General features: G+C 36.9%; 3 protein-coding genes and 2 pseudogenes across 4 annotated transcripts; all 5 read right to left on the reverse strand.

Moving 5' to 3' along the window:
- Positions 1-31,971: 31,971 nt before the first annotated feature.
- On the reverse strand, positions 31,972-34,260 carry LOC149174737 (uncharacterized). Its single transcript, XM_089420949.1, has one exon. It carries the CDS (start codon positions 34,258-34,260, stop codon positions 31,972-31,974), a length of 2,289 nt encoding a protein of 762 aa, XP_089277075.1.
- A 7,470-nt stretch (positions 34,261-41,730) lies between these two features.
- On the reverse strand, positions 41,731-43,318 carry LOC149174738 (uncharacterized). 2 transcript variants are annotated; one of them, XM_089419399.1, is made up of 2 exons: positions 42,004-43,318; positions 41,731-41,889 (listed from the first exon to the last, which is right to left on the reverse strand). In XM_089419399.1, the coding sequence occupies exons 1-2, from the start codon at positions 42,562-42,564 to the stop codon at positions 41,884-41,886; spliced, it is 567 nt and encodes a 188-aa protein (XP_089275525.1). In that variant the 5' UTR covers positions 42,565-43,318; the 3' UTR covers positions 41,731-41,883. The 2 variants fall into 2 exon arrangements, with proteins under 2 accessions (XP_089275525.1, XP_089275524.1); XM_089419398.1 differs by having other exon boundaries at positions 41,731-41,892; positions 42,004-43,317.
- A 10,459-nt stretch (positions 43,319-53,777) lies between these two features.
- On the reverse strand, positions 53,778-88,770 carry LOC149174739 (pleiotropic drug resistance protein 1-like; annotated as a pseudogene).
- An 8,079-nt stretch (positions 88,771-96,849) lies between these two features.
- On the reverse strand, positions 96,850-97,820 carry LOC149174740 (uncharacterized; annotated as a pseudogene).
- Positions 97,821-107,743: 9,923 nt separating this feature from the next.
- On the reverse strand, positions 107,744-108,403 carry LOC149174741 (magnesium transporter MRS2-1-like). Its single transcript, XM_089420950.1, has 2 exons — positions 108,212-108,403; positions 107,744-108,016 (listed from the first exon to the last, which is right to left on the reverse strand). The coding sequence occupies exons 1-2, from the start codon at positions 108,401-108,403 to the stop codon at positions 107,744-107,746; spliced, it is 465 nt and encodes a 154-aa protein (XP_089277076.1).
- Positions 108,404-144,179: the final 35,776 nt, after the last annotated feature.

The raw sequence follows: 144,179 nt of genomic DNA on the forward strand, positions 1-144,179 counted from the left end.
CACAATGCAAGTATTTCTTTTCTCTTTCTTAATGTTGATGAAATGCAAAAAGAAAGCTGTTGTATACTTTGAATTCAATTACAAGCGGAAGCAAACAAGTTTGTCCAAAATCGAAAGACACCTTACGATTCACTTGTTTCGACACTTAGAAATATATAAATTCAAACCATATAGCGAAAGCGACAAACTCAATCAGCTATGAACAGCAAATAAACTAACTCTTAAGATCAAAACGACACTTAATCACAGGTCTAGATCTAAGAGGTCAATGCAAGACTGGTTCACTTTCATTATGGGAAACTGTAAATGACACAAGAAATACAAAAGAACAAATACAGTTTCTTTATACAATTGAGGCGGAATAATGACAAAGGAAGATGGTTTCAGATAGGCCCACTGACTGGCAACAAACAGCAAAAACAATAGTGAAAACAAGGCAAGACACAGCAGGAAACCCCAGTAGCTCAAGCCAAGACTGGTCCAGCGCAGGTGTAACACTGCCTGTTTGACCTTCAGCGCAGGTAGCCCCTTCGGGAACTGCGCTGAAATGCAGACTGCCTTTGTACAACCTGCAATGAAGAACGAGACTTTCGTCCTTTTTGGTTTCCGGGTCACAGATTGCTAAAAAATTCACAGTTTTTGCTCAAATCAGAAGCTATCAGTCAAGGACACACTAAGGGATGTAAAAGAGGATGAAAAGCTATCACTAAGAGCTTATTAGAGTCCTTGTGGATCAGCTCTTCAAATCATAAACTTGCTCAGAAACTGAACTAGAGTAGCTGCCCTCTACTTTGTGTTTGATGGATTCAAACACAGTTCGATTCGGTACTCCCTTTGTTTATGAAATGAATAGCAAAAAACCACAAACAACCAACAAGATACGCTCCCCAGCGGAGTCGCCAATTTGTTGGGGGGAAAAGTATCTAATGCAGAATGCCTCTATCCCACTCTGAAGGTGATAGTACTTCAGCAACAACTGAATGCAAAGCTATTCAAAGTTTCTTATTTATGAGATGAGAGAGGGAAGAAAAGGATGATCTACTAACCGTTATCTTGCGCTAATAGTCGATCCAGTCTTCACTCCTTGCTGCTTGCTCCTAGCTCCTTGCCCTTTCACCGGCCCAGCTGCACACAGATCCTGTAAAAGCACAAGAAGAGGAAACTACAAGAAGCATACATCCATAATCGATTATAGGATTAGCATAAATCAAATATACAAGCATCTATTCATCATAAAGACACATGCATATAGAAGAACTTCAAATACTTTATTGATAATAGAAGTAAAGTTCTGAGAGAGTTACAACCACAATGGGCCCAATCCAGCAACACCTCCCAGCTGAAAGAAATCTCCTCTTCACCTCCTTCAAGCAAAACACCCAATAGCTCTATACACAAACCAACAACACTTCCTTACTTGCACAAAATTCCAGCCCCCCTAGACCTCATGAGAGAGCTCTATATATAGGAGATTTGGAGAAAGGATGAGTCAGCTTGAGGCTGGCATAAAGCTGACTAGTGTCCTCTCCCACTTTAGTTAATCTTCAGTTCTTGAGTCCACTTGGAGAATCTTGCTTCCACTTGGAGATCAAGACCCTCTTACTCATCATAGGGTGAATTCCTTGAACCAAGTGTCAGTTTGGAAGCTTCCTGGGCAGTTGACACCTTGCAGAATGACTGTGCCACTTGGACAATCTCGCCCAGCGCAAGTAGCCTTCATTGATTTTGACCTTCAGCGCAGGTACAAGGAGGAGCAGTTGACATTCAGCGCAGATGCTCAGTGGAGCAGCTGACATGATCCAGAAATAGCCTGTTTTTTAGTGTTTTCAGGTGGAGAACTGATTTTCAGTGCTGTGGTTTGCAGACCTTGTTCCTCTAAGGGTAAGAACAACATGTTTAGGGACTTTGGATCCCTCAGATTATCGACATTTCATGCTCCATGCTGTTAGGCACAAAAATGTCTATAACAACAACTATGACAACTTAGACCACAACAGCCTCAACCACGGAAGCTACAACAGCTTCAACCACATCAACTATGACAGCTTCGACCATGGTAACTACGACAGCTTCAACCATGCAATTATGACAGCTTCAACCATGGCAACTATAGCAGCTTCGACCATGGAAACTACGACATCTTCGACCACGGAAACTACGACAGTTTCGACCATGACAACTATGACAACATCAACCACGAAAAATATGGTAGTTTTTTCCATGGCAACTACAGAAGCTTTGACCAAGGAAAATATGATAGCTTCAACCAAGATTTTATGCCCAAATAGAAGTATCCTTTTTTTTCGTCCTAAACAATAGTCTCCTTTTTCTCCTCGACCTTTGGTCTTCTCTTGTACTTCATATCTCTGAATTCTTGCCTGAATTGTTGATCAAAATGAAGTGTTTATACATCTATTTATAGAGATTTTGTTTATAACCTAAGGAATGTGTCTATTTGAAGTGAGACCGACTTGTATGACTGAATGTAGGTCGGCTCACTGCTAGGAATAATTTCCTTAACTTAAAAATTCAATATCTCACAAACTATTGGGAGTTTCGGGGAAAATAAAGGCTCGTTAGAAAGAGGAAAAAATCCTCTTTAAGATGGTCTTGGATTTATTTTGAAAAGATGCCTCCAAGGTGTCAAAAATAATTTTTCTTTGTGATTGTCCTTATATTTTATGCATAAAAAGTTTGGGACAACATGAGGAATGTTTGGGACAGCATGGCTTCTTCATTCTTAAACTTCTTCATTGTTATCAATGTCATCATAGGATAATAGATTCATTTTGTAGGAGTGTGAAATCCATGTAGCATGACGCATGAACAATGTCATCATATACTAGTGTATTCATAGTGCAACATCATTAGGAGAACTCCAAAATAATCTTTCAACCAACAAATGATCTCCAACCATGCTATCAAGACCTCATCAAGTGCCATCATCAGTTGTGGTCATTCATAAAGAATAAGACATCATCAAATGTATTCCTCCATATGTCATCAAGGGCTTCTAAATACTTGGCACTTGGCACTTATTAATATTTCTTCATTAGTGACTTGACATATTAATTGATGACATTCTTATCAAACAAGAGTTACGACATCATCATATGGAACCAGACATCTATTTTCTTCAACCTTATCATCTCATTTTAGGGTTTCATGATATCCATTAGGCATATCAAGAATATTTTCCATCTCGTCCAATGCCATATTGACATCAATGACAACATTGATTAACAATCTCCCACTTTGTCATTGATGGAAATATTTTTGCCCTTCCAACATTCTCTCCCCCTTTGAAATCAATGGCAAACGGGGTGGCCAAGTACTTCCCTTGTCAAGTTGCTTCTTTTCATCATATTTTCTTTATCAATAGTAGTTCTTCATAGGTATGTTACTCCCCCTATCATGGTGCTTTTTTTTCTATCAATGTGGTCCATGATATATGTGCCTAAATTCCTTCATGTGATGAACCAACTCCCCCTCATGAAAGATTACCTTCTAGTGATCAAGTGGAATAGATCTTCAATATTATTTCATGGATGAATAAGGGATCATGTTCTTCAAAAGAAATGCTCCCGAGAGATGATCTATCAAAGAATGATTGTCCATGTGGCTCATTAAGGATTTCATATGGCCCATTCACGGATAGCTTATGCAAGAATTCTTAATCATCAAAAGCTCCCCCTAACTATATGCACGGTCTTCCTTTTGGCAGAGTCTCCTCATAAAATACTTGAAATATCAAGGATGACTTCATCAAGTCAACAACATGTGTTTTTGGCTAGAGTGTTGAAGGCACTTCCGAATTCAATTTGCTTCCTTCTCCATACTTGTGTAAATTTCTTCTTTGGCATGGTTCTAGCTTATGTAGGGGCCCAAGTCAAGCTAGAATTACAAGCCATATGTCCAATGTTATGACACTTGAAGCACTCTATGTTTTTCATGACTAAGAATTCATGACTTCTTGCAAAATTGCTTCTCGGAGATTGACGAGGACCATTATATTTATCTTTGTGATATGCCCTACAAAATTTTGCCATGTGTCCAAAGTTTGTACAAGAATAACAACAACCAAGAAATATACTTTGGTACGTGGGAGATGGAGATGTTCTTGCTATATTTCTTAAACCTTTCTTCCTTTGGATTCCTTGACAATATTTATCGCTACTTTCATCCTCGACACCATCTACATTTCTTCTTGGAGGATGGTTTCTTCCATAGTTGTCTTGACTCTTCTCCTTGCCTTTGTTGGAACTAGGAGCATCAACATTTCTTCTAGGCTTCCTCACATCCTTGTTGTTTGAAGCACTAGGGCTTGCATCATTATTTCTTGAGGATTCACCTACATAGCCAAGACCTAATTTATCGAGGAGAGACCTTTGATGAATTAGGATGTCATTGAGGGTTTGAGAACTTTTCAAGTTCTTATTCAGCAAGTCAACTTCCTCTTTAAGAAAGACAATTTCTTCCTTCATTTTCTTGCATTCTTCATCCTTCTTTGAGAGTATGATCTCCATTTCTTCCTTCATCTTGGTTGCTTCACATGATTGGGCCTTAAGTGAGATGATTTTTGCTCTTAACTTGATGATGTCATCATCCTTCTCTTCTAGTTGGCATGTCATGGTGTTTCTCTCCTTTTCTATTTTATCAACTTGTCCTTCTATGAATGTCAATGCTTCCATTGCCTTCTCAGCTCCTTATGCTTGTTTCCTTGCTTCTTCTAGTTGTGATCTAAGGGAGGAGACCTCTTCCTTGTATTGACCAATCTCTGCTTCAAGTTTGTTCAAGCTCTTGTGCCTTTGTTCAAGGTGGCTTGACAAGGTATCTTCCTGTTTCTTTGCCTTATCCAGTTGATTTTTCATGGATATGACTCATGATGTTTTCTTTTGTTTTATGAAATTCTTCCTTAATCTTGGTGAGCTCCTCATCTCTTTCTTGTGCTTGAAGCTTAACAAGGTCAACTTCATTCCTTGTCTTGTCCAGGTCATGAGCTTGCACTTCCTTCTTAAGTTCCTCATTTTCCTTTTTCAAATTGTTAATCTCTTCCATGCTAGCCAGAAGTTTAGTGAGGAGATCTTCTTCAAAATATTTTTCATTCTCTTCATCTTCTAGGTCTTCTTTAGCCTTTATGGTATCGCTCTTATCTTCACCTTCCTTGATGGGCTCTGGATTTCATTCTTGTTTTCCATCATTTTCTTGACTAGAGATCATTTTCAACGCTCCTTTTGAGTGAAGATCATGAAGTCTATCCCATATGCCTTTAGCTGGCAAACATTTTTCAAATCCGGCCTTCATTGAATCAGGTAGCCCATTCAAGATTGCTTTCATTGCTCTTTTATTATGTTCCTTGGATTCTCCATCCATTATGCTATCAACAATCACCGATTTCTAGACTTCAATGCCTTAAGTCTTTAATAAATTCCTCATTCTTGCTTCCCATATATCAAAGTTTCCATTGAACAATGGAGCCTTCACAAATTGATTGACTTCAATTTCAGTGATTGAGGGAGACACATCTTTAGGAGGATTGGAGACTTTCTTCCTTGGATTTTCCATTTTTGTTCTAATGATCAACCTTCAAGATTCTAGGCTTTGAGTGAAGGTACTGGATCTGATACCAATTGTTGGAAATACTGAGAGGGGGTGAATCAGTATTTCTTTTCAATTGTTACTTTTACTAGTTATATCACTTATATTTAGAACACAAAATGAACAATAAGAATAAATGCTTTTATTAATTTCTTCAATAAATCAAGTACAATATATGTAGGGCTCCAACCCTAGGTGAAGACACTGATCTGCAATCTCCCAGGCTCCAACCTGTATTTTCCAAGCACCAACTAGGACTTCCAAGGCTCCAACCTTGTCAATTTTGACGCACTAACCTCAAGGGCTCCAACCCTATATCTGGTTCAGGCTCTGACCTGGTTTCATGAGGACTCCTATCCTCTAGGGCTCCAACCCTATCTTATCCAAGGAACCAACCTTGAGTTTAGGAGCACCAACTCCAAGGACACCAATCCTATATTTTCCAAGCACCAACTTGGACTTTCTAAGGCACCAACCTTGCCAATTTTGAGGCACCAACCCCAAGGGCTCCAACCCTATAGCTTCACTTTGTCAAGGTATGCTTGGTTATACTTCACGACTCCAAATTTTTCTTCAACAAGTCCTATCAATATTCAGCTATGCCTTCACTTAGTCTCCACATCACATCATCAATGACAACCTTGTTCTTCACATGAAGGTGTCACCACTACTCTTCATGTTACCTAAACAAAACTTCTTCAAGGTCACCTAATAATGGCTTCAATGCATCATGGTCTTCAATGATATCCACAAATCTTCAATATGCTTCTTCACAAAGTTCTCCAACTCTGCCCTATTCTGTTCTCAAGGGAAGACTTCAACAACCTCTATTTTTCCAATTCCAAAAAATCAACACTTCGACCACAACAACTATGACAACTTCGACCATGGTAGCTACGACAACTTCAACCATGGCAACTATGATAGCTTCGACTACGACGACTACGACAGCTTCGACCATGCAACTACGACAACTTCAACCACAGAAACTACGACAACTTCGACCACGGCAACTACGGCAGCTTTGACCACGGCAACTACGACAATTTTTACCACGACAACTACGGCAGCTTCGACCATGGAAAATACGGCACCTTTGACCAAGATTTTATGCCCAAACAGAATTGTCCTTTTTTTTCGTCCTAAAAAATAGTCTCATTGTTCTCCTGAGCCTTTTGTCTTATCTTGTACTTCGTATCTCTGAACTCTTGCCTAAATTACTGATCAAAATGAAGTGTTTAGACGTCTATTTATAGAGATTTCGTTTATAATTGAAGGGACATGTCTATTTGAAGTGAGGCTAACTTGTATGACTTAATGTAGGTTGGCTCACTGTTAGGAATAATTTCCTTAACTTAAAAATTTAGTATCTCACAAACTATTAGGAGTTTCAAGACAAATAAAGGCTCGTTAGAAAGCGGAAAAAGTCCTATTTAAGATGGTCTAGGATCCATTTTGAAATGATGCCTCCAAGGTGTCCAAAATAATTTTTCTTCATGACTGTCCCTAAATTTCATGCATAAAAAGTCTAGGACAGCATGAGGAATGTTTGGGACAGCGTGACTTCTTCATTGTTATCAATGTCATCATAGGATCATAGAGTCATTTTGTAGGAGTGCAACATCCATGTAGCATGACACATGAACAATGTCAACATATACTAGTGTAGTCACAGTGCAACATCAGTAGGAGAACTCCAAAATAATCTTCCAACCAACAAATGATCTCCAACAATGTTATCAAGACCTCATCAAGTGCCATCATCAAATTGTGGTCATTCATCAAGAATATGACATCATCAAATGTAGTCTTCCATATGTCATCAAGGGCTTCTAAATACTTGGCACTTGGCACTTATTAAGACTTATTCATTAGTGACTTGACATATTAATTGATGACATTCTTATCAAACAAGAGTTACAACATCATCATATGGAACCAGACATCTATTGTCTTCAACCTTATCATCTCATTCCAAGGTTTCATGATATTCATTAGGCATATCAAGAATATTTTCCGTCTCGGCCAATGCCATATTGACATCAATGACAACATTGATTAACAAAAACAACATAACAACATGTACATGCTTGATGCCGAGCTTGGTGAAACCAGAGCCGGCCTTGAAATCAAATCGACATCTCCATAGGAGTAAACCGTCCCATTAGATCCCTGTACAATGCATGGCAACTCTGCAAATTTTCCCAATCTCTCGAAACAATAAACGTATAGAGAAGGATGGCTGGAGATTTCAATATTGGGAATCATATGACCAAGTGCACTCTTTAAATTGGAGTCTAATTCTCTTTCGATGCTCTCTCACAGGCTTGATCAGCAATTACTAAAGTGCATTTTCTACCTTTTAATCCGCCATAGAAGTACAACACTTACATATGTTGATGCTCATGGAAAAGCATTATGCTTACAGTAGAGGGGCATTGGGGAATGTGATGTTCTTTATTCTTATGCCATCACCAAAGCAAATAATAGTTAATATAATTTTTCTACTTTTTATTGACAGTCAAGTAACAAAGCTTCTATTTTCCAGTAAATCCTGCTTCTCTTTTCCGTAAATGATAAATTAGCAGTGTGGCCTTTTTGGTATTGATGGAACAAAGTATCTTTGTTCTAAATATCTACCTCTGACTTTGACTATTGTGTTGGTTTTGTTTGCTTCTATTATTTTTGTTGACTATCGGACAAACTTGACAAGGGGTTGCATACTAAAATGATTTGATCCTTAACATATAACTGAAGTCAACAATGTAGGATCGAAATGGAAGTTATTTGGGGTCCAATTCATAACTTCATTGACTTCTTGGATGTGCTTTGAAGATTGGTACTACAACAAAGATCTACAAGCACAAAAGAAATCTGCATGCATTTGTACTACATTAATTTTATACTATAAATTTGCACCTATGCTATCTGCACCACAATTTTTAATGCAATTGGATGAAACTGTGGGTTTTATAAACCATAATAGCTCCATCTCTTTCTCCAATCTTGTGAACATGTCAAAATTCTATGTTTGATTTTTAACTACCAGAGTTGTTTTTTATAACATAAGAAAGGACGTCTTATAGAATAGTAACCTTGGACATCTATAATAAGTAGTTATGGGAAGGATGCACACTTTTACTAATTTTCTTCATGCTTGTGGTCTATTTTAAATTCTTAGGTTCCTCAATAATTACGTTCTTCATGTTAGTGGTGTATTTTAAATACTTGTGGGGACGTCAGAAGTATACATACACAGTTACTCTAGGTGAAAATTCAAGTGGTCCATATGTACCTATATTCTATTCCAACATTATATTTAAGCATGTGTTTATGCTTTTAATTTTTTTTGGCAGAGAACATTATATAAATACAATATGCAGTTCACAAGAGAAAAACTTTGGTTTGGGATTTGTGGTTGCACTAAAAGAAATATAAATGTTATATTATTTCAAATTTTGTTGAATGTTTATTGAAAACCATCCAATGAAACAAATGTTTCGTATTTCTATCTCATTGCTCAAGTAGCCTAGTTTTTGTGGATGTGTTTGCTTTTATCTTCTCTGATGTATATAGGTTTCTAAGAACTAGTGAGGTAAGGGTGATTGTAGGTTAAGCTTAAGTAGCTTTTGTTGGAAGGTCTAATTGAGAAACTCAGGTTATGTGACATATCCATTGTAAATACAAGAATGGAATAGGAAGCACAGGTTAGTCGTCTCTTTCCTTGAAATCAAGTGTCTTTCTCGCTTTTGATATTCATAATGGGATTTTATAATGCAACAATCAACTGAATTAGGGTTTTAAGGGATACTTTGCAAGAATTGTCAAAGATGTTGACAACAATCTGGGAGTAGGGCTACATAGAGATAGGTAGGCTAATGTGCTAGAAATAGTGAGCCAAAGTGGAAAAAAAAAAAAACAATTACATTAATACTTGTAAAGAACCAAATGACACAATTATTTATCCACTAACCAAAAAATAATGCACAACATACATTGGTATGTATAATCTAGATGTAGACATTGGTATGGATAATCTAAATGTGGAGATAGCTCAAAAAAAAACTATTTTGAAAGCTTAAAAAAAAGGGCTTAATATACACATTTGAAATAAAAAAAATTGATTAAATTTTCTATAACATAATAGTTTAATTGTAATACAAAATTAATTCAAAATTAGTTGCTTAAAAAATTAAATCAAAATTGATTACTTTAACCAATTATTTTTTTAACGAAAACAAATTAGTTATTTTTATTTTTTTCCCTGGCATGGACACGGACTGCTTAGCAACTCTCCTGGTTTAAAATTAAAACTTTAAAACAAAATTAACCATTTTAATAATGATACAAATGAAACAACTAGAAAAGCATTAGTGAGAATAAAATTAGGAATGTTATCGAAGGCAATTTGGTTAAAGAGGAAAAACATACCTCTCAAATGTTACAAGTAAATAAGGATGACATGGCCAATAGTTTTGCATATACTTTTTTTTCATTTACTTACACTAAAAAAATTATCCATAGAAACTGTATTTTAGATCCACGTGTTTTAGAGAGTGGTAATTTAATAAAACGTAAATAATAATAAAGTGGTGATTTAGTAAGACATTTAATTAATTTACATTATATTATTTGCATTTGTTTTATAATCAATTTAGTTTAGATTCATTTTAACTAAGTTTTAGGAGGAATTATAATAAATTTAGTTTAGATTCATTTTAATTTAAGTGCAAAAGGGATTAAGTGTGTGTCCGCTTATAATTTCAGTTTTATAGTTTAAAATAAATATTTCTATTAATATATTTAATATCAAATAGAATTTATTTTAAATTTGCATTTTAAAAAAAATAATTTTTAGAATATATTTAATGTCAAATAAATCGAATCAATGTGAGATAAAATCTTTTTTGTCTACTCTATTAATTTATATAGGGAAAGTTTATTTAATGTTAAATTTGATAAATGTAATGTTGAAAGAAATTTAAACTAATTTATTAATATTATTTTATATTAATGTGAAAAAATAATAATCCCAAATTTTTCACATACTTATAATTATGTCATAAAGCGTTTCCTCTGAGAAGGTTTTTTTTCTCCGTCACCTATCTGTTGGACACAGATTGTCATTGATGGCAATATCCAAGAGGAGACAGAGCATATCGGAGCCGAGAGGATCAAAAGGAGCCAGAGGAACCAAATCGGAGGAGCCATATCGGAGGAGTGCCAGCGCAAGAGGAGCCATATATGCCTTTATTAATACTATCGGGCGTTGTTCGGGCAATGAAAACCCACATATGCATGTATTAACAATTATCGGGAGTGGAGGCAAATCGCAGTGATATCGTATCGGAACCCTTAGGGATGAGAGCGGACGCGAATTCTTATTCAGATTGGTCCAGACCCCGGAACCCTTAGGGATGAGAGCGGACGCGAATTCTTATTCAGATTGGTCCAGACCCATATCGGGTCCGAACCCAAATATCGCATCGGAGGAGTGGCTTGGAACTATCATGTGAAAGCTCCGATATATATCGGAGCCGAAATATTATTCAGCGCTCCCTATAAAGCGTCGGGTCCATCGTGTTCGGAGGAGGGAGTGTTATTGTCTGTGGCGACCGCCGATAAGCGGACCCGCCGAAATATATATAGCGTGGCATCTAAACCTTTTCGGGTCCGAAAGGAACCTCAACGCGGTTAAGTGATGAGCTCCGAAATTCGGAGCCGAAGTATTATATTGAGGATGGTTTAATGGGTCGTCGGGTCCGCAAGGTCCATTAGACTTTGAAACTGCCAGAAGGGAAGTCACCGAAATCCATCAGGACCGAAATCATAATAAAAGGCAGCCTAAAGGTGTGTCGGGTCCGCACCTCGTCGGAGGTTAGGCCTTAACAGTTTTGTAGTGATCGCCGAAATCCAGATCCACCGATAATTATAAAGGCAGACGGATAAGAATTGAGATCCGCGTCTGTTGAATGAGAATAGGAATTACGTTATTTTCCTGTGTGTTAAAATATATGTGGCTGCGGGGTTTTTATAGTGTTGGCCATATATTGCATATGATATATGGCTTCCGATGGTTGATTAAAACGCTCGGGCGGTGGCTTCTGATGGGTGATTAAAAGCACCGATAAAGCCTGTAAGACAAAAAAAAAAAAAAGGAAGCCGAAGTGTCAAGCGGCTCCAATGTATGCCTGCGATCATGAGAAAAACAGGAGTGTTGTTATAATTTTGATGTATGTATCCTGTGATTATTGGAACGGTTGGAAAAACAGAGGTAACTAACAGGGCAAGCAAGCGCTGAGGAAACCGAAGAGCCTACGGAGTAAGGAAGCTGAAGAGCCTGTGAAGAAAGGAAGTCAAAGAGCCAATGAGAAAGAAGAAATGAAGGGACAGAGGCATGGAGTATATGAAAAAAAAAGCAGCAGAAAATAGTGAGAGTAGTTGTTGTTGTTCGGGGACGGGATAACCTGAGCATGAGATAGTGGAAGCAGCAGAAGAAAAAGGGGGCAGCAGAAGCAGTGGAAGCTGAAAAGAGCACAGCAGCACACCAGTGTATACCAAAGAGGTTGGAGCCTCAGAATTGAACAGGATTGAAGTCCTTGGGAGTTGGTGCTCCTAAGTCCAAGATTGGTGTCTTGGCAAAATAGAGTTGGTGCTCAGGAGGTTGGAACCTCACCAAAGTCCAAGTTGGAGCTTGGCAACCAATTGTGACAATCTATTTGTTGTATTTATTTTTACTGCACAGTTATATTAATAAAAGCATTTATTCCTGTTGTTCATTTTGTGTTTCTAAACATATATGTTTTAACTAGTAAAACAATAGTGAGAAAAAGAAATACTGATTCACCCCCCTCTCAGTATTTCCAACAATTGGTATCAGAGCCAGGTTCTTCATTCTAGCCTAACAGCTTGAAGAAGGATCAGCAATCATGATGAGAAATCATGAAGCATCAGGAAAACCTCCTTTGTTCTTCATGAAAACCTCCTTTGTTCGATGGCACTAACTTTGGGTTTTGCAAGAAAAGAATGACTCACTATTTAATGTCCCTTGGACCTGAAGTCTAGCATTTTTGTCAAACTGAATACCGAGCGACTTCCACTCTTCCAACAGACCAAGACGAGAGGAAAGCCTACATTGCAAATGCAAAAGCCATGAACTCTATCACTAGTGGAATCACTGATTCCGAGTTTACAAAAATCATGCATTGTAACTCTGCTAGAGAAATGTGGGAGAAGCTAGTCGGCTTGTACGATGGAGACTCAAAAGTCAAAAAGGCAAAGCTTCAAACTCACAGAAGACAATTTGAAAGTTTGAAGATGGAAGAGGAAGAAGACATTGCAGCATACCTCCTCCGAGTAGCTGAAGTGGTAAATTCCCTGAAAGGATTGGACGAAAAAGTTGAAGAAAGTACTATTGTACAAAAGGTATTAAGGTCTCTTCCAGACAGATTTGACTCCAAAATAAGTGCTATAGAAGAATCAAAGGATCTTGACACCCTCAAAATGGATGAACTCCATGGAATTCTCACTGCCTATGAAATGAGGAAAGGTGGACCTAGCTCCAAAGATGTAGCATTCAAGGCCTCAAAGTCAAAGAAAGGGAAAGAAAGGAATGACTGTAGTGATGAGTCAGATGTGGAATCTGAATTGGCTCAATATGTACGAAAGCTGAAGAGAGGATCTAAGCTTAAAGGCAAGTATCCTCTTATCTGTTTTAAATGTGGTAAAATAGGTCATTATGCAGCAAAATGTCCTCATAAACATGACAGTGATGATGAAAGAAATTCTAAAAGAATGACATACAAAAAGAAAGGGTTCAATAAGAAAAACCTTCTCTCCAAGCAAGGTGAGTTTGATGAGGATGAGTTTATGGTCATCAAAAAGAAATCAGATGAGGAAAGCGATCATGATGAAAGCCAAGAAGAATTATTCATGGCACTCACAGATGATGATGACTCGGGGCCAGGAGGAAATGTGGATGAACGGTTAATAAGTGCCATTAAAGAGAACGAGAAACTACGGAACAAAATTATCTCTCTCAAAGTGGAAAACGAGGAAACAAGAAGGAGAGAAGATCTCTTGGAAACAAAGCTTAAGGAAAAAGAAGAGACTTGTGAAGAACGTGAGGCCGAAGTAGTATCTCTGAGAAAGGAGTTGGAGCAAATTAAAAAGGGTTGTAAAAGCTCTCAAATACTTGATACTATTCTGAAAAATCAAAAACCTCAACATGATAAGTCTGGAATAGGTTTCAAGGGAGAATCCTCAAGCACTAAGAATAGTGTGAAAAGCTATGCCGATGCACTTTCCTGCAACCCAAAAGATGAAGAAGTATCTTATCAAAAGTGCATCCCAGATTCCAAGAATAAAGAAAGAGTTACTCCAAAGAAGAATGTGGAGTCGAATCATGGACACTACAACAAATACAAACCTGTACTCCACCAAGGGCCCATCAAAAATCCAAAGGACGAGGGAGGAGTAATTCTCAGAAAGGAAAGCGAATTAAACCGTGGTTGCTTCAAAACCATATTTCTTGGACACTGTTTTCACTGTAAAAACTTCGGTCACCAAGCTAGACACTGTATGGCTCGCAGAAGTGAAAAGACAACGCAAAAGGACCGAGTAATCAACTCATATGCTCCCAAAAGATAGGGACAAATCAAAACCTTCAATTCATTCGATCCCTTGACTAAATTTGATCTGACTTGCTCTTTTTGCTACAATAATGGACACTATGAACAAAACTGCCCACTCAAAGGAAGAAAGACGAGTAGCAAGATCTCTGCAATGGACAAATGCGGTCTAGCTCTATTTGCGCAAAATAATGGAAACCAGTGGTTTGTGGATAGTGGGTGCTCCAGACACATGACAGGAGACAGAAGGAAATTTATCTCACTGAGCAAAAAGGAAGGGAATGTGTCCTTTGGAAGCGGAACTGGAAAAATTGCAGGAAGAGGAAAAGTTACTCTGATCAATGGAAAAGGAAAAGCTCAAGATGCTCTGCTGGTTGACAGACTCAAACACAACCTTCTGAGTGTCAACCAAATTTGTGATCAAGGACATAAGGTTGTTTTTAGCACCAAAGACTGTGAAATAAGGAACTCTGCCTCAGGGAAACTTGTGGCAAAAGGAGTGAGAACACCAGACAATATTTACGTTCTGAACAAGATTCAGGAAAACAAATTCTACTTGAGTCAGGCAGATGAGAGTTGGTTGTGGCACAAGAGACTTGGACATACCAGCTTCCAAAATCTGGTCAATATCAGCAAGATCAAAGCTATACAAGACATCCCAAGGTTGTCCAAACCAAAGCAAGCAGTGTGTGGTCCATGTCAACATGGAAAACAGACTAGAACCAGCCACAAGACAAAGGAACACTATACATCAAAGCCCTTGGAGATCATACATGCTGATGTGTGTGGGCCAACTAGAAATCAAGCACTCCAAGGAGAAAGGTACTTTGTATTATTTGTTGATGATTATACTAGAATGATGTGGATATATTTCATAAAATATAAATCTGAAACTTTTGAGTGTTTTAAGAATCTAAAAACCCTTGTAGAAAATGAAAAAGATTCAAAAATTAAGTGTCTCAGAACAGACAGAGGAGGAGAATTCACATCAAACGAGTTCAGAGAGTTCTGCAATATTCATGGAATTAAAAGGGAATACTCAGTTGCCATAACACCTTAGCAAAATGGGTTAGTTGAAAGACGAAACCGAACTGTCCAAGAAATGGCAAGAACCATACTGTTAGCAGCAGACCTACAACCTAAATTCTGGAGGGAAGCAGTAGGGACAGCTGTCTATACATTGAATCGAACTCAATTAAGACCAAATTGTGACAAAACTCCTTATGAGCTATGGAAAGGGAGACCTGCTTCGGTGAAGTATTTCAAAATATTTGGAAGCAAGTGCTTCATAAAAATAAATGATGGTTCACCTGGAAAATTTGATTCTCGGGTTGATGAGGGGATATTTCTTGGATACTCTCCACGGAGCAAGGCTTACAAGTGCTACAATTTTTGACTGAAGAAAATAGTGGAAAGCATCGATGTAAAGGTTGATGAAGATCTTCCAGAAAAGGAAATTGAAGAACAGGAAGATGACTTTCTCATTGAAGAAGAAGAACCTAAAGAAGAAGAGATAGATGATGAAGAAGAAGAAGAGGAAAGAGAACCACCTCATACCCCTTCAAAGATGAAGTATGTAGAAAGATACCATCCAGAAGAACAGATCATTGGCGATAGAGATGAAGGTGTGCAGACCAGAAGAAGGACAACAACCTCACCCAAGAGAAAAGCCGTTGCCCTCCTATCTATGATAGAACCAGAAACATTCACAGAAGCAAGTAAGGATCCTCATTGGGTAAAAGAAATGGAAGAAGAAATGTCCCAAATTGAGAAGAACAAGACATGGGAGCTGGTATCTCGTCCAAAGGACAAAAACATAATAGGAACCAAATGGGTGTTCAAAAATAAAATGAATGAGGAAGGACAGGTTATTAGAAACAAGGCAAGACTTGTCTGCAAAGGCTATTCAAAAATTGAAGGAGTTGACTTTGAAGAGACATTTGCACCAGTGGCCCGTATGGAAGCTATCAGGATGTTCTTAGCATTTGCTTGCTTGAAAGGATTCAAAATCTATCAAATGGACGTGAAATCAGCATTTCTAAATGGGGAACTCAAGGAGGAAGTCTACATGGAGCAGCCAGAAGGTTTTGATCTGACAACGGGAAAGGACCTAGTCTATAAGTTGAAAAAGGCTTTGTATGGGTTGAAACAAGCTCCTAGAGCTTGGTATGCAAGACTGGATAACTATCTCCAACAACAAGGCTTCAAAAAGGGAGTGGCTGGAAGCAATCTATACATAAAGACAGATCAAGGTAAGTTACTAGTTGCTCTTGTTTATGTCGATGATATGATTTTTGCTAGTAATAATGATGAAATGAGCCATGAATTTTCTCAAAGCATGGCAAAAGAATTTGAGATGTCAATGATAGGAGAACTATCCCACTTCCTTGGACTTCAAGTATATCAAACCAGAGTAGGATTGTGTATATCTCAAACCAAATATCTAAAAGACATGCTCAAAAAATATGGAATGGAGGACTGTGCACCCATGAGCACTCCCATGACCACAAACTACAAACTGAGCAAAGATGATGACTCCCCTCTAGTAGATGCAACTGATTACAGGTCAATGATTGGAGCCCTTCTATACTTAACAGCTACACGACCAGACATAATGCAAGCAGTAGGAATGGTGGGAAGATTTCAATCGGCTCCCAAACAATCCCATTTATTAGTTGTAAAACGAATCCTCAGATATTTGATGGGAACTTCTGATTTCGGTCTTTGGTACCCAAGGAACTCAACACTGACTATAACTGCATACACCGATGTTGATTGGGCTGGAAATATGTTGGGTTGTGTTATATTCTTTCCACGTAGTTAATGGGGGTTTCAAGGGCACCCGTAACCCCACTTTATGGGGTCCGGGGTAGCGCCCCAGAAAATTTTGGTTTTGGACCATATGTTAGGTTGGGCGGACCCACCTATGGTTTTGTGCATGATTTTCGCACATGTTTTTTGGACGCGATGGTTTTCGGTCCATGGTATTGGATGCTTCGGCATGTATAAATATGTATTGTAACATTGAAATGAACAGAATGAAAAATCAAGCTGGTAGTCCCGGTTTTGGGATCCAGGGAAAAATCTCTGTGCATATGTGTTTTATGAGTTATGCTCTCGCATTATTTATTTTCTTTGTTTAAGAATTCGTATGCAGGTAATTTCTGTACAGGGTTAAAACCTACATTTGGTATCAGAGCTATTTTGGCTTCAAGGGGACGCATTTGTTGTTGAGGGGTTTCGCTCGGGCCTGTGATAGACCCTGTTCAGTGGGAGATCTGCGAGATCGATTCTGGTGGTGAAAGAAGATGGCGAGCAGTGGAAAGATAGAGATTGAGAAGTTCAATGGTCAGAATTTTGAGTTGTGGAAATTCAAGATGGAGGATCTGTTGGTGGATAAATATCAGTGGATCACGGTAGATCCGGGTACTAAACCATCGGGAGTGACCGATGAAGAATGGAAGAAGTTGGATCGGAAGGAAAAGAGCACAATACGATTGTGTGTCTCAGATTCAGTATTGCTGAATGTATCAGGGGAAGCTACGCCAAATTATTTGTGGGTCAAGTTAGGGACTTTGTACCAATCTAAGTCTCTGGTGAATAAACTGTTCCTGCGGAAAAAGCTGTATAACCTGAGGATGAAAGATGGAGACTCGGTGACAGAGCATCTGAATGCGTTTAATACTGTGGTAAGTCAGTGTTGAAGCCCCGAAAATCAGGTCAACAACAAGGGGGATACCCACCCGGTCCGGACCTTGGTTGGTAGCTCCTTATCCGTTTGGTATAGCGGGTCCGACTGGGGATAATGGGACCAGTTTCCCAATTTAAGGGTGTGTGTGTGTGCAGAGTTGGATGATGTTGATCTAAGAGTACTTAAAGCTAATTTAATTCAAACTTTTAAACTAACTCTATGCTATTGTAATCTAATGAGAAACAACACATCTAATCTACGCTAACCCGGGGTGTATTTCTTCTATTATGCGATCTAAAGAGATTTCAAACAATAACTGGTAATAAAGATAATTCAGCTATCATAAGAATAGAAATCAATTAAGATAAACCACTTTGCATAAAAAGTTAGGCAAAACAGTTGTGAATAGCATATCGCATAATAAGTTATTCATATATCAAACATAAATAAATGACTCCACTGTACAAAAGTGCCAAATGGTAACTCACACATTCATGCAGTAACATATAAACAACTAAAAACTGTATATCACTTTAAGAATATAAACAGAAACGATCAAGAGATAAAAAGTACCATTTATGACTGGTTCCACTCATAAGCTTCAAGCAACAATGATTTATCTCTCCTTGCTCTAACATCTACTAAGAGTACAGAAGTGCAACATCAGTAGCAGATATCAAATGCAAACATTAATAAACCTTTATCCATCCATTCATCAAAACCCCCTCCGAGGGTGCAAAAGTGCATGTTCTGAGGACAGGTTTTTTGAAAAATTTCTGGACCCTTCTCCAAATGCCTGAGAAGGGTTTAAATACTGCTAACTAATTAACTTAATTACATAAATTTAGGATACGGTTTTAAATGACCGCCTTTCTGCTAAAGTGATGCAGGAGCATCAAGCACTTAGCCAGCAATGTGACATCTTGGTCACATGTTGTGGCTAGTTAAAAATATATTAGACTTAGAAATAGTTTAAATAATATATTTTATTAAATTTGCTATTTATTTTAGGAGAATTGTAGTTGTTTAATTAAATACGGCATAATAATAGAATTGGTTTCTTTCCCTGCGTGGAATAGAACCAAAATATAGAAAATGTTAAATAATAGGGGGTATTAGTTTGTTGAGAAACTCTAGAAGAAATCTATTCTGAGAAGAATAGTTTCTCATATTTGTATAAATTAGAGAAAGGTTGAAGGGGTGAATGGAGAGTTTTTTTTGTGTGAGGTTTGCAGAGCGAGAGCTTAGATAAATAAAGGAAACGATTTTCGTGCATAACACTGGCCTGTTATGGCAAAGAAATCGATTTCTATTTGTTGATTTGATCTGACTGTGATATATATATATATATATATATATATATATATATATATATATATATATATATATATATATATATATATTTTAGTTTTGAATCTGTGTCGATTTGTGTGTAGCATTCTGTTTGGGTGGGTGAGTGAAGTAACTGATGGTGTGAAGAAAATTGCTGCCATGGGGATTACGCATATAGACTAACTCATTTCCATCTTCTATACCGCATATAGAGCGACTTCGAATAACGACAGTCCTCCGGAGGAAGAACACGTGGTAGTCGCTGTGAAGACTCTGGTAGGGGTTACCACCCTTCTTTTGATACGCTGTACTGGTATCATATGGATCCTCTTGTTAAAATGTCGCAATTCTAGGATCAATCGAGCCCCAATTCAGGGAATGCGTTACGTGGGTTCGCACATGCTCGTGTTATTTGAAGCAGAGACTGCTATGCAACGTGTATTTCAGGTTGCTGATGTTGCGGAGAAATGAATCAATTATATCAGTCATCGAGGTCGCTGAAGAAATGAAATAATTACTACGAATTCCCATTCCAGATTCAATGTTCATTTCATTTGCAGCGCTGTGGAATTGATGAGTTAGAAGATACAATACAGGAATCCATTTGAAACAGAGAAAGTCGAGTTAAAACCGTTGAAGCATCGGACCAAGTGTTAAGGTTCACTTCTGTGAATCAGTAGTTGGCTTGTTGAATCCAATTTCGGATCGGAACACCAGAAATTTGCAATACGGATCCCTGAAATCACGCATTTGAGCTTGATATGGAGTGTCGGTTGTAGTAATTAAAGGTTCAGTGCACTAAAGTACTCCGACAGTTAATACGATGGAGGATATAAATGCCAGATTTTCGTGAGCCATTCTGGTCAAATTGCATGAAATCTGGGAAGAAAACGATATGTTTATATGTTAAATGATAACGTGTAGTTGGCCAACAGTGAAGCTATTGTATCAGATTTGGATCGATCTGATAAGGGTCGATGTTTGCTAATTGCAACAGATGGCAATATAGTTAGGCGCAAAATGAATGATTTGTTGGTTTTCAAACAGAATGTGGTTGTATCTATTATGCGCTAAAGAGAAAGGAATCAGATGGGCTGTGCCCTGTATGAAGAGAGAAAAGAATTCATTTTCTGTATTTTAATTTGAACCACGTTTTTTTTTTTTATTTCAGCATTCCAGTATTTTGAAGGGCGAACAAGACTTCTCTGTCTGTGTTATTTTATGCTATTGATTGTAATCGATCTGGATTGAGCACAGGGATTTTGGTGCATCATAAAGCAAAACTATTTCTAAAAATTGAATCTAATTCCTAACCATTTCTGTATTTGCTCCTTAGTGCTGCAAGCATGCAACATTCACCTGGGAAGAGTCGGTTGGTCGCCTTCTGCTTTCGTTTGAGCTACAAAAATAGAAATAACACATGCTGGCACCACTTTCTGGTAAACTAGAAGATATTTTCGAGAATCTTCCTCTGGCTGGGTGTATTCACTGCATGTATACTTGGTAATAACCCAAATTTCTCTCAAACTGATTCTGCTTTTGCTATTTCGGTTTTCGGCCTTGCGAATGACTGAACAAGTTAGGGACTTTTCTCTCTGAACAATTTTATTAGTCGCTAATCGCGCATCGAAAACTGCCTCCGTTCTTTGTTTCGGGATTTTCTGGTGCGTTTTCCTTCTTTAGCGCCTTTTTTCCTTTACCTGGCATAAGCTTCAGGATCTTTTGTAAACATGTTGCTTTTGTGTGCTTTTGATTCTAAGCATTGGATGGCCTATTGACATCAGCATCTGTTGAGTGATACTCTGGAATTTGTGGTCCTATTGCATGCGACATTCGTTTATGAAGGCATCTATTCTCTGTTCTCCGAGCATTGACGCTTTCCCATTTTCCTTAGATGTTTCCTGCACATTGCTTCATGTTATTTCTTGTCTTACAATTTACGCAAAGGAAAAGAGTAATGATAATAAAGATTGACATGAAAGATTTAAGCTCTTATGAATGTATAAAATCATGACACCCATAGCGAACTGACTCTTCGAAAAACACAAAACTGTCCTTCTTGAATACTTTGGCGTACATTCATTAATTTCTTTTAAGGCGCGCACCCAATTTTGGTTTACGGACAGCTTTCCTTGAATACTGCACCAAGGGAAATTTGCGATGGGTGATTTCTGCGACTCGCATCGCGGATCACGTCGTCAAGATGTGTCATCGCAGAAATTCATGATCGCATTTATCGCAAATCGCATTCATCACAGATCGCAGCATCGCGGCATCGCAAATCACGCTTAGTCATTCAATCATTGTGTGCTGCTTACGCAATGTTGCGATATGCGACGTCGCATATCGGCCGTCGGAGATTTCTTAAGATTTTTCATTTAAGAGCGCTTCATAATGTATTCTATGCGATGAATTTCGCGTCGCTTCTTTGCAGTTTATTATGCTCATAAGAAAATGTTTTATTCTCTTCTCGCGATGCGATACCGTTTTAAGGAGTTGAATACAAAAATTTTCATAAAATGTTTTTTTTTGGATTTTTTATTAAGGGTCCCCATTTGCTTGGTGTTATTGCTAATACCAAACAAAGAGGGGGGTTGTTGGTGGCCACAACAGTCAGTTATTATCTGTTGATATTAAAATTTAAAATGAAGATAATTGCATTAGTCTGTTGTGTTCTCTACCAGATTCGTGGGATAGTCTAGTTATTGCAATAGGTAGCAATGCAACTGCTTTGCAGTTTGATGAAATAGTCTCAGCCTTGCTGACGGAGGAGATGAGATGGAAAAATATGGACAACCAGAATGGTGATGCCTTGTCTGTACGAGGACGGTCCCAGAACAGAAACAAAAATAAGTCATCGAGTGGGAGATCTAAATCTAGAGGGAGATCTAAATCTCCAGGAAAACCTACAAAGGTGGTGTGCTGGAAATGCAGAAAGGAAGGGCACTTCAGAAGGGATTGTAAATATAAAGCTCCTGATAAAGGAAAGGGATCTGATGATGCTCCTTCTGCAGAGGCGAAAACCACCTCAGATGAAGGTGGGGATGTGTACTTGGCTTCTTCAAGTACACATGTAGATCATGAGGCATGGTTGATTGACTCAGGTGCATCCTTTCACTTCACTCCCCATAGAGAGTGGTTCTGCGAGTATGAGAAATACGATGGTGGTGATGTCTTCTTAGGAGATGATAAGAAGGCTAGAATCATTAGTTGGGGAAAAGTAAAGTTGAAGTTGCAAGGTGGAAGGGTTAGAACACTTCCGGGTGTTCTACATATTCCTGCATTGGCCAGAAATCTGATTTCTGTAAGCAAGTTGGATGATGCAGGTGTAAAGACGGTGTTCGATAAAGATACCTGCAAGATGGTTCGAGGAGCACTGATATTGATGCAGGGAGTTCGGATTGGAAATCTGTACAAGCTGCAAGGTAGCACTGTTGTTGATGGGTGCAATAGTTCTATGGTTCCTGAAAATGGAGTAGAACATCTAGTGGTCTCTGGAGAGAAGACCATGTTGTGGCATCAAAGGCTTGGACATATTGGAGAGAAGGGCCTTCGAATACTTCATGGTAAAGGTATGGTGGAAGGTATGAATGATAGCTCTCTGGATTTTGATTTCTGTGAAAATTGTGTGTATGGGAAGCAGAATCGGGTGAGTTTCCCCTCTGGTGGTAAGAGGATGAAACAGATATTAGAGCTTGTGCACAGTGATGTGTTTGGACCTGTGAAGGTTCCATCACTAGGTAAGTCTGTGTACTATGTATCATTCATAGATGACTTCTCAAGGAATACATGGATATATTTCCTTAAGAAGAAATCTGAAGTCTTTGACAGCTTTAAAGAATTTAAGGCTCTGGTGGAAAATTAGACGGAGAAGAAGATAAAGGTGCTGAGAACAGATAATGGTGGAGAATTTTGCAGCAAGGAATTTGAAGAATTTTGTAAGAAGTGTGGTATAGCACGACAGAAGACTACTCCATATACACCTCAGCAAAATGGAGTCGCAGAAAGAATGAACAAGACGTTGATGGAAAGGGCAAGAAGCATGCTCAGTGGTGCCGGATTAGGACATGAATTCTGGGCAGAGGCGGTGGATACTGCATGTTACCTGATCAACAGATCACCTTCCTCAGCGTTGGAGGATAAGACTCCACAAGAAGTATGGACTGGTAAGAAACCCTCTCTTTCACATCGAAGGGTATTTGGATGTGATGCATATGTACATGTTCCAAAGGAGAAACGAACCAAGTTGGATAGTAAATCTGAAAAGTGCATCTTTATTGGGTATAAGGATGGTTTAAAGGGTTATAAGCTTTGGAACCCAGTCACACAGAAGGTTGTGTACAGCCGAGATGTGTTGTTGAGAGAGGTAAAAGATGTTATTCAACATGAAGTCCAACCAAAGGAACCTGAGAAGATAGAGTTTGAGCCAAAGGAGGAAGAATCAGACTCTGCAGCAGAGGAGGAATTAGAAGATGAAGAGCCACAAACTCCGGCTGTGAGAAGATCAATTCGAGAAAGAAGGTAGCCATAAAGGTATAGTCCATCTGCTTTCAGTTCAAATTTTGATTTGTCTGTTACTGATGATGATCCCAGAACTGTGAAGGAAGCAGTGGATTCAGAGGATGGAAAACTCTAAAAAGAGGCCATGGTCGATGAAATGGCATCTTTGCACAAAAATGAGGCTTGGGATCTGGTGGAGTTGCCGGCTGGAAGGAAACCCATTGGCAACAAATGGGTGTTCAAGAAGAAGACAAATGCAGAATGAAAGGTGGAGAAATACAAAGCTTGGTTGGTAGCAAAAGGTTATTCCCAGGTGCCGAGAATTGATTTTGGTGATATTTTTTCTCCTGTTGCCAAGGTAACTTCTATTAGATTACTTTTATCTGTTGTTGCTGCTTTTGATTTTGAGGTAGAACAGATGGATGTGAAGACAACATTTCTTCACGGGGATTTGGAAGAGGAAATCTACATGAAGCAACCTGAAGGCTTTGCGGTGAAGGGTAAGAAAGAACTGATATGCAAGTTAAAGAAATCTCTGTATGGGTTAAAACAGTCACCAAGGATGTGGTATCAGAAATTTGATACATTTATACGGGGACTTGGCTTCACCAGAAGCAAAGCAGATCATTGTGTGTATTTTAAATTAAATTGGTGACCGTGTTATTTATCTGGTCTTGTATGTGGATGATATGTTGCTAGTTGGAAATGACAAAGAAATTATCCAGGATTTGAAGACCCAATTGTCCTCCAAATTCGACATGAAAGATCTTGGTGCTGCAAACTATATTTTGGGCATGGAAATTAAAAGAGATCATTCAAAGAGGAACCTCTGGTTAAACCAGAGGAAGTATGTCGAGACAATACTGCAGAGATTTAATATGCAGGATAGTAAACCGGTGAAGGTTCCTATTCCTGTAGGTGTGAGGTTATCTGCTGAACAGTGTCCCAAGACACAAGAAGAGGAAGAGGACATGTCTCGTGTTCCATATGCAAGTGCAGTGGGTAGCCTGATGTATGCAATGGTATGTACTAGACCAAACATTGCACATGCAGTGGAAGTATTGAGCAGGTTTATATCAAAACCTGGGAAGGAGCACTGGACAACAGTGAAGCGGGTTTTCAGGTATTTGTGTGGCACTAGTGATTATGGTTTGTGCTACCAAGGAAGACCAGGATTGGACAGAGTGTTGGATATTCATGGCTTTGTTGATGCAGAATGGGCTGGAGATCTGGATCAGAGAAGATCTACAAGTGGGTATGTGTTTAACCTATTTGGAGGTGCAGTTGGTTGGATGAGTAAGAAACAATCTGTAGTGGCACTATCAACTACAGAGGCAGAATACATGGTAGCCACTCATGCAAGCAAGGAAGCAGTTTGGTTGCAGAGATTGTGTTAAAGTATGGGGTTAGTATAGGGAGCTATAAGAATAGACTGTGACAGCCAAAGTGAAATTTTCTTGGCAAAGAACCCTGCTTATCATTCAAAGACAAAGCACATTGATGTTCAGTATCACTTTGTGAGGGATATGATAGAAGACAGAAAGGTGTTGCTGGTAAAGGTGGACACTTTGAAGAATACTGTAGATGCATTGACAAAATCTGTGAGCTCTGAGAAGTTATCTTGGTGTAGAGAAGCAATGGGAATCTCAGGGCTGAAAAAATGACTAAGCTCTCCTGTGGCCCCCTATGGAAAGAAAACAACAAGTGGGAGATTGTTGGGTTGTGTTATATTCTTTCCACGTAGTTAATAGGGGGTTTGAAGGGCACCCGTAACCCCACTTTATGGGGTCGAAAATTTTGGTTTTGGACCATATGTTAGGTTGGGCGGACCCACCTATGGTTTTGTGCATGATTTTCGCACATGTTTTTTGGACGCGATGGTTTTCGGTCCATGGTATTGGATGCTTCGGCATGTATAAATATGTATTGTAACATTGAAAGGAACATAATGAAAAATCAAGCTAGTAGTCCCGGTTTTGGGATCCAAGGAAAAATCTCTGTGCATATGTGTTTTATGGGTTATGCTCTCGCATTGTTTATTTTCTTTGTTTAAGAATTCGTATGCAGGTAATTTCTGTACAGGGTTAAAACCTACAAAATATAGATGATTGGAAAAGTACTAGTGGAAATGCATTCTTCCTAGGAGACTGTTTGGTATCCTGGCTCAACAAAAAACAGTCATCCATATCATTATCCACAACCGAAGCCGAGTATATTGCTGCAGCAAACTGTTGTACTCAGATACTATGGATGAAGGAAGCGCTAAAAGATGTCGACATATGTACAGATCAACCAATTACCATTTATTGTGACAACACTAGTGCTATCAGTCTCAGCAAAAATCCAGTGATGCACTCAAGAACCAAACACATACCAATCAAGTATCATTTCCTCCGTGAGCAAGTAGCTGAACAAAACATCGCTCTGGAATATATCAGTACTAAGGAGTAGATAGCTGATATTTTCACAAAACCTCTTCCTCGGGAAGCATTCGAACATCTGCGACAAAAGATGGGGGTTATTTCTTTATCATCACTCAAGTTTATTCATAAAGATGCAGCAGGACAGGGGGAGCAGCTTGACAGGGGGAGTTCGTATGCATGCCTTTGCCATTGATGTCAAAGGGGGAGAAGGCAGAAGAATATTGCCATCAATAACAAAGGGGGAGATTGTTGGACACAGATTGTCATTGATGTCAATATGGCAATATTCAAGAGGAGGAGACAGAGCATATCGGAGCCGAGAGGATCAAAAGGAGCCAGAGGAACCAAATCGGAGGAGCCACATATATCAGAGCAAGAGGAGCCATATCGGAGGAGTGCCAGCGCAAGAGGAGCCATATATGCCTTTATTAATACTATCGGGCGTTGTTCGGGCAATGAAAACCCACATATGCATGTATTAACAATTATCGGGAGTGGAGGCAAATCGCAGCGATATCGTATCGGAACCCTTAGGGATGAGAGCGGACGCGAATTCTTATTCAGATTGGTCCAGACCCCGGAACCCTTAGGGATGAGAGCGGACGCGAATTCTTATTCAGATTGGTCCAGACCCATATCGGGTCCGAACCCAAATATCGCATCGGAGGAGTGGCTTGGAACTATCATGTGAAAGCTCCGATATATATTGGAGCCGAAATATTATTCAACGCTCCCTATAAAGCGTCGGGTCCGTCGTGTTCGGAGGAGGGAGTGTTATTGTCTGTGGCGACCGCCGATAAGCGGACCCGCCGAAATATATATAGCGTGGCATCTAAACCTTTTCGGGTCCGAAAGGAACCTCAGCGCGGTTAAGTGACGAGCTCCGAAATTCGGAGCCGAAGTATTATATTGAGGATGGTTTAATGGGTCGTCGGGTCCGCAAGGTCCGTTAGACTTTGAAACTGCCAGAAGGGAAGTCGCCGAAATCCATCGGGACCGAAATCATAATAAAAGGCAGCCTAAAGGTGTGTCGGGTCCGCACCTCGTCGGAGGTCAGGCCTTAACAGTTTTGTAGTGATCACCGAAATCTGGATCCACCGATAATTATAAAGGCGGACGGATAAGAATTGAGATCCGCGTCTGTTGAATGAGAACAGGAATTACGTTATTTTCCTGTGTGTTAAAATATATGTGGCTGCGGGGTTTTTATAGTGTTGGCCATATATTGCATATGATATATGGCTTCCGATGGTTGATTAAAATGCTCGGGTGGTGGCTTCCGATGGGTGATTAAAAGCACCGATAAAGCCTGTAAGACAAAAAAAAAAAATGGAAGCCGAAGTGTCAAGCGGCTCCAGTGTATGCCTGCGATCATGAGAAAAACAGGAGTGTTGTTATAATTTTGATGTATGTATCTTGTGATTATTGGAACGGTTGGAAAAACAGAGGTAACTAACAGGGCAAGCAAGCGCTAAGGAAATCGAAGAGCCTATGGAGTAAGGAAGCTGAAGAGCCTGTGAAGAAAGGAAGTCAAAGAGCCAATGGGAAAGAAGAAATGAAGGGACAGAGGCATGGAGTATATGAAAAAAAAAGCAGCAGAAAATAGTGAGAGTAGTTGTTGTTGTTCGGGGACGGGATAACCTGAGCATGATATAGTGGAAGCAACAGAAGAAAAAGGGGGCAGCAGAAGCAGTGGAAGCTGAAAAGAGCGCAGCAGCACACCAGTGTATACCAAAGAGGTTGGAGCCTCAGAATTGAACAGGATTGAAGTCCTTGGGAGTTGGTGCTCCTAAGTCCAAGATTGGTGTCTTGGCAAAATAGAGTTGGTGCTCAGGAGGTTGGAACCTCACCAAAGTCCAAGTTGGAGCTTGGCAACCAATTGTGACAATCTATTTGTTGTATTTATTTTTACTGCACAGTTATATTAATAAAAGCATTTATTCCTGCTGTTCATTTTGTGTTTCTGAACATATATGTTTTAACTAGTAAAACAATAGTGAGAAAAAGAAATATTGATTCACCCCCCTCTCAGTATTTCCAACACTGTCATCTTTCTGTCTTGTTAGATTACATGTTAGACAATTGAAAAATGTTTAGTCGTTTGATCAGGCAAAGGTAGTTAGAAAGAAACGTTATTACACCCTAACTGCCTTACATGCAAAAATTTGATCCCTCCCAGATGGTTTTGGCTTCGCGCAATGGATTGCAGGTTGTGGGGATCACCCACTGTCTATGGGGAAACATTATGGAGCTCTTAATCACAAAACTAGGACCGCGATTCAGCTCGGTGAAAAATAGCAGAATAGTTTCGGTCCGAACACAAACTCCCTCAATATAGTCTACCACAACTAATGGACCATCTATAATTCTAAGGGTTACAAACCACTGTGACTTGTGATGATCATGCCATTTTTCGTTCTTTGTAAAATTACAAAGATGGGATTTGCATTATTGGAAATTAGTATCTTGGCATCATGTGCAACGGAGAATTACTGGTTATATGCCATTGCAAACCATATTCGTAGAGGTGAAGTGGACATCATGCTTGCAAGTGGCACAAATGTTGTGATTGTGACGATGGGAGTGGGTGGATTTATGGCTCCTAGGGCTCTTTCACAGAGGAATCATGACCCACCTATGGCATCAAGACCGTGGGACAAATATCATGATGGATTTGTCATGGGTGAAGGTGTTGGCGTGATGGTAAGCCGAAGTTGAACTCAATGATTTCAGTTTCAAGGGACTATATGCATATATAATATTTATCAAATATCGTATTTAAAAGTATAGATTCATTCCAGTTTCTATATCTATATATATATATATATATATATATATATATATATATATATATATATAGCTAAATTTTTGCTTTCTAATATCAATTAGTGATAAACTTGTAGAGTTATGGTGGATGAGGTGTCCATTAGAATTTTTATGAACAACAAGGCCTTGGGCTCCAAAAAGGCAAGCCATGGGAATTTTATTGGGGACAACTGGGCAACTCAGGGAGATCTTGTAAAAATTGATTGGCCTTATGCTCCCTTTGTCGTGGGTTACTGCAATTTTCACACTTCTCAAACAGCAGCTTCATCCATAGAGCCCTTAACCCTTGCTCAAAAAAATTATCTATAGGGAGCCCATGGGATGCCATATAAGATACACTTATTGCATACTATTTCTTGAATATTCTCCTGGGCTTTATTTATGTTCTTATAGTCCCATGGCATGAGACGAACAAACATTTAATGGAACAAGTCTTTTACACTTCAAGATATGATTAGGACCTAGAGTGAGGGGGTGAAAATCTTTGCACAACTCAATAGCTTTAACACTCCCCTTTGTAGAGGAATATTTCCCATTCTTATCTACAATTATTTCATATTCCATATCTATCTCCACACACTTGTTCCCTTTCTATGAGTTAAATTTTTTGTCTTTAGATAAGAGCCCATTATGAAAGCCTTCAAATTCCTGAAACATTTTTACGTCATGCAAGGATGCTAATTGCATACTTTGAAATAGATTTTCATAAGAAAATGAATCAACAATTTGATTTGTTGATGAAAAACTGCAATTTGGTTGCACCAACTATGGCACCCCTAGTCTTCCCGTTGCACCCTTTGCATATTTGTTTATTAATGAGTTAACCTTGGGCTAAAAATCCACTTCCAAACTAGGCCTTTTCTTCCTTTGTGAAATTTCTGAAATACTCACATCAACCTCATTTCAAAAGTTTTCATGAGACTCTAGTCCAACTGACTTTAAATGATTGAGAGGCTTTTGATTAACTAAAATAAACTTAGTTAGAGTACATTGAGTCCGCTCCCTAACTACACCTTCTTTCAGTAAAGGTGTACTCTCCATGTCATTGTTTTCCATCCCACTTAGCTCGTTCTGGAAAGAGAAATCTAAAACAATGTCATCTTCAGGTAAAATCTTGTAGTCACATTTTTCACCATGATTTTGGGGACTTTTCACTTCAAAACTAAATCGAAAAGAGCATGATTTTAATGGAGCAACATGAAGGTGAACTTGTCCTTGTAAATAGGTAGGAGACGTGTTACTGTTGGTAGCTTGAAAATGCATACCATCAACTCTCACTTGAGATGACCCTGTATAAGCAAAGGCACCTTCATTAGTTGTGGAATATGATAGACATGAAGGTGAGCTTCTCCTGACAGTTTCATTTCCAATCTTGCATTTTCCCTTTCCCAAAGTTATTAAGGACTACCTTGGGTAGAGTCATATCCTTGTAGAACAATCCTTCAATATAGGCTTTGCCTTGCTCTAATGTTCATTGTCTCCAAGGGATTCTTCTACACCCTTATTGATTTGAGAAGATAGAAGTCTTGCACTTTGTTGATTTGGAAAAGCCTCTAAATGGTTACTTTGTAAAGAAGAGAAGACTTTCAGTAAATGAATGTTTACCATGTTATCATGCCTTGGCTAAGTGTTTTCCATATCACCATTTCTTTTTGAATCAGAAGAACATGGTTTTTGAGAGATTGAGTTCGGATAATCCACAGTGTTCATCTTTTTTGTCGACGTTTCGAGTCTAGAGCAAGACTCATCATCAGGACTTGATATGCTGAGAAGAGAAAGGAAAGGGGTTTTGAGATAAATACGGTGAATGATGCTGGTTTGGGCTGCTGAGCCGACTGCTTGATTGATAACTGTCTAGCTGATATTTTAATATTTTATTATTTAATTATTTTGTTTTTATTTAATAATGTGAATGCTTTTAACCTAGATTAATGCTGCACCAATGTTATTATTCTTACTGCGCTCAGATATTACGTATGGCTTTAATTAACAAATTGCATTGATGATTTGAATTTAGTTTTATATTGAATCTCTATTTTAGTTATATGATTGTTAATTTGTTTTAGTTATAATTTTCTTAAATAATTTTAGTTTTATATTGCTTATTATCTTAGTGACATATTTTTCTTAGTTAACTAATTTATTTAACTAGATTTTAAGTTGTTTTATCAATTAAGTTCATATTGTATAGTTCTCATAGCTTTGGTTATAATTAGGTTTTGAATTGAATAAAGCTTCAAGGAATGTAATATTAAGATGTTATGAATAGTTTAATAACTAATTTTTATTATTGATTGAACTTGGTTTTATATTGCATAAGGTTTCAAGGAATGTAATGTTAAGATATTACGAATGGCTTTGATTAACAATTTTATTGTTGATTAGAATTTAGTTTATATTGAATCATTATTTTAGTTATATGATTGATGATTTGTTTTAGTTATAATTTTCTTAAATAATTTAGTTATATATTGTTTATTATCTTGGTAACATATTTCTCTTAATTAACCAAGTTAATTGACAAGATTTTAAGTTGTTTTATTGTAAAGTTCTCTTAGCTATGGTTTTAACTAGGTTTTATATTGTATAAAGTTTCAAGGAATGTGATATTAAGATACTATGAATAGCTTTAATTAACTAATTATTATTATTGATTGAACTGGTTTTATATTGTATAAGGTTACAAGGGATGTAATGATGAGAAGTTATGAAAAGCTTTAATTAACTAATTTTTATATTGATTTGAACTTTGGATTTATATTGAATGGTTAATTTAGATCAATAATTAATAATTGGCTTTAGTTGTAAATTGCTTAAATGATTTAGCTTTATAATGCTTAACAACTTAGTAACATATTTCTAATTTACTAAGATGATAATCTTGGTTTCAAGCTGATTTATAAACTAAGATACCTAAAATAAACGAGAGGGGAGATAGTTAAGGCATGGAATTATGAGGGGAAGGGGAATGTTAGGTGGAAGAGGGATAACTTTTTCTAAGAAGGGAGTTCCAATTTTTGCTAATGTCCCAGCCTCCATCCCTATTAAGGTTACTAGGATGCTTAATGATTTCTATTGCTTCACGAATTTTCCGCTTGAAATGGTGCTTTTCATTAGCAATGACTTTGGTGTCTTCCAGGCATATGTGATGGTTTGTTTTTCCTACATGCTCGGCTAAAGCAGAAGAGTGAGTTCTTTCTTTACGGATATCAGCGCTGTGTTCTTTGAGCCTTATCCTCACAGACCTGCCAGTTTCCCCTATATATTGTTTACCACATGAGCAATTAATGACATAAACACCTTTTTGTTGAAGCTGATCTTGGCTGTCCTTAACAGATTTCATATTTTGTTTGATAGTAGACAAAGGTTTGAAAGAGGTTTTGATGTCTTTTTTCGTGAGAATTCTGGCTATTTTGTCGGTGACACCTTGAATGTAGGGAAGGTAGGCATTAGAAGCTGCGGGGTTACTTGTTTTGTTATTGTTGATCCCAGATTTTGCCTTTTTAATAGCTTTGTGGATGTTTTTATTATTGTATCCTAGGTTGGTGAAAGTTCTTTTTAGGTATGTAATTTCTTCATCAGTGTGGTTATCATCTGAAATTCTACAGGCTCTGGTGAAGAGGGTTTGTAGCACCCCCATTTTTTGAGCTGGGTGGTGATGCGAGTCAGCATGGAGGTAATTGTCTGTGTGAGCTTTCTTTCTGAATACTTTATGACCTATGGATCCATCTTTGTTTCTTATAAGGAGAATGTCAAGGAAAGGAATGCAGCTGTTCTCCTCTATTTCCATTGTAAACTTGATGTCTTCAGATATGCTATTGAGATGGTTCAGAAAGTTCTTGAGCTCTTCTTCTCCATGAAAGGAGAAGAAGGTAGAGCGGAGACAAATTTCAGCAAGCTTTGCAGTCTGGGGGTCTGTTACATCTTTGATTACTTGAATGGCTTCATCAAGGGGAATTTTGGTGAAGAGCTGTACTACGTCAAAACTGACCATTTTGTCTTCAGGACCTAATGTTGTGTTTTTGATGAATTTGACAAATTGATTGGAATCTTTTATGTAAGAGCTGGTTTTTCCAACAAGCGGGGCTAGGATGCTGGCGACATATTTTGCTAATTCATAAGTGGGAGATCCTATGGTGTTGACTATAGGTCTTAACGGAACATCTTTTTTATGTATTTTAGGGGCTCCATAAATCCGGGGAGTGATTTCACTGTCAGGGGTAAGGCGCTTTTTAAGTTTATCGTCAAGGTTGGTTTCTTTAATGGTTTTCTTTACTAGTCTAGTAATTCTAGAGATGGGGTTTTCTTCAAGTTTTTTATAGCTACCACTATTATATAAGTGGTCTTTCATCTTGTTTACGTAATCTTCATGATTCATGATGACAGTGGCGCCACCTTTGTCTGCTTTCAGAATGACAATGTCCTTATTGTTTCTTAGATTTCTTATGGCTTCGAGCTGTTGAGGATTTAGGTTTCTTTTAGGAGGTTTAGCTTTTCTTAGGATGACAGCGCATTCCTGTCTAATTAGTTCTTTGTCTTCATTGCTGAGAGTCTTGATTCCGTCCTCTAAACTGCATATAATTTCTTCCTTGGGGATTCTACTGGGGGCTAAGGCAAAATTCAAACCTCTGTTAAGGACCTCGGCTTCCTCCTTTTTTAGCTCATAGGAAGAGATATTGACCACTTTTTTGTTAATGGTTTTCGAATCTGGGTTTTCAACTATTGGGTTAGCTTTCATATTATGGTTCTCAGCATTATTCATTTTGCCGGGTACGGTTTTCTTGGATGAATAATTTCTATTGTTTTTCTTATCTTCTATATTGGTTATACTATCCATATTAATTAAATTGTTCGAATTGCATTCTGTTAAAATATTATTACTATTGGTCATGACCTTGTTAATTAAAATATTGTGCGGTGTTTTAGAGTATACATACCTGCGCCCCATAGCCGGTTCTGTAGTGCTTTCATCTTCTGTTGTTGTCTCGGACCTAACTCCTTCCTCCTGCGGCATAGTTGCTGGCTTTTTGGTATGATCAAGCTGATCGCTGTGCGCTTGCTGTTCATCTTCTATTGACTTAGTATGTGAATCGGTTTCATGGACGTTGCTGCCACGGTGTTCATCTTCTTTAGATTTAGTGCGAGTATCAGCTACATGGATGCCGCTGCCCTTGCAAGATGTCATCTGCGGCCTGCGTTGAGGAGTAATGTCAATTTCTACTGCTGTTTTCGACATAGCTTCTTCTTCTGTCTGCGGCATTTTCTGAATATTGCTGTGCCTATTGGATCCGACTTCGGCCTGTTCACGCTGATTGTTGTGCGCTTGTTGCTCCAGCTTCTCGAGTTTTCTCTTATGTCTTGAATCTGAGGTTTGTCTTATTCTGTTAGCTTTTAGAGCAGCGGATGCATCTATAATTCTCTATTAATAGGGATGGAGGCTGGGACATTAGCAAAAATTGGAACTCCCTTCTTAGAAAAAGTTATCCCTCTTCCACCTAACATTCCCCTTCCCCTCATAATTCCATGCCTTAACTATCTCCCCTCTCGTTTATTTTAGGTATCTTAGTTTATAAATCAGCTTGAAACCAAGATTATCATCTTAGTAAATTAGAAATATGTTACTAAGTTGTTAAGCATTATAAAGCTAAATCATTTAAGCAATTTACAACTAAAGCCAATTATTAATTATTGATCTAAATTAACCATTCAATATAAATCCAAAGTTCAAATCAATATAAAAATTAGTTAATTAAAGCTTTTCATAACTTCTCATCATTACATCCCTTGTAACCTTATACAATATAAAACCAGTTCAATCAATAATAATAATTAGTTAATTAAAGCTATTCATAGTATCTTAATATCACATTCCTTGAAACTTTATACAATATAAAACCTAGTTAAAACCATAGCTAAGAGAACTTTACAATAAAACAACTTAAAATCTTGTCAATTAACTTGGTTAATTAAGAGAAATATGTTACCAAGATAATAAACAATATATAACTAAATTATTTAAGAAAATTATAACTAAAACAAATCATCAATCATATAACTAAAATAATGACTCAATATAAACTAAATTCTAATCAACAATAAAATTGTTAATCAAAGCCATTCGTAATATCTTAACATTACATTCCTTGAAACCTTATGCAATATAAAACCAAGTTCAATCAATAATAAAAATTAGTTATTAAACTATTCATAACATCTTAATATTACATTCCTTGAAGCTTTATTCAATTCAAAACCTAATTATAACCAAAGCTATGAGAACTATACAATATGAACTTAATTGATAAAACAACTTAAAATCTAGTTAAATAAATTAGTTAACTAAGAAAAATATGTCACTAAGATAATAAGCAATATAAAACTAGAATTATTTAAGAAAATTATAACTAAAACAAATTAACAATCATATAACTAAAATAGAGATTCAATATAAAACTAAATTCAAATCATCAATGCAATTTGTTAATTAAAGCCATACGTAATATCTGAGCGTAGTAAGAATAATAACATTGGTGCAGCATTAATCTAGGTTAAAAGCATTCACATTATTAAATAAAAACAAAATAATTAAATAATAAAATATTAAAATATCAGCTAGACAGTTATCAATCAAGCAGTCGGCTCAGCAGCCCAAACCAGCATCATTCACCGTATTTATCTCAAAACCCCTTTCCTTTCTCTTCTCAGCATATCAAGTCCTGATGATGAGTCTTGCTCTAGACTCGAAACGTCGACAAAAAAGATGAACACTGTGGATTATCCGAACTCAATCTCTCAAAAACCGCTCCACAGAAACTTGCAATCCAAAAAAGAACATGGTTTATCCACTCCATCACATCAAAACATATCGCTACCATCATTAGATGTAAATTTAGTTCTACCATTTGACAACCTTATAAATGTCTCATAGTCTAAAACCTTTGAACATGCCTCAGTTTTCCATAACCTTGATCGACCAATAGAGTGAAATTGTTGTTGCACCTGAGAACTTATTTTCTCATATTTAGGCCATGAGTAATGTTGTAGCTTCATACCTCCCTCTTCTTTCACCCCACCCATGTTTCTAGAAAACAACTTGCCACTACTTAGAAGAGTTATATCGATAAAATCAATGTCAACATCTGGAAGTTTCTTGCTAGGGGCATTGTTCAAGGTTTCAAGCTACCCCTTAGTGGCCTCATCTTGACTAGAAATCACCAAAACATAATCATGAGCTCCCATCTTACCTTGGGAATCCCTTGATTTCTGAGAGCAAACAAATGATTCATGTATTTCTATTGTCATAAAATCCATGTCTTTTGGCATCTGCAACACTCTATTCTCCTCACCTCTTGATGGACCAGTGGCACTTATGTCCACTGGAGATGCTGACCTTTCCCTCTTCAAAATTTGGCCTTCATTGCTTTGTGATGGAAGCCTTACATATGACCCAACCAAACTTCAGACCCTGCTACATGATACAACCTTAAACAATCTTGTCCTCCTGCATTCACCACAATATTACTGCAATTATTAGTTTCTTTCCCTAAAATGTTTTTGCAAAAATCCATACTTCTGTTCCTCAATTTATTTGTTAAATCTTGTGTAATATCATCTCCACTTTTGTGTAGGTTGTAACATGATAATCCTTGAGCTGAGTCAAATGACATTGTTCTTCCATGGATAAATCTTGCATTTAAATAATATTTAATCTTATCATATATATCTCTTTATTCATATGTATCAAGTTAATCTTGCAAAGATATTTTTCAATGGGACAAATGAAAAAATTTCCAAGACCTTTTCCAATGACATCAGAGTCCTCTCTTTCATTTCTCAATAGAACACTGCAACAACCATGTTAGTGGCATTAGCTTCCATTGACAACTCATGACCTGATTCTTCTATAGAAGGGATATCTAGAACTTCTTGAACCAACCCATTACCTAGCAAAGGACTATTTAGAACTTCTTGAACCAAACCATTACATAGCAAAGGGCTATCTACAACTTCTTAAACCAACCCATTACCTAGTAAATTAACATTGTCAGAAGTTGGATAGCTTCCCTCATCACAAAATACTAACATTTCCAACACATTAATATTCCTTGAGGGTTGAGAGGCATAAGACAAGCCACTTTTACCATAGTAGTGTGGATTGGAGGGTATCTCTTGAACAGAGTATCCTACTTTTGGGTAGTTTCAATTACATTTAAGGCCTCTAGTTTTTCAACATCACAACTATCAACACTTCTTTGACAATCATCCCTTGGAACTACCTCTTTTTTACATCTTTCTAGTATTTCTGGAGTGTCTACCTATTGATCACTCTTATGATCAATATCTTTGAAACCTCCACAACCTCGTTCCATGGAAACAATTTTGCATCTCATTCCTTCATGGTGGCTCCTTTTGTGCCTCTAAGGCATCGACCTTCGAGGGTGATAGGAATGTACATCCCACGACTTATCTGATGTCATTTTGACATAATTATATCATTTAAGTTACTTTTAATCATTCATTTTCATCGTTGAATATGTATGTTTTTGGATTTCAAAACTAATTGTTGAATGTTGATAAAACTTTATGCAATATTGACAATCTACTGGTATTCTGGTTCTTATTTTGTTTAATTATGAGATTATCATATGGGTTACCTTTATATCACATAACATATCCTATTCTTTCATATGTTATCCACTTATGACATTTCCTTTGCAACAACTGGTGCAATTGCAAAGGAAAAATAAAATCAATGGAAACAAAAGTTGTTTGTATATGGTTCAATATATTCTCTCACAATTTTTTGGGGACTTACGTTTTATTTTAAAAAACAAGAAAATCAACAATGCACTTTGTTGTTTGAATTGTGCACTTGATAAAAAAGAAAGCTCGAACTATAACAAAAATAAATAACCAATTTCTTTATGCAAATAATTATCCAAACCTAAAATTTAATTTTAAATAAATTAATTCATATTTATACTTTAAATATTCAATTAAATTGCATAATATATCACATCTTTTTTCTTCTATATTACTCTTTCCTATGCTACTTACAACGTTTCCTTTGCAACATGTGGTGCAGTTGCTGGTATATTTTACAACTAAACCATGGGTTATCAAGAATTAAGATGAATCAGCTTAGAGAAATTTCGTCATTCACATTATTTAACAATAGTAATCACTATAAAGAAACTAAGATGAATCAATCTAGAGAAATTTAGTCCTTTATGATGATGATGATGATGATGATGATAGTGGTTAACGTCCACTAAGACCAAATTGGTCTATCAGACCTATAATTTTCTTAGTTTTTAATTGTATGGTTCCTTGTCTTTCTTGGCGAGATTGATGCCGTAGATTTATCTTTTTTTCTCTACGATCTTCCAACTTCCTGTATCTTGCATCTCCTTCATCTCTTCTGGTTCTTGGGACATTGGTGTCTTAGCTTCGCGATCTATTGTGTTCGTCCTCTTGAAGATAGATGGAGAAGAAGTTTGGTCTAGGAGATCTGCTTTGCTGTTAAATGAAGATTTAATTTTTGCGGTATCCGAATCCCCATAACTGTTGATGCTTGAGGGGTTGTCGAGTTCACCTTTTTGTTGCTGGGCGGGGCTTTCTCCCTGCTTGTCTTGAGAGTTGTTTCTTTCTTGTGATTCAAAGTTTTCTTTAGCATATTTTGATGACAGTGTAGTGGTCTTTTTGTGCTCCTTCCCACCATGTAGATGTGTGGTGGTTTTTTCTAACAGAATTTTTCTGGGAGGCTTTTGGGCAATTTTGGCTAGATGGCTCGTCTCAAAGCAGGATCGACATCTGAACAGGACACTTTCATAATCGAGTTTCTAGTTCCACACATAGTCTTTACTTGTTAGGTTTATTTCAGCTAGGAATCCGACGCTCAAGTGCATTTCCACACAGATGCGTGCATAGGTGGTTCTGGCATATTCCTCTATTTTTGGGCACCTGCAGTTAAAAATTTCCCAATTGCATTTCCAATGGATTTTAGCAAGGAGAGATTCCAGAGATGCAAGGGTAGGCTTGGCAATCTCACCCAAACTGGTGCTGAAGTTATGACTGTTGTTGAGGGATCGAATGATGGGTTCCATGGCTTCATGAATAGGCCTGAGTTTTGACCAAAACCAAGGGCTGGAATCTAGAATACATTGTCTGCTTTTACGATTTTCAAAATCTACTATAAAGAAACCCCTAGCACAGGGGTAGATATTAATTTCATCAGGAATGACAGGCTTCCATACCTTCGAGATCCAATTGTGGAGAGCTGTCAACCGCGGCCAAAAGCCATTGAATCGGAAGATTAGGGCACTTTCGAAAAACTTCAAAGCCTCGTCGAGTGAGACCTAGACCACCTGGACTATGGGAGCTGGGGCTTCACTGACGATATGGGCAGGAGCTTGCCCTTCAGAAGCGGACAGAACTGAGCCAGCGGCTATTTTCGCGAAGCTGAGAGCCATATTTGCCCGTAGAAAGCCGAGACCCAGCCGCAGAGAAATAAGGCAGAAGATTAGATCTAGATCTAGCCGTAGAAGATTAGATTTAGAACCCAGTGGCAAAGAAGATTAGATCTAGATCTAAATCTAGCTGCAGAAGATTAGATCTAGAACCCAACAGGAAAAAATAAATCATCGACTTGCTTCATGAACCACTAGATCCGAAGATGGCTTGCTCACAGATCTATTTTCGCCGATTATAAAAAATATAAAAAATAACACAGATTTGAGAACCGCAACCACAGACGGAAGAACGCAGCCATAAAGATAATCTTATGTCGATGTTATTATTTAACAAAAGTCACTAAAACTATAAATTATTATTAAGAAATCAAATCCTCTTATTATTAATTAATCAATTTTACTTGAAGTGTTATTAGTATTATTTAAAATACATTAATTATTAAGTATTCTATTATTTTGTAAAATATATTACTCATTCATTACAATATAAATTATTATTAAGAAATCAAATCCTCTTATTATTAATTGATCAATTTTATTTAAATTATTATTATTGTTATTTAAAATACATTAATTATTAAATATTTTATTATTTTGTAAAATATATTACTCATTTATTTAGAATATAAAATATTTCTATGAATAAAATAAACATTTATGATTTTTCTCACATATTTTTTTGTGTAAAGAATACAATCAGGAAATATTTTTTAATAATTTATTAATTCTCAAACATTTAATTTAAAATTATAACTATATTTATAAATTATATATTTTTCAAAAATTAAGTTAAAATTATAATAATATTTATAAATTATATATTTTTCCAATACATAACATAGATTGAAGTAAAATTATAATAATATTTAGAAATGATATATTTTAATAATTATAAATTATGTATATTTCCATAATTATTTTGCATCTTTTGAAATAATATAAAGAGAGTGTAATCATCAAAATAATGAAATACAGAAATAATTTTTATCTCACTCCTAACCTATTTTTCCTCACACATTTTCGTGTAAAGAATACAAGAAGAAAATGATTTCTTAATAATTTATTAATTCTTAAATACATAACATGGATTATTCCTCTTATATATCTTTGTGTAAAGAATAAAAGAAGAAAATAACCGGATAGAATTTAAGTTTTTGTTATCAAGAATCAGATCATGGCAACGTGATGTTAAATATGATTTCATCATAGAAACCAGCTAGCGTGTCTATTCAAAATGATGAATTTTAATGGCAATGATTTTTTCCGTGCAAGGTTGTAATGATCAAGGTTGTAATGATCAAATTTAGCTTTGCGATTCATATCCAATTTATAAGAAATTTTAAGTGATAATTATATCAAAATTATATCTAATTTATAAAAAAATTTAGATGATAATTACATCAAAATTCATTTATCCCAATTTATCCACAAATTAATATTGTTCATCTTTATTAAAAAATTATTTCTTAATTCTCAAAATACATAATATCAATTAAATTAAAATTGTAAATACATTTATTTATTTATTTATTTATTATATATATATATAATCTTCTGAAATAAAAAAAAAAAAAAAATAAGAAATATGAATTAAATTAAAATTGTAATTACATTTATTTTATATATATTCTGAAATAATATAAAAAGGTAAATTGTATTTATCAAATACAAAAATAGATTTTATCTCACTCCAACCCTCAAAATAATTTTTTAACAGCCAAAATATTTATTAATTATGTAAAATCTGTTATTTTCAAAATTTTAGAAGAAAACCTCAAAAAAACTCCAACCCTCAAAATCATTTTTTAACAGCCAAAATATTTTTTAATTATGTAAAATCTGTTATTTTCAAAATTTTAGAAAAAAACCTCAAAAAATTATAAATTATAAATTATAAAATATAAATTATTTGTACATTAATAAAAAAAAAAAAAAAAAAAAAATCGGCCTGGAGTATGCCGTAAAACTGCTTCTGCTTGGCTAAGAGCTCGTCTTCCTCGGACGTAAGGAAACAGGTTAACGGCCCAAGACCCAGAGGCATCTGGCAGGAGTGAAAGCCTGCTCCCTTACGGACCACCAGCGGGTTATTACAGGTGGCGTGGTTTTCCTTGATAACAGTGATGAGTCAAACTGACATTCGCGGATAGCAGCCAGAGATGGCTGTCCTCACTGTTGGTTTGACACCTGAGTTTGATAGGTTTTGCCACCTTCGGAAAAAAAAAAAAAAAAAAAAAAACAAAAAAAAAAATAACAAAAAAAATGGAAACCACACCGACAAAATACTCCCTCCATGGTGAAACCACCGAAACCAAATCCATGGTCACATGGAAGAATACTAAGTCGTCCGCTCACAACAGTTCCCGTCAACCAAATGGGATGGGAATTTCCGCTAAATTGTAGTCCGCCTGCGGTTACCGCTGCTGAAACGGATTCAGCAACAACACCAGAACCAGAATCAGTCCATGAAATCCTTTAAATAAATATACAATCGAAAACCAACAAAGTTCCAAATTTAACTATTTCTATATGACCTGATCCGGAGAAGGACCCAATGTGTTGAGCATGGGGGAGCGCAGAGGGAACTGAGGCACCCGATTGCCCTTATCGTCGTAATTTATGAGACCTGAGAAATCCGGGGGCTGACATCGTTCGCCCATCAGAATTCTCCTCCGCCACACAGAATCTTCTCCATCCTCCGCCTTAATAAATTCACGGTCATATGCCGCCGCCTCGTCCTCGTCCTCGTCCTCGTTCCGCCCCCATTTCCTAGAAGTTCCTCCATGCTCCGCCTTCCTAGGATCACGGTCATATGTCTCTTCGTCGTTCCCTTTACGCCTCCATTTCTTAGAAATCAAGTTCATTTTGCTGTTGTCGATAATCGCCCGGCCTGGGAACTTGTGCGGAGAGTTGAAACCTGTAGAGCCACGATTTTTCCCGTCCCTGCGGTGGAAATGCACAGCGCAAGATGCGGTAACCACAGCCGCCACTGCGAGCACGCATGTGACCGCCAGCAGGAAACCGCCCGCACTGGCCAACCAGCTCGTTGTTGCCGACCCTCCTTCCAGGGCCAAAACTGAGAGCCACCGGACCATAGGATTCGATCCCGAGACCTCAGAAGACAAACCTTTTATTTTTGTCAAAGAACAGATGGCTGAAGCCACCCGACCATAGGATTCGATCCCCAGACCTCACAAGCCAAAACTTTTCTCTGTCAAAGAGCGAATGGTTGAAGCCACCTGACTATAGGATTCGATCCCCAGACCTCACAAACAAATCCCTTCTCTTTATTTCAAAGAACAGATGGTCAAAGTCAGGTAACCATAGGATTCGAACCCCGGACCTCACAAGACAAAGATCCTTCTCTGTCAAAGACCAGATGGTTGAAGCCACCTCACTATAGGATTCGATCCCCAGACCTCACAAGACAAAACGCTTCTCTTTCTTTCAAAGAACAGATGATTAAAGCCACGTAACCATAGGATTCGATCCCCAGACCTCACAAGACAAAACCCTTCTCTGAACAGATGGTTAAAGCCACCTGACCATAGGATTCGATCTCCGGACCTTGTTGGACTAAAAAAACCCTTCTCTGCCAACGGGCAGATGGCTGTTGGCTTATCCTCGCGCCATGGAGAAGTTAGGCGAATAGATATATAGTGTGTTTATCTGCGACACGTGGTCAGGATTAATGAGTGTTGGGTGCCATTCTTGAGTTGGGTGCCTTTCTTCCCGGGGATTTTCAGAGATCTGTCACGAAAACTCTGTGAGTGTATGACAGCCGTCTGCGGATTGTGCTCACTCCCACTTTAGACGATTCGCGTATCGCAACAAACTCCCGTTGGCATCGTCGGGGCGATGGACATTATCCTTTTTCTTTTTCTCATTTTGTTTAAGTCGTTCAATTCGTTCATAACCTCTACGTGTGATTACTTCATTGTAGAGCTTTGCACTACATTCGATTATCATCTCATATAATTATAAATTGTATACACATTACCTAGATTTTGTGGTTTTTACATATAATTCAATTTTGTTGCTAAGGAGTTCCATTATAAATTATAGTTCTATTTTTATATTAGATCTATCGATAGGGATTATGATTGTTTTTAAAATTGAATTTCTGATTTTTTTTTTTTAGCAAAAATGTAATCCGTGATTTTTTATTACCAAAAAATATTTTAACGACCAAAATTCTACCATTTAAGCTAATTCATGACATTTAAGTATAATCTCTATTATTACTTATATAATGAGTTTTAAACAATTTTATGTATCACAAATTATATGATTGTGCTGAGAGGCGCTCTACAACTCAATGTAAAGTAAATGTGTAGGTGTAATGTAAGTATGTAAACAATTTTAAATGTTTGGCTTCATTAAGAAAAAATAAATAAATAAAAGTGATGAGGATGACTGCAAACGTTTAAATGTTGGGTCAATTAATAATAAAAGTTAAAGTAATAAAAATAATAAAATTCAATTTATTATATTTTGATTTTGTTATTAACTTGTGAATAGGCTTTGTTACAATACCATGGGCCAATACCATGACTTATTAATACGGCATGCCAAAAAACCATAACTTATTTCATAACCAAAATATTTTATAACAATATGACAAGATTCTTAACCATGGATATTCACCCCCACTTTACTGTGGATATTATTAACTTGTAAAAATTAGGCTTTGTTACAATACCATGGGTCAATACCATGGTTTATCAAAACCACATGCCCAAAAAACATAACTTATTTCACAATCAAAATATTTTATAACAATACAAAAAAATTCTTAACCATGGATATTATTAACTTCTAAGTAGACTTTGTTCCAACACCATCGGCAAATACTATGGCTTATCAATACCACATGCCCAAAAAACATAACTTATTTCACAATCAAAATATTTATAACAATATAACAAGATTCTTAATCATGGATATTCATCCCCACTTTGCCATTGATATTATGAACTTGTGAATAAGCTTTGCTACAATATCATGGGCTAATACCATGGCTTATCAATACCACATGCCAAAAACTTAAAACTTATTTCACAATCAAAATATTTTACAACAATATGATTATTAACCATGGATATTCAACCTCACTTTGCCATGGATATTATGAACTTGTAAATATGATTTGTTACAATACCATGGGCCAATACCATGGCATATTAATACCACATGCCAAAAAACCATAACTTATTTGACAATAAATATATTTTATTTTAATTTTATGTTATAATGTTTTTTAATTGGAACTAAAAGGAAAAAGGTTATAATTAGTTTTGAGATATATATAATTTGTCTATCCTCACGACTACTAAAAATATTCCCATAGAAATTTAATTAAGGTTTTAATAAAATAAAAATGAGAATACTTTTATATTTAAAGATGTGAAATTTATTTAATACAAATAGTATTGGTAAGAACCAACATAGATCCATTTTAATTATGGATCCAAGCGATGACAACAAACAAACGGAAGGGAAGAGAGGGGGAGGGAGAGAGAGGGATGGAGATACTGACAAAGTTGGACGATGGAGAGAGAGAGAGAGAGAGAAAGAGAGAGAGTGATGGGGGGAGATAGAGAGGGGGAGGTGGGAGAGAGTGGAAGGAAGAGAGAGAGAATGAGAGAGGGAGAGATGGAGTTGGTGGGGGGAGAGAGAGAGGAAACAACAAAGACATAGATATAGAGGTGGGGGGAGAGAGAGAGAGGGAGTGACAAGGGAGAGATGGAGATAGAGGAGAGGAGGGAAGAGAGAGAAGAGGAGGGGAGAGAGATAGGGAGAGAAGGGCAAGAAAGAGAGAGAGGGAGAGATAGAGATGGATGGGAGAGAGAGAAGGGGAGAGAGAGGGAGATATTGATAGAGTTGGAGGGAAGAGAGAGAGAGAGTGATGGGGGGTGGGGGAGAGAAAGGGAGGTGGGAGAGAAAGGGAGAGAGAATATTCAAGATAGAGAAGGAGAGAGAGAGAGAAAGAGAGAGAGGGAGAGATTGATGCGGGGGAGACAAAGGAAGGTGGGAGAGAAAGGGAGAAAGAAGATTCAAGATAGAGAAGGAGAGAGAGAGGGAGTGATAAGGGAGCGATGGAGAGAGAGTGAAGGAGAGAGGAGAGTGGGAGGGAAGAGAGAGAGGAGAGAAGGGGAAGAGAGAGAGAGAGAGAGAGAGAGAAGGGGAAGAGAGAGAGGTGAGAGGGAGAGATGGAGTTGGAGGGGGAGAGAGAGTGGGGGAGAGAGGAGAGGAGGGAAGATAGAGAAGATGAGGGGAGAGAGATAGGGAGAGAGGGGAAGAGAGAGAGAGCCATAGAGATGGATAGGAGAGGGAGAGAGATAGTGATAGAATTGGAGGGAAGAGAGAGAGAGAGAGAGTGATGGGGGGGAAGACAGAGGGAGGTGGGAGAGAAAGGGAGAGAGAAGGAGAGAGAGATGGAGTTAGAGGGGGAGAGAGAGGGAGTGACAAGGGAGCGATGGAGAGAGAGTGGAGAGAGGAGAGCGGGAGGGAAAAGAGAGAGAAGGAGAGAAGGGGAAGAGAGAGAGTGTGTGTGTGTTTGGGGGGTGAGATAGAGAGAGGGAATAAGAAAGAGATACATAGATACAAATATAGATATTATATAGTATTATATAACCAGCCTAAATCCATCTTAACCCAGATCTAACAATCGCCAAGAGAGATCAAATCTCTCAAGGTGCAAACCTTTCCTCAAGATTTGCACTCAAAGAAGAGGTTTGCACCTTGAGAGATTGGATCCCTCTTGGCCCTTGATAGATCCAGGTTAAGATAGTTCTAGGCTGGTTAGTTTTAAATGATTAGCATTCATCACAATATATAATTTATTATTGTTAATAATTATTTATAATTATTAATGCTTTTCAAAATATATTATAATTCTTATTATCAATCATATAATTTTTATAATTAATTTTATTATTAATTTTTTTCAAATATTTCACCTAATATCACCATATATAAATTTATTAATTAATTTAAATTATTAACTATGTTAAACCAGCCTAGGTCCATCTTAACTCTGGATCTATCAAGCGTTGAGAGGATCAAATCTCTAAGGTGCAAACATCTTTCTTTTCCAGAGTGCAACTTGGGTTTGCACCTAGAGAGATTTGATCTCTATGGAAGCTTGATAGGTCGAGAGTTAATATGGATCTAGGCTCGTTTAATTATTAATTTTATTTTTTAGTTTAATTTATATTTTTATATAATTTCACTGAGTCAAAATGTTTTAATTAATAATTTTATTTTTTAGCCCATATGAGGGGATGTGTAAGTTTGTTTGTTCCTTCATGCTCCTTTAAAATTAAAAATTATGTTCTAAATAGAAAAATAATGTGGGCATAATTAAACAAAAATGAATATGTTGTAAAGTAACTAGAAGTAAAAAAAATGTGTGAATCAAATGTTTAAATCTTCTGCAATTCAAAATATTTAAACAAGAGAGTTAAATAAACTATTTGAAGATCTATGTTAACTAATTTATGTCCATATCAACTTCATATATATCTATATATAGAAAAAAAAAATAAGTTTTTATGTTTAAAATTTTTATTTGGTCCTATATATACTCTATTTAGCATTCAAAAATACAATTTAAATAACAAAAAATAACACATTGTATTTTGCACTCTAAAAAAGTTTGTACATACTTAAAATGGATCTATGCTAGTTTATTTTTATGTAATTTGACCGAGTTAAAATTTTTAGGTATTATAATATAAGTGGACATTACAACAACTCTTCCATACTTGGATGCACAGTGTCTCTTAGCCTAAAAATGTAATAGAATTATATGTATATGTATATGTATATGTATATATATGTATATATGTATATATATATATATATATATATATATATATATATATATATATAATATTTTGATTTTCAAATGAAAATGGATTTTGGCCATGTGGTATTGATATGCTGGTTTATTTCTATGTAATTTGACCGGGTCAAAATGTTTAGGTAATATAATATAAGTGGACATTACAACAACTCTTCCATACTTGGACGCAGAGTGTCTTTTGGCCTAAAAATGTAATAGAATTATATATATATATATATATATATATATATATATATATATTCTGATTGTCAAATGAAAATGAATTTTGGCAATGTGGTATTGATGAGTCATGCTATTGGCCCATGGTATGGTATGGTTAATAATATCCATGGTAAAGTGGGGTGGGTATCCATGGTAAAAAACTAGCTGCTGTTACTTAATAATATTTGTATTTAATATATTAATAAATTAATATGATAATTTAAATATTATTGTTCAAATATAGCCATTAATTGAAATTATGTCTTTACATTGCTCTCTATTTAACCACACTTGTTGGTTCGAAATGTGTCGGCCATAAATTTCTCTTATGTGATTTCTACTGTAAGACTTTTCTTAAGTTTTGTTAATTGTAAGTATTATTTTGATTGTAAAATGAGGGATGGTTTTAAAGGATGTTAATTCTACAATCACAATGGCTCAAAATGTTTATCATGAATGCAATAATACCATGATTATGATATACATAATACTATGAACTTAAATCTTTGATATGGGATGTATCGCGCGCGCCCCTGTTGCTGCTTTGCGTGACCTAGCTGGTTCTCGCCCTGCACGCAGCCGCCACTCAGCGGCCTCCTGTTGCTAAGATCTCAGAGCAAATGGACCCTCCAGATGAGGGTGAACTACCTCCAGATAAAATCTAAGGAAATGAAGATGCAACCAATGCGCTTTCCTCTCTTATAGATGTAATAGGACCTCCAAGAATCAGGCCAACATTAAACAAGTTTGTCAAAAAGCTCGATGATATTCTAGAAATCTCTCTTCCCCCTGCTCTCCCACGCTAAGCAGCGCTGTCGCTTGTTGAAAGCGGTCAAGTTGGACAATTCACTGGGCTATGGCCATCACCCAAATCGGTTCAAAAATGGGTCGAAAGAAATTGGAGCTCAACCATCAATGAGAAAATCTCAATAAGGTTTTGCGGAAGAGGATACTATACCTTTCATTTTGAAACAAAAGAAGACAGAGATCTAATATTCAGGAATGGTCCATATTTCATGGATACCAGAGGATTATACTTAAATCGATGGACTCCAGACTTTGATCCTGAAATGGATATACCTAGTGCAGTGCCAATGTGGGTCAGGTTACCTCATCTTTCTCTACACTGCTGGGGAGATGACTCAGTAAAGGCCATAGGAAATGTAGTAGGGAAAGATATAGATAGATGTGAACCAAAGGACAACATGCATGCATGTGCTAGAATATGCATGGAAGTGGACCTAGGAAAAGGGCTCCCGGAAGCAATAAAGATCAAGGTAGATCAATGGATGCACATACAACAGCTAGATTACGAACAAATCACATTCAAATGCAAGGTATGTCACGAATATGGTCATTTTGCAAATAGATATTCTAAAAAAAATAAAATGGAAGTGTTGAGGAACTAGAAAATAAATGGGAACAAGTAAAAAGGAAGAAATATACCAACAAGCAACCACCTCCCCCATCATCACAGCCCCGGGTCTCAAATGAAACTTCTCCTCCACCTCCTTCCGTTGTCTTCCCTCCACCCCTCACAAATTTGAACCCCTTTGGTCCCTTAGAAGACTCTCTTGATCCACCCTCACCCTGATCTCCCTCGCATTCCCACAACCCCCCCATCTTGTCCTCCCTTCCTTCAAACCCTCGCTCTCCCTTTCTCCCTCCCTCAGTGGACCGTATTTTAACTAGAAACTAATCCAAAGAGATTCAACAAATCAATGAACACCAAAAAAAGGCAGGCAGAAAATCTAAAAAGGAAATAAGGGATGAAGCAACAACCAAGGAGATGCCTCTAGGCACTCAGCAACCAATGGACTCCTTCCTTGGGAAAAGCTTAGGAAACAGTGAAAAAAATCAGTAGAGAGGGAAGGGTATCGTACACCATCAAATCAATAAATAATGATAGTGGTCTCTTGGAACTGTCATAGTCTGGGTACAACTTATAAAGTAAATGCAGCGAGAGACATTCTAATGAAAGAAGTGCTAGACATTTTTATGATCCAGGGGACCAAAACAAACAGTCAATAAGTTGGAAAAAAGATACAAAAACTAAAAATTATGAAGGACTAGTTCTAGAGGCAACATGAGCTTCAGGAGGAATTTGTACCTTTTGGGAAAAAGGGAAATGGGAAATGATAAATCAAAAAATGGATAAGCATTGGATCAAAACTGATTTAAAGGAAATCAGCACAAAGGAAAAATATAGCCTCATCAACATATACGCTCCAAACATTATAAGGAAAAAGAACAATGTTGGAATTCAGTAAAAAAAGCTCTAACAGAAATTCAAAATGGGAAAATAATTTTGGGAGGTGATCTAAACTTGGTTAGAAATATAGAAGAAAAATTTGGAGGGACTTATCATGTGGACCCATCAAGAGAAGCTTTGGAAACAATAATGGAGTAGCACAATTTAATTGACATTCCGCCAAGTAATGGGAAATACACTTGGAGTAATAAGAGAGTGGGCAAGACTAATATAAAGGAGAGACTGGACAAAATCTTAGTTTAAGAAAACATAGCAGCTGAATACATTTTTGTCAAGTCCAAAATTATACATACAACAGCATCAGATCATAAACCAGTAACAAACATATTGAGCAAAATGGACAACCAAGGCCCTCTTCCTTTTAGATACAACTCAATTTGGGACAACAATGAAGATTTTAGAACTCAAATCAAAGAGGGATGGGCACAAAATATTACAAGATCACCCCATTATGTATGGGAAACAAAATTAAAAAATCTGAGAATAAAGCTAAAAATATGGGCAAGAGAGAATGAATTTAAAAAAAAAGTAAGAAAAATAGAGCTGCAAAAAAAATGGACAGCATGCAAGAAGAAAAGGAAAACAAAGAGGAGGATAAGCAAGACTACTTCAAAGAAAAGGAATTATTTTGGGAAATATACAGAGAAAATAGAAAAGAATAAGAAGAGCTTAGATTGAAACCCAGATGCCTCTGGTTGAATGCCGGGGACAAAAATATTGCCTTCTTTAACAACAAAATGAAAATGAGAAGAGCTAGAAATTAGATAGACCAAATTAAAGTGGATGGGCAAGAAATAAAGGGAGTGAAGGACTTAAAAAAAGTAGCCCATAACCACTTCAAAGATATATTAACAGCAAATGAACAACCAATAGACCATGAGGACTTTCTACAACACATTCAAAAAAAAAAAGTGACGAACAAAACTCAGAAATAAACAAAGAAATCTCTAAAGAAGAAGTGTTGGCAGCATTATGGAATCTTCATCCAGACAAGGCCCAAGAGCCAGATGGATTCACAATCGCCTTTTATAAGCAGCATTGGAGTGTCATAAAAAAAGATTTTCTAAGAATGATTAAAAATGTCTTAAAAAAAAAAGGGAGGAAATACCAAATCATCTTATCTGGCTCTAATACCAAAGGACTCTAATCCAACAACTTTCAATAGATATAGACCAATATCTCTCTGTAACTCCTCCTACAAAATTATCACAAAAATAATAGCCAATAGAATCAAGAAAGTTTTCCCTGAAATAATCTCTGAAAATCAGGGTGGTTTTGTCCCTAGCAGGAAAATCATTGACAATGTGATTGTTGTTCAGGAAGTTATTCACACAAGCTTACAAAGGAAAGAGAAATGAATTATCATAAAGTTAGACATGGCAAATGCATTTGATAGAGTTAGCCACACATATCTAACAATAGTTCTTATAAAATTTGGGTTCTCTCAAGACATAATAGAGACCATACAGGCCTGCATCTCGACCCCTTGGATAGCGCCTCTAATAAATGGAAGACCTAGCAACTTCTTTTCATAGCTTAAGAGGTTTGAGACAAGGATGTCCGCTCTCACCATTCCTATATATTATAATGGCTGAAATGCTAAGCGCAACATTAGAAAAACAAAGAAGAGAAAAAAATATTACAGGTATCCAAATTGCAAGAGGAGTCAAAAGTATCAATCATTCCCTTTTTGCTGATGACACCCTTTTATTGGGAGGGGCATCAAGTATAATAGCAAGAAGATTTAAAAAAGTTTTGGACGACTTTCTACAGGTATCCAGAGGGCTTTTAAACAACTCGAAATGCAGAATATATGGTTGGAACACACCATCAAGAATAATGCAGAGTATCTCGCAAATCTTAGAGATTCCAACACAAGCAAGATGGACATATTTCATCTATTTAGGACTCCCAATAGCTAAAGAGAACGTGAAGGCTGAAGTATGGAGCAAACAAGTTGAAAAAATGAAAGACAAAATACAAAAATGTGGTATGTTGTAGCTCAATATGACAGGCAGGGTGATTATGATAAAGGAACAACTTTCAACTCTCCCAATATATCAACATGCGATTATTTTGGCTCCAGCAAGCGCACATAAGCAAATGGAATTAATCATAAGAAGCTTTCTTTGGCAGGGAGGGAAGCAAGAGAGAAAAAAGTTTAGCTTGGTCAAGTGGGATCAAGTCACACTACCATACGAACAGGGAGGTTTATCCATTCGTTTACCAGGCTTAATGAACGCTGCACTAGGAATGAAAATAATATGGAGAATGATAACCAGAAAGGAAAGTTGGTGGAAAAAAGCCCTCGCCACAAAATACTTGAATCAAGCCAGAACAAAGTTATTGACTGACAACATCCCTATGAGGCCTTGCACACAAGTTTGGAAACTTGTTAAAAAAATAATCCCCTCAATCAGGAATCATATATCTAAAACTCCGGGAAATGGGAAAACGGTGTCAATCTGGGATGATAGAATCATGGGAAAAGAGCCTCTAAACCTCCAATTGGACCTCCAAGGCATACAAAGATGGATGACAGAAAGAGGGTTGAACACTCTTCACTCAATATCAGCATGGGATCAACAAACTTGGCATGAGTGGCAAATCACAACAATCCCTTTAAATTTGAAAGGACAATGGGAGAAATTAAAGCATCATCTCAAAGAGGCAGCACCCATAAGTATTGAGGAAGAGGACGACTTTGTTTGGGATCCAAGTGGAGGAGGATACACGGTCAAAATAGGGTACAAAGCACTTCAAGATCACCAAAATCATCAGGAATGGAACCTCTGGAAATTGGCATGGAAGACTGAATGCCTTCCTAAAATAAAAGCATTTATATGGACTCTTCTCAAAGGAAAAATTCTAACTACTAAAAACTTAAAAAAAAAGGAATTCAGGGTCCCTCTAGGTGCTCCATGTGCCTGATAGAAGAAGAGTCCATACAACATCTCTTTCTGGAATGTAAGATAGCCAGAGAATGTTGGAAGAAGATATCAAGCCCGCTGGAAATCAATTTAAATTCCACAAACACTTTCTCTAAGTTTTTTAAAGCATGGGAGAAGACTTACCCTTATTCGACAAAGAACAAGGCTAGAATAAACAGGCTTTGGAAATGCCTTCCAGCAGTTCTATGTTGGCAGATTTGGCTAACTAGAAATAAAAGAATATTCAATGATCAAAAGCCATGAAAAGGTAGAATCTTATCAAAAACTTGGGGTTTAGTTTCAGAAATCTTAAACACTAAAGGGATGTCAGCAGTGGAACACAACAATCTTCAGCAAGGGGAGGGAGATTGGATTGGGAAAAATATATTGAAAAACACTGGGAAAGCAGGACCAAAGAAAGCTCATACAACTCGAAACTAGAAACTAAGGATGAGTGAAAAAGAATTTGAAAAATGGAGAAAAAAACAAAATAGATTCAGTCCATTTTTCGATGGGGCATCAAAAAACAACCCAGGGAAAGCAAGAGCACAAGGAGTGCTAAGTGATCCAGATGGCAAAGCGATTATCACTTATGAATGGGGGCTAGGAGAAACCACAAATAACAAAGCAGAAGCCTACAGTTTACTATTAGGCTCAAGGATATTAAAAAAAACAATTCAAGATCCTATAATATTAGGAGATTCAACAATTATTATTGAAGCAATGATCAAAAGTAAGAATCCCAATAATTCAGCTATGAACAGAATCTACAAGAGGATAGGAACGGATCTAAATGGCTCAGGAATCATTAGCTTTAAGCATGTTCTGAGAGAACATAACAAAAAGGCTGATAACCTCGCTAATAAAGCAACAGAAAGAGAAGCAGGAAGCATCAAGGAAAATAAAGAAATATACTTCAGTTCCATCCCATAAATTATTTCATTCTCCATGAGGAAAGAGAAAAACAATGGAAAAGAGTATGAGAAAAATCAAAACAACTGTGAGAGTACATCAGAATATCATAAGGTAGATATGTTAGCAGATGTACTCAATTGGTATCCACAGGTGTATAAACAGAAAATCCAAAACAAATCTGCCTCCATCCCAAGCCCGCAGGCCAAGGAGGATAGAGATATTCTCCGCATGAATAGCGCTGTTATCTGTCATATCATTGTCAAGTCTCAAAGAAAATGTGCGTCCATAAATTGTAAGTGAATGCCCATCCCCAATCACTGCAACAACATTCTTAACTTCGTGATCATCAACAGGCATAGCGCTCTCCACACCATCCTGTGTATTTCTCCCCTGAATCGCAATAGCTCTCTGTTATGTGTTTTCATTTCCCTCTGTAAATCTATTAGTGATTCATCCTCTCATCGAAATCTTCAATAACTCCCGCAAAGTCATCTGTCTTCCCACTGCGATTTCTTCATTACCCACTCAGCCATCCCCAATCACTACAACAACACTCGTAACTTCGTGATCATCAACAGGGATAACGTTCTCCACACCATCCTTTGTATTTCTCCCCTAAATCGTAATAGCTCTCTGTTATGCGTTTGCAATTCCCTATGTCAATCTATTAGTGAGTCATCCTCTCATCGAAATCTTCAACACCTCCAGCAGAGTCATCTATCTTCCTACTGCGATTTCTTCATTACCCATTCAGTCATCACTAAGATTCAGGCAGCCATCTCATCAAATTGGTTACAGAGCATCTCTTCAAATCGGTCTCAGTGCATATCCACTACTCCATATTGGGAGTCGCTGTGCCTCATTCTCTCTTGGGTAGTGATAAGTTGCTTCATGTCAAATATTTCTTTAAAGAAATAACATTCTTCAAAAAACAGCGAAGCAGAGCAAAACAATATCAGTAGAAGGCATACTCAAGACAACAGCAAGAACATTAAGAGCACACACACGAGGAATAGAAGATCTACAAAAAATATAGCAAATCAGTGGATCAAAATGGAATGCAACCCAACTGAAAGAGCTGCAAAAAATAACAGATGCCCCACATGTAGGGCAAATAAATTCATGATAAGCAGGTTCAATGATGCACTCTAGGAACTCAGGTCAGAAATGAGAAGGGAGAACATTTATCAACAAAGAGATATTGATAATTAGAAACCTAGAGGAAGCCATAGCCTATATCAAGTCAATCACTTAGAGTCAGGAAGGGGAAAACTTCGTTCAACAAAGCAAGAAGCATCACTCTCACCAGGAGCAGTCAATGGATCTACTGAAAAATTGAATAATAATGTAATGTACTGCTTGTTTATTTTACTTTTAGGACAGTATGTAAGGCAATATGCCGAGCTAGACAAAAGAATGCATGGAACATTGGATTTCAAGCATAGAAATAGGGATTGTGCTCTCATTTTCATCTTTCTACTTGAATCCAAACCTCATCGATTGTAATAGGGGTATGCTCCTCTTTCTTTTTTGCAATATAATCAATATCCCATCGTGTTAAAAAGAAAAAAAATGAGGGATGGTTTTTGGGCATGTGGTATTGTTGAGCCATGGTATTGGTCCATGATATGTTAGTCACGGTAAAGTGGTGGTGAATATCCAAGGTTAAATTCTTGTTATTGTAAGTATTCCGGTTTTTGTGTGCTTATTAATGAAATTTAAATATGGTTACGAAATTATTATTTTAATTTATATGGTGAAAAGGATCTTAATTTATAGCTATTATTTATATCTTATATATTTTCATGTGATAGAGGTGTAGATATATCTCAAAATTAATTATAATATTTTTTCTTTTAAAATCAATAAAAAAATGTTATAAAATTAAATTTAAATAAAATATTTACAAAATATTTTGAATGTAAAATGAGAGATGGATTTTGGGCATATCGTATTGATGACCCATAGTATTATGACAAAGTGGACGTGAATATCCATAGTTAAACATATTTTTATATGCAAGTTTTTGTGCTTATTAATTAAATTTAAATATGGTTACATAATCATTATTCTATTTTCTAAGGTAAAATGAATCTTAACTTATTTTTGTTACATATTTATTTTAATGTAATATGTATATTGTGATTTTTTTAATTCTAAAAAGTTATTCATAATGTTATTAATAAAAACAAAATTACAATGTAACAAATTTGAATTTTATTATTTTGATTACTTTTAATTTTTTACCGATTTCTCTTCAGCTCTATATTAATTTTAACGGACATGTAAATGTTTACCAATTTATTATAAATGGGACATATTAATATAAATTCAACATATTAAAAATGTTTACAAACTTTCTTACATTACATCTACACATTACCCCTATATTACATTACATCTACACATTATTCCTATATTGGGCTATAGAGGGGCCCCTCGGCAATAATTTCACAACATAACTGATGCTTTGTAATTGAAAATAAAAGGAGATAGTTTAAATTAGATAACTAAAGTAAATAATTATAAGATTACAAATTATTAATAAATAATAATAATTTATTTATTATTATTATTATTTATTGTGGTGAATTGGTAATTTGTAAAAGTAATCTAGATAAATGGGTTTGGAGTATACCTTAAAATTGTTTCTATTTGGCTATCTTATAAATTATTAATAAATAATACTAATTTATTTATTTATTATTATTATTATTGTGGTGAATTGGTAATTTGTAAAAGTAATGCAAATAAATGGATTTGTAGTATTCCTTAAAATTGTTTTTGTTTGGCTAAGAGCTTGTCTTTCTCAAATGTAAGGAAGTAGGTCAATGGCCCAAAACCAAGACTCATCCGATAGGAATTAAAATCTGCCCTTTACAAACCACCAGCGAATAATTCAAGGTGATGTGATTTTCCTTAAATAAAAATGATAAATCAATCTACATTTGTAAATAATAACTAATAATTTAATGACTAAATTAACCAATAATAATATCCCAAATCCTAAGCGAAACTCTATCCAAACCAAACATTAAATTAACATCTAAAATATCATCTTTATTTTTAAGACAAACTCCCTCTCTATACATTAAATAGATAAAAGTGATTTAATGCTTTATTTGTAAAGAAGACACCCTCCCTATACATTAAATGCATCCAAGGCATGAGCGTGAAATTAGTTAATTTCGTTTAAAAAAATTGGGGCTGGGGTAAATAGGAAGGGGCGGTTTGATAATGACCCACATCAAATGAGAGGAGATATATCATATGTATTTATATAAATTTGAAATTGAAAATTTTCAAATAACAAAATAAATATTAATATTATTTTTTCCCTTTATTTTTATATATAATTTTTTTAATTATAATATTTTAAAAATTTGATATTTTCAAGGGTGGTTTGATGGGTAATAATTATGATATAAATTTTTATGTAAAGTATGTGATTGGAAGTCCAAATATGTATTTATATAAATTTGAAATTGAAAATTTTCAAATAACAAATTAAATATTAATATTTTTTTTTCCTTTATTTTTATATATAATTTTTTTTAATTACAATATTTAAAACTTTGATGTTTTCACAGGTGGTTTGATTGCCAATAGCCATGATATGAAACTTTATGTAAAGTATGTGGTTTGAGGTTCAAATCCTCTCACCTCCACATGATTTACCTTGTGGGCTTTGCATGGAGGTGCATATGGGTTTACCTAAAGGCTATAGTGGTAGGAGTTGGAATCAATCTCGTATCACGCGAGAGCCTTGTCCAGTTGTCAATTCCTCTACACACACACACACATTAAGAGACACACATTATTATTATTATTATCCAATTTTAAGGTGAGCCTTGTCTAGTTGTCAATTCCTCTACACACACACACATTAAGAGGGACACATTATTATTATTATTATCCAATTTTAAGGTCACGACCAAGCTAGACACCATATTGTTGTATGAGACCCCTTGTTTGTGGACAAGGGACCTACCTCTGTGTAGTGATTTAGCTGTGCTAAGCCTATGAAGGTATACATACTCTACCCCCTCTAGTTTTTGAACATATGACCTCTTAGGAGGAAACACATGTTCTTAATCGTTAGGTCCATTGAGAGAGAGAGAGAGAGAGAGAGATTTGATTGCAAAATAATTTAACTCATGGAAAATTTATTAAAAAAGAAGAATTCAAATGAATTAAAGTTAATATTCTTATGATAAAGATATTTATGATGATGATGGTTATTAAAATTCATTAAGATTGAATATCTTCGAAATTTTATTTCTATGCTCGAAAAAAAAAAAAAATAAAAAAAAAAAATAAAAAAAAAAAATAAAAAAAAAATTGTTCCAAGATCACCACAATTTTGATTAGTTAAAAGGTCAAGAGGTTGGTCATGTGACAATATTTTGAAATTTAGATTTATTCTTAGTATAAGCTAGACCACCTAAGAGGAAGTGCTTTTCATCTTCAACCCTCTTCGTGTCACAACAGTGAGTCATGAAAGGTTATTTCATCACATGGTGTTTTGGTAATTTTCACCATAAAACTGATGAGAATTTGTTCTTATTCTAGCAATGCTTATTTGCTTCTTTACACTAGTCAACATAGAGAGATACTTTTGATTTTACATATTTGGGTTGATCACCTCCTTATAACATCTTAATTCATTTCCCCCCTCTAACTCTTTATCACCACACAACTATTGGAAATATTGTTGACGTTGATTTCAAAGAGAAGGGGAGACTATAGATGTTCAAGATAAACATTGCAAGATGAAGATTGTTGGAAATACTATTTGGATACCTAGTTTTTTGTTGATGCTCGGTTTTGATACCCTATCTTTGAAGTCATTTTTTACTTTAAATACTTAGATCAAATGGAAGCATAAGATATATGGTTGAATAACTTATTCTGAAACATTTCCAACGATATACAACACCCCCTCTAACTCCATTCGAATGAGGAGATATGAAAGATTATGTCAATATGGTCTAGTAAAAAGGTATAGGTATTCCCAACCAGTTTTACAAGTCAACCCCATAAGTGAACATAGAAACAATACAAATAAGGGATAAATGAGTGAATTTGAATACCATCCAAGCAATAAGATATTTGAGGTGTGCAACAGAAGTTGGCAAATAATCTTGAGGTCTTAAAGGTGGAGCAAAAAATGTAACTTTATGGAGTGAACAAGTCATCTTGGAATTTTTCCTATAAATTTTCTTTTAGGATGTTTCAAACTGTGAAACTTAAAGGAGACGAAGGAAATATCTTTATGCACCTATGTTTCAAAATTTGGTTCATTATAATTTCATAGATATGATCTCATAAAATTAGGGTTTAAGCATGAGGATTTTATAGTGCAACGTATTAGATAACATTTTTGGGAGTAACTGTGTAAAGTAAGTCATTAAGCTACGACCATATCCATTTGTATTAGTCTCAACAAGCCAAATTTCTCATGATTTTGAATAGTCCACATGTCACTCATTGCATTGGGTGATGCTCATAGGGGTGAAGAAGTGAGATTAACACTAGAAAAATAAATCATAATGCATCAAACATCACCTCTAAGGCTTACACTTGGTACTAGCACTACCTAGGAGGTCACCCATCCTAAGATTCTTCTGGATAAAGTGCTCTAGAAATTTTCTACAAATTAGGGTTCTTGAATGCTCCTAAAATATATTTCAAATAAGTCAACTTGTCATTTCTTTCTATAATTTCTCTTCTGGGATGTTTCAGACAATGAAACTTAGAAGATATGGAGGGGAGATCTTCATGAACTTGCCGTAGAAATTTTAGAATTTGTTTCACTTCATTGTGGAAATATTCTCTAAGGAAGTTAGGATTCTTGAATTTTCCTAAAACCTACTTCAAATAGGTTAGCTTGGCATTTTCACTATAGTTTTTCTTATGGGATGTTTGTAACAACCCCTGTTGGAAGTTTGACAACGAATTATGTAAATATGAGTAATAATTGTATTAGTTACTATTAGTTAGTTTTATACCGAAACAATAGTTATGTAACGGAGGAGGCTTGTATAAAACTAGTGAATGCCCGAGAAATGTAATCGTGGAGAATCATTGTTGAATTAATAGAGATTCCAATCCCTTGCCCCGTGGATGTTTCCTTGACACCCTGTTAAGGTTTTACCACGTAAATCTTGTGTTGTTATTTGTGTGTTTGAATTCAGTTTTCCAGTTAGTTATGAGCTTTTCTTGGTCAATGTATAACTGAATGTTTATTTTCTTTCCTCATTTCCCCTATTCGAACTACAATTGGTATCAGAGCGAAGTTAGTTGAGTTGAGGAGTGTGTGATAAAAAAGGGGCAATCTACGTGTGGATCAAAGTGGAAAATCGTGGAGGCTCTGTGTGAAGGCGAGCTCATTGCTACGTGAAGGCAAGCAGAAGAGATTCATTATTGCGTGGAGTGGAGGCTCATTAATTTGCTGCGTGCTGATTAAAAGTTATGAGTGTTGCGTAGACCAGAAATCTACTGCGTGTTAAAGACCTCATCGCTACGTGGAGGCTCATTCTTCTGCGTGTGCGTGAAGCGTGGCTAAGGGTGGCCATTGCTGCATGGGGAGACTCGCTGCCACTATTGAAGAGAAAAGGAGGCTGGTTGAAGAAACAGTTGAAGGAAAGTTGGCTGACTGTTGTGCCCGTTTAGAACCCTCTGTGTCCCAGAACCTGCGTATTTTCTAGATGTTGGCTGACTGTTGTGCCCGTTCAGAACCCTCATCCCACCTGCGTATTTTCCAGACCGCCGCCTGGTGTCTCTGCGTCTGTCAAAGGCTGAGCGTGGAAGCGTGGAATGGTTGGCTGAGCGTGGAAGTGTGGAAAGCGTGGAACAAATTTGCTGTGTGGTTTGGAGCATGAAGCTGTTCTCTGCGTGGCTGAGGAAGCTGTCTAGCAGAACCGGAAGAACCATTATTTGCGTGCTGCGAGTGCTAGTTGCTTGAGGAAACCAGAAATTGAAGAAACCACGGGTATTTCCAGAGGAGTTCAATTAGCAAAATAAGTTCAGGTATGTTTTGTTAAATTTGAAGAGAAATCTTATTTCAGAATTTTTTTTTTCCAGAAATTTGTGGAAAATAAAGGGGTGAATGTGTTTAAATTGAAGAAAAAAACAATTTTTTTTTCATTTAAATTTAAGGAAAGGAAAAAAAGGGGTTTATTTTTCATTAAATTGAAGGAAAGGAAAACAAAGGTTTTTCGTTAACTTGAAGAAAAAGATCTCTTGAAGGGTTGTTTTTTTGAAACAAAGGGGAATATATATATATTTTTTAAACAAAAAGTTTTTTGAAGAAAGGAAACAAGGAAAAATAAACCCTAGTTGAAAGACTGAAGGTTGAAACTCTAGAAAAATGACCAAGATGTCGAATGCAAAATTCAAGGTGGAGAAATTCACCAGAAAGAGCAATTTTTCTCTTTGGAAACTAAAGGTTAGGGATTTGCTTGTGCAACAAGGGTTGCACAAGGCATTAGATGGGGTAACTAAGAAACTTGCAACCATGACTGATTTAGACTGGGAGGACTTGGATGCCTAAGCTGTCAGTACCATTAGGTTATGCCTGGCGAATGAGGTTCTCTTCAACATTGTTGAAGAGAGTATAGCTTTAGGATTGTGGGAAACACTGGAAAAACTCTATATGACAAAGTCATTAACCAATAGAATTTATCTGAAAAGACAGTTGTACAGTCTTCGAATGAAAGAAGGTTCAAAAGTTGCAGAACATTTGAATGTTTTTAATACACTTATATGCCAATTAACAGATATGGAAGTTAAAATTCAGGAAGAAGATAAAGCCATAACCTTGTTGTGTTCTCTACCTGAATCATGGGATCACTTCATAACTTCAATAAGCTTGAGCACTGCTGATTCTTTGAAGTTTGAATCAGTCGTGGGAGCTCTCTTGTCTGAAGAAGTACGAAGGAAATCTAGTACTGAAACAGTTGCATTAGAAGCCATGGTAGCTAGAGGACGCTCAAAGGAAAGAGGAGAAAAACCAAGGGGGTCTTCCAGATCTAAATCGAAGGGAAAGAAGTGTAAGGAAAAATGTTGGCACTGCAATAAAATTGGACACTTGAAGAAAGACTGTTGGAAATGAAAAGAATCCGATAACCCGAAGAAGGAAGCGAATCAGGTCGATTCAGGTATGATAGATGAAGTTTTATCTGCTGAAGAATTATGTATGATAGATGAAACTTCACCTGAATGTAATGTCTCTTAGGGTTTAGAAAGCTGGCTGTTAGACTCTGGTGCTTCTCATCACATGTGTCCACACAGAAATTGGTTTACTTCGTATGAAAATGTAAATGGTAGTTCTATGTTTATGGGTAATAATGTGTCATGTCAGACTGTTGGGATGGGGAATATCAGGATTAAGATGTATGATAACACAGTTAGAACATTAACTAGTGTTAGACATGTACCTGATTTGAAGAAAATTTGATTTCTTTGGGAGTGTTGGATTTAGATGGTTATAATTTTACAGGTCAGGATGGCGTCTTGAAAGTATTTAAAGGAGCCCTAGTGGTTATGAAAGCAGAAAAGGTCGGAAATCTTTATAGGTTAAAAGGAAGTACTCAGGTTATTGAAGCAACGATTGCATCATAAAAGGAAGAAGCAGGTACTCGTCTATGGCATCAACGATTAGGTCATATGAGCAAGAAAGGTCTTCAGATACTGATGAAACGTAAATCTCTTCCCGATCTGAAATCCTTGAAGTTAGATTTCAATAAACATTGTGTGTATGGAAAACAGTGTAAACAAAGATTTAAAGTTGGAAATCATAATAGTAAAAATATTTTAGACTATATTCATTATGATCTGTAGGGACCATCCCCTTTTGTATCATATGGAGGTGCTTTATATTTTTTAACATTTATTGATGATTTCTCTCGTAAAGTTTGGGTATTTATGCTAAAAAAGAAAGTTGATGTATTCAATGTCTTTAAACAATTTAAAGCAATGGTAGAGAAAAGAACATGCAAACCTATTAAATGTTTAAGAACTAACAATGATGGTGAGTTCACTTCAATTGAATTTGAACAATACTGTAAGGATGAGGGAATTATTAGACACAAAACTACTGTTTATACTCTTCAGCAAAATGGTGTTGCTGAGCATATGAATTGGACTCTTATGGAAAGAGCCAAAAGCATGATTAGCAATGCTAACTTGCAAAAGGAGTTGTGGGCAGAAGCAGTATCTACTGCTTGTTATTTAGTTAACAAATCACCTTCAGTAGAAATTAATTGTAAAATTCCTGAATAAGTTTGGACAGGTCAGTCTTGTGATTATTCACATTTGAGGATATTTGGCTGTGATGCTTATTCTCTTATTCCTAAAAATCAGCGTTCAAAATTAGATCCAAAATCGAAATGTTATGTCTTTGTTGGGTATGACTATGCAGTGAAAGGATACAAGTTGTGGGATAATACATTGCAGAAGATAGTCATCAGTAGAGATGTAACATTTGATGAATCTTCTCTTTTAAAATCAAATGTTGAAAGAATTGAACAGGAACAAGTATCGCCAAATCAACGAGTTCAGTTGGAGGCTAGACCTTTCGGTGACAGTCAAAAGGAAGGAGAGACTTTTGGAGAAAAAGGTGTTGAAGACACAAAGGAAGCCGTTGAAGCTTCTGAACCAGTTCAAGTTTCTAAACTAGTTCAACAACTAGTCGCTCTAAGAAGGTCTACAAGGGAAAGAAAAACTCCCAAAAGGTATGAAGATTCTGCTTCATGTTTTTCTTTTATTACTGAAGATGGGGAACCTTCTTGTTATCAGGAAGCAATAGATGATACAAATAGCGAAAAATGGAAAACGGCTATGGAAGAAGAAATGGATTCCTTAGCAAAGAACAATACCTAGGATCTTGTAGAGCTTCCTGAAGGGAGAAGTGTTGTTGGATGTAAGTGGGTCTTCACACTGAAACGAAAAGTTGATGGAAGTATCAAAAGGTATAAGGCGAGACTGGTAGCAAAAGGGTATTCTCAGGTTGAAGGTATAGACTTTCATGAGATTTTTTCTCCAGTTGTAAAACTTGTTTCTATTCGTACTGTGTTGGCACTAACTACATTACTTAATCTTGAGTTAGAACAGTTAGATGTTAAAACAACTTTTCTACATGGTGATTTGAATGAAGAGATATATATGGAACAACTAGAAGGTTTTGTACAAGGTCGCAGTAGAATATTAGTTTGCAAGCTCAGGAAATCATTGTATGGTCTGAGGCAATCTCCCAGACAATGGTACAAGAAGTTTGATTCCTTCATGGTGAGCCAGAACTTTATAAGAAGTGAGTATGATCATTGTGTATACTTCAAAAGTTTCAATGGCATATTCATTATCTTAGCTTTGTATGTTGATGATATGCTTATTGCAAGCAAAAGCATGGAAGAGATCAACAGGTTAAAGGCTCAGCTCTCTAGGACGTTTGATATGAAGGATCTTGGAGCAGCAAAACATATCTTGGGCATGGAGATACACAGAGACAGGAAAAATGGTAAGCTTTGGTTATCACAGCAGAAGTATGTGGAGAAAGTACTTGAAAAGTTCTCTATGAACAATGTGAAACCTGTTAATGTTCCACTAGCTTCCCATTTTAAGCTTTCTTCGGTTTTGAGTCCTAGAACTGATGAAGAAAAGCAGTATATGTCTCATGTACCATATGAAAATGTTGTAGGCAACTTAATGTATGCGATGGTATCTACAAGACCTGACATTTCACATGTAGTTGGAGTTGTCAATAGGTTCATGGAAAATCCAGGTGAAGAACATTGGCGAGTGGTGAAATGGGTGCTTCGATATCTAAGAGGCACAAGTGACCATTGCATCATCTTTAGTGGTGGTGAAGGATCAGTCTGCGGATATGTAGATGCTAATTATGCAGGTGATTTGGACAAAAGAAGATCTACTACAGGTTATGTCTTTACTCTTGCAGGTGGAGCAATTAGTTGGATGTCAAAGCTTCAAGAAACAGTTGCATTGTCCACTACCGAAGTAGAATATATAGCTGCTTCAGATGCCAATAAAGAAGTAATCTCGTTAAAGGGTTTGCTGGATGAGATTGGAAGGATGCAAGAGAAAGTGAATGTACTTTGTGACAGTCAAAGTGCTATTCACTTGGCTACAAATCCTGCTTATCACAGTAGAAACAATCACATTGATGTAAGGTATCATTTTCTGAGACATGTGATCGATGGCGGAAAAGTAGCTCTTCAAAAGGTCTATACGCAAGAGAATTGTGCAAACATATTCACAAAGCCAGTTACAATAGAGAAGCTGCGATGGTGTTTAGCTTCTCTTGGTTTGCAGAAAAGATGATGAATGGGCATGGGCAAGGGATTAGGAAAATTGTTGTCAAGGTGGAGTTTGTTGGAAGTTTGACAACGAATTATGTAAATATGAGTAATAATTGTATTAGTTACTACTAGTTAGTTTTATACCGAAACAATAGTTATGTAACAGAGGAGGCTTGTATAAAACTAGTGAACACCCGAGAAATGTAATCGTGGAGAATCATTGTTGAATTAATAGAGATTCCAATCCCTTGCCCCGTGGATGTTTCCTTGACACCCTGTCAAGGTTTTACCACGTAAATCCTGTGTTGTTATTTGTGTGTTTGAATTCAGTTTTCCAGTTAGTTATGAGCTTTTCTTGGTCAATGTATAACTGAATGTTTATTTTCTTTCCTCATTTCCCCTATTCGAACTACAGCCCCAGGTTAAAAATCCATGTAATAAAGTTAATAAAGGAAAAATAAGACCAAGGTCATGGGACACGTATTCCAACCTGAATCTTGGGAAAAACATCCTAGTGGATGTTCATTTGATTTATTATGGCTAAGGGGAAATTGGCAAAGGCAATGCCAAAAGATTTTAAAAGGCAAGAGCCATTAATTAGCATTTCATTAATGAAAATAAAGGAAATTAGGAGAAAAGGAAGGTGAAAGGTCACAGGTTGCATGTGAGGAGGAAAACCAAGGAAAATTATTGAAATTGAATAAAATAGAGTCCTCATTGATAAAAGGATTTTGAGGATCAGTTCACAACCTTTTTTCAGTTTAATTTTGGAGCTCTCTCTATTCACTCTTCTCTCTCATACTCTTACACACTTAGAGCATTCTTGGAGCATTCTAGCATTGGAGAAAGGAAGGCAAAGGAAGGACAAGAAAACAAAGGAAAGAAAAGATCAAGCAAGGAAGAGTTGGATGAAGTGGCTACAATAGGATTAATTGTAGGTATCGAGTTGCATGTATGATTTCCTTGCTAGTTTTCGCATGCATGGTACATTCATGTGTGTATTTGGTTCTCCTGCTATCATTGGCGTGTGTTTTTTGAGGTGTGACAGTGTTTTTCATCCTTGCCTTGCCATTTCCGGATAGCCATGGTGTGATGGGGTTATTTTACATGGTTGAGCTAGATTGTCATATGGTTTCAAAGCTAAGTGGAATCCCTCGACTGATAATGGCTGGATACACAGTAAAGCCTAAGGGCGGATACAGGAAAATTCCTCACGGTTTAGGTGGAGACATTCAAAGGCATCCATGCTTGTTTAGGGCCTAGTGATCCCTTGACCAGTATATGGCGAGATTGTGGTAAAGCTTGTACTGTATGTTTCTTTGTTTGGGACTAGGAATCCCATGAATGGTAATGATAGGATACATTGTAAATTCTAGGATATAGATAAGGGTTTCAGGCCTAGGAATCCTGTGACCAATAATAGCAGGATACATGGTAAATCCTGAGGAAGCCTTGGTTGGTTTTCTGCGAGTCCCATTGATCAAGAGCTCAAAATTTGTCAAAAATTCAGAGTGTCATAATTTTGATAAGCTTAGTTTCATATCGAAGAGCTCATCATTCTGAATCCAATGGCACAAATGAGACTCAAATCCGAGCTCGTCTACAAAAGTTAGAGAAAGTCAAAGTTTAGGGTTGACTTGATGACATGGCAAGATTGGATGACATGGCATAGCCCTTCAGTGAATGAGGAGGCACCAAGTGGTAGCCCTCCATTGGCCCTCGCATATCGCATATCATAGCGGCAAGTGGTTCGGGTAAAGAATCAGACCCTGACAGAGCTTAGGTGCGATGCTAAAGAATCGGCCCCCGGTGCAGAGGGTTGCGATGTGATATATTGCAATCGCATATCGCACCTGGTACCCGCCAATATGTATATATATGATACATGGATTAACGCCAATTGCAATGAGACCCCAGATATAGGATTTTATATGTCACAGTTTAAGTCCCCATCGGGTCCGCCGATATCGCATCGCACAACATTCCGCCGTTAACATTGCGAAATGTGATAGACTGTCTGGATGCAATATTGTTATACGTTGTATTTTATAACCTTGATGGTTCCGCTGCTATCGTAGTGTATGGACTTTGATATCCACTGAGGGAAAGTGTCGATTGCGATGAGCAATGAGTTCCAATAGAGATAAGACCTTGGATGCTATTTTTTATGCATTGAGGTTTATAATCCCGACGGGTTCGTTAGATCGGCGATCATAGTTTATGAAGGAGTGTTAACAAGACCGTCCCTCCACCAATAGCTGATTGCGATTGTGATATTCGACAAGCTGCAAAACCGTAGCCTTTTTTTCCAGACCACCACTCTGCATGCGACCACTTGGGCCTTAACTGCGAGATAGGCGGGAATGATGGTGGAACCATTGATTTCAACAGAACTGCCAGTTTTAATAGCGAATAATGAATTTAACTGGCAGTAAGCCAAATTTGGAGGAGAAAATTGTGGAAAGACTGGCAGAAGTCATAACTAAGGCAATTTTCGACCAAATGGGATGCAAAAAGAGGCTATATTTCCATTTTTGGACATTCTGAACTCATTGGAATAGGTTTCAGGATCAAAGGAGCACTTCTGGATAGGCTTTTTGTAAAGTGAAGCCTATGGGTGCCCTGGTCAACCAGAGTGTTGATTCAGTTTATGGAGGAGTTCCAAGATGGAGATGACCTTGCAGGGGTCTTCCAGCCTCCATATGTTTTCTGCAGCAGCCATTACAACAGTGTTGTAGCTTTATTTATTCTTTGCTCTATATGTGTATGGAGAAAGAGAATTGTTTAAGTACTTCAAGTGGATTGTAGTACTGTTTATGTTCTTGGAAGTTGGAGTATGGGGTCTTGGTGTAAGATGCTTGTGTTTGCTAAATATTTACATGTTTAATTGTAGGTTAACATGTGTATGGAGTGAGAACTTTTGTAGGAAGTTGTTTCTTTGAAGGAGAAACTAGCCATTCCATTTAAACAGATTATGTACTCTTCTTTTCTTGATATTGAGCATAATGAGAAGGGGTCATGCCTTTAGAGCCGATCCAAGGAGATGTAACATAGGAGGGGTGAACTCCTTTATCAATGGTTGTTGTATTATTGTTTGATACATGCTTCTATTCAATGTTTTGGTTTCAAGTTTTAAGTTTTCTTCATGAAACTAACTTAAGTAAAAACACATCAAATTCATGCTTTTACTTGCTATTTTGGAGTCAAACCTCAAGCAGATTTTTATATTCTAATAAGGGGAATTAGCACAACATTACTAATCTGACCCAATTTAGATCAGGTTGGTATTAGAGCTATGGTTTTGCTTTATGAAAGGAGGAATTGAATGTTGTTTGCAAGTGAATGTGTTTTGAAGCTCATTGAGGAGAAGGTTTTGGAAAGGAGAGAAATATTGTTACAATCTCTACCACCAAGTTCTACCTCAAATTGTAGTAGAAGCTTCAAGAAAATCATGTCCCAAGGAGGAGAGCCTGCAAGAATGTTAGAGGATGTGAAGGCTTTTAGAAAGGCTTTCTTAGACATGGCAGAAATGGTGAAAGTCCTCTATGAAGAGAGGAATACCAAATTGCAAGGTGAAAGCTCTAGACCTCCAAGAGGAGAATGTTCTCCAAGGGAAGAAGGTAACAAGAATGGTGATAAAGCACCATCTTCTCCACAATATTCATATTTTTCTACAACTATTATGCAAGATGCTAGTGTAGAAAGTCCATCTGAGAAGGTAGATGGACAAGTTTGTACCTTTTCGCCACATGATGTGGAAGATGAGGTTCTATCAGCACACAAACCTGAGGAGATGAAAGAAGAGAGCCAAAGAGTCCAGGAGGACACATCTCGAATCAAAAGGGAACTGAAAACATCTTCGTGTGTAAATCGAAAGATGAAGCAAATGGTAAGAATTTACATGCTTCTTCCTTATGTGAAAGTATTGATGTAAATTCATTTGCAGCCTTTGAAAAAAATAGTAAGGGCATTGGATCCAAGCTCTTGGCCATGATGTGTTACAAGGGAGGAGGCCTTGGAGTAAACTAGCAAGGCATTAAAAGTCCAATTGAGGCCAAGGAGAGGCCTAAATACTGAAAACATCTTAGTGTCTCAATCTAAAGATGAAGCAAATGGTAAGAATTTACATGCTTCTTCCTTATGTGAAAGTATTGATGTAAATTCATTTGCAGCCTTTGAAAAACACAGTAAAGGCATTGGATCCAAGCTCTTGACCAAGATGTGTTACAAGGGAGGATGGCTTGGAGTAAACTAGCAAGGCATTAAAAATCGAATTGAGGCCAAGGAGAGGCTTAAAAATGAAGGCTTAGGCCATGTTGCAAAAGAAGAGTGGTATTATAGCGATAGTTCATGGATATCGTGTTCCTTTTGCTGTAAGAAAGGAAACAAGGAGGAAAGATGTTGGGAGTTTCATCCAGAAATGGTTCCTGCTTGGTTCCTCAAGTGTAAGGAGGACTTTCAATGAAATAAGTCTCCAAAGATAGATGTAAAAACTAAAGAAGAAGGAAAGCCGAGTTCTTCTTGCCACGCAAGTTCCTCATGCATGTAGTGTAAGCCAAAGGACAACAAACAAAGGTATAACCATTCTATTAATTCGAATGATGTTCATGATGGAAAACAACGTGCAAATTTGAATAACATGTAGGACAACAAACAAAGGTATAACCATTCTATTAATTCGAATGATGTTCATGATGGAAAACAACATGCAAATTTGAATAACATGTTGAGGAAAATGTTTCCATACACCTTTTTCCTTTCATCTAACCATTGTGTAGATAAGTGCGATAAAAGGAAAGCAATCATCAAGAATATGTTTATGTCTACTGGAATTGAGACCGAAAGGAGAAAATCTCATCCAAGGATAAAGGCAAGTAAGCCAAGAGGAGCTCAAAACAAATTATGTACTCACTGCTATATCAGTGGACATTGGGTCGAGAAGTGTTGGAAATTGTTTCCACAACTTCATCCTAGTAAGGGCAAGCAAATCACACAAGCACCAGAAGAGGAAGTGACAAACGAAAAAGTGGTGCAAGATGTGACCATCCCTGAAGCAGATTCAGAAGAAGAGAAATTTCAAATAGAGGATTCATTTACCTGGTTGGGTAAGAAATGGGCGGACTATTTGTCAAGCTGAAGTTTATAAGTTTTTGTTTTGCACTAGTTGCATATCCCCATAGTTGGGTAACTTGTAAAAGTGATGTTCATAAATAAATCGCTTATATGCAACAACGTTTTCTTTAAGCATTATAATGCCAGTTTGGCTTGTTGATAGTCAATTTGAATGGAAAATTTGGGAGTCAAGTTCATTCCATTTTATAAAATGCATTTCTATTTGTAGTTCAAGAAAGCATTTTAAAACTGCTGTATGAGTAGTTGCAACACATTTATTATGTTCCAAATGTGTGTAGCACTCAAGTTATACAAGTATTCACTATGTGAAGCTTGTTTGGGATCATTTGGCAAAGTCTTTTAGGATCTTATACTTGATAAGTATTTTGTAGATAAGAAATTCCAAGGTTCTCATCTTCTTGGAATTCTTCTTGGGAAGGTGTTGATGCCTCGAAAATCGCTGCAACAACATCGGAGAAAACCACCTAGTCCAGACCTTAAAGGCAGCTCCTTTTCCGTTTGGTGTGGTGGCTCCGACTGGAAATAATGGGACCAGTTTCCCAATTGTTTGTAGATGGGATGGATAAGTGGTTGATTCTCTAATATCTAATGATAATGGATGAACGATTTAATCTAAAAAGTAAAATTATAAACAACTATCCTATCCTGGGAAATTTCTGCTTTAGTGTAACATTTGATGATCTTTATCTACAAACAGGCATATAGATGACTCTATTGGTAAACAAAGATATTTATTCATATGTTAATCATTTTGTTGAAGTAGTTGAACGAAGTAATCATTAAAACATTATTACATTATTTTTCATATATATCATTGACATAAATATGATTGAAAGAATAACACTCCTTAGACATTCAATAGTGATAAGTATAAGGACTGTTGTTAAAACACATACATATATCCAATGATAGCAAGATTAAATAAATGCTAATTCACATGAAAGAATGAAGCAAAAGCATAGATAATAGTACCATATGTTATTTGGATCACTCCCGATATCAATCGCATTCAGATTCCTTCTTCTAACTTAGAAACACTTCCATAACAAAGCAATAGTGCATATCTCATCAAAGCTTTCTTCGTTAAAATTCAGAATATTGGCCCAGTCTTCATAAAAATATATCAGAAGCACAATAGTGTGACTTACTGATTTGAGTTTATACAAAAACTGAGGACCCTTTCTAAAGACAATGAAAGGGTCTATAAATACTATCTAAGCTAACTAATTATGAAATAAAAATGCTATTAGGTGGTATAACTAAATCATGAGAATCTCCTCGAAATAGGCCTGTTTGCAGTCGGCAACATGATTCATTGTTTCGGCTGATCTTCCTTTGGCTTGAGCTGGCAGATAGCAATCATTGGTTGCAATTCTGGAGGGTGACTCAGACGAGAATGCAGTTGGGCTGAATATGTGGCATCATGGATTTCGAGAATCATGCAACCGATTGCATCGGTTAAAAATTTTAGTGCTGCTCTTTGACTGTATGGTTTAGCTAGGAAAAACCAAAAGGTATCCCAAGTTAAACTTTGGATGTCGGCGATTAATCTTTCGTTCTTCTCCAATTCATGATTGTATGTTTGTTCCAATACTTTGGCTGATGGCAATTTACCTGGAGTGCACTATGAAATCAATTTAGACAGATAAAGATTATCATTGATTAAGTCAATTAAATTACTGGTTGCTGATCTGCATCTTGAGGTTTCTCTTTCTGCTTTCATCAATTGTGACTGCCATTCTAGGAAAAGAATCTCTTTGTGTGACTCTAGAATTTTAGGCAGATTTGCGGCTTGCCCTTCACTAGTTTCTTGCCAAGCAAGAAAGTTGGTTAAAGTCTCATCGGCCTATTCCAAATCCTGCCTAGTGTCGACTGATTTGTCAATTATTGATGAAGTGATCTCACAGAAGGGCTCAACAAGGGAAATATTATGACACAACAATTTTAGCTGTTTAACCAATGCTTTATTGATATGGAGAGCTTCGGACCTGAAGTCTGCTGGTTGAGGAAGACTCTTGAACTTTTCTACTTGGTGTGACAGTTGAGCGATTTGCTCATCTTTTGTCTTATTTATTTGTTCATTCATTATCTTCAGCTTGGCCAATGCTTCGGATAATTCTTTTTGTTTTTGTACTGTGCTTTGGTCTATCCTCTGCTTCTCTTTGAGCAATTTCTCATTTAATTGGTTGTTTATCTGTTGCTGTGTTGATAGCTGCTGTTCTAACTGTTCTATTTTTTGCTGTCTTTCGGATACCTGTGACTGTAATGAAACAATTGTTTGGTCTTTTTCCTTAAGTAAATTGCTTACTTCCGATGCTTTATCCATAGTAGCTGCCGAGTAGGCTTCGACATACTGAGAAAGTTTTGTGAGGTCTTCGGAAGGATTGAATTCTTCTTTCCATACCACATTAGCCATCTCTGTTTATACTGGTAAAAGGGAAGATTGATCAAGTATTTTCCTTTTCCTTTGTCTTTTTACTACAACCCTATGTTTGGGACTGTAAAAGACATCTAATGGTGGTATGTCTTCTATCTGCAAAACAATTTGATCGGATGGATCCTTAGGAATTATTTCTACATCTTTTCTGGTGGGTAGGCCGCTGGTTCCTTCAATTGGAATCGTAGTTGTTGTTGTCTCCTGACCAATTATTACTTGAGGTGTGCTGAAACCTTGTGCACTTTCAGGATTGCTTATAATGGAATCAAATTGTTGCCATTCTTTAAGGAGTTTGGGATCAATCTGAGTATCTATATCGATATGTTCACTGTCGTGTTCCTTTTCTTTCTCCTGTTCTTTCTCTTATTCTTTCTCCTATTGTAGCTCTTTTCCTTTCTCGGGAATCTTCTCCATAGCAGAAGGTTTGTCAACAATTTGCTGTTTAGGCTCGCTTGACTGGATTGTTGGGGTGGTAGCTAATAAGTCCAGAGGCAGAGTTTGCAACCTCTGTTCTCTAAGCCTATTGAATTCTACCAGCCCTTCATCTTTATATCTCATTTTGGCCAATGTTTTTACCTAAAATAATGATTCTGCTGAGGAAAACAGGTCATCAAATTCATCTTTTTCATGATCAAACTTTGTGAGTTTGGCTTGTTCAAGAACATTATAGGAAACTTTCCTTGGATCATATTGCCTGTTAGGAATGGTTGCAAGATTGAGCATGTTTATTTTTCCTGCCTCCTTTTCTACATGTTTGTAATCATGTAGAGTGTAAACACCGCATCTCAAAGGAAATGTAGGCCACGCCTGCTTTTTAGAATTCCTAAGAGTTTTGGATGTTCCTATTGTTGTTATCTGGTAGGCCAATTCTCGAGATAACAGCTTATCAGGTACATACAGAGGAAGGACATGGGGTCTTGCAAGACTACCATAAACCCTTATATATGTGAACTTTTCTTCCCCGAACCAATTTCCTATAGCAGTCAAGTCGATCCCTACTTCCTTGGAAATCCTTGGGGAAGGCTTATAAAAAATAGCATAGTAGATAGGCAACATGAAACCATTACATATTTGGTACAAATGGTCTTTATAGTAAGCCTTCCATAACATTTAATGATAAATGTGGATTGGCTTAGGGTCCTAGGGAGTCCATCTCCACCCGAGTACCGGATATTCAGAATTAAAGCAAAGAATATCCATAATATAAGCACTGTAATAAAAAGGGGGAATGGTCCTGGTGGTTTTGCGTGAATTTGATCTAAATTCAAGAATTGCAGTGGCTAATTTGTCGGACAATATGTTTGCCCAATCCATCACATAACTATTGACCACTGCTTCCATTAAAGGAACCATTTCAATAGTGAACTTTGTAGAGTCATGCATTCCCCACATTCTACACATCATTGCCCCAGCATAATAGTAAGAAGAAGACAATGATTCCACAAAGTACTTACCTGATGATTCATGTGTGTTCTTTGCGGGATTCTGTCTCCACTGCTTAATTGGGGCCAATTCAGTCTCGTTCTCGTCTGCGAACTTTTCAAGGAAGGCTTTGTTGTATATCATTTCAGGTTCAGGTAAGTGATACATCTTCCTTAAGTCATCAGGCTGAAATGAGCCAAAAATCCTTCCGTTAATTGTGCAAAATGTTCTATTTGAAACTGGAATTTCTTCTACCACCCATCTCACTACATCAGTGTATGGAAGAATTTTCTCACGCGCTGCTATCTTGTGCAAATATGAATCAGCTAAATATTTGAGGGAAGCTTCCGATTTATTAGTTGAGTTTGCAGTAGCTTCTTCTGATACTTCCTCAGGCTCCTCTGCTTAAATTAAATTGTAGATGCTTTGCCAACTAGTATTTCCAAGGCTGAGGCACGTAGTGTCTGAGATTAACCCTTTTTTTCTTGGTCCTGGATCATTGGCTGGCTGCACTGTTGATGTAGGAGCCGCTGCTGCTACGGATTTCTTTGATTTCTTTCCCATTTGTTTCAAATTCGTTATTTCGGCAGAGTTCTGCACAAGCAATGAAACCAACGTGATACAGAGAATAGCTAGTATGAACCAATATTATGTCGATTAGCGGATAATAATTGATTATATTGAAACTGCCGCAGATACAATCAAAAGGAAAATCTCGCCATAACTTCTTTATTGATTAGTCGTTTAACCTGTCAATCATGGTAAAGGAGGTTTTAAATGCCCATCATGTCGTTTATATGGTGAATGATTCATTCAAGCATGGCTTAGATTCTTTGACAGATAATCAGAAGTAAATCGCAATCGGAGATTGGTAACGTGAACGAAAAGGCTTTAATATTTGTCCAAAATATCTTCCGATCACCGAAAGGTGATACAACGCATGCAAGCCTTTTAAATATGTTTTCGAAACATGCGCCTTGATTTAATGCATCACAATCGGGGATGGGTTCGGGTCATATTACTTATGCCATTGCAACTTCGCCGATCGCCGATTGCGACACGCCTTATCGCATTGGAGGATTTGAATGTGCCATTAATCATGTGTTGGGTTGTTACCGCCGATTGCCGATAGCGATATCGCATTGGAGAAATGAGGGAGGCTCTTTCATTATACTTTGTGATTTTCCTTTCCCGATATCCGATAGTTATTTGCTTTTCAGATCGGAGTAAGTCAATGGGTCTTTATATATGTTTTCCTTATCATTGCGATATGCGATCTTGCGATCGCTTTATCGCAATAACAAAGAACTTTATATTTATTTAAAAGACCGACTTTATTTCTATTCAAAAAGGTTTATTTTAAAATATATCATTTCCATTGAACCTTTTGATGAGGGTTTTTCTAATGATGGGTTAATACCAATTTATTCACATGTCTAAGTTTAGAAGGGACCCATTTCATATTATGATTTTTTAAGTAAAAATTTTATGAAATGGGGGGTTTGTTGTACAACACAACAGAAGGATGTTGTTGTGGATGGCCATAGTGACATGGATAGGTCGAGAAGAACATCAAACTTGAATTCTTTGGTCGCATAACGAAACATGTAATTTGCAAGATATTGTACGACAGGTTTCAGGGGATGCAAGTGTCATCTCATCGCTTATGGCTCTAGAGAACAAAGGTGAAGGAGAAGGAATGATGACCTGTAGGATAATTTTGGTGTAGAAAAAGTACATAGCAGTGGCAGATTATGTAAACTTTTGGAAACCAATTTTTTTTAGTGGGGAAGAGTGATAAGCAGCTCAAAATTTGTCAAAAATTCAAAGTGTCATAATTTTGATAAATTTAGTTTCAGATCGAAGAGCTCGTCATTCTGAATCCAATGACACAAACAAGACTCAAATCCAATCTTGTATGCAGAAGTTAGAGCAAGTCAAAGTTAAAGGTTGACTTGATGACATGGCAGGATTGGATGACATGGAATAGCCCCTTAGTGAATGAGGAGGCACCAAGTGGCAGCCCACCATTGGCCCTCGCATATCGCATATCGTAGCAGAAAGTGGTTCGTGTAAAGAATCGCCCCCCGATAGATCTTAGGTGCGATGCTAAAGAATTGGTCCCCTACGTAGAGGGTTGTGATGCGATATATTGCAATCACATATCACACCTGGTACCCACCGATATGTATATAAATGATACATGGATTAACATTGATTGCGATGAGACCCCAAACGCGGGATTTTATTTGTCACAGTTTAAGTCCCCGTTGGGTCTGCTGATATCGTATATCACAACATTTCGTTGTTAACATTGTGAAATATGATAGACTGCCCATATGTGATATTGTTATACGTTGTATTTTATAACCCCAACGGGTCCACTGCTATCGCAGTGTATGGACTTTGATATCTGCCGAGGGAAAGTGTCGATTGCGATGAGCAATGAGTTTCAATAGCGATAAGACCCCAGATGTGATGTTTTATGCATTGAGGTTTATAATCCCGGCTGGTCCATTAGATCGACGATCACAGTTTCTGAAGGAGTGTTAACAAGACTGTCCCTCTGCCGATAGCTGATTGCAATTGCGATATCTGACAGGCTGCAGAACCATAGCCTTTTCCGCTGGACCACCACTCTGCATGTGACCACTTGGCCCTTAACTGTGAGATAGGTGGGAATGATGGAAAAACTTTTGATTTCAGTGGAACCGCTAGTTTTAACTGCGGATAATGAATTTAACTGGCAGTAAGCCAGATTTGGAGGAGAAAATTGTGGAAAGACTGACAAAATTCATAACTAAGGCAATTTTTGACCAAATGGGATGCAAAAAGAGGCTAGATTTCCATTTTTGGACATTCTGAACTCATTGGAATAGGTTTCAAGATCAAAGGAGCACTTCTGGATAGGATTTTTGTAAAGTGAAGCCTATGGGTGCCCTGGTCAACCAGAGTGTTGATTCAATTTATGGAGGAGTTCCAAGATGGAGATGACCTTGCAGGGGTCTTCCAACCTCCATATGTTTTCTGCAGTAGCCATTACAATAATGTTGTAGCTTTATTTCTTCTTTGCTCTATATGTGTATGGAGAAAAAGAATTATTTAAGTACTTCAAGTGGATTATAGTACTGTTTATGTTCTTGGAAGTTGGAGTATGGGGTCTTGGTGTAAGATGTCCGTGTTTTCTGAATATTTACATGTTTAACTGTAGGTTAACATGTGTATGGAGTGAGAAATTTTGTAGGAAGTTGTTTCTTTGAATGAGAAACTAGCCATTCCATTTTAGCAGCTTATGCACTCTTCTTTTCTTGATATTGAGCATAATGAGAAGGGGTCATGCCTTTAGAGTTGATCCAAGGAGATGTAGCCCAGGAGAGGTGAACTCCTTTATCAATGGTTGGTGTATTGTTTTTTGATACATGCTTCCATTCAGTGTTTTGGTTTTAGGTTTTAAGTTTTCTTCATGAATCTAACTTAAGAAAAAACACATAAAATTCATGATTTTACTTGCTATTTTGGAGTCAAACCTCAAGCACATTTTTATATTCTGATGAGGGGAATTAGCAAAAATCTTCTGCAATTCAGATCACCCACATTCATGCTTGGAATATGGCACGGGGGTGATTGGCTGAAATAAAGATTTGGTTCAGTGCAATCTATGGTTGAGTGGTACGTGTAAGTATCTAACTTGGGTTGATTTTGCATATGTTAAATAAAGATCTTTCCCTATTGTATTTCATGAGCAAATGTGCTTGTTATTATGTGGCTTTGATGGTTGTTCTATCATTGATGTTTCTATACTTATATGTTCATTAGAAGCATGGTTTACAATAAACTTTGGTTATTGTTCTCATCATGTTTTGATTAGTAAATGAAATGTGAATGAATGAATGACATAATAGATGATAATGCAGCTATTGTGAGAGGGCATCAAACCTTCTTGACGAATCTCAAATAAGTATGAGGTCCCTATGTTTAGATGTGTTTATATGGCCTATGCATTACATGTTTATGATGTGTTTGATGAAATGCCTGTCATGGTTAGGATGAGTCTTGCTAGTTCCTGGTTCAAGTTTTTCATTATAGGCCTTCTCTTCTTGTTATTTATCATTTTTGAGAATTGCATCAAGTCCTGAGCAGAGGCCTGAGTCCTAGCATGAAAAAGTGGCTCAGATTTCGGGGTTGCTAGCAGAGAACTACTTGAAAAAGATTGCAGTCACACAGAGGCCTTGCTATGGGAGTGATTGGGGGCTTCCAATCACATGGAGGGATTTTCATGGGAGCGACTAAGGGTCTAGTTCAATCAAAAGGAAAGTTAACTCAGGGGTTGGGCACCTAGAGTGGTTGGTTAGCCTATGGGGTTCATGTAGCTCTTGAGGAAGGTCAGTTTGGTTTTGGTTTTTCGATTCCACTTCTTTAACTGTACTTGTGGAGTTGAATCATATTACAGTAACTCTTTGTCACATTTTTACCCTGGTGGACTGGTTAGATTGGTTAAATGTGGGAGGAGGGTATTACAGAGTGGGATCAGAGCATGGTTCACCCCTTGGACTAGATGGGTGGAATATGGTTGTCATGCATACATGTCAATTGAATATGCATTTTTTATGTATGTTTATTGTCTATGTGGATGTATGCATGCATTGCCATGGTTATAGTTTTCGTGCATGGGGTCATGGCATGCAATTGGTATGTTCATGCATGATAACTGGATGATGATTGAGATGATGTTTATATACTACTATGATTATGTTTATATATGTATTGTGCTAATCTCGTTGGTCTTATAGACGATATATCCACCCCTGAACTATACTGAGGTATGTTGATTATGTTTATATTTTGGTTTAGATGACAAGATATACTTGCATGAATAAGAGCAAAGATTAATAGAAAGATGGTAGACTTGGGTTCACGAGATTCTCCCTATAGGTCAGATGTGAAACATGGTGATGAGTACTCCCCTCACAGAGTAGACACTTTACGAAGTTTGAAGGTAGAAATAAGAAGTTGCAAAGCGGATAATGAAAAGATAATTTAGTCACAGGAGAGACTTTCTAGGGAAAATGAGAAATAAGGAGAGGTTGATGTAATGATTCTTTAGAGCTTGTCAAACTTGCAGAGGAAGGGACCTCTTAGGATCAATCATGGATAAGAGGAAAGGACTAATGGAGCCTATGGTAGCAGATCTCATGATGGACATAGGTCAGACATGGATGATACCGTCAGGGATGGCAGATTCTTGGATACACCTGATAGGAGAGGTAGTGGACATGGGCATTATTCTAGTTCTGGTTCAGACATGTACCATGGTCATCATCACCATCATTTGTATAGGAGGAGTGACAAGGGATATTTGCAGATGAGTTCAAGAAATCCAAGCCACCTACATTTGATGGAGAAATGAAGAAGTCATAGGATGCAGAAGCTTGGTTGCTTGGAATGAATAAGTTCTTCAGATTGCATGATTACTCAGAGAACATGAAGGCCAAAATAAATACGTTCAATCTTAAAGGTAAAGAAAATATTTGGTGGGAAGACGTGAAGAATGTTAGAGGCATTTAGGAAGAGGAGTTGACTTGGAGGGAGTTTGAAAGACTTTTCAGGAAGAAGTATCTATCAGAGAGATACTATGATGACAGGGTGAAGGAGTTCTATGAGTTGAAGATGGGATCTATGACCGATGAGGAGTATACTAGTAGATTCTTGGATTTGTTGAGGTATGTGCCTTATTTGAAGGAGGAGAAGGCGAAGATTCAAATATTCATCAGTGAGTTTTTGACAGCATTCAAAGATAGGATCAAGTTTGATGAGCCTAGATCATTAGAGGAAGCCATCAGAAAGTTGAAATATTGTTATGAGCAATCAGAGCATAAGAAAAAATCTCAGCAAGGTTGGAAAGGGAAAGATAAATCTAAGCGTAAGTGGCCACTAAAGCAAACAAGACCTTAGGATACGGGGGTTCCTTACAATAAGTTTAATGCAGTCAAACATGGACATGGGTTCACAACCCTAAGGGCATTAGAATAAAGGTGAGGGTAAGGGATAGTTGAAATGTTGGATATGTGGCAAGGAGCATCTCAAGAAGGATTTTTCGTTGTATCAGGGTGGTAGGCCTAAGATATATAGTGCATAAGAAGCACAAATAGTTTGGGATGTTGGACAAAGCATTCCTCAAATCTATGCTACATTGGATAATAGGTAGGAGGATCACCGAGCATCTATTATCGAGATGGACAATAAGCTTTATGATCAAGTTGTTTCTATTTTGATTGACCCTAGATATAATTATAGTTATGTTAATCCTAACCTGGTGGATAAGTGTGGTTTGAATAAAGAAGTACACAAAAAATATTGGTTAGTACATTTGGCTACAGGTACAAAGAAAAGAGTTCATCATTGGGTAAAAGCTTGTGCATTTGAGTTGAATGGTATGCCTAGATCAACACATTTGAATGTGCTTCCATTTGGATGATACAATATGTTGTTGGGTATGGATTGGTTGTATCTTCATAGGACCAAGATGGATTTTTATGACAAGGCTATATAGTGCTTGGATGACAATGGAGAACAGAGGATCTTGCAAGGTAAGAAGAAGGAAACATCAGTTATAATGGTTACATCTATGCAGACGAAGTGTAGTCACAGGAAAGAATGTGTATTATTTCCAGTGCATATTTATAGTGATAAGAGTGAGGATGTTGAGGATGCAGAGGTATTTAAATAGGTATATGGTTTTATAGTAGTTTCAGGATGTGTTCCCAGTAGAGATTTCAGAGTTATCACCTCACAGGGAAGTGCACTTTTCTACTGAGTTGGTACCAAGGGCGACACCAACATCAAAAGCACCATACAAGATGAGCACACCATAGTTAGTGGAATTGAAGTTGCATTTGAAGTAAATGCTTGACAAGGGATACATTAGTCCAAGTATATCATAGTGGGGTGCACCAGTGTTGTTTGTGAAGAAGAAGGATGGTACTCTCAGACTGTTCATTGATTATAGGCAGTTGAACAAGGTGACCATTAATAACAGTTATCCATTGCTGAGGATTGATGATTTGTTTGACCATTTGAAGGGAGAAACGGTGTTCTAGAAGATTTATTTGAGATCAAGACATCATCAGGTATGCATTAAATAAGAGGACATACACAAGACTGCTTTCTGGACCAGATTGTTGTCATTATGGCTAATGTGTTGTCCTCGATGGCTAGATAAATATGTCAACATTATGGTAGAAGGATGATTATACTGGTTGGTACGGATGTGTCAGAGAGAATGGACAATGAAATATCAGTTTAGAGATAGAAGAATGATAAAGGTAAAGTTTGAGAAAGTATACGCAGGTCCTGTGAAGCAAGGTCGCGTACATATGCATGTATGATGAAGAAAAGTCGCGTACATAATCTGCACCATGGTATTGACCCATATTAATGGGCGTGACAATGGACATTTGATCCCATCAAAGAATACCAATGGAATTACTAAGGGATTGGCCTAAGGTATTCGCTAAGACTAAATCTATATAGGGATATGGAGATCAAAATGTTAGGTGTGAAAGTGATGTGTTATTGATGAATGATTTGATCTGAAATAGGTGTGCACCAAGGAGCATGGAGGAGGTTCAGATCTGATATATTTAAAAGTATAGTAGAGACTAATGAATATGCTCACTTGATCTTTTAATATTACGATTAACAATGATAGATCTGTGGTGGTAATGATACTCTCACATGAATGTGTGATAGTAAGGTTTCTAGAGTGTTTGATGTGGTTGCAACAAAGGAATGATTCATTAATTACATATCTATATGTTGGTTTGTCACTGAGAAGTCACGTATATACATGGATCTTCTTCTGGGTAGTCGCGTATACTTTCTGTGAAAGTTCAAAATCTATATGCATGTGTCATACATGAAAAGTGCATACATACTAGGGAAAATTTTAAGAACCCCCCAAAATTTATATGTATAATAAATGGGCAAATCCCTATGATACATAGGAAAAATGGAAGGCGATTTTATCAACAATATAATATGCATATATAAAAAATTTGGCGAATCTCTCACCAAATTATATTATCTTGTAAAATCATGGCGAGTATTTCACCAAACTATAAAATCTTGTAAGATCTTAGCGAATCCTTCACTGAATACTAAAAAATTGTAAAGTCTTGGCGATTCTTTTACTAAGTTATAAAAAATTGTGAAGTGTTGGCGAATTTTTGATAAAGTATAAAACCATATTTTTTTTGTTGTTGTGTAAGCTTGGTAGTTCCTTTTTCTATTAATATTTCCTCAAAATAAGTATATCTTTTGCAAGTTTTGCATTATTCTTATTTGTACTAATCGATACCTTACTGAACTATCATGTCTCTTGGAGGGTTGACTTGATCTCAAGGTAGGATGACCTATGCATCAATTTTGGTGTTTATTAAATTTGTTTTTAGGGTATGCCATATGAAAAAAATCAATGTCTAGTGAAGAAAACATCCTCATTGTATAAATAGGTCCATTAACCAATGAAACATATTAATTTTAGTCATAAATGTTTACTAATGAATAACATAACTCTTTGTTGGTAGTGGATATAAGTGACTAGCCCACAAATGTTGCCTCACTTCTTGTGTGAAAAATCAAATCTTCTTGTATTTTAGCTGTTGTTGCTTTCCACTTTCTTTTTCACCAAAAATCCAAACATGTTGGCCTCTCACTTGCAAGGTTTTGATCATGGCTAGCCCTTGCTTTGCCATAAATGACAACACCTCAACAATCTCCCCCCTTTGTCATTGATGGCAACATGCCTGTCATAATGCTCCCCATATCTTTGTGCTTCTCTTCTCTCTTTCTCTCCCTTTAACATCAATGACACAAGGGGTGCTCCCCTGTCATCTACTCCCCCTGAGGTTGAACCTCCAATCCTTATTCATTTAAGTATTAGCATGCATAGTGGAATTTTTTTTGTAAAAAATTATTGCTTCACTTTGGAAAAAGTATTTTGGTTTTATATGAGTTTCTTAATAGTTGTGGAGTATTATCAAGATCACTTTCTCTACAACCCCTGCTAGAATGTCTTTTAAACTTTGCTAAAGAAGAGCACTTGAGAAATTTGTAGATGATGCCTTTTGTTGTTCTTTAATATTGTAGGTTGATCCTTTAGATAGAATGGATGAAACCTCTTTAGTTCTTCAAGGAAAAAACTCTGCAATATTTAAAAGCTCCTCATAACTCAGATTCTCACATTTTATTTTCATAAACGCTTTGCAATAAATAGAACTATTTCTCAACAGTTATATTATCTTCCATGCCATGTTATGGCCTTTCTTCTCTGTGTTTCATCCATCCCTATGGTTGTCATTCATAAGATAAAGTGTCAAAAAAAGAGACCGGCTATAAATTGACCCATGACATTTTGTTTTGCCATTCATTTAGGGTGAAGCTTGAGTGGTGAGAAAATTACAACGTTGCTTTTGTTTTATGAATTTATTTAGTCACTTTTATCCCTCAATAATGTCTCATCCAAAACAAGGCTTGTGAAATTATCATTAAGAATAAGGTTTTCCTGGATTTCCATTTCCTAAGAATCTTTTGTGTCATTTTGATGAACTAATTATTTGTCTAGTCCACAAGAATGTACAAGTTCACATATTTTATCACATTCTGAGGTTGATGAGACTATAAGAATCAAATGCATATAGGTGATTGTTTAATTACATAATGCATTGGTGATTCTAGTAGAAGACTTTGAATCTCATCAATTGCATACTGAACTAATTTAGAGAGATGGTTGTATGCAATGAATTTGTGCCTTATTAAAGTCTAAAACAGACCATAGATTTTCTCTAGAAGCTTTCCTCATTCATTGTCATCTGAAAAATATCAACCCTATATTAAATCATCTTCCAGTGTGCATTGAATATTACTAACTTCATTTTGGATATTACAAGACAGTTCAAAGTGTCTAGCCTCTATTCCAACCTTTACATTAGGAACGTCCAAAAGTTTTGAATCTCCTTCATCCATTCTCCATATGGGATTAGAAGAATTATATGCACGTTCTACAAAGTTTTCCAAGTAACCATCTTGAGCATTTACATTAATGGCACAGTCAGGGACTCTACTAAAAGAAACTTGTTGTCCAAGCATATGTTCTTCCACTTTTCACCGTGCAAAGAACTTAGCAACAATTTGATAGCAGTTGGAGCATAAATAGTACTAATATTTTCAATCATGATCTTATGAGCTTCTTCCATGTTTTTTCTTTCCATACTACCCATCATTGAGCATATTCTAATTTACTGCAATGGGCACAAGACTTCCAGCGAACATGTCATTGTGCAACTTCAGAGCCTTGATCATATTTCCATCCTTGAAATCCATAAATCATTATATTGCACAAAATAACATCTGGGATTAGACCCCTATTCCACATTTCATCAAACTGCTCCTATGATTTCTTCGCCTTGCCCATTTTGCACAACCCATGAATTAACATATTATATGTTGAGATAGTAGGAAAATTACCCTTTTCTGCAATCTCATTCTTGAAGCAAAAAACTTCAATAATGTTTCCTTTCTTGCTATGTCCATTGATCAAAGGATTGTAAGTGAAATCTAAAACACTCAAGCTTGTATTCTTCATTTCTTGCATCAACTGCTTGACTTTATCCAATTTCCCACTTATAAGCACATTGTAAGTCACATCATTATAAGCCAATCCACTTGCAGTCTACTCCAACTAAGTAGTTTTTTCCTACAACCTACCTTTTTGAAGCCACAAATAACTTGATTTCCCTTGTGGTCAGACTTGAGGATCATAGCAACATGATTGAAAACCTAAGGCAGAGATTGTAGAGCCTATAGGATTGTGCACAAAACCATGCCCACCTTCACTTTCCCATCTATTGTCTCCATCTCAGTTTCTACATCACCCAACTGTGAAGCAATCAGACCATAGAGTGTCCAAGAAACAAGAGTTGCCTAGTAGTACCATCTCCACCATACAGGTATTTTCTGTTTTCAAAAATCAACCAGAGAATTTACCTTGTTAGGATCACTCAATAGGGGGATTTCCAACTGCAGTCAACATTGCAATTCAAATCATTGCTGGAAGAAAAAATTGATGAAGGGATCAAGAGTTGAAAATATGGCCTTACAGGTCAAGGAATAATGAAACCACAGAAGAGATTCCATGCAGAATAAAAAGCTGATGAAACGATTGCAGCAATATGGTAACTTGGAGTCAAGGCTACTGTCATCATTCCATAATATGTATAGTATAGAAAAGTGAAGAACATAATGAAGAGGAACCATAAGAACTTGGGAGTTGTCCACTCGAAAGAAATCATAGAATAGACCAAGATGGCATAGACTACGGACTGTATCAAAACATAGGGCACCTCAATTGCCACCGGTACAGATAACAAGGATGGTCATTCAAGAAATTGATCTTCATAACAAAACTATAATTGACTAGAGGTTCACATTTAGATTACCTGTCCAAGGGCATAAGGAAGGGCTGAATACATTCCAATAGTTTTTCTCTGTAAAAGATAGTTCGTTCAACCTCGACAACTGGCTGGACACTCAATGAATTGCTAACACCCAGAAAAAGTACAACACAGTACATCGATCCCATAATATTCATTAGATCTTGTTGTTTTCCTCTGTAAAAGGACACTGAAGAATACTTAGACAACATTGAGCAGTTGAAGCAAAAGATGTTAAGAGAAACACAATTTACTCTGCTTACAGAGAACAACAAAATAGTTTTCAAGGGAACAAATAAAGACTACAAGTTCACTTGGAAGACATATGTCAGACTGATTTCTCAATATGCTAAGTGACTCTGTTGACTCAAATATGTAATAGACAATAAACTAATCAATGATAGAGAAAACAAAATGTCAAATTGAGGTTGGACTAGTTTTGCAAATAAGTCTATTATGCCTGTCAAGAGAGTGTCCAACCTCTTTGTTCCAAGGTCCCAAAAGATGGTTCCAAACAGTAGGGCAACCACTGTAGTGAAGAAAAATTGCACAACATTATAGTGTGGATTCCTCCAATATGACCAATGTTGCTTCCAAAGGCATGCTAGGCACTGAACTTTGAAGGATTGTGCATATTGTGTTGGAAAATTCAAATCCTGCAAGCCGGGAGTAGGGGTGCTTAGCTCTTTAATAAGAGCTTGATTCCTCTGAAAGCAGAACAACACATCAGTCAAAAAAGGTTTAAAAAAGATTGTAGTCTATTCTTCGGGGTGACAAGCGACAAAAAAATAGCAAAATCAGATATGCGCAATGAAAAATCTCTTTCTCAAACAAGTTCCTACAATTACATCTAGGCATACTCATAGAGTGTTGATTTTCTGTAGATTTCAAAAAGGTCCACACCAAGCATTTCCTCAACAACTATGGAACTCACTTCTAGTTCCCATGTCGCTGGATTGTATCCTTCTATAATTTGCGGTACTTCTGGAACAACCTAACCAACCAAACAAGAATCAGACAAGATTACTATTTTCTACCACCGATTGACCATGGTAAACACAATCATTTACTAAATAGCTTATAAAATACAATAAAAAAATCATACTTACCTCAAAATACTCAATGATTTTATGAGAATGACGACCCAAAGGACCTGTGTAGATGATTTGGCCACCCCTTTTCAGGAGTAAGAGCTGCAGTTCAAGAAACCAATAAAATTGAAGATTTAGCAATTATTGGTTCTATGGAACCCTGCTTTATTCTAGCCCTTTGCACCCCTTTCCTTTTGTTAAGCCAAGCAAAGAAACATAAAAAAATGTTGTTTGTTTCACATTGCATAGATTGATCATGAAAGTTTTTGAATTGACCTCATCAAAAGCTTCAAAGATATCAATGTTGGGTTGGTGGATGGTACAAACAACTGTTCGACCTGTATTGACTGTGTTGCGAACAGTACGCATAACTATTGCTGCAACACAGGCATCTAGTCCGGAAGTTGGCTCATCCATGAAGATTATAGAAGGATTGGCAACTAGTTCTACTACTATGGCTTCTCTTCCTTTGCTCTGTAGAAAGACCTGTCACTCTAGGCAGCCCTACAAGAGCATCTCTCAAAGGAGTGAGCTCCACAAGCTCCATGACTTCTGCAACAAAAATCTGCAGTTTATTGTAACAGCAAAAATCTGTGAGCACAAGCTGTTTGCATGATCTCATTAACAAGGGAATATTTCACTCGAGTATTGCATGCAAAGGGGAAATCTAGACCAACCATTCTAGTTTTCTCATCAACCTCACAAGGAAGACGGAGCCATGTAGAATACATGAGTGATTCAAAGACTATGACATTTGGAGAGTGGATGTCATTTTGTTCACAGTATCCTGAAATGCGAGCAAGTGTTTCTTGCTTCTTGGGGAATCCAGAGATGCTTATGGCTTTCAGGTCAACCTTGCAAAATCAAATATTCAGGCTTTCAACATGTCTGAGAAGGAGGCATCTAATACTACTATCACCTATAAAGAAGAGGAGGTAAAAATGGTGACATCCTACACTTACACTAGAGTAGTATCCTCTGGCCCATCCTTCAGTGTAATCCCAACAACAAAATCAAGGTGGAGTAGAGGATACGAAGGATCAAAAACACTATAGAAAAAATGTTTCCAGGTCAACTTCCAAGATAGGTCATGTATCCAAGACCCACCTCTTGATGTTTAGGCTCTCAAACCACCAAAAATCCTCCTCCCTAAAATTTTGTTCCAAGCCCTAGTTTTTTTCTCTAGCCTCAAAAGGACCAAATTTAAGGAGATAAATTTATCTTGGAAGTTGACCTGGAAACATTAGATGGGCAGTTGTCAGTGGATGGGTGGAGAGTTGTGAGTCTGGTCCCATTTCCCTTCCCAGATCACATGTTGTTGAGTAACTTGAGGTCATGGCTCACTTACAAAAATTCAGGATTACATGATTAGGCATGCTTAAAGGAGTGGATTCAAGAATGACAACACATAGTTTCCCTGGATATTAGCCTGAGGTACAAGAGTCTCAAGGTATGTATAGTGCCTGGACATATAAGATTAGCTACGTGCCCTATTTCCTACATTGGTTTAACTATCAGGCATTTTAGTGGCTAGTATGTGCATAATTTTGTAATCTCTGGGAGTCATAACAAGGGATTCACTCTCCTGTTGTGAGCTGCTTAACACTCTGCCATATTAAATAGTATTTGGTAATCTTCTCAATAGTTTGGTTGTATGCCACCCCATTGTATGGATAAGTACTGACAGGAGAGAACCTTTGTAGGCAACCTTAGTATGCAGCCTACTGTCTAAAATGGAACCTATCATCTAACAATACAATACCCTTGCATGGCATATCATCACAGTAAATAAATTGATTGCTTTCAATGTGGGTGGTACATGTGTGGTCATTGGTTCATTGCCATGTTTTACCACAGAAACATAAGGTAGCATTACAATATGTAGTCAAGAACGTCATAGTCTATTATTAGACTCATCGGAAGCTAATTCATGTGATGTTATTGGTGATTCTCACTAGGCATAATTGGTTAGCCCATGAATTGCAAGTACAGGCTGCATGGATAGTGGTACTCTTAGATGTATTAAAATAAGGCTAAGCACTAGTATGCCACTTAACACCAGTGTGTTATATCCATAATTATTGGTAAAAGGCATTTGAGTCCTTAATTCAAGCCTAATGAAACAATAATGTGGCTTACGATTGACCTCACTATATCATGCACAAAGATCACAAGCCTGCTATTTTTTCTGCACTTGTCCCTAATTGTTTCATAATTTGACATGCCTTATCAATGGTTGCATAGCTGGTATGAATATAATAAATCTAGCATGGATACTACTAGTCAAACAACCATATTTGGTGCATGTACTAGATAATTTACCGTGAGGTAAATATAGCCATAAGACCTCTGATATAATAAAGGCTTTTTCTATCAATGTGCTCACAAAATGTTTTCTATGTTGGTAATTTTTTTTTTTAAAGGGATTCGTTATGTATATCTAGAATATAATACAATAGGATCTTCATGTCAATTGAGATCATATCTTTAGATCAAGTAACCATCCAATGTGAGGAAGTCAATCCAATTACTATGATGAAAACCAACTGACAAGATTTGCAAGATAATAAACTAAAATGAATATTATTTGTGTTTTGTTTCTTCAGATTGCATTGAATCAATAGATGGTAGACTTATTGTAATGAAATCAAATCGACCACATTTTCAAAATAAGAAAAATAAATCATTTCCTTCTCTCTTAAATGGTAGATTGTAAACCAATTAGGTAGTATTAATTGTTATTGAATGGATGGTAAATAATTACATCTAGGCCTTATCAATCCATTTAAAATTTCTTCCCTTAATAGTGTACTGTCTGTAATGAAGAAGAATCACAAAGCCATATAACCATATGCATAGCAAATTAACACACAAAAATTAAACTGGCGGAAAAGGCAGAGAGCCATCATGTGGTCTCTCATGCTCATGTAATTCTTATTATTCAAAAAATTTAATAATACATTTAAATACATGAGTAAGTGGTCTTAAGATAGTGCATCTATCTTAGACTCACTTGGTTGAGACAATTTCTCAACTTACACACTAATTTAGGAGAGCTAGTTGGAGAGAATATCTCATCCAAACTAGACTCCTTAGTTTGAGGAATTCTCATGATTTTATTTATTTAATTTAATAATTGGATTTATTATTGATTTTTAAGAGAGTGAGGCTAACATTTCCCCCCTCAATGATAAATCCAAAACGAACAAGGAACCATCTTCCAAGTTCTCAAGTTGATCCTCAAAAACATTTGCTTGAAAAACTGCCAAAGCTGGATGTTGAAGAAACTACAATATGAAGAGACCATGAGTCAGCTGCATGACTGATTCATCTCTGAATGTCGCTTGACAACTCCATCATGTGCCAAGCCACAAAAGGATCCAACTGTCCTTTGCTTGAAAACAACATCCAGTGTCCACTGACACAATTTGATGAACGCCCACTGGCGTATTTGCTGATGATGATCACCCACTGGCTGATGGAGATGCCCACTGGCTGCTTCACTGATGTTGTCGAGACTTTCAGTCTGACAACCACTTGTCAATTTCATTGACATTTTCCCCCCTTTGTCAGCTAAAAGGAGAGGTAGTCTTATCCAAAATATATCTGAACTCCCCCCCTGTAGGTGGAGGAGTATTTCATTGGAGTACTCCCCCATTCAAATGTACGAGAGTACCATCTTCATTTGACTGCTGGTTGCAATATGTGTGACTGAATCCAATTGTAAAACTTGTACAATCTTCTAGTTGTGGATGACCATTCCCATGGATCAATCCATGAATATTTATCTTCAATCTAGCTGACTGTCGTTGGTTGCAACATTTCTTTGATGTATGATTTGACTTGCCGCAATGGCTACAAGGATGGAGATCAAAACACTGATCTTCTAGATGACCGATTCTTTGACAATGAAGGCATTTTTATATGACTACAACTTTAGTTTGTGCAGATGTCTGTTTGTCTACAACTTTCTCATGGCTTGTTGATGTTTTTGGATCAAGAAATCCTGCATTGATGAACTTGATTGACTTAGAATACTCGGGGATATGCAAGTTGTTTTAATCTTTGTCATAGCCTAATCCTCGTCGATTTTTGTTACTTTGGAGTTCTTCCCACGGCTCGATGATTGGTTTGGAAGAAAGTTGAACTGGAACAACTTCAACACTTGAAGCTGGTTGGATGAATGAAGTCAAATGATCAGTTGTCTCTGGGTTGGTCAAAGACTTGGAAGCAACACGTTTCTCTTGCAACTCATTTCTTTGTAGTTGCAAATCCAGTTGAAGGAACTCAATTGTTTCATGTGCTTGTTGTAGATGCATTGAAATATCAACAAGAGTTGCTTTGCTGATTTGTAGCATGTCTTCAGTAGTAGAGAGGATCAAATTGTTAAGAATATTTAACAACTGAATGCTTTTTTCCATGTGAACTTGTTGGAACTCACACTCGCTTGATTTTAATACTTGCTGGATTTGTAGAACTCGCTTGCTTGATGTTTGATTGATTGTTGCACGCTCGCTTGAACTTGTTTTAACAATTGATTATTTTGAACTCACACATGCTTGCTTTCACGTTCGCTTGATGCTTGCTTCAATCAGTTTTAGGCTCGGTTGATGTTGAGAGATTTTCACTTGCTTGAACTTACACTCTTGATTGATCAAAAGAAGGGTGTCGAATACTATCGAAAATGCACCCAAGAGAAAAATGACAAGTTAAATCTAGATGACTCAGTTGAAGACTCACTTGACTTAATGTATTCACCTTAACAATTCAAATTAGGGTGTCAGTTACAACCGAGAATGCACCCATACAATTCAATTAAAAAATGTTTATTTGCAAGTGATACAAAAAGTGTTGATGATGTTGATGTCGTCGTGGCTTGAAATGCTTGATTTTGTAGCATCCTTAAATTGATGGTGTGAATTAGCTGTTGTGAAATGTTGTTGCAGAATATTACTTTTATCAAGTTGATGATGTGACGCTTTGTGCTTATGAACTTAATTGATTATGGGAGCTTTGATTTCAGGAGCTTGAACGATGACTTGTATATGTAAACTTTCTTATGTGCATGTAGTTGTTTTGTTTAAGCATAATAAAGATAGTGTTTTACAAATTTGACTCAAATCATGCAAGCACATTCACGACACAGAGTGTACCTATGATCCCCTTATTCAATTTCGGGCGGATCTAGGACACTGCAACACCACAAAAATGTCTTTATTAAGTATTTGAGTACATAAACCTTTCATATTTACAACATCTTCATTAAAATTTCTCAAGCACAAATTTTGAGAACTTCTTAGAGGCAAATTGTCTTCAAAAAACTTGGATTCTCACCAACTCAACCTCTCTCAAAATATATTTCAATGTAAAACATTTAATGCACCTTATCCCTCCAAAAACTTTTAAAACGTCAACCTTATTACAAAATTAATCCCAATCTTCACCCTTATGACTCCATTACAAAACACCCCTCTATTTTTAAATGCCACTTTAAAAAAAACATACATAATGACTAGCCCACATAGTCATTCATAAAACATACACTCCTTTTAAACTCCCATTAATTTTTTAGTGAAGTGCCTTTTAAAAAGTGAATTAACTTTTATAAAATCACCTTTTTTTTGTGAACGAATCTAAGCGGATATGAGGGAACCGAATTTCTGCGACTAAGGAGGGAATGATGCATCCTAATAATAGAATAAAAAAGAAGGTTAGCAAGTACTTCATTTAGAAAATACCCTTAAATCGCTGATTTTGCACTGTTTTTCTTCGTGAAAATTTTGACATTGTATTTTGAGCCTTCTAATGTTAAATCTCTAGCAGATTGCAGTGTATGGTATGTGAACTCGGGACTGTTGATTCAACTGTCGGTCATACTGAGCATAAAATCCCACAACAAAAACATTGATTTTATTAAAAGCAAAATCAAACTTCAGGGAATAATTGTTTTCTGCAATTTCGTAAGGGAATAATTTTTATCCTCCTGGTATGGCAGCTGCAGCTACATTTGGTGTTTCGGCAACTGTAAAAATAAGTGTCGATGCTGCACTTGCTGGTGCTATAATTGGGAAAGGTGGTGTAAAATCTAAGCAAATTTGTTGTTCAACTGATGCAAAATTGGCTATAAGAGATCATGAGTCCGTTACTAATCTGAAGAATATTGAATTGGAAGGTAGTTTTGATAAGATAAAGGAGGCTAGTGCCTTGGTTCGCCAACTTACGCTTTACCACTAGATCCATTCAACAATACTCTATATATTTGAAACTACCTGATCTTTGTTCAATCTCCGTCGCAAGGCATGTTGAAAAACCTCCCTAGAGGCAATAAGAAATTGAAGAAATTCGTTGAATTCTATAGTCATGAAGGTAGAAATTCCCTACCCACCAGATCCATTGACTTATAGATTGTGGGATCGATTGAATTCCTTAGAAGAGTGCTAGATCACAACACAATTTTTCTTTATGCAAAAAAAAGGGGATTCTTGATTCTTACCATATAAGAGTTCCATGAATACCAGATCCACCATGCTTCCTCTAAGCTTCGTTCAACGATTTATCTGTTGTCAGAAATGGATTCGTTCGCTGAGCTCACTCATTGCAGGTACACGCTCTTTGCTGAGCTTCTGGTGTTGTCATAGAGCTGACATCAAATGTCTTTATGCACTAGATGGTTCCAATACTCATCAACAAATAAAGACACCACGCTTCAACACAGTGACCACGCTACGATCCACCAAGCCATATCTCTTCAATGCACAGGTCTCAATGCTTCTTCAGCTGGCTAACTTCTCTACGCAGGTTTCTAATATAATTTCATGCAGATCTCACATATTTCTTCTTACATAGACCACACTCTAAATCTCTTGTTACAACATTCTATGAACATGAACACTCCAGGGCACAGCGCTTTCATAAAACTTCTTAATATTGCTATGCACAGTTTTATGCAGATTGTACGACTTCACACAACACACAATTCATTCTTTAAAAACCGCACATACACCGAGAATCATTGTAAGCTATGATACCACATGAAGAAGAATCACAAAGCCATATAACCATATGCACATCAAATTAACACACAAAAATTAAACTGGTGGAAAAGGCAGAGAGCAATCATGTGGTCTCTCATGCTCATGTAATTCTTATTATTCAAAAAATTTAATAGTACATTTAAATACATGAGTAAGTGGTCTTAAGATAGTGTGTCTATCTTAGAATCACTTGGTTGAGACAATTTCTCAACTTACATAATAATTTAGGAGAGCTAGTTGGAGAGAATCTCTCATCCAAACTAGACTCCTTAGTTTGAGGAATTTTGATGATTTTATTTATTTAATTTAATAATTGGATTTATTATTGATTTTTAAGAGAGTGAGGCTAACTTGTAATCTCTTATTCTGTTTGATGAGTGGGAACAAGCTCAAGGCCGATATATCACAAAATTATTACCTCGTTACATCAGCCATTTGCTTCTGTGTGCTCAAAATCTTTGCCACCGATGTCTTTTTTTTTACCCATTTAACGTTAGTATATATTTGCTAGAATATACACATCAAGATGGTGTTAAGATAGTGTTGTGTGTTAAATGCATTACTCATCGCAGCATGGTGTCAAGATATATAATTAAGTGATGTGTGTTGAATGTATTATTCATTTCAAAAAGATAAAAAATAAAATTAGAGGTTGTTACAGATTCCATGGAAAGCACATTATAGTGATGAGTTGTTCTAAGATAAGTATGAGGTCTAGAAATACAACCCTATAAAGAGACCAGCAAAATTCTACCAAAGTCAGAAGTTTGATGCTTGGATGTAAGATATATTCTATCAATTTTCTTACAATCTCGTTTGGGATCAATGGTTTTCTTTGGAAACATTCTTATAGACCTCAGCTAGAAGAAATGACTACTTAAATGCTTGGTTGAAAATCCTTGTATCAAAGTTGTGATCCACTCCTTAGTCAGATCACAGGAATGTATCAAAGGATAATTATGATGGCTATTGAAGGAGCCACGTCACCTACAATTTTAGTGATGAAACTCACAATATGATCTTCAATCATACAGAAATATTGATATGCCTTCTGATCTAGGAAATTCATCTTGATATTTCAAATGACAACATCATAATTTGGGTTATGGCTCAAAGAAAGATAAGGTCAATGCTGAAAGTTGAAGTGTGAGATAACAAACCTGTGTTTTTCCTTGAAAATATTGCATTGTGTTTAGAAGAAGGATGTTGAAAAGCTCATGAAAGTATCACGCCATTTGTTGTCATGAATATTACATTGTTAAGTAAAGGACCTGGAAGATGTAGTGCATTTGGTTATTGTTGGTGCCAAGGGCATTTGAAGGATGGAACCTATTTTTGTTCAATCTTGAAAGTTAAGAATTCGAAATAAGGAAAAAGATCACTGTCAAAGCACATTGTGATGGAGCAAGTTCACCGTTTGACATAACAAGCTTATAATGAAGAAAAAGGCCGAGTCCTCTTTCAAGTTTGGAGACAAAAGTACTCTCAAGAAAGATGAGTCATTTGCAAAACTGAATTATTACTAACTGATGTGATAAAGGATGAGCTACTTGGATTGAAAAGGTCAAAATCAATGTTTAGTTGAAAATACAGAGTTGCAGGAATATCCTTACTAGTATTGCTGAAGTAGTAACGAAGTATGCTATGGGTCTATCATATGAAGACATCTCATTGGAATATCCATGATCTTGACTCGTTTGCTTAGTCTCATATCAAGATGAAATATCCTTTGATTGTTTTTTGAGGCATTGGGACTCTATGATTTTTTGGACATTTGGTTATGAAAAGGAAAATTGGCACATTACAAAGTCTGATTGGACTTGCAAGGGGTGTAAAATGTAACTAGGATTTATCCTAGAAGACTAGAAGTCTTGAATGTAAAAATCCTATGGTTGGTAGATAAAAACCTAGATCTAGATTAATGTTTTCATTGAAAGAAGAAACCCTAGCCTATGCAAGGAAGGAATGGAACCATGTTGATGATGAGGACAAGGATGATAAAATTGCAAGATGGATGCAAGAAGGCTAAGATCAAGAGGGAGCTAACATTTCCTATGATCCTCAAAAGATAAGTAACTTATATCTCTCTTCCTTGATTATTGTTGTTAGCTAGCCTCTTGTCTTTGCTTCTCTTTGTTGGGTTATAATCATTCTTTCGTGACCTCCTAGTGAGGATTGCAGGTACATAGCGAAGGTTGCCAAGGCTCTAGCAACAGATGGAAGAATTTGAAGAACAAAGTAAAGCTTATGACAAGAGGACATTCTTATATTTGGTGATGTTTTGAGAGATATTATACTAGATGTGATCTTAAGCTTAGAGGGAGGAGGCAGATCCACAAATATGAAGTATACCTTGATCGTGTCGAAGGGAAGTCAGTGGATATTTCCAAATAGATCTACAAGATCTAGCATGTAGTAGATGGAAATGTTACTACAAAATCTAGTAGGCTTTGGAGAGAGACACCCTACAAGACTAAAAGCTAGACTACGTGCTAACAATGGGGTGGAGGCCTAATGTCACCTCAGTCAAAACCCCTGCTCTTTACAAACTTTCACTAATGGGAGGAGTCTCGGTACGAGGGAGATCACTTAAAATGGATATGCTAGGTATAAGGTACAAGGTGATCAAGCTACGACTCATTCAAGAGAGAGACTCAATAATGTTTCAGAGCTTCAAGGAAGCAAAACACTCTCTAAGAAAAGCCTTAGAAATCAAGGTTCAAGACCTAGGGTTTTGAGGTTTTTCAATGGTGATAGGTGTTCACAAGGTCAAGAACAAAGAGAAAGGATTCATTGCAAAGGTAATAAGTTATTCCAAGGCTCATGAAACCCTTAACAAAGTCCTCAAGTTGAGGGAGAAGAAACTAGGGTTTCCTTCCTAGGGAAAATTTGAGTGGATACCCACCAAAATGATAGGTCATGTATCCAAGACCCACCTCTTGATGTTTAGGCTCTCAAACTACCAAAAAGACTCCTTCCTAAAATTTTGTTCCAAGCCCTAGTTCTTTTCTCTAACCTCAAAAGCACCAAATTTAAGGAGATAAATTTATCTTGGAAGTTGTTCAGGAAAAATTATATGGGCTTAGATATTTGGGCTTAGATGGCATAAACATTAAACTTTGTAACCTCATAAAACACCGGAAGGGAAAATCAGAGTCAGAATATGTAATAGATACTACCCTCTCATATCAATAACAGCCTGGAAGAGAGGAAAATTTTAGAGTTAAATGTGAAGAATATCAATAGATCAAATTGTTTTAGACAAATTTCAAAGCCTAAGTTGATTGAGCAATTGAAGTTCCAGTCTTCATTATCTAAGGAACTTGGGTCTGGGTTTTGTGGTAAAGTCCTCTGAACAGGTGGACTAGAGAAAAAAGGGATAACAGATCGAATTTTAACTATCTGTGCAGTTTAGAGTGGAAAAGGCACCAAATTGGTGTCACTTCTTAGGAAATTATAATAAGGCCTTCGATGGGGAGGGGCTAAGAAAAATAGTATTGATGTCCTTATTGTCACAGGTCCAACCATTGATGAAGTAGACCCACAGTATCCAGGTGCTAAAAAGGATGACCCAGGTTGAGGAATAGTTTGTGGCATCCATTATTGTTGCCTCTGCTGCTACTGTTGCCTATGCAAACCCCAGGATTTCATTGAATTAGACCAGGGTAACAAATTGTTAGAAGAAAATGTTGCAACCCACTCTGATACATTGGAAATTCCTAATGTAGGAATGTTGTTATCCCTTGGGATATCACCTTTAATCCATTCCTCTACACCTCTCTCAAGTTCTTTAAATGGGGTGGGCACTTGCTGAGATGCTATTCTATGTATAGTTCTATCATTTGCACCAGCTCTGTTTGCTACAATAACTTCCCTAGACAGTGCTAATGGCAATGGAAATGGCTCTTGCAGAGAGCTCCCAACACAATCACCAACAAGAAATATATTAGCTGCAATAACGTCCCTTGAGAGAGAGGAGGATGAAGGTGAATCATAAAGAGAGACCAATATATTCCTCTACAGAAAAATAGACATAATTAGGGGAAAAATCCTAGAACCAGATGATGGCAAAGTAGGACAATGCAACTGTTGTTGACAACGATGATTGTGACTAGAACTGAAGCTGGAAAAACCTTGTGTGGGAAAATCATAAGAAATCCATTATGATGCTCCTCCAGCCCAGGGTTCATAATGTTGGTGTTCAACATAATGGATTCTACTCTCTCTCTTGGTGAGCATGTTTCTCTTGGATGTTGAGTGTTGTTGTTTACGCTGTTAGGCCAATTGTATCTCCTTAGACCTATGATGTGCAAATACTCTGGAAATAGTGATTTTCTCTTGCTCATCATTACATTCTCCCTCTACTAGTGTCTGTGAGAAAAACCTATGTTGGTGTGCCACTACCATCCCAAAAAACTAATAAAATTAGCATTTATAGATTAGACATACTAAACTATTTAGTAGCAAGGAAGAAAACCGTTTCTCAAACTTCACAAGATAACACAAGCCCGAAACTATAATACCTATTATAAGAAAAATACACCTTAAACTATATGTAAAATAGTAAAACTTTAAGAAGCACTTACATTGTTTTAAACTTGACCAGACAATCATGGCAGTATTCTTCAACTATTCCTTTTGGTTTTGTTCCTCTGATGCACCTGAATGCCAGCCAGGACTCGGCTAAGAGCACTGAGCAACTTGGCATACAATAATTTGGCTTTATCAATCTCATTTAAGAATTTGAATTTGTGATCAGGTGAAGGAAGTTGGTAACATCACTTTATCGACCACATCTCATCCGCTCCCAAAGTTTTCGATCAAAATACCTACTATGGTATTGCTTGGTACTTAGGTATTGACGCAAAACGGGGTAGTAGGTAGTTTTACATATCGTTTGGCAGATTATTATTTTCATATCATGTTTCTTAGATCTCCCAAATGAGATCTCATGAAGATATTTCTTCTTTACTGCATGTCAGAGATTTCCTTTCCTAATTTTTATATATCTCTTATTTGTCTCCTTTCTTGCTACATAGAGATGAGAGGACTTTTAAGAGTTCCTTCTCATGAGTTTAAAGGAGACATGTTCACTGACTTCCCTTCTCTATAAGGATTATGTCAATCCCTTTTATTCCATGCAAGATAACCCATCTATCATATATCTCCTTGCATTCATGAAGTCATTTCAAAGAAAAAATGATTACAAATATTCAACTCACATTTTCTTTAAGTGACATAGAACTCGCATTCTATGTCATTCAAATGTATACAAATCTTCAACTGAATGTAACAACCCTCCAAGACCAAGAATGATCCTCCAAATGCAAGAACACTTCTCCAAATGCAAGAACACTGAAGTCTGCAAGTAGAATAATGAAGATCTTCATGTCGGCTCGAAAATGAATTAAATTAAATAAATGGAAGTAACGTCGGCTCAATAAAATAGTCACGACGGTTCATGAGTTTATGTCGGCTTGCATATATGGACATAACCACTATAAATACCCATCTAGGGTCAGTGAAAATACACGAAGAAAAAATATCGCATGCCTCTGAAATTTCGCATATAGGAGTAGAGCCGCAGTAGGGTTTGACTGCACCTTGTTTGGGTTTTAGGTGCAGTCATGATCTTGGGTATATGGAGCAGGAAGGAGGAATCTCGGACAAGTCTGTAGCTCCGGGTGAGGACAGGATCTTGGCATATCTTTGAGACCCTTCGCATGACTGTAAGGTGTAGTTCTTGGATCACTGTAATCTTGGATGGGACAACAATGACTTCGGGTGACACAGTAAGTTGTTATAGTGACTGTAAAGCCCTCGTGTAGGTTTTAACCCTGTACAGAAATTACCTGCATACAAATTCTAAAACACATAAAATAAACAATGCGAGAGCATAACACATAAAACACATTTACACAAAGATTTTCCCATGGATCCCAAAACTGAGACTACCAGCTTGATTTTTCATTATATTCCTTTCAATGTTACAATACATATTTATACATGCCGAAGCATCCAATACCATGGACTAAAAACCATCGCGTCCAAAACCATGTTCGAAAATCATGCACAAAACCATAGATAGGTCTGCCAAACCTAATATAGGGTCCAAAAACAAAATTTCTGGGGTGCTACCCCGGAGCCCATAGAGTGGGGTTACCTACACCCCTCAAACCCCCTGTGACCCCCTCCCCTCCCCCTCGATACATAATCGGTGCAACGAAGTGGGGGCTCCTCCCCCCTTCTAACCCCCCTGTTAACTACGTGGGCTAGTCGTGGAAAGAATATAACACAACCCAACATTCTCCCACTTGTTGTTTTCTTTCCACAAGGGGCCACAAGAGAGCTTAGTCATTTATCTAGCCTTGCAATGCCCATTTTTTCTCTACACCAAGAGAACTTCTCAGAGCTCACATATTTTGTCAATGCATCTACAGTATTCTTCAAAGTGTCCACCTTTACGAGCAACACCTTTTTGTCTTCTATCATATCCCTCACAAAGTGATACTGAACATCAATGTGCTTTGTTTTTGAATGATATGCAGGGTTCTTTGCCAGGAAAATTGCACTTTGGCTGTCACAGTCTATCCTTATAGCTCCATGTACGGACCCCATACTTGAACAAAATATTTGCAACCAAACTGCTTCCTTGCTTGCATGAGTCGCTGCCATGTATTCTGCCTCTTTAGTTGATAGTGCCACTATAGATTGTTTCTTACTCATCCAACTGACTGCACCTCCAAATAGGTTAAACACATACCCACTTGTAGATCTTCTCTGATCTAGATCTCGAGCCCAGTCTGCATCAACAAAGCCACGAATATCCAACACTCTGTCCAATCTTGGTCTTCCTTGGTAGCACAAACCATAACCACTAGTGCCATGCAAACATCTGAAAATCTGCTTTACTGCTATCCAGTGCTCCTTCCCTGGTTTTGACATAAACCTGCTCAATACTCCCATTGCATGTGTAATGTCTGGTCTAATACAGACCATTACATACATCAGCCTAGCAACTACACTTGCATATGGAACACGGGACATGTCCTCTTCCTCTTCTTGTGTCTTGGGACACTGTTCAGCAGAGAACTTCACACCTACAAGAATAGGAACCTTCACCGGTTTATTATCCTGCATATTAAACCTCTGCAGTATTGTCTCGACATACTTCCTCTAGTTTAACCAGAGCTTCCTCTTTTCTCAATCTCTTTTAATTTCCATGCCCAAAATATATTTTACAACACCAAGATATTTCATGTCGAATTTGGAGGACAATTGGGTCTTCAAATCCTGGATAATTTCTTTGTCATTTCCAACTAGCAACATATCATCCACATACAAGACCAAATAGATAACACGGTCACCAATTAATTTAAAATACACATAGTGATCTGCTTTGCTTCTGGTGAAGACAAGTCCCCGTATAAATGTATCGAATTTCTGATACCACATCCTTGGTGTCTGTTTTAACCCATACAAAGATTTCTTTAACTTGCATACCAGTTTTTTCTTACCCTTCACTGCAAAGCCTTCAGGTTGTTTCATGTAGATCTCCTCTTCCAGATCCCCGTGAAGAGATGTTGTCTTCATATCCATCTGTTCTACCTCAAAATCAGAAGCAACAACTATATATAGAAGTAATCTAATAGAAGCTACCTTGGCAACAGGAGAAAAAATATCACCAAAATCAATTCCTGGCACTTGGGAATAACATTTTGCTACCAACCGAGCTTTGTATTTCTCCACCTTTCCTTTTGCATTTGTCTTTTTCTTAAACACCCATTTGCTTCCAATGGGTTTCCTTCCAGCCAGCAACTCCACCAGATCCCAAGCCTCATTTTTGTGCAAAGATGCCATTTCATCAACCATGACCTCTTTCTAGAGTTTTCCATCCTCTGAATCTACTGTTTCCTTCACAGTTCTGGGATCATCATCAGTAATAGATAAAGCAAAATTTGAATAGAAAGCAGATGGACTATACCTTTCTAGCTACCTTCTTTCTCGAACTGATCTTCTCACACCCGACGTTTGTGGCTCTTCATCTTTTGATTCCTCTTCTGCTGTAGAGTCTGATTCTTCCTCCTTAAGCTCAAAATCTATCTTCTCGGATTCCTTTGGTTGGAATTCATGTTTAATAACATTTTTCACCTCTCTGAACACCACATCTCGGTTGTACACAACATTCCTTGTTACTGTATTCCAAAGCTTATAACCCTTTAAGCCATCCTTATACCCAATAAAGATGCACTTTTCAGATTTACTATCCAACTTGATTCTTTTCTCCTTTAGAACATGTACATATGCATCACATCCAAATACCCTCAAACGTGAAAGAGAAGGTTTCTTACCAGTCCATAGCTCTTGTGGAGTCTTATCTTCCAATGTTGATGAAGGTGATTTGTTGACTAGGTAACATGCAGTTTCCATCACCTCTACCTAGAATTCTTGTCCTAACCCAGCACCACTGAGCATGCTTCTTGCCCTTTCCATCAAAGTCTTGTTCATTATTTCTGCAACTCCATTTTGCTGAGGTGTATATGGAGTAGTCTTTTGTCGTGCTATACCACACTTCTTACAGAATTCTTCAAATTGCTTACTGCAAACCTCTCCACCATTATCTGTCCTCGGCACCTTTATCTTCTTCTCTGTCTGGTTTTCCACTAGAGCCTTAATTCTTTAAACTTGTCAAAGACTTCTGATTTCTTCTTAAGGAAATATATCCATGTATTCCTTGAGAAGTCATCTATAAATTATACATAATACAGACTTACCCAGTGATGGAACCTTCATAGGTCCAAACACATCACTGTGCACAAGCTCTAATATATGTTTCGCCCTCTTACCACTAGAGGGGAAACTCATCCGATTCTGCTTCCCATATACACAATTTTCACAGAAATCAAAATCTAGAGAGCTATAACTCATACCTTCTACCATACCTTTACCATGAAGTATTCGAAGGCCCTTCTCTCCAATATGTCCAAGCATTTGATGCCACAACATGGTCTTCTCTCTAGAGACCACTAGATTTTCTGCTCCACTTTCAGGAACCACAGAATTGTTGCACACATCAAAAATAGTGCTACCTTGCAGCTTGTACAGAGTTCAAATTCAAACTCCCCGCATCAATACCAATGCCCCCCAAACCATCTTGCAGGTATCCTTCTCGAACACTGTTTTTACACCTGCATCATCCAGCTTGCTTACTGAAATTAGATTTCTGGCTAATGCAGGAATATGCAGAACACTCGGAAGTGTTCTAACCCTTCCACCTTGCAAGTTCAACTTTACTTTTCTGCGACCAACGATCCTAGCCTTCCTGCCATCCCCCAATAAGACATCACCACCATAATATTTCTCATACTCGCAGAACCACTCTCTATGGGGAGTGAAGTGAAAGGATGCACCTGAGTCAATCAACCATGCCTCATGATCTACAGGTGTACTTGAAGAAGCCAAGTACACATCCCCACCTTCATCTGAGGTGGTTTTCGCCTCTGTAGAAGGAGCATCATCAGATCCCTTTCCTTTGTCACGAAATTTAGACTTACAGTCCCTTTTGTAGTGCCCTTCCTTTCCACATTTCCAGCATACCACCTTTATAGGTTTTCCTTGAGATTTAAATCTCCCACTTGATGACTTATTTTTGTTTCTATTCTAGGACCGTCCTTGTACAGACATGGCATCACCATTCTGGCTCTCCATATTTTTCCATCTCATCTCCTCCATCAACAAGGATGAGACTATTTCATCAAACTGCAAGGCAGTTGCATTGCTACCTATTGTGATAACTAGACTATCCCACGAATCTGGTAGAGAACACAACAAACTGATGCACTTATCTTCATCTCAAATTTTTATATCAATAGATGATAACTAACTTACCAAAATATTAAATGCATTCAGATGCTCTATCACCGAGTTTCCACCTTTCATCCTTAGGTTATATAGCTTTTTTTGTAGAAACAATTTATTCACCAGAGACTTAGATTGGTACAAAGTCGCTAACTTGTCCCACAAAGCCTTAGTTGTAGCTTCCCCTGATACATTCAATAATATTGAATCTAACACACACAATAGTATTGTGCTCTTTGCCTTCCGATCCAACTTCTTCCATTCTTCATTGGACACTCTCCTTGGTTTAGTACCCAGATCTACTGCAATCCACTGATCTTTATCCACCAACAGATCCTCCATATTGAGTTTCTAAAACTCAAAACTCTGACCATTAAATTTCTCGATCTCTATCTTTCTACTGCTCGCCATCTTCTTTCACCACCAGAATCGATCTCGTAGATCTCCCACTGAACAGGGTCTACCAAAGGCCCGAGCGAAACCCCTCAGCAACAAAGGCGTCCCCTTGAAGCCAAAACAACTCTGATACCATCTCTAGGTTTTAACCCTGTACAAAAATTACCTGCATACGAATTCTAAAACATAGAAAATAAACAATGTGAGAGCATAACACATAAAACACATATACACAAAGATTTGCCCCTGGATCTTGAAACTGGGACTACCAGCTTGATTTTTCATTATATTCCTTTCAATGTTACAATACAAATTTATACATGCGGAAGCATCCAATACCATGGATTGAAAACCATCACGTTTAAAACCATGCACTGAAAACCATCGCGTCCAAAACCATGTGCGAAAATCATGCACAAAACCATAGAAAGGTCTGCCCAACCTAATCTAGGTTCCAAAAACAAAATTTTCTGGGGTGCTGCCCCGGACCCCATAAAGTGGGGTTACCTACACCCCTCAAACCCCCTATGACACATCCCCCCGTGCTACACAATCATTGCAAAAAAGGGGGGGTTCCTCCCCCCTTCTACCCCCCCTGTTAACTACATGGGCTAGTCGTGGAAAGAATATAACACAACCCAACACCTCGCATATATCTCTGTAGTTTTGATATAGGCATATATATGTGTATCTCGGTGATCTCACACTATTACAATCTTGGCATGCTAAGGAGCAGCAATAATCATTACAGTCTCAACTGAAATGGAAAGTAAGATCTCACTGCAGGAAAGAAAGTAATCACAATTTCGGTGAACCTAATTCATGGCAGTGAATGCATATATGTGATGGAAAGAATCTCAAAATCCTTAGTGTCTTCATATAGCCTCAGTCTCATTGTCTTGGCTTAAGAAGCATCACATTTATCCTATTGTTTCCCTCATTGTCTTGGCAATTTTGTCATAAAGTACATTCTCTACTGCTCATAGTTAGCATGTTGATGTTTCCAACTAGGGTATAGTGATGATCCAAACATGGTGTAGTAGCAATGAAGCCCTCGGTGCATTGATTAATGATGAAAATAAAGGTCATAATAATGATCTCAATGAAAAAGCCGAGATCACCTGTGTGGCAATCTCAAGAGACAATCATGGCGCAGCAATGATGTCAACAGTAATGAAGATCTTAGTGAGGCAGAGGTGTAGCAAGGATGATGACCCCAAAACTGATGAAGAAGAGGATTGATGTCTTGGTCTTGGAGTTGCAAATTGTGTCAAGGGTCATGGTTTTGGTATTCTTCAATGGAATCTCTATAAGAATAATTTTGTGTGAGTTTTCCTCTCCAAGAAGGAGAGGTTTTGGCCCTGGCAAAAAGCCAAATATTTGTGTTCTTGTCTCTTTTGTTTTTGGTAGCAGTTTGATGAAGTAAACACACCCACTAATAATGGATGGAACATTAAGTTAAGATAAATTGTATAAATGCTTCACAAATTATTATCATAGTAAAGAAGAATCACCTTATTATGTTTTCCCTAGATTCTTCAATATGGTATCAACTTCCTTCATAGAGAATATGATATTCTAAATTGATAATTACTTTCCAATGATTTCTTTAACCAAGTTCACTTATGTCACATACATCATTAATTAATTATACATAGAAAATCTCAACAATAATGAAATAATGATATTAGGATCATAAAGAGACATCCAAGTGCAAATGAGACACAATTTTACACTATGAAAACCCAAACTTGGGAAAAAGCCAACAATCTTTTCTTAGGAGAAATTGTTCAATTCAACAAAAGTACAATCTGATTTTCCAGTCAAATTGACTACAGAATCTGCACAGGCAAAGTTTGGCCTTACTGTTGTTGCTAAGAATTTTAGTTAACCTTACTCAACAGGGCTGAAACTTGGCCCACTGCAGCTACCCAGAAACTCAGTCAACTTCTTAGGAAAATTGGTCAAACTGCCCCAACAGAACTCAGTCAACTGCTTTAGAAATTTGGGCAAATAGTGCCTCAAAAATTTTGGTCAAAGAGTGGTCAACACTGGTCAAACTTCTTGTTTGTTCTCTCTTGCCTTTGAATGTGTGAACTAAAAACAAATGATTTTTGTGTGATCTGAATTGATGCCAAAAAATGGAGGCTGAGTTTGTATTTATAGTGGTCATGACGTGCCCAAGGGGCACATCTCCTTGTGCTGGACTGACTTTAAATTTTTTGGAGGAAAATTTGAATTAAATTTCATCTTAATTTTTATTTTAGGGTCAAAACTTGAGTAGCTGGGAATACTTACTGCAACAACCCAAAAAAATCAACATAGGTTGTAATAAAATCTAGGAGAAAAGGCATAAAAAATAGAGAGTTGAGAGAGTGTGGGTCCATTGCATGTAAGCTAAGATTGACTGACTGAAAGAGAGGAAGGTGCAAACAAAATGGTGGGAAGATCATATCTGTAGCCCAGTTAAGCCAAATAAGAGATAGTGTGAGAAGGTAATATCCAAGGCCACCAATTCAAGAATGCTATGGTTGTTTGGGAGGTCGTGAAATCACCGAAAATTCAAAAGCCTAAGGGCAATTATTATAAGCATTGGTTTGCAGATTAATAACATGCCAGGGTTTTATTCATGTGAGGGTTTCTCCAGCTTAAAAAATTTCTATGCATTGTGCGATGTTGTAAGTGTTGTTGCACATTTATCTATCCATCTTTGCTTGGGTTGCATAGAATAGAGAGATCCATATAAGCATGCATGCATGGTTTTTTTCTTCCCATAGTAGTTCAATGAAATCCATAGTGAGATACATTCTGACTCGTCCACTGGAATACAGATCATAAATTCATCCTTTGGTGAACATAGTTAACCTTAATAAAAACACAATTTGATGTTAATATAATAGTTTGGACTAAGAAGAGAATACAATGTTGGCAGTGGTAAACTCATTGTTAGTTTGATACAGTACCTATTTATGAAAATAAATCCATTTAAATGAATTCATTGAGACTTTAGAAAATTTAATGTTGGAAAACTAAGCTCTGCAAGGGAAAATTTTAAGAGTTCAACTCAAACTTGGCAAAAACTCTGTCACAAAATAATTAAAAATGATGTCATTTCCTTCAAGTTTTGGCATTTATTTTATACCCTAGCAATTTTTTCCATCCACTCATGAGTTGCACTCATTAGGGAGAAAATAACCCATGAGTACTCATAAAATCAACTCACTTATGGCAAGTTTGACTCATGGACAGAGAGTCAGACTCAGGATGAAGTTAATTTGGCTTGACAACAAGCCCAAGTATGGTTTGGCTTGGGAGTAGACTCAGTGATTTTTTTCACCTATTAAGAAAATCCGAAAAAAGAACTTTTTATGTCAATATAAGAAGTAATCTCAAAATTATATACAATTGTTCACCAACTATGCATGAGTGTGTATCAAAAGTTGAGGCTTATATTTCATATACAAATTGACTAAACATGTCAAACAAAATAACTTCAAGAAGTATGAACATAAAATAGCCCCTAGATGGGAAGAGTACATCATCCTTTACTATTGGCCTTCACACATTTGACTGTGCAGGCATTGGTTGCAAATTCAATTGACACTTTTAACGTTTCCAGCTACGTTTCTACACTTCCTTTCCACTACATTTTTTGATAGCTTTTGCCAACATTTCACTGTAGTTGATCCTTCAGCTTTTGGCCAAATCCCATGCGCTCTTTGCACATAGTAGAACAAGTGAAAATACATGCATGGTATGAACATATGGTATCAGAGTGTGTGTGAGAGAGAGAGAGATCCAGAAAAAAAATCAAGCAAGACAGGAGTTAAAGTATTACTAAATAGATTTCAAAATCAATAGAGGTACAACAATCAGCATATGAGAATATAAACAAGTTAGTTACATGCCTAGGTGTCTAGAAATGTGCAAGCTGCCTCCAAAGAAACTTCTAGTGCCCTGAATTCAAAGGGAAAATCATCTGCAGATGAACCACTGTAAAGTTCAGCATCACTAATTGATCTTTGTTGGCTAGACTGTGCGCTGCCAGACATGGCATCATCCCTCAGTTCTTGTCTACTTGACACTAGTGGAAATCTTGAGCTTCCTTGTTCTCTAGAATGCCACATATTGTTAACCATGTCATTTATAACACTCAGACGTCTCTGTAGTTCATCCAAAGACTGTAGAACATAGTTATCTAATGAATTCAGTAGCAGAACTTCATCAGTTGTGATTATGCACCTTATATGTTCTAGATTCACAACAATTGCTCTCTCTCATCCCAGAATAGTGGAAGGATATACAAATAATGGATCCAAAAGATGGAGATCCCTAGCCAGCAAGTCACAACGCTTCATTATTGTTAATTTATCTACCTCCAAAACTTGAGAACTCCCATTTTTATCTATTCTTATCCATGACTGAATCCCCTGCCCTCTCTTTTTAACTCCCAAAAGGTCTAGTCCTTGAAACAGAGGCCTGCCAGGCATGGTTGATCGACAAGGAGCTTCACGCACCACAAAAACAAAAGGTCGAGGAGGAAGAAGGGGCTCTTTCAAATCTGCCATATAATACTGCTTTTCAGGTTCTAAGAATTTGTTTTCATAGGATCAAAGTCTCCAAACCTGTGTCTATAGTTATTGATAAGTGATATGTGCCTCTGAACAATATATTTCCTTCTGAGGTTTTATATTTATTTTGAAATAAAGGCTTCACAAGCCCCAATTCCAAAAGCATATAAAGATCATTGCCTTACATTGCTATAGGTGAACCTTGCACTGAGCGCTCCAACTCTACTAGCTCATAACTGCAAGCCTCCTTGAACAAAGATAAAGACAATTGACCAATGCCATTTTACTAGATCAAAAGATCACAACCATTTCCAAAATGTGTCCTCATTTCATGAAAGTATATGTAGATTAACTCTAGGAAACAAATAAAAATCTCCGGCTCTTGAACTCTAAACAAGTAAATGTCCAAAGCGAACCTCCAATTGGTTCCCAGATGTTGTCCCTTGATATTCAAAACAAAATTCAAAGTCATCTCAAAGCAAAATTTCACAGAAGTTTATCCTAAATTCCTAGTTTCAACTTTCAACCTCCCCATAGGGCAATCCCAACTTGCTCGAAAGTTGATCTTCAGAATAAATAAAAGAACCTACAAAGATTCATTTGTGGAAGAATCAACGAGTAGGAAGAGAAACTAGGGCTCCAAGATTTGAGTAGCGAATGGGATGGATGTATGAAAGTCGATAAACTATTTTTGTGGTTCGTTCCCAATGGAGAAGTGGAAATAGACACCCAAATTACTTGAATTCATTAATGGTGTTGGAATCAAGTAACTCGGCATATATGTATATGTTAATGGTCCCAATATCTCCCAATTTGTCTGACTTGCCCACATCGACATCTAGTTCATCTTTCTCGGCTCCTCTCACGTCCGCAAGCACTTATTGTAACCCATCATCCACAATGGCAGGCGCTAACTGCTAACCCAATCTCTTGTCTACCATTACAACCAAATACGACTTACAAACACGGAAATTGGGGCCATCGGGGCCATGGAAACCAAATATGACTTGCAAACTAGGAAATTGGGGCCATCAGGACCATTGCAACCAAATACGACTTGCAAACTAGAAAATCGAGGCCATCGGGGCCATTACAAGTAGATCCAACCTCCGAACTAGAAATCGTGGTGAGTGCAATAAAATCCAACTTCTCCAAACTGGAAATCGGGGCGATTGCAATCAAATCCAACTTCAAAATGAGGTGAATAGGTTTTTTGGACGGTTTATCCTCCTTATTTTTTAGGGCTAAAATATAATAATTATTTATTTTTAAAATAAATTTTGGGCTAACTATAGAAAATGGGTGTAATATAAAAAATTCATCCTTCCAAAATATCAAACCCCTTAAATTTCACCTTTGGGCTAAAAATTGCCCCTAAAGTTTTCTATGATGCATAAGCGGATGTGTTTTATAAGATTCGTTTATACATGTTGGGGATTTGTAGTATGAGCTATTGATGATGTTTGATAAATTTTGTTATGTTTTTTGTTGTCTGTCGATGAAGTCTCTCTTATAATCATCTATGATTGACAGTACAAGTTAGGTTGAATTGATTATGGAATGGAATGTTGCCTAGTGATAAAGCTATTGTGTGGTGATCTATTTTTGGTTCAGTGATCTGTGATGGTTTCATTATGTGATTCAGTGATTGATTCAGTGTGGTAGTGAGTTAGAATCAATTTTTCAGTGTTTTGAGATCTATACACAGGTCCTCTTAAGGAGAAGCGCGTACATATGTGGTTATGCTTCAGAATAGTAGCATATACCTTCTGACATATGATTGATCAAGGTTTGCAGTGATAGGATCTGATTTATGTGATGAACAGAGTATGGTTTGGTATACTGGTGAATGGATGTGCACTAATATGATCTATTATAAATTGGTTTGATCTAGTTGCATTTGTTGATTAAGATTCAGTGATTATTTTGATGATTCAGTTGGTTCAGTGATTGAATGATTTGATACAATGATTTGTTTTAGAATTGTTACTTGATATTGGGATTAAATGATGGAAGTGGGTCCAATATGAAAATATGATGAAATGTGGTCTACAAGTTTGATGTTTTGAGTCAAGTGGATCCAGTATGAAACATTACAAAACATGGTCCACAAGAGGTGCTAAGGGTTGGAGCCTTTAGTGAGAGATTCAAAGCTTCCTTCCAGTAGTAGCTGGAGAATTTATACAGGGGGTAGGAGCTCCCTTATGGTAGGAGCCGGTAAACGAGATCAAGGGGTAAGAGCTCCCTTCCAGTAGGAGTTGGTAAACGAGATCAGGGGGTTGGAGCTCCCTTCTAGTGGGTGCTAGAGAACGAGAGAAGGTTGTAACACTTTGCAGGTGGGTTCTCGCATACTGGTATGAGTTTGCGCTAGTACAAGATTGTAATATCTTTTCCTTCATAATAAAAGAAAAAGACAGAGATGATGACAACGATGGTTTTCTCCCACATTTGGTTTCCACCTAAAAATCTCAGTGTCCTCATGTGTCTGCATTTCTTATGTGTGATGGTTTATTTTGTTCTTACTGCTCATGGTTACTATTTAATTAAGGTCTAATGAAGTAATGATGCACTAGTTCAAGAAGAAAAAATTATGAAATAAAATGAAAAGTTGGTTAACTAGATATACACTATTTGCCTTCATCACAGTCGTGTACATATGCTGGTTTACTTAATGACAGTAGCGTACATAAATCTAAATAAGAAAAGGAAAGTTGAACTGATTTTAAAATACAGATTCACCTGCCCCCTCTCAGTATTTTTCCCAACAATTTCTATCAGAGTCGATTCCTCAGTAGAAGCTTGATCACTTAAGGGAGATCCATCAAGATTAGTAGTCAAGGAGGAGTATTTTATATAAGACCACCTTTATTTAATGGAACTAACTTTGTCTTTTGGAAAGTTAGAATGAGGGCATATTTGCAGGCACTGGGAACAAATGTATGGGAAATTGTTGAAGGTGGATATTAATATCCAACCTTTATTCCCATAGATACTACAGGGAAGAAACAATATGAAACCAATGCAAAGGCTTTAAATGACATCTTGGGAAGTTTGGCTGAGTCTGAATTCATGAAAGTAATGTAGCTGAACACCACAAAAGAAATATGGCATAAGATTTTCCAAAGTAATGAAGGTTGTTGGCATTATGGCACAGGTTAGGAGCTATGGCACAGGTGTTGTCCTTGATGGCAACTCACTCTGGTGACAGATCTCAGTTCAGGCTCTCAAAATGAAGGAAAAGATATATACGCAGGTTCATCTAGATGAAGATGCATATATACACGGGTTAGACGTTTCAAAGGCGCGTATGTGTATACACGCACTTTCACGCAAGGAAAAGCGCATACATGTTGGAGAACTTACTTTTGGTCTGTGGTATTTAGTCCTTGGTAATTGAACCTATGGTTTTGGGCCATGGTATCTCGTCAGAAGTGTTGATCCCAAGTATTGGGTCCATGGTATTATTTTGTTATGGTTTTGGACCATGGTATTATGAAAGGCCTAAGACTATAAAAGAGGAAGGAGATCATTTGGCAAAGCATGATTTGAATTATTGAATATCTGATAAAGTGCTAGATCTGAAATATTGGTGATTGGGTTATGGTGCAGATCTGGATCTGAATGAAGGAGGAACCTAAGCGCAAAGAGAAGGATAAGTTCTATTGATGGGTCATAATCTTAAAGCCTGAATAATAGTATCTTTGTATGATTTCGATCCGTTATATGTGGCGCATGCTTGATCTATAAATATGGTAATCTGGGTTAATTAATGTCTGAATATTTGAAAGAGTGAATTATCCTTTATAGATCTGTACGCAGGTTCAGTGAGGCAAAGGCGCGTATACACGTAGGTTCTGTGAGTAAAAATAGTGTATACACAGGTTGGTTCAAACACAGAAGCGTATGCACGCAGGTTTTTGGTTATTGAAGTAGCGTACATCTCTTGAGTTGTGTTCTAGCTGCTTCTGTTTATTGCTGCAGTGTTCTGGTTTTAGAATTTGGTGTGCGGTTACTGTTACTGTGTTTTGGGTACAACTGTCAGAGAAGTGTCTACTTGATTCAGTTCTAATTGGTGAAAAGGAGATTGTTTGATGCAGAAATTCTTGATGATTGATTAATGTTCATGGATCCTGTCAGAAAATTTATGAAATGTGGTCCCTGGAAGAAAGAGAAGGTTGTAGCCTTCTGTAGGCCAACACCTATGTACCAGTATCTTGGGTAGTGTAAGAGCTAAGGGGGTTGTAGCTCCCTTCCAGGAGAAGCTGGAGAACGAGAGAGGGTTGTAGCTCTCTGCAAGTTGTAGCCTACGTACTGGTAAAGGACTGCACCAGTACAAAATCATTATAAAAAGAAGTTTCTAATTAAAAGAAGATAGAGACGAATTGCAGCAGGTGGTTTTCACCCACATTGGGTTTCCACCTTATACCTTGTGTTCTTGTGTGTGATTGTCTTCTGCTCTGTTTCACTGTTTCTGGTTACTATTTATTTGATTTTGATACACAGATTAATGATCAACATATGTAAAATAAAGTAGATTATAAGTTTGCATGGTATACGCAGGTTTCCTTATACGTAGTTGCATATATACACGGTTTTCACTAACTGAAGTAGCGTATATGATCTGGATTTGAAAAAGGAAATATTTGACTTGATAATACTGATTCACCCCCCCCCCCTCTCAGTATTATTTCCAACAATTGGAATCAGAGCAGGTCCTTCCGAAGAAGCTTGATCGCTTGAAGGAAGATCCATCATCATGAGCAACTACGAGAGAGAAGCATCGATCAGGCCACCAATTTTTGATGGGACCAACTTCATCTATTGGAAGGTAAGAGTCACAGCCTATCTTCAATCTCTTGGTACAGAAGTCTAGGATATCATAGATACAGAGTACACTTTTCCATCCACAACTCCTACAGATTCAGCTGGTAAGAAGCAATATGAAACAAATGCAAAAGCTGTCAATACTCTATTGGGATGTCTATCTCAATCAGAATTCATCAAGGTTATGTAGTATAAATCCGCAAAAGAAATATGGGATAAGATTGTTCTAATCTATGAAGGAGATGAACAGGTAAAACGAGAAAAACTTCAAACCCTCAGAATTCAGTATGAAAATCTCAGAATGCACAATGATGAGAGTGTGGCTAACTATTTCCTACGTATAGATAAAATTGTTAATTGTATGAAAAACTTGGGTGAAGAAATAAAAGAGGCTGTTGTGGTTGAAAAGGTTCTAAGATCTTTGTCCCCTAAGTTTGAATCAAAAATTTCTGCAATAGAAGAAAAGGAGAATCTACGGAACCTTACCATGTCACAGATGCACGGAATTCTAACTGCTTACGAAATGAGGAAAGGATGACCATCAGATAGGAGAGAAGTTGCATTCAAGGCTTCAGGCAAAGGAGACTAGTATGAGTCAGGACATATGTCAGAAGAAGAGGAAGAATCAAATTTTTCCAAGAATCTTCAACGGGGTGCTAGAAGATTCAGAGGTAAGTTACCTTTCAAATGCTTTGCTTGTGGAAGAGTCGGTCACTATGTTGCCAAGTGTTCTCATAAAGATAAGCTTGACAAAGGTAAAGAACCTGTTAGATGGAACAAGAAACAGAATGTAAATAAGAAAAGTTATTACACTCATGAAGATAGTGATGGACTTTCAAATAGTGATGAAGATAGGTTATAATTATAAACTTTTAATGGCTTTTGAAGATGATGATTTTGTGGATGCTATAGATGAAGAAGGTCTTTATGAAGAGATTTCTAGACTCAAAATTTGTTTAGAAGAGAAGAATGTGATCATAGATACTCTTCAATTCCAACTTGCTGAAAAGGAAAAACATCATGAAAAGTTAGAATATGAAATTGTGGGACTTAGAAAAGAGATTGAGAAAACAAAAGCTCTTAATCTTAGATTTGTTAAAGGATCTGACACTTTAGATGAGATTATCAAAGTGTAGTGTTCTCCACTAATCAAGATAGGTCTAGGATACAATGAAGAAACAACTCAAGCGCAGAAACCATCTACCTCCAAAAGTTATCTTGATGCAGCAAGGAGAAGTGAACAAAGACCCAATGGAAATCACCAGGTAAATCAGGGACAATTTACCTCAAGAATGAACAAAGACTACTAGGTAAATCGGGGGCAATCTACTTTAAGGACAAACAGAAGCTACAACCAGCCACAAGTAAAACCTTCTCAATTTGCCTCAAGAATGGATGTCAATAGAAACTACAATCATTTGGCTAGTAGATTTGATAATCACAGGAGTTTCTTCAATGGCCAATGTTTCTCTTGTCATAACTTTGGTCACAAAGCAGCTCAATGTGTTGCCTATAAGACAATCATGACTAGAGAAGCTCAAAAACAGAGGAGTATGACTGGGATCATGAAAAGAACCTACAATAACTTTTCTGCTCTTGAAAATGAGATAGAATGTTCTATTTGTAACAACTTCGGTCATGAAGATTCTGAATGCAGGAGCAGGTTTCGGCAAACAACTGAGAAGGAGCAAGCCTCAAGTGTCAAAACATGGAGAATGAAGGAACCTCAACCAGAGAGATGTGGTATAGCTTTATATGCGGAAGGGCAGGAAAATCAATGGTACATCGACAGTGGATGTTCAAAACATATGACGGGTGATAAAGAAAAACTTCAGCCATATTGTGCCTTAGAGAAGGAGAAGAAGGTATCATTTGGAAATGACACCCCTGCGTTCATAAAAGGTAAAGGTTCTGTTCAGTTGAAAGAAAGGGTCAAAGCTAGAAATCTTATGTATGTTGATGGCTTAAAGCATAATCTTCTGAGTGTCAGCCAAATGTGTGATCAAGGAACTGAGGTAATATTTCGATCAAATGGATGTAGTGTTCGTGATATTGATACAGGAAAAACAGTGATCAAAGGCATAAGAACTCCAAATAATTTATACATATTCAAAGAAGGACAACATCAATGTTATCTAAGCAAGAATGATGAACACTGGCTATGGCACAGAAGATTGGGGCATCTTAGCTTCTCACAGATAAGGAAAGCATGCAAATACCAGGCAGTTCGTGGTCTTCCAGACATCAAAATTCCAGACAATACAATATGCAAATCATGTTAGTTTGGTAAGCAAACCAGAACTAACTTCCATGAGAATGAAGGATTAGCTAGCAGGCTACTTGAACTTGTCCATACTGATGTATGTGGTCCATCTAGGAAAAGGTCACCTCGAGGAGAAGAATACTTTATATTATTCATTGATGACTATTCCAGGATGTGTTGGATAGGACTTATGAAGCACAAAGACGAAGCCTTTGAAAAGTTCAAATCATTCAAAGCCTTAGTGGAGAACGAATCAGATCACAGAATCAAATGCCTCAGGTCTGATCGAGGAGGAGAATTTACCTCGAATGAATTTTTCGATTTTTGTGAAGAACATGGAATAAGAAGGGAATTCTCTACAGCTAGGACTCCTCAGCAAAATGGAGTAGTGGAAAGGATGAACAGAACGGTTCAACAAATGGCTCGTGCTATGCTTGATGAGTCTAGAACTCCCGCAACCTTCTGGGGTGAAGCCGCATTTGCTGCAGTTGTTATTCTCAACAAGACAAATGTCCGAGTGAACAGCACTCAAACTCCTCATGAGCTCTGGTATGGTGAGACTCCTTCGGTAAAATATTTCAAAATTTTTGGAAGCAATTGCTATATCAAAAATACTGATGAAAAGCTTGGCAAGTTTCAACCTAGAGAAGATGAAGGCATTCTTATTGGTTACTGTCCCGACAGCAAAGCTTACAAGTGTTACAATAAAAGGCTTGGAAAAATTGTTGAAAGTATTGATGTAGTAGTTGATGAAGAAGAAAACACTCCTAGGCAGGTAAGATCTGAAGATTTCAAAGATGATGAGGACTATCCATCAACATCAAATCAGATTCATGATGAACAAGAAACCCATGGGACACCAGAAGAACAAATAAGGATAGAAGAAAAGACTCCATCCAGGTACGTTCAAAAGAATCATCCAGAATCTCAAATTTTGGGGCAGAAAGAGGCAGATATACAAACAAGAAGAACAATTTCAGAAGCCTCAAGCTATTTGGCATTGCTCTCCTCCACTGAACCACAAAATGTAAAAGAGGCATGCAAAGATGAATGCTGGGTCAAGGCAATGGTTGAAGAACTTGAGTAGATTGAAAAGAATAACACTTGGGAGTTGGTTCCTAGACCAAAAGATAAGAATGTCATAGGAACAAAATGGATATTCAAAAACAAGTTGAATGAAAATGAGGAATTTATTAGAAACAACGCCACACTTGTTTATAAAGGGTATGCTCAACAAGAAGGAATAGACTTTGAAGAAACATTTGCTCCCATTGCTAGACTTGAGGCCATCCGAATGTTCCTTGCTCTCTCAAGCTTTCAGAAATTCAAAGTATTTCAAATGGATGTGAAATCAACTTTTCTGAATGGAGACTTAGAAGAAGAAGTGTATATTGAACAACCAAATAGATTCATCCTTGGAAATGATCCAAAAATTGTATGCAGACTTAAGAAGGCTCTCTATGGTCTTAAACAAGCTCCAAGGGCTTGGTACTATCGTATGGACAAATATATTCATCAACAAGGTTTCTCAAAAGGATCAACAGATAGTAATATTTATATAAAAATTGAAAATAACAAATTGCTAATACTTGTTGTGTATGTTGATGATATCATATTTGGCAGCAATGAAGAAGCTATGAGTCAAAACTTTGCCTTAGTGATGCAGAAAGAATTCGAAATGTCCTTGCTTGGAGAACTGACATATTTTCTTGGATTACAAATCCAACAAAATGAAGGCGGTATCTTTCTATCTCAAACCAAGTACCTCAAGCAAATTTTGAAGAAGTATGGCATGGAAGATTCAAAACCAGTATGTACCCCTATGGTTACAAGATGAAGCCTCAGTGCAAATGATGAATCAACAGCAGTGCATCAACCAACTTATAGATCCATGATCGGAAGTCTACTCTATTTAACAGGTACCCAACCAGACATCATGCATGCAGTGGGAATGGTTGGAAGATTTCAGGCAAATCCTAAGGAAACTCATCTTCAAGTAGTAAAGAGATTTTTCAAGTATCTTCAAGGAACTCAAAACTATGGCCTATGGTATCCTAGAGATACAAATCTCACTCTTCATGCTTATACAGATGTAGATTGGGCTGGAAGCGTGGATGACAGGAAAAGCACTAGTGGTGGTGCATTCTTTATGGGTTCCAGATTAGTATCTTGGTTCAGTAAGAAACAAAGTTCAATTGCTTTATCCACGCTGAAGCAGAATATGTGGCTGCCGCATCTTGTTGCACTCAACTCCTTTGGATGATGCAAACTTTGCAGGATTTTCAAATCACTTGTAATCCACCTATCTCCATCTTATGTGATAATACAAGTGCTATCAGTATCTCAAAGAATCTTGTCATGCATTCAAAGACTAAGCACATACCGATCAAGTATCATTTTCTCCGAGAACAAGTGTTAGAACAAAAGGTCAAATTGGAATATGTTCCCTCTAAGGAACAAGTTGCTGATATTCTCAGCAAACCACTGCCCAGGGAAACTTTTGAATACCTCAGACAGAAGCTGGGAGTAGTTGATGCGTCATCTTGCTGTTGAAACTTGTCTATTTAAGAGAAAAGTGGGTGTACATGAGTTTCCTAAGGAGGATCCGCGTACATACGCCGGTTTATGCAGAGACAGTTGCGTATATGGTAGTTTGAAAGAAATCAGTAGGGACAAACTCTGATTGAAGAGAGTCTGATATGGGTCTGACAGAGACCATCTGGCATAGGTTCAGGGGAGCAGATAATCTTCTAATAATGCATTGTTGGCATTATCTTAGAAGCTTTTGGTTCTAGTACATAGCTGTCGATCTTAGGTGGAACAAATGCAGAGGGAGAACAGAAGGAAAACATGGTTGCTGATCTGAATAGTGATTGACAGATGCTGCTGATATAAGTTATTGGTGACTTTCATAAGTCTTGCTCTAAATATTTCTTCTCTATGTCATGTATCTCTTTTATGGTGTCAACGTCATGTAACGGCCTATTTTGGTTTCCCCACTATGCTTGGGATGAATGATTGTCATATGTAAATTTCTGATGTATCCCCACTTGGTTGGGTGGATGATCCCCACTTGGTTGGGTGATGGATGTATGTATAGAGTCTTTTGGTGATAGGAAGGTATTTTATGATGTATAAGTCATGGTTTTTCTTGAAGAACATATTTTTGTAGATCTTGCCTACAGTTAGGGGGAGCATGGTCAGCACAACAAAGCAGAGATTTCAACATGTACTCAAGGGGAGCACAACCCTTTGCCCTTGATGACAAAGGGGGAGAATGACTTTGAGGATCTTGGGGTTGCCATCAAGTCCAAAGGGGGAGATTTTTGGCATTATGGCACAGGTTTGGAGCTATGGCACAGATGTTGTCCTTGATGGCAACTCACTCTGGTGATAGATCTCAGTTCAGGCTCTCAAAATGAAGGAAAAGATATATACGCAGGTTCATCTACACGAAGACACGTATATACGCGGGTTAGACGTTTCAAAGGCACGTGTTTGGTCAATTTAGTGTATTCTAAATTGCTATTTAAAATGTCAATCTGGGATTCGTAAACTGATGAAGTGAAGTGTACTATATGTACTAGATAACCATTTCCTTAGTCTTTTGTCGTTTTTGAGTTTTTTTAGTTTGTTTTTGGATTTATCTTTTCCTAATGTGTGATAGCGAAAATGAAAGTTAAGTGTGGATGGTGATGGTGATTTCTACGGTGATTTCCCCAAACTTAAAAGTGATCAAAAAGAAAGCTTTAAAACAACTGTAATGAAATCAATTCTTAAGAGGAAGTAAATGTATCAAACAGTGAACTAATGACAATAGCCCAGTATCCTTACTGCTGAATGAAAAGAAAATAAAAACTGAACTTAAAGCAAATCAAACTAAAAGAAAAGCAACTAATTCACACTACTTCAACTCTTCAGATCCTTTACCCTTCAGCTCAATCTACCTTGTGGGAAGCAATCATGAACAAGTCAAGTAATATGATATCTAAATGGCAAGAAATTAAATTGCATAAAGGAAACTAATCACACTACTTCAACTCTTCAGATCCTTTACCCTTCAGCTAAATCTACCTTATGGGAAGCAATCATGAATAAGTCTAAGCAATATGATAACTAAGTGGCAAGAAATTAAACTGCATAAAGGAAACTAATCACACTACTTCAACTCTTCAGATCCTTTACCCTTCAGCTCAATCTACCTTGTGGGAAGCAATCATGAACAAGTTTAAGCAATATGATAACTAAATCACACTACAATAAGTAATATTCTGATTCCTTACTAATAGAGTCACTTGACTATAGAAAGAAACCATAAACAAATGAGTAGTATGATGTCTAAGTAGCAGAAAAAAAAAGAAGCAAATCACAACTTGAAAAAGGACAGTGCTGGAATTAAACTTCAGAAAATGGAAATTAGCAGGAAGGACAAGATGATCTCATATGTCAATAGTTATCAAAAAGATGAAAATTTGCCCGGGCTGCCTAAGAAAACCTGCAGAAAAACGTTGATCAGCTGACCGCTATAAGAAAACAGAAGTGAAAATGTAAACAACAGCGAATTAAAAACATCAAAACAACATGTTATATACAAGCTAGTAATTATAAAAACAGAAACATAATAAAATCAAATGACAACTATACAGGGCTTTAGTGCACAGGGGCCCTCTGCCACCTCAGCCAGTCAATGAACAGTCACAAGAACGAGCTCAAGAAAGTAGTCTTCTCATGTATTAAAGCAGCAGCAACATATATAAAACAGAGTACAGTGGGGTGACAATAGAAACAATTCAAAAATTACATTCCAAAAAGCTTCTTTACAGCATTCATCAATGCGTTATTTATAATGAAAAAGTGCTGAAACTGACTAACTGAATCCTATGCTATCAACTGCGTTGCCAAAGACACGTAGATCTCCTCAGCCGAGATCTAGCGTAACTGTCATCATGCCTATTAAATCTTCGGAGTGGTAGCTGTTGGATTCAGGTTACGGGGATGATCTCCAGGTGTGCCGATGTCTCCGTGGGCTGAGAACTGGGCCACGTAAACTTTCACGTGCTCCAAACAGAGACGTGCCACCACTAAATTCCTTGGTTGGCTTTGCCTTTGACCCTTGTTGATCGTGACCTTATATGGATGATTTGACAGATTTGAAGGGACACTTTCCATGTACCCGTCACCTGTAGCTTTCCCATGTGGCTCGTTTCTTCATAGGACACCTGTAGCATAGCTTTTAACAAAATAGCTGTGGAATCCTGTGCTGGCTGCGGAAACCTGTGCTGGCTGCGGAAACTGACAAGTTTCCGCAGCTGCCTGAACAAAAATCTAAACCAAACAACAGTCATAAGCATAGTTAGAAAACCATGTCAGAAGCTCTTTTTAGACTATAATGCAATGATTTAACAACTTGATGGATGAAGTAAGTGGGAAAAAGAAGGCTGAGAGGGTGTATAGGAAGATGCAGGTTTGAGGCTCAACATACCCCCACTGTGAAGGTGTTGCATGTCCTCATGCAACCAAAATTTAGTTATTTCCCTCTAATCCATATGTTCTGAGGCTTCTGCTAGGACATCTAGCCCTCTTTTCTTCTTCTTTGATGCTAACATCATCCTTGGTTTCCTGACTAGACATTTGAACTTGAGATTAATCAATGCTCTGCTTAAATTTTTGCACTTCTTCTTCAGTTTCATGTTTTTCTTTTGCCACAGTCCTAAATGGAGCATAGTGTTATCATGGACAATCTTGTCTACTTTACTCTGCTCTTTGAGTGCTTCATTTTCCTGTTTGATATGCCTATTTAGGACTTCTAGTTCAAATACTTCCTGTTTCAAAGACTGAACTTGTGCATCTAGTGGCAGAGTGGTACTTGGTCCTGCAGCTGATTGTTCTAAGGACTCCAGGTAGTTATATGCCTCTTGCTGATTAGGATCTACCTCAGGTGTCTTTCTCGGACTAGGCTCAAAATCTGGTGGAGGAGGAGGACTGTTCTCTCTTTCCGGCCGAAAAGGGCTTTCATCATGTGGAGGACTTGATTCAATGCTTGGCTGGGCTGGAGATTTCTCAATTGTCTCTTCACCTAAATCAACAAAGTGAGACTGTTTTTCTTGGTTTTTATTCACTTTTCCTTTTAGCCTAGTGCTCCTCCTTAAGTATAGATTAGTACTCTTCTCTTGCGCACTCTGTTTTCCTTTTTGTTTTTTCTTTGCTATAGCAGCAGCTTGAAGATGTACTAATCTTTCTGACAGAGGTTGATAATCCTCCTCTATGGATTGCTCAGGGGATGGATAGACTTCTTGAATGGTTCTTTTGCCTTTTTCTTTCTTCTGTTTCTTATTTTTAGCTCTATCTTCTTCTTCTTTTTGGACAATTTCTTGAATTTCTATTGTAGGGGAGTCTTGGACTGTAATGTTCTTTTCTTTCCCCCTACTTTTCCTTGGAATCTTTGGTGGACTGCTTCCAGAGGCCTCAGACGGCTCTTGGAAGTAGTTTCTTGTCAAAAATTGCTCCCAAGTATCCTTAGTTTTCTTTAACTGGTCCTCAATAAGAATTTTTATGAATCCATGATGGTAGAGATGAGATTCAATGTTGCCTATGTTTTTTTGAACTATAAAACTCATCTTTTTCAAACTCAATAACAGAAAATGAGGCAAATTAAGAGTGTGACCCTCTAGGAAATTCATCATAAGTCTAGCATGATACATATACATAGAACCAAAACGACCTTCACACGTGATAAATTTCTGGATGACTAACAGTAGACTAGACCATTCCTCTTTTAGTGCATGAATAGGGATGTCTCTTGTAAATACAGTGGTATCCATACCTTGGTTTTGTAGCATGATTCTCCATATTTGATCGTCCACACTTCTATTTTTAAACCACCTTTCACCTTCTTGAGGTAGGCCTATGGCAGCTGCTACTGTGGCCTCAGTCACTGTAAACTTTAAGTCTCCAATCTCCACTGTTTGTCCATCAAAAGACCATGCAAAAGCTTTGGTCACCTCCATGTTATGGCCTTTAAACTTTTGAATAAATCGTAGCCATTTGGATTTCTTCAGCAATTCCTTAGTTTGAGGATAACCCTCCAAGTATTTTGGTCCTTCTAGCTCGGCTCTCAGTAATTTTCCCATCTGCTGTTTTAAATTCCAACTGAGAGTTCTTTTGCGTGTGAGGGTTCAGAAAAAAACGGCTATGTTACAGGGTTTAGGATAGACTGTAGTGACTGCAGTCGGGGTTTTAGGATGATTGTAGTGACTGCAGTCGGAAATGGAGAACAAACAATAGTGGCAGTACCCGAATTACCGGAGGAACAGAGGGTGAGCAGCAGTGAACAAGTTCAAAATAAAATGCGGATGCATGCAAGAGGTATGGTATTAGTGGAGTGGTAAACGAATGGAATCGGATGACTGTGTATGAAATTTTTACACGTCTCAATAGACGGCTGCGGAAATTACGGCTAAGAAGAACCGTAACACAATAGGTCATGTCTCAAGAGTATGGGTAATAAATGGAAGTGCAGTCAGTCTTTAGTTTAGACTTGGAATAATCATGAGATCGTTGGAGAAGAATGCAAGGTGTGTGGAGTGATATCATGGAATAGGAGTGGTAGTGGAGCTATCGTATCAAATCATTGCACATAGTAGAACTTGTTATGGTTTGATAACTATGCGTAATTATCATACCTTTGGAAACTTTGTCAATTTTTCCTCAAGGCTTCTAACCAATTGCTCTTCCTTGATGTCTTGGAGATGCCCCATGTCTTTAGCTCAATTACACATGCATTTCATGATTATGTCACTAACAGTTGACTGTAAATTTGAAAACAGAGTGACGCTGGCTGCGGAAATCATTTCTGGCTGCGGAAACTGCTTCTGGCTGCGGAAACGGTGTCCAGCTGCAGAAACTGAGACAGCACCCCCTTAACTGCACAAAGATAGTTAGAGAAGAACTAACTGAATGAAAATAGTCCTGAAAGGGACTTTTATTGATGAAGTGAAATGGAATGAGTGGAATGAAATGAAAATGAAGTGGAGTGAAGTGAAATGGTAATGAGAGTGAGATGGAGGTGAAGTGAGATGGAAAATGAAATGGAGTGAAGATGGAAAGAGAAGGAGAGGAGATTTTTTTTTTGGAAAATATAGAGTGTCAGGTGTCCCTGATATTCACTCTACATTTTCTGTATAAGACTGCCAATCTAGGATTGGTTTTCAGGCTTATATGATTTTTTTTTTATTTTTTTATTTATTTTTTACTAAAAGAAACAAAGACTAGGCTGATGGGGGAGAAGGATTCTTCTCCACCAGCCTTATTGCAGAATTCTCCTGGAACATTTTGACAAATTCCTCTTTTGAGAGTGGCTTATGATAGATTTTCAATCGGTGGCCATTCACAATGAGAGGAGTTTGAAATTCATCAATAGTCTTGATTCTTACCGCTCCATTGTTAAAGACTTTGTCAATCTCATATGGCCCAAGCCAATGAGTCTAAAATTTTCCTTTGAAGTCTTTAAACTTGGAATCAAACAGTAACGCCCAATCTCCCTCTTGAAACTTTCTCTCTTTGATGTATCTGTCATGCCACTTTGCTCTTTGATGTTGAACTAGATTAGTCCTTAAAATTGCATCTTGTTTGATCTCATCTAGCTCATTCAGCTGCTCCATTCTGTGCTTTTGGGCTTCTGATAGATTCATCCGCAACTGGACTACCATCTTGAAAGTCTTGATTTGAAACTCAATGGGGAGTAGAACCTCTTTCCCATAAATAAGTTCATAGGGAGAATGTCCTGTTGTATTCCTCCATGTAGTTCTGTAGGCCCATAAGGCTTCAGGAAGCCTTTCTGCCCAATCTTTTCTGTGTAGATGAACAGTTTTGGTGATGATGCTTTCAAGAACTTTGTTTGTAGATTCCACTTGGCCATTTGCTTGTGGATGGTAAGGAGTAGATTTTCTATGCTTGATTTTATATTCTTCCATCAGCTTCTCCATCAAGTTAGATGTAAATTGACTTCCCTGATCTGTCACAATTTCTCTTGGGACACCAAAACAAGTAAAAATATCCTCAAAAAGAAATTGAACAACTGAATTTTCAGTGGCAGAAGGCAATGCTTTGGCTTCTACCCATTTAGTGACATAATCAGTGCATACCAATATATACTTCTTTTGTTTAGATGGTGGATTAATGGGTCCAATGAAATCTAAAGCCCATTTTTCAAAGGGTTCGATGAGTACCTGTGGTTGTAATGACATTTCATTTGAAAGAGTCGGTCTCCCAACTCTTTGGCAGTTGTCACACCTTCTGACATATTGTCTTGCATCTTTGAAAAGGGAAGGCCAATAATATCCTAAAGAAAGGATTTTATAGGCTGTCATTTTGTCAGCAAAGTGTCCCCCGCATGGTTCATCATGACATGCTTTGAGGATGTTAGGCATTTCATCTTCCCGAACACATCTTTTGATCACACAATCTAGCCCTGTTTTAAACAATTCATTAGAATTCCATGAATAACTTGAGCTCTCCCGAATAATTTTTCTTTTTTCACCAAGAAATAGATGTGGAGGTAGCTTCCCTGTAACCAAGTAGTTAGCAATATCTGCATACCAAGGAGTCTTAGTAGTTACTGCAAACAAATATTCATCTGGAAACTTATCCTCTACAGGAGAATCTTCGTTGGTATTTTGGATTCTAGACAAGAAATCAGCTACTGTATTTTGTTTCCCTGGTCTATCCAACACAGTAATATTGAATTCTTGTAAAAGTAAGAGCCATCTTGTAACTCTGCCATTAGTAATAGGTTTATTCATAAGATATCTAATTGCAGAATGATCAGTATGGACAAAAGTTTCATAGCCGGTTATATAGTGTCTAAACTTATTGATTACATGAACAATAGCTAAGAACTCTTTCTCAGTCACAGTACAGTTTAACTCAGTGGGAGTCAAATTTTTACTGGTGTAGTAAATGGCATAAGGAACTAAATCATTTTGTCCTAACATAACTCCTAGAGCTGTATCTGAAGCATCTGTAGAAATATGGAAAGGAAGTTTCCAATTTGGATCTCTCAAAATGGGTGCTTCAGATATTCTTGTTTTCAAAGTATCAAATGCAGATTGACAATCAGGATCCCATTTGAATTCACAATATTTTGTAAATAATTTGAAGAGTGGAGATGTTATTTTGGTGAAGTTTTCAGTAAATCTTCTATAGTATCCAGTAAATCCAAGAAAACTTCTAACATCTTTCTGACAATTTGGAATAGGCAACTTGGAGATGACTTCAACTTTTGATCTATCAACTTTAATCCCATCTCCTGAAATATGATGTCCTAAAACAATCCCTTCAGTAAACATCATAAAGCATTTTTCATGACTTAATGATAGGTTTGTTTCTTTACATCTTATAAGGACTTTTTCCAAATTCTCTAATGCCTCTTCAAACGAATTACCATAAACTGTAAAATCATCCATATAAACCTCTACACAATCATGGATTAGATCAGAAAAGATTCCTAGTACTGCCCTTTGAAATGTTGCGGGTGCATTACATAATCCAAAAGGAAGTACTCGATAAGCAAAAGTTCCCCATGGACAGGTAAATGTGGTCTTGTCCTGATCTTCAGGTGCTACCTGAATCTGATTGTAACCACTAAAACCATCCAAAAATGAAAAATACTTTTTGCCTGCTAAAGTATCTAATACCTGATCGATAAAGGGTAAAGGAAAGTGATCCTTCAAAGTTGCTTTGTTCAATTCCCTGTAATCAATGCATACCCTCCATTTACCATTCTTTTTAGGTACTATAGCTAAAGGAGAAACCCATCGGCTATCTGAAATTGGATAAATGAAGTTCACATTAAGTAACTTTTGGAGCTCTTCTTTCACTATCTCCCTAAGGTTTGGATTCATCCTTCTCTGAGGTTGTCTGATTGGTCTACTGTTTTCCTCAATATAGATGTGATGAATGCAAGTCTTAGGGTCAATACCTTTCATATTGGTATACTCCCATGCAAATGCAGTAGAATGTTTTTGCAAGATTTTGGTTAGTTCTTCCTATTGTGATCTTTCCAAATTTTTGTTGATATTCAATGTTTTCCTTGGAAAGATCTCAAGGGCAGAACTACCAAATTCTTCCATAGAGAAAAGAGACATTTGTCTAGATGATATATACTCAATGTCATATTATTGAAGTAGTGTACATCTCTTGAGTTATGTTCTAGCTGCTTCTGTTTATTGCTGCAGTGTTCTGGTTTTAGAATTTGGTGTGCGGTTACTGTTACTGTGTTTTGGGTACAGCTGTCAGAGAAGTGTCTACTTGATTCAATTCTAATTGCTGAAAAGGAGATTGTTTGATGCAAAAATTCTTGATGATTGATTGATGTTCATGGATCCAGTTTGAAAATTTATGAAACGTGGTCCCTGGAAGAAAGAGAAGGTTGTAGCCTTCTGTAGGCCAGCACCTACATACTAGTATCTTGGGTAGTGCAAGAGCTAAGGGGTTTGTAGCTCCCTTCCAGGAGAAGTTGGAGAATGAGAGAGGGTTGTAGCTCCCTACAGGTTGCAGCTTGCATACTGGTAAAGGACTGCACCAGTACATAATCATTGTAAAAAGAAGTTTCTAATTAAAAGAAGATAGAGACGAATTGCAGCAGGTGGTTTTCACCCACATTGGGTTTCCACCTTATATCTTGTGTTCTTGTGTGTGATTGTCTTTTGCTCTATTTCACTGTTTCTGGTTACTATTTATTTGATTCTGATACACAGATTAATGATCAACATCTGTAAGATAAAGTAAATTATAAGTTTGCATGGTATACGCGGGTTTCCTTATACATAGTTGCGTATATACACAGTTTTCACTAACTGAAGTAGTGTATATGATCTGTATTTGAAAAAGGAAATAATTGACGTGATAATACTGATTCACCCCCCCTCCCCTCTTAGTATTATTTCCAACAAAGGTGACACCCAGGTAAAAAGTGCTAAACTCCAATCATTTAGAATATATTACGAGACTCTTAAAATGCATGTTGATGAAAGAATTGCAACGTTTTTCCTTAGAGTGGATGAGGTTATTAATTCCATGAGAAATCTTGGAGATGAAATAAAATATGTTACTTTTGTTGAGAATATTTTGATATCACTAACTCTGGAGTTCGATTCCAAGGTCTCTACCATTGAATAAATGTAGGATCTGAAAAGTCTCACACTTGAACAACTCCATGGAATATTGTCAACATTTGAGATGAGGAAAGGTGGTCCATCAGATATGAGAGAATCAACTTTCAAAGCCACACATGAAGGGAAAGAGAAGGAATCACCCAAAGATATAAGCTACATATCAGATGAGGAAGAAGAAAACTTCATGAGGAAATTGCAAGTAGGAACTGGAAAATTCAGAGGTAAGCTTCCCTTTAAATGTTTTGCTTGTGGAAGAGTAGGCCATTATGCATCCAAATGTCCATATAGAGAAAATCATAAAGATAATGGAAAGAATGTTGCTAAAAATAAGTTCTTTGAAAAGAAAAGATTTTACTCTAATGAAGATAGTCATAGCACATCCGATGACTAGGAAAATTCAGATTCAGATTCTAATAGTCACTATCAAGTACTTATGGCTCTTGAAGATTAGTCAATTAATGAATCAGATAGTTGTGAGGTAGATGATTTAATGAAAGCACTAAAAGAGAATGATAAGCTCAGGAATGCTAACAAAGAATTGGAAACAAAAGGAAACAATATGATTGAGGAAATAAACATGTTAAATATGGAATTAGAAGCAACCAATAGAAGAACAGAAAGCATAAGAAAACAACTTCAAGAAAAGGAAAAGCATTGTGAAACATTAGAATATGAAGTTATGACCCTAAAGGAAGATTATGAGAAGATCAACAAATGGGCAAAGGCATTTGAGTCTCTAGAGAATATTATTAATGAACAACGCTCTCCTCTAATCAAGACTGACATTGGGTACAATCACATGGCTTCACATACACAATGTGATGACAAAAACCAATATAGTGTTGTTCAAAGGAAAACTGAATCAAGCCACACATATGAAAGAAAATCTCCTAGATCAAGGTCAAGATCAGCCCCTAGGCACAAAGAATGGTTTTGTGGATATTGTTTCTCTTGTAACTAATTTGGTAATAAGGCCACTGATTGTAGGTCAAGTATGCAGAACATAATCAAGAGATGGGATAAGTTACAACACATAATTATAAATTGCAAGTACATATGGAGGAAGAAGGAACATCAATAATAAATGTAGGGAAGATCGACCCTACTGTAGTCCATTGTTTTTAAAGCTTACTTCTCATAGTGATTGCAGAAGTAATGTGAGGTACATGACCTCATAAAGCACTGATGATGACTATCAGGTCCTCAGAATCATTGGTGTATAATTTAAGGGGGGGCTATACATATGTATATCTTGATGATGATTCCCATGTTGATTTGATATTCATGTTTCTTATATTAATGATAGTGCATATAATGTCGTAATAGTGAACAAGAACATATAGTACAGGTTTAGGGGAGGCTGTGGTTATCAAACTATAGCATTTTACTTTTTGTATGCGGATATTATGAAGGACAGTTGTGTATATATGTGAGTTTTAATCTCGATAGACACATATGCTTCTCTGAGATGAAGAAACTATGAGATTGACTCAAGGAGAAGTTTTGATATGCTTTAGACAATTATTATTAGGATTTATTGTTTTGACATTAATTGGTTACAATCTATTGATGTTTTGATGCTACTTACAAATGGTATTGGATAATGATGGTTTATGAGTTGCTGCAATATTACATTGTTGATTTGGTTTTTTTGATGGATTTGCTGATTAATGAAGACGTATATGATCATACATGACAGTGAATAGTTGGCACGGGTTTAGGGGGATCATTTTCTATGCTTCTAATAGTGCATTGTTGGAATTTTAATTTCTTGGGTTGTAGTAGATCTGACCGGAAAATATATGAAAATAGAAATAGGCCCAGAAATAAAAAGAGACAAATAGATAAACTTCAGATCTTTATAAATATCAAACCCTTGAGGTAGGGTAACACCATACAATCACTCCTTAATGAAGGAGAACACTCCACAAACCATATGCTTGTCCATATAATAATCATTGACATCTCTCAATGGGGAGTCTCTAGCGTCTATATAGGCTTCATACATACAATACCCTGGGTCATTACCATGGGTTTCTCAATACCATATATCTAATACAATGGGCTTATCACATTATTCCTAACTACTAGTGGTCCCTTACATGATGTGGGTTAACCACTTTATTTATTAACTATGGCCCACTTATTTATTATCCTTACATCTCATTATTACCTTATTCCCTTAGGTACCTCCCTCTGTACCCCATAATATCCCCCTTAGGTATACTACATTCAACCCCCCTTAAACATGTTTCGTCTTTGAAACATAAGAAGAACACAAATAATAAGATCTACTCAAAAGAATAGTCCACTGGTACCATGCGCGTGCATCTAGCCATCCCAGAGATAGGTGATTACTCAATCTAGTCGGTGCCTCGCTCGCTTGAGATGGGAGTTGATCTTGGTGGTTCCTCTGTGTTGATGTGCTGTGGGTGGATTGTCGCATATCTTTATCTGTCATGCGGGGGTTGTTGTCCTTGTTGCTAATTCATTGCCATCTTGTTGGTTGTTATCTTGTTGGGTGATGATATGCTAGATTTTTAACCAATGGTGTATATTTCTTTAATTCACCACTTAATGGAGCCTGATTGGTATCTGGTACATGTTGTGGCACATGTGGTTGTTGTTTATCTTCCATTATTACTTCAACCACGGATTCCTCATCTAATGTGGCAGTACCTACAACATTTTCTGCTTCAGCCTCGGACTCTACCTGTTTATTGATGGAAATATCCTGTAATGTAATTTCTTTTTTTTTATACCAGAGCTTCAAGAATTTCTTCTGCACATTAATATTGATAGTACCAATAGATTCCATCCAAGGGTATCCCAAAACAACATCCACATTAGCCATATCTGAAGAATAAAAATCAGAATGCAATACATACTTGTCCATAGAAATCTTCAAATCTTTATAAACTTGCACCTCCTCATTATTAACCTCTTTGTGCTCCATTTGTTTGGCTCGAACTTGCAATCTTTTAGCCAAATTAATATTAATAAAGTTATGCTTGCTATTAGGATTGATAGACACAATTATCTTCTCTTTCTGAATACATCCATGAACTTGTAATAATGAGATACCAGCCGAAAATAACCCCTTATGTTTCTCATCATCCTTTTTTCTAGCATGAGACCATTTTTCCAAAATGATTTTTTCAATTTCTTTACTAGGAAGGTGCCTCACTGACTTATCAAGTGAGAACCACCATTCAGCAACTTCATGGCGCAAGTCTATCAATAAGGCCGATGTCCAATATTTGCATTGAGACTTGTTATATTGTATAAATTCTTCAATAGTGGGACCATCATCACGTCTTGTAAAAATCATCTCAGTAGAAGCCATGAAGTAGAATGAGGGTTTTGAAAAAAATTACCTACTTTATGCGGCAAATTTAAAATGGCCACAGTTCGGTCAATATGGCTCAGAATCCTTATTATGACCTGTTTTTGGAAATGGAACAACCATTCTACATCTTCCCATGTGATAGAAATCTCTATCTAGGCACTCTGGAAATTCAAATTCGCTCTACAACGGTCCCGCCATAAAAATAAAAATAAAATAAAATAAAATAAATATAAAATAAAATAAAATAAAACAAATCTTAAAAAAAAGAGCTGATTTTAAATCAACGATATCTCCCTCATCCGGACTCCGATTTGACCAATTTTTTTTTCAAATTGGGTAATTTTTCAAGAGAATCTAATATATGAAATTAGTTTCTCAAAATTCCCCAGCAAAACATAAAAATTTGACTGGAGATCCATTGTCCACGAATTGTCATTAGAAAAATTTCTGTAACACAGCTGATTTTTAAGCCAGCGATATCTCCCTCATCCGGACTCTGATTCGACTGAATTTTTTTTTTTTGAAATTGGGTATTTTTTCACAAAGAATTCAGATCTGCAAATTTTTCACCAGAAGTTTCAGATCTTATCTGCAAACTCGCCACCCCAAAAATTCCTACAAAAAAATAAATAAATAAATAAAAATAAAAAATAAAAAATAAAAATCTTTCAGCTTTGCCCAAGAAAGTGCTCCAACACCACTTGCAGTAGATATGACCTGCAAATATATGAAAATATAAATAGGCCTAGAATAACAAAAGAGAAATAGATAAACTTCATATCTTTATTAATATCAAACCCTTGAGGTAGGGTAACATCGTACAATCACTCCTTAAGGAAGGAGAACATTCCACAAGCTATATGCTTGTCCATACAATAATCTTTGACATCTCTCAATGGGGAGTCTCTAGCCTCTATATAGGATTCATACATACAATACCCTAGGTCATTACCATGGGTTTCTCAATACCATATATCTAATACAATGGGCTTATCACATTATTCCTAACTACTAGTGGTCCCTTACATGTGGGTTAACCACTTTATTTATTAACTATGGTCCACTTTTTTATTATCCTAAGTCCTTACATCTCATTATTACCTTATTCCCTTGGGAACCTCCCTCTGTACCCCATAATATCCCCCCTAGGTATACTACATGAGCATTCCTTGTTGAATAATGATGTTCATAATAATTAAATATATTATTGGTGAAGTATTGGTAATGCTACGAAAGACACATTTGTTGTTGAAGTTTTGATGATGACTATATATTTCTTAAGTCGAACTTAGTGAATATGATTATGCTATGTTGTTGTCAGTCTTCTATGATGCTTGAGTTGCATATGGTGCAGTTATGGATGATGCCTATATATATATATATATATATATATATATATATATATATATATATATATATATATATATATAGATATATATATTTCTTGAGCTACATGTGAAAAGTTGCTATGATGTTGGTCTTGGTTCTCACATATGTTGGTGATACATGGTGATGATGCATGAATCTTATGGATGATTACTTGAGTTGCATATTGGTGAAGTTGTTTATGATGTGATAATTCTTCTTGCATGAAGATAATGGTCCAAGAGAATGATATTGCTACCTATGAATTATAACTCTTCATATATGAGGAAAAGGAAGGTTACATGAAGACAAAAGGATGGTTATTCATATACTGTTGCTACAACTACTTGGTGATTATTGAAAGCATTACATATTTGGTCACATGTTGATGTTGATGAATATTGATGTTACATTTTCCTATGTTACTTCATGATGATGATGTTCATGTTGTAGGATCCTATATGGTGTATGATGATTGTTGATGACTATCATGGTCATACTATCTCACTATTGAGGTCTTTGGTTTTGGTTATAAATGTCATATATGTCTCTTGATGTAAAGGTCATGTAAAGACCCATGATGTAATAATTATAATATTTAGTCAAGTTTGGAATATTGGCGTCAAGTTAATTATGTATGTAATCCCATTATTTTGGGCATTTGATGTAATGTTGAGTCAAATATGTAACCCCACTGTGTTGGGTGATTGATGTAAGCATGAGTCCTTAGTGATAGGAAAGGCCATATTTGGTTGAGTCATAGAGTCATGTACTTATTTGTATATATTCCAGAAGATTCAACATATGCTCAGGGGGAGCATGGTCAGTATACAGTGTTCATATTCAACAAATCAAATCTACAATTCTCATCTCTACAAAGGGAGAGAGAAGTCTTCATTCAACATTGGTCAACCATTTTCCCTTGATGTCAAAGGGGGAGAGTAGCTTGGTGTTTGGAGAAGAATTCTTGGAGAGAAGCTTGGTGTGCTTACAAATGTCTTTGCAAGTATTTATAGGTGGTGGTGACCAAACACCAAAGTGGTTTCCATCAAGTCCAAAGGGGGAGATTGTTGGCATTATGGCTAATGTGTTGTCCTTGATGGAAACCTACTTGATAAAGATGCCAACATTATTGTGATGAGATGATTATATAGGCTGGTACAGATGTGACATAGAGGATGGATGAAGGAATATCAGTTCAGAGACAGAGGAATGATGAAGGTAAAATTTGAGAAAGTATACGCGGGTCCTATGAAGCAAGGTCATATACATATGCAGGTATGGTGAAGAGAAGCCGCGTACAAAATCTGCACCATGGTATTATGAATACCAGGGGTCTTTACCATGGTATTGGCCCATATTAATGAGAACGACAATGAAAATTTTATCCTGTCAAAGAATACCAAGGGCATTACTAAGGGATTGGCTAAGGCTGAAGCTATATAAGGAGATGGAGATCAAAGTGTTAGGTGTGCAAGTGATGGGTTATTGATGAAAGATTTGAAATAAAACATGTATGCACCAAGGAGCATGGAGGATGTTCAGATATGATAGATATGAAAGTATACTATAGACTAATGAATATTCTTACTTGATATTTTATGATTATGACTAAAAATGATAGATCTGTGGTGGTAATGATACTATGACAAAAATGTGTGATAATAAGGTTTGTGGAGTGTGTACATACACAAATCTTCTTCTGGGTAGTCTTGTATACATTCTATAAAAATTCATAATCTGTACACAGGTGTTGTTATGCAACCATCTCATAAAATAGAACAAGAGGTAGATCAATGACTTCAAAATTAGCCTCTTAGAGGAGGAAACCTCCTTTAAATTACACAAATGAACAATTCTTAGACAATTCAAATGAAGAAACCTTCTTTCTATATATAGGAGTCTAAGGGGTCACCATATAATTAGAGTCGACATCACAATAATAATGTAAGGGCATAAAAATAACAATAGTGGGCTTCGATGCGGCAGAATAATAACAATATGGGGACTACATGGGAACAACAATAACAATAAGGGGGCTACATTGACAATAATAATGAGGGAATACACTAGTATTATAGGGACCTAACATGACCCTCTCCTTCAAAAAAGTGTTGTCCTCAACGCTTGAGTAGTTTTTGGATGCTTATGTATAAAATTCTCATCCTCCCATGTGTAATCTTCAACGGGTAAGTTCTTCCACTTGATGAGATACTCTAAAATTGAACGATTTCGTAGCTGTCGATTTCTTGTTTCCGTGACTGCTTCAGGTTCAAATATGATTTTTCCTTCCTCGCCAAGTTCTAGCAATATTATTTGAATTGGGAGATTGTCACCTATAACATTCTTTAAGCATGAAACATGAAAAAATAGGTGCACTCGGGAATATGCAGGAATCTCCAATTTGTATTCCATAGTACCATTCTTTTGCAACACCTTGTAAGGACCATAATACTTTGGTGATAATTTACTATAATTCTTAGCTTACTTGAGGGACATTTGTTTGTATGGTTTCATCCATAAAAATACCTAGTCACCTACATCAAAAGTTCTTTCCCAACGATGTTTATCTGCCCGTTGTTTCATTCTATTCTGCGCCAAAGTGAGGTTATCCTTTAAGAGTTGGAGAACTTGTTGTTGATGCTCGATGTGATCTTCCACTGCTTGAACCTTAGAATGATTCTCTAAGACTTTTTGGAGATCTAGAGAAATAGATGATTTCGATGTTTAAACCTCTAGTGAACATAATTATGCAATTATGCCCCGTTGTTCTTTCTTTAGAATATTTTTCATGCCATTAGAGATTATTATCTTTCATGGAACCCGTGTGATACCACTTAATTCAACTTCCTTTCCTTCCCAAAAACATTTCAAGAAAAGTTATTGAAAATTAAAAGCTATCATACCCAAAGATCGTAAACATTGGAATCCTAGTACAACATCAGTACCGCCCATTGGAATGGAAAGCATTGCACTATTCAATACATATTAGCCCATGGATATCTTGATATTATGGAATTTTCTAGGGCAATTTCTGCTTCCTCCATTTTCAGCAATCACTTGACACTTTGGTGTTGGATATAGGAAGAAATTCAATTCCTTAGCTATCTTACAATGAATAAAGTTATGGGTAATACCTGAATCAATCAACACTATTACCTTTTTCTTCTTGATATGTCCTTCTATCTTGAGAGTTTGAGGAGTGGTAATTCCTACCAATGCGTTACAAGATTTGGTCGGATTCATTTCTTCTTTCTCTGGGGTTGGTTCCTAGTGTATATCCTCTTCTTTTGACATTTCTTGTTCCTTTTCTTCCTCCTCTTCATAGTCTATGTAAATTAATTTCTTCTTATGAAACTTATGACCTTTAGTGTATTTTCCATCACAATTGTAATAAAGCCCTTTTTATCTTTTTTTTTTCTCCAATTTTTGTGGTGTCAACCTTGTAGGTTGTGGAAGGATAGGAGCAATAACACTTCCATCTTTATAGTTGTGAGTGGTAGGCTTCTTTGTTACCATAATTTTTCTTTCAATTTTTCTTGCCAACCTGAATGCCTTCTCCAATGAATCAGGTTCCCAAAGGCGAACCTCATGTCGGATGTTATCTTTTAAATTCCCTATGAATACATAAATCCTATGCTCCTATGGAATACAATTTACCCGTATATTCAATTTTTGGAAGTCCTTAATGTGCTCTTCCATTGAACCCTTTTGTTTGATATTTACCAATTGGATAAAAAAGATGTTTCTCTTTGTATCCTCATAATGTTCTATCATTTCCTCTGTAAAAATTGACCAAGTGACAAGTGCTTTACGAGAACAAAGCCATCGATACCATACAAACTGATTGGGTTCTAAATATAAAGTTGCAATGCGTACCTTTTGTGTGTGTTGCACATTATGAAGATCAAAATATTGCTCCATTTGTAGTATCCATGTTACCGGATCCTTGCCATCAAACTTCCTCATATTGATCTTTGGAATATGGTGGGTCTTCAATCCAATGTTAGAGTCTATGAAATCATGATTAACATTCATTTTTTTCTCATCATGAGTTTCATCTAATACCTTTTCACCATTAGGAAGCATTTCTTGTAGCAATTTTTTCAAACCTTCCATGTTTGCTTTTAAACCATTCTTCAAATATTCCATGTCTAATTTTAAACTATTCTTCAAACCATCCATCTTAGCTTCCATTTCATTTTTGGTTACTCTTTGTGAGAGCAAAATTTGTTGCACTTGGTCTCATAATTTTGATATATCATGTTGCATTTCTTCCTCTTCTTCATGCGTCACAGTAGATATTTCTGGTTGCTTACTAGCTGTTTCCATTTTCTTGCTTTAAGGAATTTTGGAATCAATTAATGATATCTATGCTTCACTATGCCCTTTGAATCACCTCAAACTGATTTGTCAAACAAAAGTTATGAAATTTTTTAAAAAATACACACCATTTTTTTGCTTTTAGGAGCTCTATCTTGAAACGATTGTAACTCTGTAATATGAGATCTACAATTTCTAAAATTTATTTTTGTGGTAGATCTATGGGTCCTCTTTCCAACCCCATAAGTTTGATCGAGATTCAAGAAAGAGTTATGCCAAATCTCCCATGATGACCTGATTATGGACTAGTTCAGTAGAGAAAAGTTGTACAGGATTTCACGTGTCACTATTTCAACCTTCGACCCTGAAATTCCTACACGAAAAAATATAGTCCGTTCAATTTCAGCCACTTTTTACAGAATTCAAACATGATGCCTAAAACGAAAGTTTTGATGATTTTCCCTAGTCACCTGTTTGAGACATAATTTTGGAGCCCGCAACAACACTAACTTTCTCAGAGCATATCTCCAAAAATATAGCGAACCAAGATATGAAATTTTTACACAAAGTTCTTTGCGATTGTAACTCCATGTGGTACAAATTTCAGCATCTGAATCCTAGTAGAAAAAAAAATATGACTATTTTCGTAAGTCACCTGTTTGAGACAGAATTCTAGAGCCTGCAAAAACCCTAAATTCCTCAGAGCATATCTCCGAAAATATGGCGAACCAAGATTTGAATTTTTTACACAAAGTTGTATAATATTTCAGCTCCACATGTTAAGAATTTCAGCTTCTGAAGTCTCGTAGAAAAAAAGTTATAACAAAACTTTTGAGATGACCTTTTTGAAGAAGTGCAACCATAGAATCCAAAGCCTTGATACCAAATGTTATGCAACCAAATCACAAAATAGAAGAAGAGATAGATCAATGACTTCAAAATTAGCCTCTTCGAGGGGGAAACCTCCTTTACATTACACAAATTAACAATTCTTGGATGATTCAAATGACAAAACCTGCTTTCTATATATAGGAGTCTAAGGGGTCACAATATAATCAGAGCTGGCATAACAATAATAATGTAAGGGAACCACAATAACAATAGTGGGCTTCTATGGGGCACAATAATAACAATATGGGGACTACATGGGCAGAAAAATAACAAGAAGGGGGCTACACTAACAATAAAAATGAGGGAGTACACTAGTATTATAGGGATCTAACAAGTGTCAAGCATGAAAAGTGCACACATACGTGGATGTGTTTTGTAAAAGTCATGTATACATGTTGGGGTTTTGCAGTATGAGCTATTGATGATGTTTGATCAATTCTGTTATGTTTTCTGCTATCTGTCGATGAAGTATCTCTTATAAAAATATGTGTTTGAAAGTACTGGTTAGGTTAAATTGATTATGGAATGGAATGTTGCCTAGTGATAAAGCTATTGTGTGGTGATCTGTATTCAGTTTAGTGATTTGTGATGGTTTCAATATGTGATTAAGTGTGATAGTGATTCAGACTCATTTTTTCAATGTTTTGAGATATGTACATTGGTCCTCTTAAGGAGAATCATGTACAAAATCGGTTATGCTTTAAAGTAGTAGCGTATACCTTTTGACATATGATTGATCAAGGTTTGAATGACAGGATCTGATTTATGTGATGAACAAAGTATGGTTTGGTATACTTGTGAATGGATGTGCACTGATATGATCTATTATAAATTGGTTTGATCTATTTGAATTGGTTGATTAAGATTCAATGATTATTTTGATGATTCATTTGGTTCAGTAATTGAGTGATTTGATATAGTTATTGGTTTCACAATTATTATTTCATATTGCGCTTAAATGATGGAAGTGGGTCCAGTCTGAAAATATGATGAAATTTGGCCTACAAATTTGATGTTTTGAGGCAGGTGGATACAGTATGAAACATTATGAAATGTGGTCCACAAGCGGTGTTGAGGGTTGGAGCCTTCATTGAGGGATTCAAAGCTTCCTTCTAGTAGTAGATGGAGAATTTCTGTAGGGGGTAGGAGCTCCCTTCTGGTAAGAGCTACTAAACGAGATCAGGGGGTAGGAGCTCCCTTCTGGTAGGAGCCAATAAATAAGATAAAGAGGTTGGAACTCCCTTCTAGTGGGTGCTAGAGAACGAGAGAAGGTTGTAGCCTTCTACGAGTGGGTGCCTACACACTGGTATGAGTATGCGCCAATACAAGATTATAAGATGTTTTCCTTCATAATAAAAGAAGAAGACAGAGACAACAACAACAGTGGTTTTCTCCCACATTGGGTTTCCACCTAAAAATCCTGGTGTCCTCATGTGTTGTTGTGTTTCTTATGTGTGATGGTTTATTTTATTCTTACTACTCATGGTTACTGTTTAATTAATGTCTAATGAAGTAATGATGCACTAGTTCAAGTAGAACAAATGATGAAATAAATGAAAAGTTGGTTAATTGGATGTACGCTATTTGCCTTCATCATAGTCACGTACATACGCTGGTTTACTTCATGATAGTAGCATACATAAATATGAATAAGAAATGGAAAGTTGAAAAAAGTTTAAATTACTGATTCACCCCCCTTGCCCCCCTGTTCTAAATATTTTTCCCAATAGTATGAGCATTATGAGTTTGTTGTAGTTCCTTTCGGTTTGACTAATGCTCCATTTACTTTTATGTGATTGATGAATAATGTGTTGCATGCTTATCTGGATAGCTTTTTTATTATATTCATTGATGATATCTTGATATATTCTAAGAATGAGGAAGAACATGCTGAACACTTAGCAACAATATTGAGATTGTTAAGAGAGAATCAGTTGCATGCCAAGCTTGGCAAATGCAGTTTCTTTTAGATAGAGGTACATTACTTGGGGCATGTAGTTTCCAAGGAAGGTATAGCAGTGGATCCGGAAAAGATAAGAGCTATTATGGAATGGGAAACATCTAGGAATGTGGATCAGGTAAGGTCATTCATGGGGTCAATAGGTTACTACAGGAGGTTCATTAGGAAATTCTCACTGATTGCCTATCCTATTACATCATTGCAAACAAAGGGAAAGAAGTTTGAATAGACAAAGGAATGTGTAACAATTTTTGAGCAGTTGAAGCAGTTGTTGACAAATGATCCAATTCTCAAGATTTTAGACCCGGACAAAGAGTTTGTGGCATGTACAGATGCCTACAAGAGAGAAATTGTTGGCGTCTTGATGCAAGAGGGAGAGGTGGTGTGTTATGAATCAAGGAAATTGAATGAGCATGAGCAGAACAATGTGACACATGATCTTGAGTTGGAAACAATCATCCATGCATTGAAGATGTGGAGACACTACCTTCTTGGTAGGAGGTTTATATTGATGAGCAACCATAGTGGATTGAGATATTTATTTCACCAACCAAATATTAATTCCAGGCAAGCTATATGGTTGGCCACGCTCAGTGAGTTTGACTTGGAGATCAAGTACATTAAGGGAAAAGAGAATAGGGTTGCAGATGCTCTTAACAGAAGGATAGATGTAAATCATATAGCAGCTACAAGTTCTTATGGGACATATTTATAGGATCGGATATTACAGACAGGATAGCAGGATGACAAGTGTAGGGAGCTTAGGCATAGGTTATAGCATCAGGGTACAAATGAACATGATGTGGACTATCATCTCATGAAAAATGGTTTGGTAATATTTAGGGATAGGATCTATGTGTCGAACAATAGAGCTCAAGAAGCTTATCTTACGGGATTTCATGTAAATCTGTATTTAGGTCACACGGGATATCAGAAGACATTGATAGTGGTAAAGAAGTTCTATTATTGGTCGAATTTGAAGAAGGAAGTGGTAGAGTTTGTGGCTATAGTTTTATATTATCAACAAGTGAAAGTAGAGTGCAAGCATCTAGGTGGTCTACTACAGCCGATTCTGATTCCAAAGTGGAAATGGGAGATCATTTCCATGGATTTCATTACAAGTTTTCCAAGGACATCCAGTCAACATGATTCTATTATGGTTGTGGTTGACATGTTGACAAAGGTAACACACTTCATTATAGTGAAGTCTACTTCATCTAGTGATGTAGCACGGGTCTTCAATAGAGATATAGTGATATTGCATGGTGTATCGAAGAAGATCATGTTAGACAAGGATGCTAAGTTCACTCCCAAGTTTTGGAAGGAGTTATTTGCAGGTTTGGGTATAGAGTTGACATTCAACAGAACTTATCATTCACAGACAGATGGAAAGACAAAGAGGGTCAACAGGATTTTTGAGGACATGTTGAGAATGTATGTTATGCATCGATAGTGAAAGTGGGAAGAGTACTTTCCAATGGTTGAGTTTGCTTACAACAATGGGTATCATGCGTCACTAAGGATGAGTCTGTTTGAGGCACTTTATGGGTGGACTTGTAATACTCCCATCCGTTGGAGTGATATAGTAAACAGGGTATTGATTGGATTGAACATGTTGGCAGAGATGGAACAGGAAATGTAGGTTATCAAGAAGAATCTAAAGGAAACACAAGATAGACATAAGAGTTATGAAAATCAACACAAGGCATTTAAGGAGTTTCAGGTTGGGGAACATGTGTACTTGCGCATCAAGCCCAAGAAGAGAAGTTATGCAAATCAACACAAGGGGGAACACGTGTACTTGTGCATCAAGCCCAAGAAGAGCTCCTTGAGGATTGGGTCATGTGCCAAACTAGCACCTCGGCATTGCAGGCCTTTCAAGATCCTTGATAGGATTGTACCAATGGCCTATAGACTTGCACTATCTCTGATAATGAAATTCCATGATGTTTTCCATGTTTCATTACTTAAAATATACATAAAGGATGTTGATCATGTTACTGATTAGTCTGTATTACAGGTGGATCTAGAAGGAGAATTCTAATCGGAACCTCAGTGCATTTTACAAAGAAATATGCTCATGCTCCAAAATCAAGAAATCGAGTTGGTTAAAGTGTAGTGGAAGAACTTTGGGCCCGATGAAGCTACATGTGAGATGGCTAATCAAATGCAGAATATGTATCCTTTTTTGTTTTCCAGTTGAGGAAAAATAGTTTTGGTATATATGTATATGTATGTAAATATTGCAACGAGTTGTGTTATAAAGATCCAATAAGCGGTATGGTTGTCATGTTTCTATGTTTATTGTGTTGGTTTTCTTTTCAGCAAGTTGTTCATTGTAAACACTACAACGAGAAAAGTTATAAAGCTCCATGGGAAGTATGTTTTTCTCTTCAGTGGTCATGCTGGTTGTAGGTGTTATTGAACACCGAGGATAATGTTCCCCTAAGGGGGCGGGTTCTGTAACAACCCCGAGTTAAAAATCCATGTAATAAATTTAATAAAGGAAAAATAAGACCAAGGTCATGGGACATGTATTCCAAGCTAAATGTTGGGAAAAAAATCCTAGTGGGTGTTCATTTGGTTTATTATGGCTAAGAGGAAATTGGAAAAGGCAATGGAAAAGGCTTTGAAAAGGAAAGAGGCATTAATTGGCATTTTATTTATGAAAATAAAGGAAATTAGGAGAAAACGAAGGTGAAAGGTCACAAGTTGCATGTGAGGAGGAAAATGAAGGAAAATAATGGAAATTGAAGATAGCAGAGGCCTCCTTAATAAAAAGGCTTATGAGGATTGGTTCACAACCTTTTGTTAGTTCAGTTATGGAGCTCTCTCTACTCTCTCATACTAGTACACACTTAGAGCATTCTTGGAGCACTCTAGCATTGGATAAAGGAAGACAAAGGAAGGATAAGAAAGCAAACAGAAGCAAAGATCAAGTAAGAAAGAGTTGGATCAAGTGGCTACAACAAGATTACTTGTAGGTATCGACTTGCATGTATGATTTCCTTGCTAGTTTTGGCATGCATGTGTGTATTTGGTTCTTTTTCTGTCATTGGCATGGGATTTTACATGTGTGACAATGGTTTTCAGAATTTCCTTTCCATTTCCTGATAGCCTTGGTGTGATGGGGTTCTTTTACTTAGTTGAGATGGATTTCCAGATGGTTTCAAAACTGAGTGGGGTGGTCTAAGGAAAAATTCTCAAAGGCCTAGGAATCCCTTGACCAATATTGGCGGGATACACGGTAAAACTTGAGGGTGGAGACGAGAAAATTCCTCACAACATATGTGGAGAGATCCAGAGGCATCCATGCTTGTTTAGGGCCTAATAAACCCTTGACCGGTATATGGTGGTATTGCGGTAAAGCATGTTGTGTATGTTTCCTTTTTTGGGCCTAGGAATCACTTAACCTATAATGGCAGGATACACGGTAAAGCCTAGTGGTATAGATGAGGGTTTCGGGCCTAGGAATCCCTTGACCAGTAATGACAAGATACACTGTAAAGCTTGAGGAAGCCCTGTTTGGTTTTGTTGTGAGTCCCACATTCATGCTTGGAATATGGCACAAGGGTGATTACCTGAAAGAAAGATTTGGTTCAGCCCTATCTATGGTCAGGTGATACGTAGAAGTCACTGACTTGGTTAGCTTTTTCATATGTTAAATAAATCTCTTTTCCTATTGTATTTCATGAGTAAATGTGCTTTTTATTATATGGCTTTGATGGTTTTTCTATCATTGATGTTTCTCTAGTTATATGTTGGTTATAAGCATGGTTTATGACAAACCTTGTTTATGGCTCTCATCATGCTTTAATAAGTAAATGAAATGTTAATGAATAACTGACCTAATAGATGATAATGCAACTATTGTGAGAGGGAATCAGACCTTCTTAACGAATCTCAGATAAATATGAGGTCCCTCTGTTTAGACTTGTTTATATGACTAGTACATTACATGTTTATGATGTCTTTGGAAAAATTCCTGTCATGGTTAGGATGATATTGGTCAGTTATTGGTTCAAGTTTTGAATTAGAGGCATTGTCTTCTTATTATTTATCATTTCTAAGAATTGCATCAAGTTTTGGGCAAAGGCCTAAGTCCTAGCGTGAAAAAGTGGCTCAGATTTTAGGTTCACTAGCACAGAACTGCCTGAAAAATACTGCAGTCGCATGGAGGCCTTGTTGTGGGAGCGACTTGGGGCTTCCAGTCACATGGATGGATTATTATGGGAGTGACTAGGGGTCTATTTTAGTCAAAAGGAAAGTAACTTAGTCACTAGGCACCTGGAGTGGTTGGTTAGCCTCTAGGGTTCCTGTAGCTCTTGAGGAAGGTCAGTTTGGTTTTGGTTTGTTGATTCCACTTCCTTAACTGTACTTGGGGAGTTCAATCATATCGTAGTAACTCTTCATGACATGTCTACCCCGGTGGACTAGTTAGCTTGGGTAAATGTGGGAGGAGGCTGTAACAATGTTTTAGACCATGAAACTTGGAGGAGATGGGGGAAATATCTTCTCTTACATGTGTTGAAAAAATTAGGCATTGGTTCACTACACTTTAAAAGATATTTTTTCTAGAAGTTAGGGTTCTTGAATGCTCTTGGATACTCCTTCATAGGGTCAGC

Source organism: Pinus tabuliformis, chromosome 4_1 (assembly GCF_031772625.1).
Source record: "Pinus tabuliformis cultivar Carrire ecotype Pingquan chromosome 4_1, CPIR1, whole genome shotgun sequence".
NCBI classification, from domain to species: Eukaryota; Viridiplantae; Streptophyta; class Pinopsida; order Pinales; family Pinaceae; genus Pinus; species Pinus tabuliformis.

Coding starts and splice junctions, on each gene's coding strand:
- LOC149174741 (XM_089420950.1), bottom strand. CDS start 108,403: ATGGCAGATTTGAAAGAGCCCCTTCTTCCTCCTCGACCTTTTGTTTTT. Junction 108,017..108,211: donor GGAGTTCTCAAGTTTTGGAG/GTAGATAAATTA, acceptor TATGTTCTACAG/TCTTTGGATGAACTACAGAG.
- LOC149174737 (XM_089420949.1), bottom strand. CDS start 34,260: ATGCCGCAGACAGAAGAAGAAGCTATGTCGAAAACAGCAGTAGAAATT.
- LOC149174738 (XM_089419398.1), bottom strand. CDS start 42,564: ATGGTCCGGTGGCTCTCAGTTTTGGCCCTGGAAGGAGGGTCGGCAACA.